Source organism: Neovison vison, chromosome 11 (genome assembly GCF_020171115.1).
Source record: "Neovison vison isolate M4711 chromosome 11, ASM_NN_V1, whole genome shotgun sequence".
NCBI classification, from domain to species: domain Eukaryota; kingdom Metazoa; phylum Chordata; class Mammalia; order Carnivora; family Mustelidae; genus Neogale; species Neogale vison.
Genome location: NC_058101.1, coordinates 126879823 through 127024001, shown reverse-complemented (window position 1 = coordinate 127024001; position 144179 = coordinate 126879823). Strand labels below are relative to the sequence as shown.

General features: G+C 36.6%; 2 pseudogenes; one reads left to right on the top strand and one right to left on the bottom strand.

The window, feature by feature from the left end:
- Window positions 1–1285: 1285 nt before the first annotated feature.
- On the bottom strand, window positions 1286–1415 carry LOC122890592 (annotated as a pseudogene).
- A 71901-nt stretch (window positions 1416–73316) lies between these two features.
- LOC122890514 lies at window positions 73317–140388 on the top strand (annotated as a pseudogene).
- Window positions 140389–144179: the final 3791 nt, after the last annotated feature.

The window sequence follows — 144179 nt, the reverse complement described above, 5'->3', positions numbered from 1 at the left end:
AAAGAGGATAAATGCAGAGAGGATGAAGTATTGGGGTCATTAATGCAACCAATTGATCACAACAAGGAATAGTAATGTATTATAGGGAAAGGAGCAATTAATATTAATTAATTAATTAAATAATCAATTATCATGACTGCCCAAGTGATATGATTATAATTAATGACAGAGTGGGAAAGAGGAGGAAAGAAGACCTCAAGGACTGGGAGTAGAGGAAGATTATTTTTCCCCTTTGGATGGGATGGGAGCATGGTTTAAGAAAGAAACCTATGAGAAAAGTGGAGTGGAAACAAAGGGCACTTTAATGGGTGTTTCTAAAGAGTATTTATTTCAGTCACTTTAATGTCATCTAAGAGGTCAAAGAATGAGACTCCTCTTTGATCACTTTTGGCTCTTGAGTTGTAATTTGTTTGTGTCAGCTCTGTGGCTGAACTGCATTGATCTCTACATTCCTAAGTGTTTACTGCAGACACTCTAGCTTGCATGCTTAGTCCAGCTTCCCTCTTACTCCTTTTTCAATGCATATGTTAACTGGGTCTCAAAGGGCAGTGTCCTCTGGGGAAATTGTCCGAAATGCGCTGGTTGGTCAGCATTGCCCTGCAGCTCCAAGCCCATCCCTCAATTCCATCTCTTCTTTGCTTTCTGATGCTGGGGCTGGGATTCTGCAAACCGCAGTTTATCTTGACTAGAGGAATCCTGGGCAGGTCCTGGCAATAGAGGGCACTAGCAGGAGTCTGGAGGAGACTCCTTCCTGGACTGTTCACTCCCATAATGGCCGTTCATTGCAGCATTTGGGTCGAGGACTTGTTGGTACCAGTTTTTTTCCGCATTCCGAGAATAAGTTTTATCATGCCAGCCCAGAGCTGTCAGTGCCAGCTGACTGATGCTCCCTCCGCAGAGGTCTGATTCTCAGCTGTGTGGGATGCTATTCCTCTGAGCTCTTGAGGCAGTAGGAGCCTTAGTAAAATTTTTGTTTTTGGCTTCGCACTAGTGTATGACCTAAAGCAAATTAACCTCAAGGAGTCTTAGTTGAAGAGATTCTAAGGTTATGGTCACTTCTAGTTTGGTTCTAACACTTTCTTTTTCAATGCAAGTCACTCCCTTTCCACACACACAAACACACACACAATTTAAGGAAAAGTGAAAGGATTCCATGTGTTTAACTTGAAAGCCATTTCTTTTGTGTAAATTATTCTATACAACCAATCTAATAGAACTCCTAGATTCACTGACTTATCAGGTGGCTAGTAAGAGGATTTCTCTGATAGAAGTTAAATATTAAAATGGAAGGTGACCAATCAAAGGGGAACTAAAAGCTTTGTTTGAAATAATAGAGCTTGCCTGTGTGAGACTACACTGGAAATAGGACAACACTTGTACTACACTTGATCTTAGCCAAAAGGCCGAGAAGCGATAGGACAACACTTGTAATAGAAGATGCATTTTGATGAATATGAAAGTAATTTGCTCCTTAAAATTTCAAGTGAGCCTTTTATTTTCTGATTCAAAAAGTGTCTTAGAGTTTAATTTTAACTTCGTTAACTTTTTAGTGTGACTCTCTCGTTAACAGTGAATCTTCTGGTCTTCTTGTTTGTATAATCCTCAGAGAGCAGGTGCTTGTAATCACAAGTATCTACAGTAATATATCCTGGTCTTCTATGATCCTGATTTAAGTAACTACTTTTGAATTTTGGTATTTAAATTCAAACAGTAGTAATTTTCCTAGTGCTTATTTGTCCCCTCTTTCCCTAGCTATTAATTTACATTTCTAGGGAACAAAAAAGTGTATGGAAATGGAATAGGAAAATGCAGAATTGCTGGCCTTTGTAGAATGGCAAAAAGAATGTGACTTTGCTTTTCTTTTGACTTATTAATTCTTATGTGCTGTCCATGTGCCTGGAGACCTTGATCGTAGACACATTTTTATAAGTGAAATAGCATGCTTTATCCTGGCAGTGCTATCGTGCATCCCATGTGTTCTCTGCTATATTTTCTTTAGAGAGTTGCCATAGAAATTCCATTAAAAAATCAGGGATCGGATAGCACTAGTTTTCAAACAACTGAAAAATAGTTGGGGGAAAAAAAAACATGATATATTGATAATGTAAACAAGGTTTTGAGGACAAAAAAACCCTTGCTTATTCTATTATTTCTATTCTCAGAAAAAAATATTTTCCAAAATTAGAGGTAAATTTTAAGGCACACCATTCCATTATTCAGTTAAAACTCTTAACGATGAAAATGCGTGGAATTTTTAAGCAATACTATAAGGCAGAGCTTCATTTCTATTCTTTCTGCTTGTGTGACCCAACCCCCAAAAGAAGTAAAATTAAAACAGTTTTATTTATCAGATAATTTAGAAATTTTACTTATAGATTTTATTTATTTATTTATTTGTTTGTTTATGGTGGTAAGAACACTTAACATGAGATCTAGCCTCTTAATAAATTTTGATGCTGACAATAAAGTATTATTAACTATAGGTACTATGTTATATAGAAGACCAAGGTTTTATTCATCTGCATAACTGATACTTTGTACTGGTTGAAAAATGACTTCCCATTTCCCATTCCTCATCCCCTGGCAACCACCACTGTACTCTGCATCTATGAGTTTGACAATTTTAAATATCTTATAGATGTGGAATCATGCTGTATTTGTCATTTTGTGACTGGCTTATTTCATTTAGTATAATGTCCTCCAGTTTCATCCATGCCACAAATGGTAGGATTTTTTTTTTTTAGATTTTATTTATTCATTTGTCAGAAAGAGAGAGAGAGAGTACAAGCAGGAGGAGCAGTGGGTGGAGGGAGAAGCAGGCTCCTTGCAAAGAGTCCTATGTGGGACTTGATCCCAGAACCCTGGGATCATGACCTGAGCAGATGCTTGACTGACTGAGCCACCCAGGTGTTCCTGGTAGGATTTTTTTTAAGGCTCAATAATATTTCATTGTATGGATATACCACATTTCTTTGTCCATTCATTCATGGATAAACATTTAGGTTGTTTCCAAATCTTGGTTCTATGAATAATATCCAAAACTTTGTATTTATCAACATTGATTGAAAGAAATACAAAAGAAATGTTTCTGACAGAAGGATGATTTGGAGATGGGACCCTGGTCAAACTGTGAGAAGAAATGAAAGTGAAAGAAAGGATAAATATAAGGAAATAACTATAAGTGGGTATGGTCTATTAAAAAATAAATACTAATATCATGTGGGGCTTAGTATTAGAACATATCACATAGCACAAATTTGAGAAGGTTAGTTGTAGTTAAATATTCTAGAGTCTGTTATAGACTGAGTGGTTTCCTCCCACCCCAACAAATTCATATGTTGAGGCCCTAAACCCCAATGTGACTATATTTGGAAAAAGGGCCTTGAAGGAGATAATTAAAATTGAATAATATAATGAGGGTCGGCACCTGATCCCAAAGAACAGTTGTCCTTATTAGAAGAGGAAGGGGGACACCTGGGTGGCTCAGTTGGTTAAGCAGCTGCCTTCGGCTCAGGTCATGATCCCAGGGTCCTGGAATAGAGTCCCACATCGGGCTCCTTGCTCGGCAGGGAGCCTGCTTCTCCCTCTGCCTCTGCTTGCCTCTCTGTCTGCCTGTGCTTGCTCGCTCTCTCTCCCTCTGTCTCTGACAAATAAATAAATAAAATCTTTAAAAAAAAAAAGAAGAGGAAGGAACAGCAGAGCTTTCTGTCACACCATGTGCTCATAGAGCAAAGGCCATGTGAGGACACAGAGAAGGCAACTCTTTGCAACTCAAGAAGTGAAACCTCATCAGAAACCAACACTACCTTGATCTTTGACTTCTAGGTCTAAAACTGTGAGAAAATACTTTTCTCTTGTGGAAGCTGTCTAGTCTGTGACATTCCATCATGGCAGCCTGAGCAGACTAATAATTTGTGCATTGTCTCAGAATGGATGAAAGTATTAAATTAAAATAGACTTTAATAGATTCATAAAGCAAACTATAATATCTAAGCTAATAAATAAAGAAACACATATATATGTACATTAAAGAGACACATATATATGTACATAAATACACAAACACATCAATATATAAATACATAAAATTAATGACATGTTAATAGAGGGGGAAACATAGATAATACTAAAAGTTGATTGCTCTCATGGAAGGTAAACAAGTGGGAAAATGGATCATAGAATTGGTGGAACAATTGGAGAGATACTGAGATGATATTTTCAAGTCAAATATGTCAATATTTATGTTAAAAATAAATAATTTAAATACATCAAATAAAGACAATGAATGCTTATCAGACTGGATTAAAAGTGAGATGCAGAATTTATCTATAAGGACACAGAAAAGTTAAAACTAAAGTGATAGAATGAGACATATCATGTAAACACTATCTAAAGCAGTGGTTGGGAAGCTTTTTGTAATGGCTCAGACTAAGTATTTTTGCCTTTGTGAAATGCATATGGTCTCTGTTGCATATTATTCTTTTGTTGTTGCAGTCCTTTGCAAATATGAAACTGTTTTTACTCATAGGCTGTACAAAACCAGGCTGTGTGCCAGATTTGACCTTAGGCTCTGCTTTGCTGATTGTTGGTTTATAGGAAAATTAGTGTGACTATGTTTATATAAAAATAATATAAATTCAGCAATGTAAGTATTACAAAATATGAAGGGCAACATTTAATAATAATATAAGTTTAACAGGAAGATATAGTAATATTAGGAATGTGTAAAGCTATTAATGTTGCCTCAAAATATAAAATTGAAAATCTGACAAAAGAAAAATAAAAAAAAATCTATATCATAGGCAAATCATCTTAGTAACTGTAGAACAAAAGACAAAACAAAACAAAGCAAAACAAAACAGTAGAGATCTACAGGACAGAATTATTAAAATACTTGATCTATAAAAAGTTTATAGGGACTGCTGGCTGCCTTAGTCAGTTAAGCTGTTGCCTTTGGCTCAGGTCCTGATCCCAGGGTCCTGGGATTGAGTCCCACATCAGGCTCCTTGCTCAGCGGGGGGCCTGCTTCTCTCTCTGCCTCTACCTGCCACTCTGCCTGCTTGTGCTTTCTCTCTTTCTGACAAATAATAAATAAAATATTTAAAAAATAATAAAAAAATTATAAATATTGAACCCAACAACTGTGTTATATATGCTTTATAAGGATATATAGAACATTGTCAAGAACTGTAAAGGGTCTGAGATTTTATTTCACTTTTTTCTCATGGAAATTTTTTTTTTTTAAGATTTTATTTATTTATCTGACTGAGAGAGAGATCACAAGTAGGGGTAATAGCAGGCAGAGGGACAGGGAGAAGCAGGTTCCCTGCTTGATCCCAGGACTCTGGGATCATGACCTGAGCTGAAGGCAGACGCTTAAGTGACTGAGCCACCCAGATGCCCAACCCATGGAAAGTTTTTATTGGGATAATTGTGGAGTCACATATAATTTGAAAAAGAAATAGTAGAGAGAATCCTTTCACATTCTTCCCAGTTTAATGGTGATATTTTACAAAATTGTAGGATAATGCTACAATCAAGATATTGAAATTAATACAATCCGTTGATAGATTAGATTTTCCCAGTTTTACTTGCACTCATGTGAATGGGTTTATGTATTTTGGTTTATGCTACTTTTTTTTTTTTAAGATTTTATTTATTTATTTGACAGAGAGAAATCACAAGTAGATGGAGAGGCAGGCAGAGAGAGAGGGAAGCAGGCTCCCGGCTGAGCAGAGAGCCCGATGCGGGACTCGATCCCAGGACCCTGAGATCATGACCTGAGCCTAAGGCAGCGGCTTAACCCACTGAGCCACCCAGGCGCCCCTGGTTTATGCTACTTTATGACAAATAAGGGTTTGTGTACTAACCATTATAGTCAAGACACTGAACAGGTCCATCCACCTAAGAATGCCTTCCACTGCGCTCTCATACCCACATCCACATTTCCTTCCCCTCGTTCCTCCCCCTTGATAATCACTAATCTTTCCTTTATTTCTAAAATTTTGTCATTTGTAAAACAATATATAAAAACAGCATTGTAGAGTATACAACTTTTTGGAATTGGATTTTTTAATTCAGGATCCATCCCTGGAGATTCATCTGAATTGTCTGTATCAATAGTTTCTCTCCTCTAATGATCAATTGAATAGTTAATTAATCAATCATTGTTTTAAAATTCACATAATATGAAATCTATCCTCAGCAATTTTAAGTGTACAGTACAGTATTATTAACTATATGAACATTGTTGTACAACAAATCTGTAGAACTTTTTCATCTTGCACTAGTGGAGCTTTATATCCATTGGTCAGTAACTCCCAATTTTTCCCTCTCCCTAGCCTCTAGCAAGCACCATTCTACTTTCTGCTTCTATGGGTTTGTCTACTTTAGACACCACATGTGAGTGGAATCAGGCCACGTTTGTTCCTCTGTGACTGACTTAGTTCACAGAGAAGTATGTTTTCGAGTTTCATTCCTATGGTTGCATATGGCAGTATTTCCTACTTTTTAAAGGCTGAATAGTATTTCATTACATGTATATACACATTTCCATTAATTATGCATCCACTGATTGATATTTAAGTTGTTTCCAAATCTATGGTTATGGTGCTGCAATAAAGATGGAAATGCCAATATCTCTTTGAGATCTTGTATTCGATTCTTTTGGACAAATACCAAAACAGGATTGCTGGATCATACAGTGGTTATTTTTAGGTTTTTTGAGGAATGTCCATAGTGTTTTCCATAGGGACTTCAACATATTACATTTCCACCAACAGTACCACCAGTTTCTCTAATAGGCATGTGCTATTTTCTGTTGTTTCCTTTTTTATAATGGCCATCCTAACAGGTATGCGGTGATGTCTCATTGTGGTTTTGATTTATAATTTGCAAATGATTCATGGTGTTGAGCATCTTTTCTTATGCTTTTTGACCATTTGTATGTCTTTGAAGAAAAGTCAATATAAATCTCTTGCTCATCTTTAAATTGGGTTATTTGTGTTTTTGTTATTTAGTTGTAGTTGTTCCTTATGTATTTTAGAGATTATTCCCTTATCAGACACATGATTTTCAAATATTTTCTCCCATATCATTGGTCACCTCATGCTATGTTGTTTCCCTTGCTATGCAAAAGATTCCTAGTGTGACAGAGTCCTACTTGTCAATTTTTGCTTTTGTTGCCTGTGCTTTTGGAGTCATATCAAAGAAATCATTGCCAAGACTAATCATTGCCAAGACTTTCTAATGTTGTAAAACGCTTTTCTTCTTTTCTTCTAGGAGTTTTAGAGTTTCAGGTTTTATATTTAAGTCTTTATTTTGGGTTATTTTTCGTGAATGGTATAAGGAAGGATCAAGTTTTATTCTTCTGTATATCAATATCCAGTTTTCCCAAAATCATTGGTTGAAGAGATTATCCTCTCCTCATTCCATAGTTTGATACCCTCTTTGAAGATTATTTCATTATGCATGCAAGCATTTATTTTTGGACTCTCTATTCTGTTGCATTGGTTGATAGATCTGTCTTTATGCAAGTACCATACTGTTTTAACTAATATAAGTATGTGATATATTGCAAAGTCACAAGTATGGGGCTTCCAGCTTTGTTCCTATTTCAAAAGATTATTTTGACTTTGTAGTTCCATATGGATTTCAGGTTTTTTTTCTTATTTCTGCAAAAAATGCTTTAGGATTTTGATGGGGATTACATTACTTTGAAGATTGCATTGGGTATATGTGGACATTTTAACAATAAGTCTTCCAATCAATAAGCACGATATCTTTCATTTAAGTGTGTCTTCTTTCATTTATTTCTACAATATTTTGTAGTTTTCAGTGTATATATTTTCCTTTTAATTTAATTTTTAAACATTTCCATTTTTTTGATGCTATTGTAAATGGGATTTTTTTTTCTTGAATATTGTTTTAGGTTGTTTGCTGTTGATGTCTAGACAAAATAATAAGAGAAGGGTATTTCAATACTTCGTTTTCAAGAACAGATAGAAAATGTTTGCTTTGTATATTGATACTCTGATGTTGGATGAATATTTACTTATAAATGATACAACTTCATGGTTAACTGACACTTTTATAATTATATAATGTCCATACATTTCTTTTGTAATAGTTTTTAAACTATTAAACTATTTTTAAGCTATTATTTTAAACTATGTATTTTTAAACTATTAAACTATGAAAATCAACTTTGTCTGATAAAATTATGGCCACCCATGTACTTCTTTGGTTACCATGTAGCATTTGCATGGGTTATCTTTATCTATCCTTTCACTTTCAGGCTGTGTTTCTCCTTCAATCAAAAGTGGATTTTTTGGAGACAACATGTGGTTGTATCCAGCCATAGAGTGGCTGATAATCCATTCAGCCACTCTATGTCTTTTGACTGGGGTTTCATCAACTTACACTTAAAATAGCTTTTGATAGTGAAGGACTGGCCATTGCTGTTTTGTCACCCAAGGGAGAGGCTTCTGAATGGTCCTGTCTCCTGTCTGCTATACAGCTGGTCCTCTGAACCAGCAACATGCGACCCAGGTCCCTATGTTCTTAATTCTCTGTGAGTCCAGAGCATGCTGGGCCCTACTAGCACTTTGAGACAGGGAAGACTAAAACAAAGTATTGGATAGTCCCCTACCCACCAAAAAGGTGGAATTTTGGATGTATGTTTCAGACTGCTCTCTCTCTCCTCAGGGAGAAACTGGAAGCTGGGGCATTTTTAGAATGCCCTGTCATGCCACACCTGAGCTGGGGCAGAGGGTGGGAGGAGGGGGCAGGACTATGGGGAATGAATGCCATGAATTTCCTCGCCAACTTTGATGTGTCTACTTTTGCACTTACCTGGGGTACAGGAGCCTCTTCACTGGTTTCTGGATCTCTTACCAAAAGAATAGGTTCATTTATTAATTTTGAATCAGTGTGTTCAAGGTGGGGAGGGAGGAGGAATTTCTAGGGCTTTCTGTTCTGCCATCTTGCTGACTTTGTCCCAATTTTACCCTGTTTTTAACCTAAAATGTCAGTGTGCTATGATTTCATGGAGGCTGGCAGAAGAAATGAGAGTCCTGAATCAGAGACATTGGGTTTTATAACTTATAATACAGCAAGCTGAACAAGCATCAGTGTATTTGGTGCTAGTTCTCCATGCTGCAATTCATACAGGATGACTTGAAAAAGGCCATGTAATATCTGTACATGCACTGAGTTGTGTTACAGAAGAAGACAGATGAGCTTAGAAACTATATCTCTCACACTGAATAGTAAGCATGTCTTCTGGCTGGTCCAGCCGGACACAATCTTCAAAGTTTCTAAGAAAGCTTGCCTTTTGTTCTGGAGGGAGACACTATCTTTGTCTTCCAAAGCTGATTGCTACACAAACATCCTTCAAAATATGGTTCAGAATAAGGGGATCTAGGGCTGCTGCTCTAAAGATGTGCAGTAACATAAGGGACCCATAGAGAATCAACTCCCAATGGTACTAGCCAATGTAGACCATATGCTGTGTTGTCTAGTAAATCATAACAAAATTTGAAAGTTTGAAAATATTCTTAGACTAGTCTCTGGCCACAAAGGAATTAATCTAGAAATAAATAACAAGAGTAAAACTAGATAATCTGTAAAATGTTTGAAAACTAAAGTATACTCCTCAAAATTGTATGTTAAGTCAAAGATGAATCATAATAGCAGATAGACAATGTTATTTTCTTTTAGTTAAAACTATTAAAACTTGTGGAATGCAACTAAACAAAGTCTGAAAGGAAAATCACAGAATAAATTAATTAAGAAGAAATTCTAAAAAAATATTATTTAAGCATCTTTCTCAAGTTCCAACAAAAGCCACAGCAAATTAATGTTAAAAAAAATAAAAAAAAAAAAAAGAAGAAGAAGAAACATAGACCAGTAAAATCCTGAAATCAAACAAATAGACACAAACAGCAAATCAAAATGTCATTATTTGGAAAAATTTACAGGATTGATGAACACTTTAGAAATATAAATTATGTAAAAAAATACATTATAAAAAAGAACAGTAAAGAAACATATTTTACAGGGAGGAGTCAAGATGGTGGAGAGGCAGCAGGCTGAGACAAAATCAGGTAGCAGGAGATCAGCTAGATAGCTTATCTAAAGATTGCGAACACCTACAAATCCAATAGGAAATCGAAGAAAAGAGCAACAATTCTAGAAACAGAAAATCGACCACTTTCTGAAGGTAGGACCTGCGGAGAAGTGAGTCTGAAGCAACGGGAAGATAGACCGCAAGGGGAGGGGCCAGCTCCCGGCAAGCGGCAGAGCAATGGAGCATAATATCAGTACTTTTAAAAGTCTGCTCCGTGGAGGTGTCTGAGTGTCACAGAACTCGCAGGTATTAGAGCGGGGAAGCCGGCTACAGCGACAGAGCCAAGGAGTGAGCTCTCAGCTCGGGGTTACCTTGAACCGGGCACAGGCTGGGTGAGATTGGAGCGCTGCCGGAGGCCAGGGAGACGGAGTGACTGAGCCCTTCTCTCCAAGCGTGCAGCTGGAGGTCGGGGAGATGGAAGCGACCCAGCACTTTTTTCCAAGCACGAATAACTGGGCACTTTTCTCCAAAGGCGACTAGAGGCCAGGGAGATGGGAGCAATTGGGTGCTTTTCTCTGAAACCACACTGAAGAGCGGGACCCTGAGCTCTTGGCTCCTCCGGGCCAAAGATTGGGAGGCTGCCATTATCATTCCCACCCTTCGGAACTCTACGGAAAGTGTTCAGGGAACAAAAGCTCGCTAAAGCGAACCTGAGCGGATTACTTAGCCTGGCCCCTGATAAGGGCAGGTCAATTTCGTCTGGGGCAAAGACACTTGAGAATCACTACAACAGGCCCCTCCCCCAGAATATCAACAAGAAACCCAGCCAAGACCAACTTCATTTACCAAGGAGAACAGTGGAATTTCAGAGGAGGAGAAAGCAAAGCAAGGAATTCATGGCTTTCTATCCATGATTCTTTAGTCTTGCAATTAATATATATTTTTTCTTTTTACTTCTGCTATTTTTTTTAACTTTTACCCTTTCCTTTTTAATTTTTTTTAAATTAGTTTATCTTAACAATACCTTACCCAATAAATAAATAAATAAATAAATAATCTTTTTGGAACCTTCATTATTATAGTCATATTTTATCCTCCATTGTATCTAACTATATTTTTTGTATATACATATATTTTCTTTTTTTAATATTTTTTCCTATTTGTCTTCCTTTCTTTTCTTTTCTTTTGTTTTTTCTTGTTTATCCCTTTTCTCCCTCCCACGATTTGGGGTCTCTTCTGATTTGTTAAAGCACATTTCCCTGGGGTCTTTGCCAACCTTTTAACATTCTGTTTGCTCCTTTCTATATTCTTATCTGGACAAAATGACAAGGCTGAAAAACTCATCACAAAAAGAAGAAGAGGCATTACCAAAGGCTAGGGAACTAATCAATACAGGCATTGGTACTATGAAAGTTCTAGAGTTCAGAATGATGATTCTCAAGGTTCTAGCCGGGCTCAAAAAAGGCATGGAAGATATTAGAGAAACCCTCTCTGGAGAGATAAAAGCCCTTTCTGGAGACATAAAGGAGATAAAATCTAACCAAACTGAAATTTGAAAAAAGCTATTAATGAGGTGCAATAAAAAATGGAAGCTCTTACTGCTTGGATAAATGAGGCAGAAGAAAGAATTAGTGACATAGAAGACCAAATGACAGAGAATAAAGAAGCTGAGCAAAAGAGAGACAAATAACTACTGGACCATGAGGAGCGAATTCGAGAGATAAGTAACACCATAAGATGATACAACATTAGAATAATTGGGACTCCAGAAGAAGAAGAAAGAGAGAGGGGAGCAGAAGGTATATTGGAGAGAATTATTGTAGAGAATTTTCCTAATATGGCAAAGGGAACAAACATCAAAATCCAGGAGATGCAAAGAACACCCCTCAAAATCAATAAAAATAGGTCCACACCCCGTCACCTGATAGTAAAATTTACAAGTCTTAGCAACAAAGAGAAAATCCTGAAAGCAGCCTGGGAAAAGAAGTCTCTAACATACAAGGGTAAAAACATTAGATTGGCAGCAGACTTATCCAAGAGACCTGGCAGGCCAGAAAGAACTGGCATGATATATTCAGAGCACTAAACGAAAAAAACGTGCAGCCAGGAATACTATATCCAGCTAGGCTATCATTGAAAATAGAAGGAGAGATAAAAAGCTTCCAGGACAAACAAAAACTGAAAGAATTTGCAAACATGAAACCAGCTCTACAGGAAATATTGAAAGGGGTCCCCTAAGCAAAGAGAGAGCCTAAAAGTAGTAGACCAGAAAGGAACAGAGACAATATACAGTAACAGTCAACTTACAGGCAATACAGTGGCACTAAATTCATATCTCTCAGTAGTTATCCTGAATTTAAATGGGCTAAAGACCCCAATCAAAAGACACAAATTATCAGATTGGATAAAAAATCAAAACCCATCAATATGCTGCCTACAAGAAACTCATTTTAGACCCGAAAACACCCCTAGATTGAAAGTGAGGGGGTGGAAAACAATGTACCATGCTAATGGACATCAGAAGAAAGCAGGGGTTGCAATCCTTATATCATATCAATTAGATTTTAAGCCAAAGACTATAATAAGAGATGAGGAAGGACACTATATCATACTCAAATGGTCTGTCCAACAAGAAGACCTAACAATTTTAAATATCTATGCACCTAACATGGGAGCAGCCAACTATATAAACCAATGAGTAACAAAACCAAAGAAACACATTAACAATAATACGATAATAGTAGGGGACTTTAACACTTCCCTCACCGAAATGGACAGATCATCCAAGCAAAAGATCAACAAGGAAATAAAAACCTTAAATGACACACTGGACCAGATGGACATCTCAGATATATTCAGAACATTCCATCTCAAGGCAACAGAATACACATTCTCTAGTGTACATGAAACATTCTCCAGAAAAGATCACATACTGGGTCATAAATCAGGTCTCAACTGGTATCAAAATATTGGGATCATTCCCTGCATATTTTCAGACCACAGTGCTCTAAAGCTAGAACTCAATCACAAGAGGAAATTTGGAAAGAACCCAAATGCATTGAGACTAAACAGCATCCTTCTAAAAAATTAATGGGTCAACCAGGAAATTAAAGAAGAATTGAAAAACTCATGGAAACAAATGATAATGAAAACACAATGGTTCAAAATCTGTGGGACCCAGCAAAGGCAGTCCTGAGAGGAAAATATATAGCGGTACAAGCCTTTCTCAAGAAACAAGAAAGGTCTCAAATACACAACCTAACCCTACACCTAAAGGAGCTGGAGAAAGAACTAGAAAGAAACCCTAAACCCAGCATGAGAAGAGAAATCATAAGGATCAGAGCAGAAATCAATGAAATAGAAACTAAAAAAAAAAACAAAAAAAACCACAATTGAACAAATCAACCAAACTAGGAGCTGGTTCTTTGAAAGAATTAATAAGATTGATAAACCCCTGGCCAGACTTATCAAAAAGAAAAGAGTAAGGACCCAAATAAATAAAATCATGAATGGAAGAGGAGACATCACAACCAACACCAACGATACACAAACAGTTATAAGAACATACTTATGAGCAACTCTATGCCAACAAATTTGACTATCTGGAAGAAATAGATACGTTTCTAGAAACATATAAACTGCCAAAACTGAACCAGAAAGAAACAGAAAACCTGAACAGACCCATAACCAGTAAGGAGTTTGAAGCAGTCATCAAAAATCTCCAAGCAAACAAAAGCCCAGGGCCAGACAGCTTCCCAGGGGAATTCTTCCAAACATTTAAAGAAGAATTAATTCCTATTATCCTGAAACTGTTTCAAAAAATAGAAATGGAAGGAAAACTTCAAAACTTATTTTATGAGGCCAGCATCACCTTGATTCCAAAACCAGACAAGGACGCCATCAAAAAAGACAATTACAGACCAATATCCTTGATGAACACAGATGTGAAAATTCTCACCAAAATACTAGCCGATAGGATCCAACAGTACATTAAAAGGATTATTCACCACGACCAAGTGGGATTTATTCTAGGGCTGCAAGTTTGGTTCAACATCTGCAAATCAATCGGTGTGATACAATACATTAATAAAAGAAAAAACAAGAACCATATGATACTCTCAATAGATGCTGAAAAAGTATTTGACAAAGTACAGCATCCCTTCCTGATCAAAACTCTTCAAAGTGTAGGGATAGAGGGCACATACCTCAATATTATCAAAGCCATCTATGAAAAACCCACCACAAATATCATTCTTAATGGAGAAAAACTGAAAGCTTTTCCGCTAAGGTCAGGAACATGGCAGGGATGTCCATTATCACCACTGCTATTCAACATAGTACCAGAAGTCCTAGCCTCAGCAATAAGACAACAAAAAGAAATTAGAGGCATCCAAATCGGCAAAGAAGAAGTCAAACTATCACTCCTTGCAGATGATAAGATAGTATATGTGGAAAACCCAAAAGCCTCCACTGCAAAGCTTCTAGAACTTGTACAGGAATTCAGTAAAGTGTCAGGATATAAAGTAAATGCACAGAAATCAGTTGCATTTCTTTACACCAACAACAAGACAGAAGAAAGAGAAATTAAGGAGTCAATCCCATTTACAATTGCACCCAAAACCATAAGATACGTAGGAATAAACCTAACCAAAGAGACTAAGAATCTATACTCAGAAAACTATAAAGTACTCATGAAAGAAATTGAGGAAGACACAAAGAATTGGAAAAATGTTTCATGCTTCTGGATTGGAAGAAAAAATATTGTGAAAATGTCTATTCTACCTAAAACAATCTACACATTTAAAGCAATCCCAACCAAAATCCTATTCATTTTTTTCAAAGAAATGGAACAAATAACCTTAAAATTTGTATGGAACCAGAAATGACCTCGAATAGCCAAAGGGATATTGAAAAAGGAAGCCAAAGTTGGTGGCATCACAATTCCAGACTTCAAGCTCTATTACAAAGCTGTCATCATCAAGACAGTATGGTACTGGCACAAAATCAGACACATAGAACAATGGAACAGAATAGAGCACTCAGAAATAGATTCTGAACTCTATGGTCAACTAATCTTTGACAAAGTAGGAGGAATGTCCAATGGAAAAAAGACAGCCTCTTCAACAAATGGTGCTAGAAAAATTGGACAGTCACATGCAGAAAAATGAAATTGGACTACTTTCTTACACCACATATGAAAATAGACTCAAAATGGATGAAGGACCTCAAAGTGAGAAAGGAAACGTCAAAGTCCTTGAGGAGAACACAGGCAGCAACCTCTTCGACCTCAGCCGCAGCAACTTCTTCCTAGGAACATCACCAAAGACAAGGGAAGCAAGGGCAAAAATGAACTATTGGGACTTCATCAAGATCAAAAGCTTTTGCACAGCAAAGGAAACAGTGAACAAAACCAAAAGGCAACTGACAGAATGGGAGAAGAATTTTGCAAATGACATGTCAGATAAATGGCTAGTATCCAAAATCTATAAAGAACTTAGCCAACTTAACACCCAAAGAACAAATAATCCAATCAAGAAATGGGCAGAGGGCATGAACAGACATTTCTGCAAAGAAAGCATCCAGATGGCCAACAGATACATGAGAAAATGCTCCACATCTCTAGGCATCAGGGAAATACAAATTGAAACCACAATGAGATACCACCTCACACCAGTCAGAATGGCTAAAATTAACAAGTCAGGAGATGAGGATGCGGAGAAAGGGGAACCCTCCTACACTGCTGGTGGGAATGCAAGCTGGTGCAGCCACTCTGGAAAACAGTGTGAAGGTTCCTCAAAAAACTGAAAATAGAGCTAACCTATGACCCAGTGATTGCACACTGGGTATATATCCTAAAGGTACAAACATGGTGCTCCAAAGGAGCATTTGCACCCGAATGTTTATAGCAGCAATGTCCACAATAGCCAAACTATAGAAAAAACCTAGATGTCCATTAACAGATGAATGAATAAAGAAGAAGGGGTATATATATACAATGGAATACTATGAAGCCATCAAAAGAAATGATATCTTGCCATTTGCGATGACGTGGATGGAACTAGAGGGTATTATGTTTAGCAAAGTGCATCAGTTGGAGAAAGACAACTATCATATGATCTCCCTAATATGAGGAAGTGGAGATGCAACATCGATGGTTTGGGGGGGGTAGGAAAAGAAGAAAAAATGAAAGAAGATGGGATTGGGAGGGAGACAAACCATAAAAGACTCAATCTCAAAAAACAGACTGAGGGTTGCTGGGGGGAGCGTGGACGGGAGAAGGTGGTGGGGATATGGACATTGGGGAAGATATGTGCTATGATGAGTGATGTGAAATGTGTAATCCTGGCGATTCACAGACCTGTACCCCTGGGGATAAAAACACATTATATGTTTATTAAAAAATTTAAAAATAAATATTAAAAATAGAAACATATTTTACTAGTACAAAGTATATAAAGATGATATTACTATAGATTCATAGACTTGAAAAGACTAGACATGCCATTAAAGTGGACAAATCTTGAAATATAAACTTTAAAAAATTGACACAAAATGAAGCATTAAATCTCAAATCTCCTGTGTTTATTAAGTAAATTGAATTCTTAATTGAAACTACTCATATATTACAATGCCATACAAGAATGAAAGAGTGAAATGCTGCGTATAACATGGATAAATTTCTTTTTTTTTTTTAAGGTTTTATTTATTTATTTGAGAGAGAGAGTGAGCATGAGCAGGAGGCAGGAAAAAGGGAGGAAGGGAGGGAGAAATAGACTCTCTACTGAGCAAGGAGCCTGATGAGGAGCTTGATTCCAGGACCCCGAGATCATGACCTTAGACAAACGTAGACACCTAACTGACTGAGCCACCCAGGGAACCCCAACATGGGTAAATTTCATAATTACATAATGACAAGGAAAAAAAAAAGCTAAATACTTAGCCATATAAAATGTATGATGCTGTGTAAATTTCAAAAACTGGCAAAACTAATCTATGGTGATAAAAGTAAATATGGTCATTACTTTTGTGTATGAGGTAATGATTAGATGGGGGCGTAAGGAACGTTTCCAGGATGTGGCCAAGTTCTTTTTCTTGATCTGGCTGGTGATTGTGTGTGATAATCTTATAAAATTTCATCACAGTATACATTTAAGATTTGCATTCTTGGGGTGCCTGGGTGGCTTGGTTGGTTAAGTGTCTAGCTCTTGGTTTCAGCTCAAGTCATGTTCTGGGGGTGGTGGGTTTGAGCCCCTCTGTGCTGAACACAGAGTCTGGTCGAGATCCTTTCTCTCCCTCATCCTCTGCTCCTCTCCTTGCTTCCATTTTCTCTATCTCTAAAAATGAATAAATAAATAAGCATAAAATCTTAAAAAAATAGATTTGCATTCTTTCCTGTATGCATGTTTATTTCAATAAGCATTAAAGTTAAAACAACAACCACAAGAAATTGTGAAGAGAAAATAGTCTCATTTCTTGAAGGTAATATCTGTGATTGCCAAAACATTGTACTGCCCTTCTCTGTTTGTACTTTTTACATCAACAATGAGTTAGTCTTTTGGGGAAGATTAAAAATGGATAATCGTTATTAAAGTCTATGTGCAGGATTGTATTATGTCGGTAAGGAATTAAAAAACAAGTTTATTTTTAGTATTTAGGCCATCTAAATTCACTAACTGACTTCAAGGAGGGAAAAAAAATTGGGGTTTATGAGGAGTCTCAGTGGGGAGTGTTTATATTAGATACTTAGCACTGCAGGATGCCATGAGTTGGAAAACATAGGCAGATCCAATTAACAGATACTGCACTGTGGAAAGTGAACCATATTAGGCTTTTGGACAGCTTTATGTGTGAATGTGAGAACATACTCATAAGAAATGCTATCATTTTATCCTATATAACTTCACGAGAATTTTTGTATAGGCTAGGGATTTGTGGTAAAAAAAAAAAAGAGAGAGAGAGAGAGATTTGTTGGCTCCTCATTTGAGGAATTCACTAATAAATTCCTTGAGAATCCTTGTTTAAAGGAATAATACTGGTTCTGAAGAATGAGTACCAGCATACCTGCCTGTGTGAGACAAGGAAAGAGAACATAGTCTCCTTTACTCTCTTCTAACGATTAACCCCCTCCACCCACACACAACTGAAGGACTTACCTTATACCTGTGTCAAATTAACAGAGAATGTTACATGTGATCAGCTGCTTTCTGATGAAGCTTCCAGCCTTCTGTCTGACTTTTCCAAATAGTGCATTGTTTTGAAAAGACTCATTCATAAGGGCAGACTATAGATTACTGCAGAAGTATACATTTTCAAAAAGAAATGTAATCTATTCATAAGCCCCAGGGCTAAAATTTAACCCTCTTTAAATGATCTCTTTAGAGATTAGTGGAATTTGGATTGGAAACTTAGTTTCTAGAAACTTACCCTGATATTTCTGACCTTATTGACTATATGGAATGTTTAGGAACAATGATTCTTAAATTGGTATTTGTAGGTCTGTAGAGAATCAGAGCAAATTCCAAAAAGATTCCAAAAACCAAAGCAATGGAAACTTTAAGAACGCTTTGGTGGCATTCAGATCCATTAGCAAAACCTCCCACTATCACATTTGCTTTCTCTTTTCCCTTTGGCTAGCAAGCAAACACCATTCTTACTAATGCATATTTTCAGGACTAAAACAAATCATTTTCCACAAGCTGTCAGTCAGGAAACCAAGTGATAAGTGTGCATGTGTGTGTGTGTGTGTGTGTGTGTACACATATATGTTTATATATCTTTTTAAGTAGTGCTTCATGTTTCGGTTGAGGACAAAAGGAGGATAAGAGCAGGAAAAAGATGAATGAGTAATTGAAAAAGTTGCTGGTATAAATATTGAAGAACCATTCTTCCAGAATACCCATTCTTAGTAAATACACATTGCGAAAATTCAAAATGTCAGAGCTTATGCAAATGAATAAAGCTTTTAATTATTATTTCTGGATCAAACATCATATTCAGAGGGAATTATTTCATTGGAAATTCAGTGAGTGTTGAGGTAGTCGTATTTTCTTTCACTCTTCTGTAATTCCATAGAAATTATTTGTATTCATATTATAAGTAAGCATAAAGCAAAAATTATGAATGAGGCATTAAATTAAAAATAATTAAAAAGTGAAGTAATTTTTAGAAGGTATTCTGTGAGCATAAATGTAAGGGTTGGAATTCCGAAATATTTCCTTTGGTGAGAGAAGCTAAGGTTCCAAGTGGAAAGTTACTCTACATTTTATTCCTTAGAATCACGAACACTTACAGTAGGAGGTGTAGTAGGAGGTGAGAGATTAAGGAAAAATAAGAAGAGAAATACAGTAGCTACATGCATTTTATTTCTCTAAAAAGGTAGTTTTCCCAGCATTTCAACACCACAGAGCTGGAATAGATATCCATTTTCAAAATGCTATTCTCTTAGATGCTTTGTAATTTTTTGATTTCAGAATCCAAAGGATTAAGTCATATTACCTAAGGAGTCCTCTTTCTCCCCACAAAAGAAACTTATTTTAAAAACTGTCAGTGAGTCTTCCTCAGATTTGTTACTTATTCCAGAACAGGCCTGTGAACCAATTAAAAGTTTAAAGAGCTATTGAATCTGCAAATATCCAAAACACCTGAGATTCAACCTGCAGAAAGTAATTTTTTTAGAAGGGAAAATAATTGGAAAAATGTTCCATCTGCTACTGCCTGGTTTTTATTGATTTAACAAGTAGATTTCCACAAACTTTTTGGAACACAGAGAGGGCAGCTTTTTTTCTTCTTCTTCTTACTCTCTTTCTCTCCTCCTCCTCCTCTTTCCTCCTCTTCCTCCTCCCCCTCCTCCTCCCCTTCCCCTTCCTCCTCCTCCTCCTTCTTCCTCCTTTTTTATTTTTTATTTTTTTGAAAGCAGGAGGGTTTTGTTTGCCAGGTGAATATTTCACAACTCTCACAGTGCTGATAGAAAACAGCTTTAGGTTTGGATGGGAGCAGTCTGCATGAGAGGTTATGATGAAACCACAAAGAGGGGCTTTCTGTGACATTGTTGATTTATACATAATGTTAGAGATGATTATATACTCTGTTGTCAACAATTGATTCTGCAATTGTCAACTTAGCGATTTTTAAGCAGGAAGGATGATGACATATGGTGAAACTTCTGATTTTGAAAAATATATACTGTTAGATAACCCTGGCAAAGGAATATTTAGTTTATTGCATGCTGTTTGCAAAGGACAAAAATAGTAACATTTTAACAATTCTTACATTCTCTGAGGAAATCAGTAAACCAAATCTTACCTTACAGGTTCACCGTGACCACCCTATTATCCCTCTTAGCATCCATTCTGGGTCACCCTCATTCTTTCTACTATTTTTTTTTTCTCTTTCATTATGTAGTCCCCTTCCAAATCTCTCCAGTTTAACTTACTATGTTCGTTGTTTATTTTCAGTCTCCCCCTACAAGATGGGGCAAGGATCTTTGCTGTGCTCATTAATGTAGCTTGTGCTTACGCTGATTTTAGCACATAGTAAATACTTGTTAAAATCAAAGTGCCTTTGTAATTGTGTTAAGAGAGATAAATGGCATTTTTTGAGCCATTCTTATGTGCCAGGTACTGTGTTAAGTCCTGGCTTTAGTTCTGTTTTCTCATTTAACACTCACAAATACCCTCATGAAGTAGACATTGAATTAGAGACCACTACCGTCCCCTTTTAGAGGCAAGTAGACCGAGGCTCAGTGAGTTGAAGTGAAGATCGAATAGCCAGGAGAAGCAGAATCAGGAATTGAGCAGCAGTTTGTCCAATGCCAGAATAGCTGCTTTTCACCATGAAGTATCCTCCTTTAGGGGCGCCTGGGTGGCTCAGTTGGTTAAGCATCTGCTTTTGGCTCAGGTCATGATCCTGGAGTGCCAGGCTCCCTGCTCGTTCGGGAATCTGCTTCTCCCTCAACTTCTCCCCTCTCATGCTTGCGCGCTCTCTCTCTCTCGCAAAAAAATAAATAAAATCTTAAAAAAGAAAAAAAAAAAGTATTCTCCTTTAGGTAATATTTCATTCTTTCCAGTGCTTGAATTTAAACAAATAAATGTCAATTCTAATTGGTCTTAAAGGACTTCCAAATTATAATGAACAATTTTAGCAGTAATTAACAAATTTCTCCGTGGAAAATTGGCATTCTATAGCAATAGAATTATACCTTTGGCATTTGTTTGCTAGTATTGAGTATGAAGTGTTGGAAACCCTACTTGGGGAACACACACAGAGTTGGAAGGTTGTTAACAATTGTTTTGGCTTGGCCAGGATTGACCCTTTCAAAGACCACAACCAAGAGACATCCAGGCTGGTGACTGGTACTAGAGTCACTTTGGAGTCCATTTCCCAGAGTATAATGTAGTTCTGCTTATATGGACTGACATCAGATTCTTGCCAGTAGTAGGTTAAAAGTTTTTTTTTTTAATTGTTATTTTTGTTTTTTGTTTTAAACTTTCACAGTTATGTTGAAGAGTTAGTGAAGAGAGCCAAAAATGAAAGGGTCCAATTTATTTGTGGTCTATGGTAGCACTGAGTGCTAATGTTTGCTCATTTTACATCACGAGTGACATAGCTCTTAGGGCAAGCGAAATTAGAGAAAATACTTTTTTTTTTCAAAGATTTTATTTATTTGACAGAGATCACAAGTAGGCAGAGAGGCAGGCAGAGAGAGAGGAAGGGACACAGGCTCCCTGCCAAGCAGGGAGCCTGACGAGGGGCTCAATCCCAGGACCCTGGGATCATGACCTGAGCTAAAGGCAGAGGCTTTAACCCGCTGAGCCACCCAAGCGCCCCTGAGAGAAGAATTCTTAATTTCAGTTTTGGTTTGCCCCTCAAACCAGGTGGCACTAGACTTTACCAATATTTACATTGAAAAGTGAGGAGCAGATTTATTAACATTAATTTGGTCAGTATCAAGATTATAAGCCAAGTAAAGAAGATAGCCAATTTAATTATAAAATAGCAAATTCAAGCAAGAGTATGAATTGCCTGTTTTAGACCTTGATTGTAACTTAGAGATCTTTCCTTTCCTTTCTGATGTGTACTTAGATTTTTACTGTAGCAATCCAGCTTACTTAATGGAAGGTAAAATGTCTATTACGCTGTCATGCTAAAGAAAACCTGACTAATGTGTAATGGCAAAACTATTACATATATGCTAATAAGGCATGACTCACTACCATAAACTGTGAAATCATATGTAAACAGGAATGTGCTGATCTTTTTTTTTTTTTTTTTTCTGTTCTGATCTTTCTAAAAGAAAATGTACTCATACATTTGTAATGTCAATAACAATGTAATGACTATTCTTCACAGAACTAGTTTTGGGTATACTGTGAAGTTATGATGAATGACTAATAACTCTTCTTACATCAGACCAAAGGGGATTAATAAAAAATCTTTAAAAATATGGGTAGTAATTAAGACATAACTGGTTTCTGCCTATGGAAAAGATATATAACATCTATCTTGAAAAAAGACAGTATTTGGCATTAGAGTACATTTTATTTTATTTTTTATTTTTTTAAAAAGATTTTTATTTATTTTATTTGACAGAGAGAGATCACAAACAGACAGGGAGAGAGAGGGGGAAGCAGGCTCCCTGCTAAGCAGAGAGCCCAATGCGGGACTCGATCCCAGGACCCTGAGATCATGACCTGAGTTGAAGGTAGCGGCTTAACACACTGAGCCACCCAGGTGCCCTAGAGTACATTTTAATTATTTCATTACATAGTGTGGAGTAACTTTTAAGAATGGAAGAATATTTACGAAGACTTTATTTGCTGTGGTATGGTCTACCAGGACATGGGACCACCACATGAATCATGTTTTATCTTTCACTTCTGGTTTTTCCTTTCTATCCTTTCAATGTGTGTGTGTGTGTGTGCTTGGAAATAGACAAGCCTTGGGTTGATTTTTAAATCATTAAAAAATTATTCTAAAATGTATTTGATTTTTAATTTATAATTATTGATAAATGTTTTCTATAAAAATATCAATCTCATTCATGTTTAATTTTTTTTTTTTTTTTTAGTAAAAAAGATACAGTTTTTTAGCTAGGGCATAGAAAATGACCTAAATTCCTTAGAATGTCCAGGGAATATGTCCCTACTCATGAATGTTAAATAATGATCAGAAGCCAAAGTCTAAACTGTGTAAAGCCTGCATAATTATGCTCTTTGTGGCTGTCGTCTAGCATTTCTTATACCCAGAAAGCTCTCTGGCTCAAACACATCCAGGATTGTTCCAGAGATATTGGCACATGCTCTGAATAGACAGTGAGATGCTTATCAAGTATAATTCACCCCACCTCAACTGATTCAAATGTAGAACATTCAGATATTTGTGATGGATTTAGGGTAGTAACATGGCAGAGGCTTGGGACTTAGTCAGAATTGGGCTTATGTTCTAACTCAGCTACTTAAGAGCAGTGTGACTGGGAGCAAGTAACCCTCCTTTCTAAGCCTTTGTTTTTATGTGTAAGGGTAAGGATTACAGCAGTTACTCTTCTGTGTTGTAAAGATTAATGTGAATGATGTCATTAATTCATTCAATACTATTTGTTGAGGGCCTACCTTGTGTGAGTGGAGGTTCTTCTAGGTTCCTGTGTTGGATGTCGTGTTGGCCCTTCCCTCATGGAGCCTCAAGCACAGTATCAATTAGATAGAATAGAGTATCATAAGTGTCTCTTAAATACTAGCCATGGTACGTGCTTTGTGCCTTCAGACAGATAAATAGTTTCATGCGTGTCTAAGCCCAGTGATGGTGTAGAATACCTTCTCCCAGAATACAAACAAATGTAAAGGATAGAGGAAAATTTAGCCTCAACAGATACAAAGGAGAGCCCCCACCGCTCAGGGTATGTAATATGATTAACTGCTAGAAATTCGGGGAAATGATAAGAAAAGTGAAAACTGGGAGGTAGTTCAATGTAGGCTTTTGATATATCTGCATTAACCCTCCTCTCCCCCCCTTTCCTCCCTCCCGGGTCTCCACAGGCTTCAGTGACAAGGAATTCTATTTGTTCTGGTTCACTTCATGGCTATTCTAATAACCCGCAATTAGTTGGAAAGATAATTTTGAAATAAATCCGATGAACAGATTTACTTATAGGGCCTATTACATTCAAATCATAACCAGATGGAATTTCAAAATCTGATCATCTTGATACATTGGCAGCAGGAGTGGAGTAAATATATCTGAATCCTGGAGCTATCACAAAAGATTTAGAGTGTCACCCTCACTAAAAAAGAGATGCCAAATGATATGAAACTCTAAAGAGATATTTCAGGGAAAGGGTGAGATCTGGAGGTTTTGGAAGATTAGGAACACAGATGCTCACTTTGGCTCTTTTCCATGAAACAATATCAAACGGAGCCACAAACCTGAAGTATGAGTTGGAGGGAGACTTAGGTGTTGGAAAGTACCCCCAGGAGTTCAAGGACAAAAGACCATATATGACTTCTTGTTACGTTACTTGGGGGAAGAAAAATGTATATTCCTAAGACACGAGAGAAAAGAAGGAATTTCAGAACAAGCCAATGAATGGATAAAATATCAAATTAACTTTTTTTGGTTACTATTTCTTGAGGTATGGTATTTGAATTGATACGAATGGATATAGGCAGAGAGGCACAATGAGGGAAGAAGCAAGGAGAGTAGATCTAAAATACAATTATTACTCTTTGGAGTTTTGTTTATTCTTATGTTTTACTATCCTTCTTCTTAATCATGCCTGAGTGTAGTTAGTGTGTAGGAAAATAAAGGAATTTTGATGCTGAAAGAGACGCCAGTGATCACCAGTTGCAAAGTTCGTAGTGGCAGAGTAGAGATGGTCAAGGAAATGAGTTGATTTGCCCAAGGTTACCCAGCAGAAAGTGGCGGAGCTGGACTGTGGCTGTCTTCACATGTTCTCTTGTGTTCTCTCTGCACAATTCGTTTGCTTATCATCATTTACCCTGAGGTTCAACTTTTGGGAAACGTAACCAGTTGATAATTCATGTTTTCTTAGAAAAGCATCCATTTCATGAAGAATTTCAAGTGAATTAGCATTGAATTGCATATACATTTATCTTTTAAATATTTGACCAAATTTATTTTTAATTATTTCATTTTAAATTTGGGATGTACTACTCATCATGTCTTGTGATTTGATTGACCTTTAGGTTTTATGTTTGTCTTTTTTAAATCAACTTTAAAAAGCTGTTTTAATATCCTTAACATACTTCTTCTCTCTTCCGTCTTCATCATTTTGTCTACTTTAGTTTTTGTTTTTCCCCTTATTTTGAATGTTAATTTTGTTTATTCTTATTCTTCTGTTAATATTAAGAAAGCATTTAAGAGTAAACACTTGCGGGGTGCCTGGGTGGCTCAGTGGGTTAAAGCCTCTGCCTTCGGCTCGGTTCATGGTCCCAGGGTCCTGGGATCGAGCCCCACATCAGGCTCTCTGCTCAGCAGGGAACCTGCTTCCTCCTCTCTCTCTCTCTCTCTCTCTGCCTACCTGTGATCTCTATCTGTCAAACAAATAAATTTAAAAAAAAAAAAAAAAGAGTAAACACTTGCCACTGACTACAACTTCGGTTTCATCCCATGTGTTTAAATAAGCGTCAGACAGTTGTATTTATAATCTATTATTATTACATTTATTTATATATAGATGTTTAAAAATAAGTTAAAGTTACTAAAAATAATGAAAAATAAATATAAGTAAGTTAAAATTACTTAAAAATGTTTACCTTTATTAATTTATCCTGTTTTTGATATTTACTTTCTGTTTCACAACTGTATATTTTTCTGTGTTTAAAGCTCACTAAATCATATTTCAAAAGAGAGTAACCTCCTTTGATTTACTGACTTCATTTTACCTGCAGTTTTACTTAGTTTCATAATAACTTTGTCCCCTCTGCTTTCTTTTCAGTCATATTTATATAGTAAATCGTGGGCCACCATTTTATTTTTCACATTTAGGGTTCTTTTGAATTTATAAGGAGCAGTCATTTGTACAGCAGGACATCACTAATAACAGTGCTTTATTTACTTCCTTCTATCTGATAAAGTTAAAAGTTTTGCTAGTATACTTTTTTCAAAACACTGATATTCTATGTATTTCTAATTTTCCAACCCAATCTTTCTTTTGAACTCTTTCTATCCCCAGAAATGCAAGACATTTCTATCCCCCAAACCTCTCACATATGATCTCTGGTCTTTTATTTATCTTTGTAATTCTAAAACTTTCCAATTTTTTTTTTTTTTTGAATGTCTAGGTTAAAAGCTCGGTTAGTGATGGCTCAAATCTCAAACACATGTTTTGTTTGGCACTCCAGTGCTTTTTTTGATAGTTGAATTGTGCATATATAAAAAGAAATTGCGACATTACATATAGATTACTGGTTTCTCTGAAATTTGTTGATCTGGCCTATATTGCATGGTAATGAAGAGAGGGAGCTGAGGAGCTTCTGCTGTTTGGGGATAGAGGATATGTCCTCTAGGTCAGCATGGTCCCCAACATGTTTTCATGAAGGCTGGACCTCTCTGCTTATTGGTCCTTTTCCCTAAGCCGTGTGGTCACTTGAAATTGTGATCACTAATCTAGAGATTTCTACCCGGATTATTAAAATATCATTTATTTTATATAAGTGGTTTTTAGAAAAAGTTTTAATAGTTCAAATTTATACATCTATCATTATACTATAACATTTACTTTCAGCTTTTTTATGTGGTGATCCTTTTTAATATTATGTTTTTTTAAACCATAGCTGTTCAGATACTGTTTTCTAAAATTTTTCAAATTACACATTAGCATTATGTCTTCTGAGTTCTTTTCTCACTCGTAAAATATCTTTCTTCCTTGTAGCCTCCACTTAAAAAAGGCAAGGTATGCATCGCAGGATAATTTTTTATTGCCCCAAAACTCTAGAAATGGATCTGATATTGTTCTGCCATTTGCCATTTGAAAGAAGTAAGGGCTAAATTGGTTTTTATGAAATTAAAAAATGTTTGGGTTCTTTGTTATTTCTTCTTTACCATACTAATTCCATTTCTTCCTGGATATACTACAATATGAGTCTCTAGGACATTTTTATGTTCAAAGATTACTGAGTCTGATATTTATGTCGGTCTTCTATTCAGCATAGGAACTTTGTATTTCATTAAATCTTCCATTATTGCTTCTGCTTTAGACATTGTACAATTTCCCACAGTAACTTCTGTTAATTTCTAGTTGCATTGTCATTTTCTGTCTTTCATAATTATGAATTTTTACTTACTGCTTTTTTTCATTGTGTTATTTTTCCTCTGGATTATTCAGAAGTTTATCTAACTTGCTTTCCATGCAGAGATTTTATTTCTATTTTTTTGTCAATTTTATTGTTTATTACCTCAATATGTACTTTATTATTACCTTTGTGATTTTATCTCACTTTTGTAATGGTTGAGAATCTTCTAAAATGTCAGATTTAAATAAAAGAGTGGTCTTTTGAGAATTTTTGCACCTGTTTTCCCATAGGCTTCATCTTTGTGTTTTTTTTTGTGTGTTTTTCTGAGAATGCCCTATTTTCTGAACGTTTTCCTGGCTGCTCAGCTAGTTAGTCTTTAGAAAGTGGTACTCTTTTTCTTATTCTTGCAATATCTTCCAAGATCCACATGATTTTCTTTTTCTCACTCTTACTTGAATGAATAGTGATCTCTCTAGAAGTTGTCTCCATACTGGCTGCATTGACTGCACCTGACCTTCCTTCACTGATGTCACAGACATTTATTCCAGCACTGTCATTGTGTTATTGTGTACAGATCCTAGCCAACATTTCAGACTATTCATATCTTAGCTGGGTAGCCATTAGATTGAAAAGCAATGGAATCTGTAGAAATTATAATCAATATGTCTTTGGCTTTTCCTGCCCTCCCCAACATATAACTCAGAGACATTTTCCAAAACGGATCCAAGCACTCTGATCCCTCTTTGTCCAACCCATTTTACTTTCTTCTGACTTCTCTTTCCTTTAATCTGTAGTTTCTAAAAGAATAAATTAAGTAATTATGTGTGTGTGTGTGTGTGCGCGCGCGCACGTGCGCGCACCCACATGAGGTTACTGATGTGAAGGGTAGGGTTAGATTTAGACTGAGTAAGGACAGCACTCTAGATTAATCAAAATGTGACATCTATTCTGTAGTAGGGCAAATACCTTGTTTTCTTGTTCATATATATATCTTGTGTAGCCTGATTCAGAAGGCAGAGCTTCAAATGTAGCTAAATGGTCTTCCTACCTTCCTTTAAGTTTAATCCACCTGCTTCATGGTACATAGAATCTCTTCTGGATGGAGGATTGAGTCTCTTAATTTTCATTTTGGGTTTTATATTTTTCTAAGTCCACATAGACAATGTTTTGGGAAGTTGGAAGAAGCTGCCTCCAGAATAACTAGCCTGTATTTTTTTTTTTTTTTAATTTGAAAGTTTCCTCAGATGACACTTTAAACCAGCTTAATGAGCTTATTTATCACCCCATACAGATAGAAGGACTAAGTAGAAGGAAGTGGAGAGTGCTGCCAGAAATAGACACACCGAAAATAATGAAAGTTTTGATGTTACAGCAAGAACATTATGAATAGCCAAGGGAACACAATAGTACATTGAAAAATATTTGTAGGCGTATAAATGGATTTTAAAATCAATCTGCCAATTAGAAATTTTTACATTATATTGAAAAAATTCTCCCAAATGTGGTTATGTGATGCACATAATACTTGGGTTGTAAAAAGGAAAACTTGAGGCACCTGGGTGGCTCAGTCAGTTAATAACGTGTCTGCCTTCAGTTCAGGTCATGATCCTGCAGTTCTGGGATCAAGTCCCACATTGGGCTGCCTGCTCAGCAGGGAGTCTGTTTCTCCCTCACCCTCTACTTCTCCTTCACTCATGCTCTCTCTCTCTCTCTCACTCACTCTCTCTTCAATAAACAAAATCTTTAAAAAAATAAGAAAATAAAAAGGAAAACTTATTTAAAAAATTATTGATACTTGAAGAGGCTCAATTTTATTACACAAAGTACTCTCTTACGTAGAGTAACCAGTTCCTCCATATTTTTCATTATATGAGATATCATGCATTCTCTGTTCATACACACACATATATACATATTTGCCTTAGACTATTTGTTGTTGCACTTTAGTCTGGGGGGAGCTATGGCTGGTAATTAAGATCTATAAATAGACTAAAAACATGACACCACTACCCAATAGTACAATGAGAGTCCGTAAAATATGCTTTTTACTAAGTATATCCCCCTACAACCTGAAAGCTCACTTTTTTCTCTTTAAGATTTCCAGACAGCCTGAAGTCTGCTCAACAACCACCTCCCGCCACACACACACACAACCGGCCCCAAACTAGTTCTTTTAAAGCTACGTGAAGATGTTCTGGCAGTTGCTGTCGTTTCCAACCACCCACTTTATGCCTCATTGTTTGAGGCTATCTAGCTGTGACTCTTTAAAAGTTATGATCTGCCTCATTTCAGTTTGCTTTGCAAGAGCTGCCAGGGCTTCTTGCTTTCATCTATGCTGTGCATATGGTCAAATAGTTTATGGAGAATCCAGACCCGAGCACTGCCACAGCATTCTTTTACCTGGGCTCTTTGACAACTATGAAGAGAATGGAATACTAAAGAACGATAGTACCTCGGGAAGCTTCACACTGAATTTTGAACCTATGTGACATCAACGTGACATCAAGGTCCAAGCCGCATTCAGTCACACAAGGGATTGGATCTCAAGTCCCTTTGTGACGAAGACTCTTTCATAAGATGGAATCTAATTTTGCAGATGCAACCATCTGTGTGTGTGTGTGTGTGTACACATAGAGATTGAGAGAAAAAAAAAAGAGACAGAATTGATGACAAGTGTCTAGATGGATTGGTTGTGTTTCAACACTGCCTGAAGTTTTTTAAAATTAATTAATTAATTAATTTCAATATTTATTTATTAATTTATTTATTATGTTCAGTTAGTCAACCCCGATGTTTTAAAAAGATTCTTTTTTGAAATAACTAGTGGACAATTCACCATTTCATAGAATTCACAGGCACTGAGTTTTAGCATTCTATATTAATTCAAGTTTTAACTATAAGAATCTAATTTGTTGAAGTGTTTTAACTATATTATCTTACAATAAATTCATCCTCCTACTTACTGTGTAATGGCAGCACATCGTTTCCAGCTCTTTCTATGATGCTGTAAATTCTAAACATAGCAACTTCATATGTGTTCCATGCCAGATTTTATAGTCTTTTAGTTAAAAAAAAATTAGACTTGATTTTACCTGATGTTATATGCCTGTAAGCTTTGATTCTTTATCAAGAATTCATTATCTTTAGTGAAAAGATAGACATCCAAATATATAAATATAATATAAACTATGTCAGTTTCAAAGAGGTCTCGAGGTTAGTTTGGTAAGTGGTAATTCCAAGATTCTGTCTAATTTATAACAAAGAAAGTAAAGATGACCTTTCATCAGAAGTATCAAGGTTGAAGTTGAAGAATTATATTTTAAGAAGAAAATCTATCCTTTGTATTTCCTTTCCTTTTTACTTGATTGCTTTAACAGTAATGTGATTCTATTTACTGAATATGATTCTGTTTATAACATTGCTTCAGAAAGAAACTGAAGACAAAGTCCTCAGTAAATTTGTTTATATGGATTAAAACATAGATTAGAAATATGTGTGTATTTTGGTTCTTTGACTTCTGATTTACTCCTCGAGTGTCTTTTGGAAAGGGATAAATGCACATATATTTTCAAGAACCAGCAAACCTTGGGAATTAGGTCATCTTGAACATAATATAAAAAGCAAATTAAGATAGGCCACCCTCAAGGGGATTCTGGAAGGCTTCTTTAGTTTAATAATGCTTTCAATATCCAGATCATCCTACCAGCAATCCACTATTAAAAAATTGTTTTAGTATTCAGAATCTTTTAAGAATGAAAACACCTCTAACATAATGAATTTGATCTAAAGTGGAATGAAAAAGAATGGTCCTTCCTTATCTTTTGCAAATGTCCACTTACTCATATGATAGGTCATCACTCATGACATCTCTTTCCTATCACAGAGTGGGGACTTGTTTTGCTGACTCATTATCATCCCATCCCTCTGAACCTGGGGACTATTTAGCTTGGTCAGATAATCCAAGCAGAACCAATCAAGGCCCTTTGGAGAGCAAAGATATGCATGCTGAAAGAGAAAGGGTCTTTACCCTTCTATGATTGTAGATATTAAGTCTCATGTAAATTTATAGCTCTCCAGACCCATTTCTGCTCTTCATGGACAAAATCCACCTAAAAATAAATGATACATATAAAAAATAGACATGATATTCCTAATGCCATCATTGGAAATTCTGGATCCAGTTGTGTATAAAGATTATATAACCACTCGGATTTCTCAGTGAAAGCAGTCAATAAATGATCTTTTTGCTTAAGCTAGTTGATCAGGGCATTCACTGTTTGAAAAGAAAAAAAAATTCTTAATGCTATAGATATTTAATTCCCAGTAGTTAGCTAGTTGCTGACTCAGAGCCAAAGAGTTTCTGTGTTTGGGAAAACAAGAAGAGTTGGAGGGAGAGTTTATTTGGAGCACCCATTATTCTCAGGGAGGGTCTTTCTGGAGAGGCCATTGAATTGGGAACCCTGAAGAACTCAGGGTAGAAGATGGAGACACTCCTTGGATTTGGGGTACCAGAAGCCAGAGAAGATGTGCAGCAAGGAAGGGTAAAAGGTGTGTAAATCTAACTTTGCTATAACCAACATGTTCTAGAAAGAACTCCAGGGAAATCTTATGTTTCGTTGCATTGCGCTTTAGATACTTTTCAAAAGTAAATGAACCTTCATAGCTTTTGATTTTAGAGTTCTATATTTCTCTGACTTTTGAAAAGAGTAAAATCAGCAACGAGAAGAATGTCCACTGTGACACTGTACTCCAGAATTTTTGTCTAAACTTCCTTGAAATGTAAACGATTTTGGCAAAGTGATTGCATAAATTCTATTGACTTTCCTGTTTCATAGAATGGAACCTTTAGTATTGAATTGATATTGACAGATTTCTTATATCTGAAGTTATATTTAGATTGTAAAATCCTTCAGCAGAAGATATTGTGTTGCCATGGTCCTGAAATAACCTAATTTCAGTAATGAGAGTTAAGTGTTACCCTCACATAAATTGTCACTTTTATCTTATAAATATTCTGAAGCCAAACTCACATGGGTGATACCTGCTAAGAAAAAACTACCTCTTGGTTTCTTTCCCCAAAAACAATCTGGTGAAAACCAGAAAGGCAATTTTTTTCCCTCTAATTATAATAAATTCCAAAAAATACGTGTAGCCATTCAATATCTCGTTTTTGTTACTCTGCACTATGTGTGGTGCCTCTACTTGGCTAGACGATAAGCACAATCCATCACTTCTTAGAGCGTCAATAAATGGGCAGACTGACTGAAGCAGGGGCTGAGATTTCAAAGGGAGTGTTAGCATTTGTGGGAAAGCTAACTGTGAGGGAGTGGAAGATAATTAAACCAGAGCTAATAGCAACAGACTTGAATTTCAGAGGGCCACCTGGATAGCTTGTTCTCAGGCACTTTTTCTCATGTTTCATTTTCCTCATTGGAACATGTCAACAGTCATTAAAATTTTTCATAACATCTGAGGCAAATCATTGCATTAATTCATTTGTAAGGTGTTTAGAAACCACATATTTTGTTTTTAAGATTTGAAGCATTCAGCTTCCATTATCTTTTTTCTTTCCTTTTTCTCTTTCTCTCTCTTTCTTTTTCCTTTGTTTTCCTTTTTCTTCTACTTCTTCTTCTTCTTTTTTTTTTTACCTAAAGTTGAAATGGTCTGGGAATCATTAAGTGCCAAATGCTTTCATCAGGCCCATAAACAATACAAGATTCCATAGTAAATGCAGTTACTTCTCGGGAAGTTTCAACAAAACACATTTTCACTCATTAAAAGCTAGAGAGAATAAATCTTGAGGTCTTTTAAGAAAGGCACACTTTAGACCCTAGGAGGCTGACACAGTACTGGATTTCACACAAAAAAAGATCACAAAAGCTATCCTGCAGACTCACTAAATTTTGGAGGTTCTTGGAAGATTTGCTGTGTGTCTCAGTATTGGAGCCATTCCTCTCTATCTCACTGTTTATCTTTTGACCTAGTAACTTGGATAAAATATGAAAGCCGAAAATAAGCTTTTTTTTTTTTTTTTTAAAGATTTTATTTATTTATTTGACAGATCACAAGTAGGCAGAGAGGCAGGCAGAGAGAGAGAGGAGGAAGCAGGCTCCCCGCTGAGCAGAGAGCCCGATGCGGGACTCGATCCCAGGATCCTGAGATCATGACCTGAGCCGAAGGCAGCGGCTTAACCCACTGAGCCACCCAGGCGCCCCGAAAATAAGCTTTTGAGAAGTCACCTACTCTTAGTCAAACAGAGTAAGACTGAGGTCAAGTTAACATCTAAAGGAAAGGCCAAATTGTTATAGCACTGTTTCTCAATGTCTATGATTTCAGTCTTATTTTTCTTCCTAACAAATATATTTCTATTCGTATTTGTATTTGTGGCTTATCCTATATTGTGATACTCTTTGGCTTTGATATGCAAATTAAAGCTATTGAAAAAATTTACTTGCTGGGATCTGACTTAATTATGGGCATGATTAGATAATCATAAAATCATAATCATACTCATAAAATCATAATAACTATAGAATTAGGAAGTAAATACCAGTAAATAAGTTATTGCCAGTATATTTGCTGATGTGATTCACAGCAGGGACAGGTACCTCCATTAACGAATTCTCATCGACATTCCTCTCTAGCTAGTTGAAACCAAAAGCGCTACTGAGTCTCTGCTGACGGAGTCTCTATTCATCTCCTTAATTCACAGGTATAATGACGTGAGACTAATAGAAACACGATGGTGTGCAGCACAGATGGAAGGCCAGTAGTTTTCACTATATTATAACCCAAAGACCACCTGTCTCAATAAAACATGGGGTACATGTTAAAAATTTAGATCTCTTGTCATCATTTTGAACCATTTGATTTGATGTCTCAGGTGGTTGGTGGCAGGAATCTGTATTTAATAGGGTTTCCCCATGTGATTCTGATTGTTCTTAAGGTTTAAGAGCTACTGGTGTGTTTTGGGGGTGGAATTATCAAGTTTGGTTGGAATTACCAGGTCTCTTTATTTTTTTAAGTTTCTATTTAAATTCCAGTTAGTCAACATACAGTGTAATATTACCTTCAGGAGTACAATTTAGTGATTCAACATTTCCATACACTTACATTCACTTTCTTTCTTTTTTTTTTTTTAAGATTTTATTTATTTATTTGACAGAGAGAGGTCACAAGTAGGCAGAGAGGCAGGCAGAGAGAGAGGAGGAAACAGGCTCCCTGCTGAGCAGAGAGCCCGATGTGGGGCTTGATCCCAGGACCCTGAGATCATGACCTGAGCTGAAGGCAGAGGCTTAACCCACTGAGCTACCCAGAAACCCCTTACATTCACTTTCTTACATACACTCACACTTACTCTGTGCCCATCACAAATATCCTCCTTCTTTCCCATTGCCTATTTCCCCCATCCCCACCTCCTCTGGAATTACAACCTCTTTGAAGTGAGGTAAGAGTGATTCAGTGTGCAGCTGGCCTTAAAGAGCTACGGTTCAGTCACTTATTCAGACATGTCCTTGAATGGTAGCTCTGGATTTCGTCTGTGGTATAAGGTGAACCTCCATGGCATTAGCCTAGAAGAGGACTCCAGTGACTATGCCCACAGCCATTTCTCAGAAGTGCTTTGGTTCCTTTCTTCTCTCAGGGATAAGTATAGCAGAGACTATACTTGGTAAATGGTAAGTAGAGCAGAGGCTGAACTACACAGTCAGGAAGCCCCAGACTATATAGAAACTGAGAGTCAAAGAGGATAGATGTTCAGGATTGTTTCCTAAATAGTCCTACCAAAAGACACCAACATGATATATCCAACTGAGGAATATATGATTGAGATTAACAGTCTTGGCTGAAGTCAAGAAAATCTCAGAGATTAGCTGAAGACATAAAGAAATTCATTTTTCAGTACTTTACCACCAGACCAGACATACAAAACAAGAGTTCTTCATAGAGGTGTTAGTGCATTGAGCTAGTTTAATGCTTAAATTTAATTCAACCTATAACCATTTGTAGGAAATGACTAGCCTGTTTCAGGCAAAGACTTGGTGTTAAGGGAAATCTAACTGCAAGTTTATTAATTAAAAATCACCTGTGAAGGAATTTCACCAAATATGCGTGGACAAGGGGGAGGAAAGTGGCAGAAAGAAGGCATCAGGAGAGTTTGTGCTTGTGAAAGGAGTAAATGTTGAAAGAAAGGATATGTAAACTGTAATTTATGTCCATTGAAAAACTTTGCCAGACCTTGAAGCTCTGTATTTTTAAAAAAAATTCATATTGGAAAATTCATTGCTAGTTATCTGGTTATTTCTTTACTTTATTATTTTTATTTTTTTAATAATGAATACCTACTTCACTCGTTGTTGATTCCATTCTTGGCTATAAAGTGTTTTGGTTTTGCTTTTCTAATGTGTCAGCCTCGTTATCAGCCAAATAGCTGATTATAAGTTATCAAGTCATTTATATCAATGATTATTTATGTCACACTCAGAAATAGACATTCAGTGGGATTCAAATGACCATACTTTCCCAGTGCAACCAGACTTGAATGAGAGAATTTATGGATGGAACAGAGACCATATTAAAAAGTACTATTAGGTGGAAATAATGTGCATCTAGGACCTACATACTTCACAGTGTTAGTTAGCAGGTGCTTTTCCACTAAATGGGACTGTAACTGAACCTGCTTCTCGAGTTTGTTGTATGTTTTAAGAACAGAAAACAAATGCTCCCTCACTTTCTTCTTTCCTGTGTCTGAATTTTCTTGTTTATAACTCTGCTTTATGATTTCCATTGTGGTGGCTGATATCAAGGACTAGACCAGGGACCAGGGGACCTGTTAAAAATTACCCGCAAGATTGTGGTCTAGTCATTCAATTGCCTCAGGTTTGAATTGTCTCCTCCTATAAAAGAAGGAAGATTCAAATGACTCCTACTACACTAAATAAGACCTTGTTGAGTAATGGCAGATCATTAAGATGAAAAGGCAGGGCACTTCCTTCAGGGAAACTGAAGGCTACTAGAAGAGGGACACATAAAGATAAATGTGAAAAGAGTGTCTCTTGAGGAATATTGTATCATTTAGAACTGAAATTAAGTAGATTCACTCCCTTCATTGCATATCTTGTGGGAAATCTACTGCTTCTCTTATTTCTGAAAATTTCTGGGAGATACATCAACATGGTCAGTTTGAGCTTCAGCTTTGGGGTCTGAGTTCCTATTCTTTTTTTTTTTTCCCAATTTTTTTATTTTCAGAAAAACAGTATTCATTATTTTTTCACCACACCCAGTGCTCCATGCAAGCTGTGCCCTCTATAATACCCATCACCTGGTACCCCAACCTCCCACCCCCCCACCACTTCAAACCCCTCAGATTGTTTTTCAGAGTCCATAGTCTCTCATGGTTCACCTCCCCTTCCAATTTACCCAAAAGCACATACCCTCCCCAATGTCCATAACCCAACCCCCCTTCTCCCAACCCCTCTCCTCCCAGCAACCCACCGTTTGTTTCGTGAGATTCAGAGTCACTTATGGTTTGTCTCCCTCCCTATCCCATCAGAACCTAGATGTCCATCAACAGATGAATGGATCAAGAAGATGTGGTATATATACACAATGGAATACTATGCAGCCATCAAAAGAAACAAAATCTTGCCATTTGCGACAACATGGATGGAACTAGAGCGTATCATGCTTAGCAAAATAAGTCAAGCGGAGAAAGACAACTATCATATGATCTCCCTGATATGAGGAAGTGGTGATGCAACATGGGGGCTTAAGTGGGTAGGAGAAGAATCCATGAGTTCCTATTCTTGCCAAATGCTTGACTTAAATTTAATCTTCTGTGTCAGGGCTGGACATGGAACTCAAGCCCTTTCCTTCTGGAGACTAGGCAGCCAGGCATACAGGTGGTTTGGGGACAATCTTCATGCTTAGGATTAAAGTCTGATAGTAATATTTATTATCTATGTAGATTGGCCAAGTACCTTAGCCTCAGTGTTCCCGTTTGTAAGATGGAGTAGATTGTTTTAATTCACAGTGTTTACTGAAAAGCACATGTGACTATGTGATCATTTAAGCAGATTCTAATTGTAGAGTGTGACACATTATAAATGCTCAATATATTGTTTGCTACCATCTTTAGAAGTCCCTTTCACTGGCATTTGTGTGCATAGCACTTAACTCTGGGGGCTTGAGTACATTGGGAGGGTTTGTTATATTGCAGAAATAGAGGTCCTTGCCTATTAGATATCCTTGTTTGCTAAGAGTACATCTGCTAAAAATTTTTTTTTATTACGCTACGAGTCCATTGTAATCATGGCAATAAGTGAAATATTACAAGATAGAAAGAGAGGAAGAACTGAGTAACTCTGCCTTGAGAGAGGAGAAGTGGAAGGATTCAGATGCTATTTGAATTGGGTTTAGATGGGCAAATAGTTTACTGGTCAACAAGTTACAAGAAAGCATTATAAGTTGTAGTAAAGAAATGTACATATGCTATAATTTTTCATTCCCTTAATAATTTCATAGAATATTTATTTAGCATCTAGTACATTAAAGGCATCACCTTAGTAGCTGGGGTTACAGAAGACAAAAGTCAATGTAAGGATAAGATATCGAGAGGCTGCACTATGTTCTCAAGGACAGATGTCAGGTTGCCTGAGAGTGCATAGCAGGAGATCTCAAACTGGTCTGACGTCTGGTTTCCCTGAGGATGTCACATTTAAGATGGTGCTCACGTTTGGTCCCTCAGTCAATCTTGCCAGGCCCTATTTTCAAAATACCCAGAATCTTGCAGTGTCTCCTTACCAGCACTACCACCACCTGCTGCAAGCGACCATCATATCTTGCATGGATCACGGCAAAAGCCTCCTGACTATCCTTACCTGTCACTTTCCCACCTATAATCTGTTCCCAACACAGCAGTCTGAATGACCCTGTGAAACCTGTAATCAGTTGATGACACTACTTAGCTCAAAACCCTCTGATGACCCCTGTTTCATTCAGAGCTGAGCCAGAGTGTTCATGATGTCTATCAGGCCCCTCCACAGGCCACCTGGTCCTGTTACCTGCTTCTCCCTCCTTTTCCCTTTTGCTCCAGCCATTCCGGCATCCTTGCTAACTCTCAAACATGACAAACATGATTCCTACTCAGTCTTTTTTTCTTTCTTTTTAAGATTTATTTATTTATTTTGGGATGAAGGAGAGCTAGAGGGGGAGAGAGAGACAGTGCAGGACAGGCAGCGGGAGAGAGAGAATCTCAAGCAGACTCCCTGCTAAACGTGGAGCCTGACCCCGGGCTTGATCTCATGACCCCAAGATCATGATCTGAGTCGAAATCAAGAGTCAGTCGCTTAACTGACTAAGCCACCCAGATGCTCCTCAGAGTCTTTCTGATTATTGTTCTGTCTGGAATATTCTTCCCCCAGGTATACACCTGACTCGCACTACATCTCCTTCAAGTGTTTTCTTAAATGTCATTGAAAAGCTATATTTTGGCCACACTTTATGAGCAACTACCACTATCTCAAGACTCCAAATCTCCTCAGCCTGAATTATTGCTGCGCATAGTACTGATTGCCTTCTGATATACTTCATATTATTTATCTATTTATTGCTTCAGTCCCTTTCCTAGGATGTGGACCCCAGCAGCTCGCTGATGTAATACCCATGTCTCCAATGGTGCTGGGACTGAGTAGGCCTTCCCTAAATGTTTGCAGACTGAATGGATAAAACACAAGATGTACTTGGTAAGTGAGCTTTAGATAAGTAAGAAGGAGGGTTGCTTGTTCCAGGAAGAAGGAACAGTAAGTTCATTGGCTCAGACATGGAAAAGATAGAGTAACTTGGAAGGAGTAAAAGAAGTGTGATGTGGATGGAGTACAGAAAGCAGAGGAAAGTGAAGCTAGGTGATCTTTTATTTTCTACAGTTTATTTTTGGAGGGGGAGATGTAGAGGGGGAGATCCTACAGTTCTCATTTATTTCTACAGTTTCTACCATTTCTACCACAATGGTTTTCTACCAAAAACCAGATTCACAGACATCAGACTGTGATGTCTGGGCATCACAGACTTTGCATCAGAGTCTATGATGCAAAGAGAAAGTACATCGGGATTATCAAATGACTAAGTTAGAGCTATAAAGTAAAATATTGTGCTTGTAAGGAAATTCTGTGTTGATGTTGTGGATCTGACAAACCTCCCTGGAATGATTTGATAGTCTTATTTGATGGAGAACTCTCTTGGAGACACATCTTTTAGGCTGCTGAGATGGAAAATGTGGCTTTTTTTGTCTTTTTTCTTCTGACCAATTTTAGAGACTGTCCTTTATTCTTGAGACATTCTTGAAATACTTCAAAATACTATATTCTCTTTCCTTGGCTGTGAGGTTCTTTCTTTGGCTGTTTCTTTCATGCAGCCTGAGGATTTTCTTCCTGGCGGATAGCTGCCTAGACTGAGTGATGAGAACGTCTCTTCTGATTTGGGGATAAGAGGTCTTTCAGGGAATCAAGGAACTGGGGCTTGGGCTGGCCACTGTCAATCACAACATGATATGGAATGTTCACTTTTTGAAAAACACATGTGGTGAAAGAAAAAGTTCTTTTTATTTAAACATCGGAATAAAACATGCAAGAGAATACATTCCCCCAAGTAAGAACTCTACCGAAATTGTTGAACTTGGGGAAAAACAAATGTATAAATTGGCTCATGAAGCTATGGAGTGTTGCTAAGATAAGGTATGCTGAAAACTTTTGAGTTCCAGCATATTATTAGTTGTCAAAATGCTTCTTGGCTCCTAAAGCTTAAATCATTTCTTCATGAAGAACAAAATTCTTTGACTTGCAGCTACTTACAAACTAACCAAGATGAGGTAGAGGGAACAAAGAAATTGAATGTCAAGTTCTGATCTGTGTAAGGTTGTGTGCCTTCCCTTTGCGGCTGCTGTTGGTAAGAGTGTATCTGTGGAAGAGAATATGATTGGCAGGGACAAGGCTAGGGTATAGTAAACTGAAATATGGCCTTAGGGAGGGGATGAACTTTTATTCACTGTGACTTCATTCAAAGATGCTGCAAACCTGCCTTCTTTATAACAGATTTGCTGTGATAAAAAAAAAAAAAAAAATCAAGAATTGCCTAGGGAACGTACCATTAGAATATCCTGGATATTTGTGAATGGCTGGGTAGAGTTTTCAGTGTGAAATTCATATATGTGGAGAAAAAAGCCTGCCCACAATGTGAAAGCATAGTAGCATAGTTCTGGGCAAGTCAGACAGTTCTTGGAAGAACTCTGAGACTAGTAGGAAATAACATTGTAAAGCAGAAAAACAAATTGGGTCCTGAGGTTTGGGGGTGGGATGGGAGAGGTTCATTTGAATTACAATACGATGAGGTACAGAAAAGCTAATCTTTTGGAGAAAATTGGCAATCATTGCAAGTGAATATCATTATCAAATATCCATCTTATTTATTTTTATTTCACAAGCTATTCAAGGACAGGTAACTGGGCTGAGAAGTGTATAATAAAGGACAAAAGTCTTAAAACCTGTCAAAGTCTTAAAACCTGTCACATTCTCCAGAAGTAATAATTTCATATCCTTCTTCTTAGAGCATAACTATATAAGAAATACTCTGTAAAGCTGCTGCTTATAAGATAAGTGATACACATAAAGTTAACATACACATAAAGATAACACATAAAGTTAAAAAAGTAACAAAGAAAGAAATAATAACACCAATAATAAAGAGGCATGAGGGGAGAATTGTGTCTGATTTTTACCCTCCATAGCAGTAGATCAGATAAAATTCAGAGTTTGCAACTAAGCTTGAGAGGCAAAATCTAATTGTGTGGTTATATGGAAGCCATATGCTGAAACACCGTGCATGATGTGCTTGTAGATAGTTCAAGTTGTGTCTGGAAATCAGTTAGTGAAAGGAAGAGGAGTCCCAAGGCCCAGAGTTAGTTTGGGGACAACAGAAATAAAACAAGTTGCAGGTGAAAAGAGCTTGGTCTGCAGGAATGTCATGGAATCAAGAGGCAGAGACAGGTAGTGGGGAAATCACGAGGAGGAACATTTTATTGGGGTGTGAGATCTGGAAAATGAGGGCATGGAGATGGTCTTCCATCCAAATGATGATGAGGCTTTGGTGTGAGGGAAATAGAGGGGGGACAGGTGAGGGGAGAATAACAAGCTTTCAGTCTCATGGCCAACATGTTCCTGAATCTAAAGAAGTGATCTATAGTCCAAAGGATGCTAAAGGATGTGGGAGGGTGAGGAGGATTCAATCTAGCACCCAGCACTAGAAACAGGAAGCGGGGACTGAGGCAAAGGCCGACCCTTTCGCTTATGTCTCAGAGAGAAGACGGGGACAGATAACAGGGCTTCCATTCAAAAGTTCTGGGAAAACTGGTCTTTCTTGGGTCATGTAAAGAAATTAAGTAGAAGATGTTTATGAACTCTAGTACACAGGGTTTCTTGGAGTCATAGGATTGGAGTGGAAGGAGAGGCTTGTTGAAAGCGTCCAGAAATGGAAACAGGGCGGAGAGAGGGCGGAGCAGGGCTGGATTGATCCGGAATGAGAGCGGCGCACAAGACTGTTTGTAATACGTAATGAATTAGGGAGTGGAAAACTCGACGTGCAATCCAAACATAATCCTAATGTTTTGTTAGTAATGTTTGACACATATATATAGCCCTCACTTATGTTTAACATTATTCATGGATTATTCATGTCATTCCTGATTCGAAGTTCTTAATAGTCTTATCTTTAATTTTGCAATTTTTTTTTTTTTTTTACTTAATTTCCCTAGGCATTAGGAGGGAGAGAGAGAGGCAGAGAGAGGGGGAGAGAGGGAAAGCAAGCTCATGAGCTCATGCATGCAGATATGTGCCATAACTACCCTAAGAAATGATTCTGTGACTCTTTAGACAAGTAGACAGATGTGTTTTATTGGTATAATCAAATCATTTTTCTTTAAATTCCATAAATTAATGAAAAAAAAAAAAACACAGGACATTTTCACTAACTTCGGATATGTTTCCTTCCCTTACTGGGATTCAGATCATTCCAAGTTGAAGTTTGTAGCCCCGGCCCCATTTGACTTACAATAAAAATCCTAAGAATTTTTTTTAATAACTGAAGAAACATATTCTTCTATTTTTTCACATAACTCACAAATAACTAGGTGAATTTTGCTTAAACCTGCAAAAGAAATTCCATTTTAGACTAGACACAAATGTGGAAAATTTGAGGCCAAATGATTCAACTCTTAAAGTCTTATAGCTAGGAGAAAGAGTGACAGAGAGAAAGACAGAGAGAAGGAGACAAAGACACAGAGCAGAGAGAGATAAGAGACAGAGGGGAAGAGAGAAGGAGGGAGTAAGGAGTGACACAGAGACAGAGAAAGGTAATTTATAAATCAACTGGAATACTTTCCTGGATCATTCCTCTACATGTTTATATATGTACATGTATGTATACATTAATTTTTTTTTACTAATTGTAAAATGAAAATTTTTAAAAATTTACCTTCCCATTCTATGTAGTACTTATAGTACATATGTAAGCACTATTTGCTTAATGCATAATACACATTTTTAATTTTTAATTGAATAATTATTTTTGCTTATGGAAATCATATAACTTAATATTTTCTCTGGAATATATAATTTAAAATGCAAATTCTATGTATTATGAAGAAAAGCAGAAGATGCTACATGAATATATGTTACTTCAACACTAAACATTTATTAAATGTGGGGGGGGGGCGCAGGAAGCTAAAACACAAAGACCAGATTCAGAAGACACAATTTCTTATGGGTGTAGAACTCCCACGGACTTCAAAGGGTTTACCAGTCAAAATCCAGGCTCAGTATGGGGGTGGGGGGAATGAGTATCTGCCTCCAATTGCCAGTTGCAGAGTTTCAGCCAATTTCTACAAACTTGGAAGTTGTCCTCTTTGATTTTTTATCAGTGAAAAATGTCTGGAATGACTGGAGACACTTCTAAAGTTTTTCATTTTTTTCCATTTGTATAGACTAAAATATATGGGAAAACCTGAATTTTCATGAAATACTTCCCAATTACAATGTGTAGATTTAATGTGTTAATTTCTGTATTTTCTCCAGGGACAACTAACCTTTTTATTATTACTATTTTTGGCATTTATTGGAATCATACTCTTTTAGGCTTGGAAAGCTTTTGTCAATTGTAGTGTAGAGTTAATTTCTTTTATAGGAAGAGGGGAATTTTATAGATCGAGGGGGTTTTCACACTTAGTTCCTTCTTCCTGCCAAGGGTATGGTGTGTTTCTTGACTGTTGTCTGCTTTTCCCTTATGAAATAGGAGTCTCCAAATATCCTTACCAATTGCTTGCCTTGCATTTTTTTGGCCAGTTATTTGACTATATTAAGAAAAGAAAGATGAATTTGTGCTATAGTCCATAGAGAACAATGTTTGCCTCTATGAAAGCCATCGCCAAAGTAGTATAGAACAATGTTGCATGCATTCTCTTTTGTTGTTTTGAACAGAAATACCTATAAAAGGACAAAAAAAAATCTAAATGGTAAACCCAAGCAATCCTAAAGAGACAGCAAGAATAAACATCATTATTGCTAAGTGGTTGTCTTATCACTGACTGTCAAATTTGTGGGCTGAATTGTGCCTGAGGGAAAGTTTCTGGAATGATTTATCAAAAGCAGAGTGAAATGTGTCTTGCTGTCTTTTATCGTGAAGTGCCATTGAATGTATGCTTGCAGGTGTGTTTGTGTGTAAGGTTCAGAATAACTTAACTGTGGATCCCTGGTAATGGTTTTTGCAGAAGCAAATGATCTCTCTTGCTGTGAACCCTAGCACCTAGAATCATGCAAAAGCAATCCATAGACATATGAAGCAGATCTATGTCTCTCTTTTTTCATGATGGCAGAACAATTTGGAAGAACATAATGAACTATTTATTAGTTTAGTCCACATGTTGCCAAACAACCATCTTACTTCGTTTTTGCCTCTTGTGTTTAGGATTTCTTCTTCTAATCTGCATACGATGTGAAATTTTGTTTGTGTGTGTGTGTGTGTGTGTGTACACGGTTTGATAGGTTTTCCCTGCTCCTTCTTTTGTGGCCCGACAGCTGCAGTGAGTACACACATCTGCCATATTGATGTCAAGTTGTACCCAGTCATTTTTCATAACAGCTGTTGTTGGCAGATCATTTTAACTATCTTGGGGATGAATAGAATATAAATGTTCATTGCACAAAGTATATAAAGCTGGGTTTATTGGATTTGCCACTGTTTTTTATCAACATATTCTGTTTTCTTTCTACTACTGTGATGCTAAAAACTTGGTTACAATAGTAACAACAAATTATTACTCATCCAATGATCCAAGTACTTAAGAATGCTAAAATGTTGTTGGTGTGACAAATCAGGGCCAGAAAAAAAGTTTTGTTGAGAGAATTTTTTATGTATTTTGCCTACTCAAAATATATCACAATCTAAACTTAAAATATATGTATGGACACATACAACTAGAATATATATGATCTTTATTATATACAACTCAATACCTAAAAATATACAAAGTAATGAATTGAGTACCTTGGTTAAATTTTAGTGTTATGTAATAGGCCCAACATTGCTATATTATCTGTAAGTCTCCCTCTCTCTCCCTTCCACCTTTTTTTTTTCTCTCTTTCTCTCTGTTAGACCAAATGCCACTTTTCCTAAAGTACCATCATAGGACATTACGTCTCCTGTGGCTCTGTTGTGTTTTGTCACAGTTTTGTTTCTATAAAGTCAATACTTTTGAACAAACTAAAAAGAAAGTAGGAGGATTTCACATTAACACGGCTATGTATTAAAGCATACACACACCTACAGGGTTTGTCAGTTTATGTGTACATTGTGGTTAGAACTGAAGAAGACATCTTAAATGAAAGGAAATTATTAGTTATGTGGAAAGAGTACAAATACGAAAAATATTTGGGAGTAATTATCAACCAGGAAAGGATTGTTGGTGGTAGTTACATGGTTTAGCACTGTACGATTCTTCTTTTCACCGTTTATCATTCTTTTCCGGACATCAAAATCGATCACCAATTTGTGAACAAATCTCCTGAGTAGAAATCCCTAAAACTTATACTATTTTGTAACAAGCACGTTAGTCATACACAGGAAAGAGAGAAACTTGATGACAGGGTGTTGCCGGTTTTAATTTGTTTCATATCCATTCTACCAGAATAAAGTCTTGGAACCCACATGAAAGTCATTCCTGTCAACTTTTGGTTGGGGACACACGCAGTAATAAAGGTCATGCAGTTCAAAGTTGCCTCTTATTTTCTCTGTGTAGCCATCTCCTTTTAGCGATCTTCTCCAATTCCATGGCTTTAAATGCTGTCTATATACACTGATGACACAGATGCCTATCTCGAGCCCAGATTTTCCTTTCTTCTTTTTTTTAAGATTATATTTATTTATTTGAGAGAGAGAGAGAGAGAGAGAACAAGCGTGAGGGAGAAGCAGACTCCCTGCCAAGAGGGAGATTGACTCAGGGCTTGATCGCAGGAATCCAAGATTATGACCTGAGCCAAACACAGACGCTTAACAGACTGAACCACCCAGGTGCCCCTAAGATTTTCCTTTCAACTCTAGGCTCACTGGTACAAATCAATTAGATGTCCCCCTCCTTGGGTATCTAATCTAACTGTTCTTTTCTTCACCTATCCTGTTATTCCAATGGCCTTCCTTATCCAAAAAAAAAAAAAAAGTTAACTTTATTCTACTGGTTGGTTCCTTGGGAAAAACGATTTATTTTTTTATTCCTTTTTTAATTGCATACCTCCCATTCAATCCAACAGCAAATCTTGTTAGCTCTTCCTTCAGAATATATATTCAGCATCAAATCATTTCCCAGCTGTACATCCTCCCACTGGTCTCTCTCTCCAGAACGATTTCAATAGCTTCCCAAATGAGCTTTCTCTTTTCATCCCCCTATGGTATAGTCTCAACACAGCAGTTAGATATTAGAAAAGTTTGAAAAAACTTGAGTCAGATTGTGCCAGTCCTCAGTTTTAAACCTTATAATAACTTCCTATTTTATCTTGAGTAAAAGTGATGTTCTTACTGAGAACTCCCAGTTCCTACACGACCTCATTCTTTATTCCTCTCAAAACTCATCTTTTAAAGCTTCTCGTGCCATGCTGACTTCTTGCTGTTCCTCAGACATGCTGGGCCTATTTCTGCCTTACAGTCTTTTCATTTGCTCTCCTTCTGCCTGGAATATTCTTTATTCCAGTCATGAATAGATAAATGCATGACTAACTTACTCATTCCTTTAGGCTTCCACAAGGCAAGGTTTTCTCCGGCCCTTCTATCTAAATTATCCCTATGTCCACCATCACACTCTATCCTGTTACCTGACTTTAATCTTTTTATGACATCTTTTTTTATAACTATCTGGTATTATATAGTCTGTACTTTTTTCACCAAAATAAAAGTTCCAGGAGTCTGGGTCTGTTTTGCTCTCTAATAGAACTTGAGAGGTGAGAAGAATGCATAGCATGCGGTAGGCACTCAGTAAGCATTTGTTGACTTGATTGAATATATTGATTTCATGTCATTTGTAAAGTCTCATTGAATAGTAAATGATCCAAAGGATTGCTATTATTCAAAAGATTGCTATTAGAATAAGAAGAAATACATAGCTTTTTCGACTTCTTTTTATAGTAGAACAGATGTGGACTATTTTTTTCCCCAATAAAGGCAATAGTCTTAGTCCAATCAACACTTCTTGTTTGTAAAGAAGTTTCTGTATAGATGGACAAGACAACATGACCTCTAAAAAATTCCTCCCCCTTCTCCTGAATACAAAAAAAGATATATATATATCTTTTATATATATATATATATAAAACACATTTATATATATATAAAACACACATTTTATAATACATACAATTGAATTAAAATCACCAATGGAAATTTGAGATAAAATATTTTAGAATACTTAGAAGAATCAGTATATTCCCACATATTCATGGGTTAGTTTCTTATTAATAGAAGGTAGTCTATGATTATTTTAACAAATATATTATTTTTTAAACGATTTTATTTATTTATTTGACAGAGATCACAAGTAGGCAGAGAGGCAGGCAGAAAGAGGAGGGGAAGCAAGCTCCCCGCTGAGCAGAGATCCCAATGTGGGGCTCAATCCCAGGACCCTGGAAACATGACCTGAGCCGAAGACAGAGTCTTTAACCCACTGAACCACCCGGGTGCCCCTCAAATACATTATTTTAAATTAAGATCATAAGAGATACCTTCATAGAATGCATGAGAAAAAGGAATAAACATATCAACATTATAAGGGCTGAGATAACTGCATTTTAATTTTTAAAAATATTTTATAACCAAAATATATGGATTTTTCTTCATTTCTCTGCCATCGGCAGTTTCTGAGAAAAATCCAGGAATGAAATAACTCTGAAGTGTGAGGTCATAGTAACCTGATTTAAAGCAGAAGATGAGCAATCCAATACAAGACTTATATTTGAAGATCAAAATTCTGCTTTCAGATCAGAAAGATTCTTTCCTTTTCAGACACCTTCACATGCACGCCATGGGATATTTTGGATTTTGTTGCAGACTGATGTAACCATTGTTGGGCAAGTTACCCATGACTTCATCCCGTGTACAAGTGACAGCTGGGAAATTTAGTATGCGTATGTAATGATTTGCCACATATGCAGTGAATTAAATGTCCCGGGCTTCTCTGATGTTGATGTCATGTTGTTTTACTTAGTACATGGCTGTAGAGAGTAGCAGAGTTAAGAGAGTTTAAGAACAGGTAAGAACAATCCTAATGACTTCCAGTAGGTGAAACATAGTTTCCAGAAGTGACTGATAAATATGGGAATGAGCACCCATCTAGGAATCTGAAAACCTGAGTCCTGGGGCTCAGCTCCATTACTTTCTAATGACATGCCTGAGTGGCCTCCACTTTGAGCCTAAGATGTCTCATTTTCAAAATGGCAAGAATAAGCATGGTTTTGCTTAAATGCAAGTTTTGGGGAATATTAAAAAGTGTAATAAAACAGTTGGTAAATGCTAAGAAGCATTTTTACATGTTTACATGGATGGAATGAGCATTTGCTGCAGATCGTATGGGAGCTGGACCAAGGAAACATCAAAATTCCAAGTTAGGTTGTAAAGCTAACACATAACTGATAAAATAAGTCATTTGCAGAAGACAACATAAATATGCAGGATTTCTAGTGCTGGGACAAGAAGAGCAAGAGAAGTCTGGCCAATTTGATGTGTTTAAAGCTGGTCAAGAGCAGTTAGTTTTACAATGTTCAAGAGAGAATATAGTCTGTAGATGGTGTTTTAGGGTGGGTTTCCCAAAGCATACCCTGAAAGGAGGATTCATGGACACGACACTTATTAGGAAAAATCCCTTGGAAAATGTTACAGGAGTGAGGAAGCAAAGAGGTCAAGTAAAGGTGTCTGTCGACTCATGTCCTGCAAAAGATAATTTTGGCTGAATCCCACACCAGAGACTTTTTAAAAATTAATTGATTTATTTTTGAGAGAGAGAGGACAGAAGGAGAATGAGTGGGGGGAGGGGCAGAGGGAAAGACTCTCAAGCAGACCTCCTGCTCAGCAAGGAGCCCAATGGGGGCCTCTATCTCCTGACCCTGAGATCGTGATCTTAGCGGAAGTCGAGAGTTGGCAGCTTAACCAACTGAGCCACCCAGGCGAACCCCAACACCAGAGCTCTTGAGATCCTGTTGGTTACACCTAGAACTCAGGGAAACAGAGTGAGAGAGCATTAAGGAATGGGCTTGAGGAAACACACTGATATGTAAGCTTGAGAAGTTGACTTCAGACCCTGTTTGCAGCATGACTATAGAGATGAATGGACATTTTAAAATATTTATTCATTGAGTTATCTATATGTTCTATGGAATAGGCAGAGACATATCCTACGTGCCACATTCTGAGTGAGACACTCAGGGATTCAAAGAGATTACCATCAAAGAGATTGCAATAGGATGGAGGAGACTGAATTAGAGAATTTATAATAAATAAGAACGAGTGTTACAGTATCTCCAGGGCTCTGCCTGCTTCTTGGCACCTGTTACTAAAGAGAGAGCAAAGCAGAGACTAACCTTTAAGCGTTCTCTTGGTTTCAGATATGACCCCATCATTCATCCCCGCGTGACCCTGGGCAAATTACCCAGTCTTTCTGTGCGCCAGTGTTCTCATCTGGGCCATGGAGATCATAACTCTGTGTCACTGCTCGTTTGTTTTTGTGAAGGCTAAGTGAGGCAATACATTTTTAAAAATGCATAGAAGACTGTTAGGAAGTTTATATTTATTTCTATTGAATATTCAATTCATTCAAATAACCTCCTTTTTTCTGAATGTACCAAGAACCCTAAATATTATTTGGCTTTTCATTTGGGTCTGCCCAGTAGAGGGAAAAGTATTAGTGAAAGGATGCTAATAGTTTAATCTCTTGGCAGTTCTATTTCACACTATAAATTCAACTTCAGCTTTTTAGTCCCAGAGCAAAATAACAACAAAATTCTGTTTCACCTCTTTACCGCAGTGTGAGGCAGGGTGGAGTCTGATGACTGGAGGAAACTTCTTCTGATCTCATGAGGTCTCCCTCACTATTGTGGGCTTCCCCATTCTTCGAGAACTTACTAAGTGGTACATGGTGCAACACACATTTGGAGGTTAGAGAGAACAGAGCTCTGATTCAAATCCCTCAGAAAGACTGTAAGTCACAATTCTTGAGGCTGATGCGGTGAAGGCATTGACAGTGGAGGGATTCCTGCCCTAGAATAATGGGGGGTTGGTTGAACAAACCACAGTGAACCTGGACAGAGGAGATCAACAGCAGCTCACCAGTTACGGACACTCACAGCTCCGGGAGAAAGACACTGCGTGTCATGCACATCACACAGGGTTGCATTCAGAACAGACCAGGGCCTGTGGAAGGCAGGCTTCAGAGCCCGCTGGTTCTGCTGGAAAGATGTAATTAGCTTGTTTGAATTATTCTGCAGGCTGGCAGGGAACTGCAACCTGCTAATCAGGGATAAATAGCAACCGCACCTTTTCTCTTTGATATGAAGGGTGGTTTGGCCAGGAGATCTAGTCTGCACAGCGAAGTACAGACAGAGGACTTGAGTTAAGGCCGTTCCATGCGTTCTGCATTTCAACAGTTGTCAAGGCAACACACAATCCTGAGCCTTAATTTTAGGCCTTCTACCCCAGCAAGGACTCTGAGGGAGGCTCCCCGGCCAGCAGTGGTCAAGAGAAGTTTGCGAGAAATTGCATGTTTGCCAGAGATGTTTTGCATACATTATTGTAAGCGTGCAAAGTAAAGCCTCCTCTTCCCTTTCTTTTCCCAAATCTTCTATAACCCCTGCTTCTATAATGCAAGATTTGATACAAGTGGATCCTGAAAGTGAAAAGGCAGTGCTGAGGGTAGCTGCAAGGTTGGCATGGGGTTAGAATAAGGGCTCCTTGTGGCCATAGTTCTCCTGAGTCACATTCATCAGTATTTTGTGAGCATGATTTTCTGAGTCCCTATCGGCTTTCCAATTTTGTGAGCACCCTGGACCTCCGATCCTGGTCCTTAGTCATATGCCAAATAAATGTCAATCAGCCGGCTTTCTTAGCTGATACCCTCTACCAGGCCATATACTTTCTGTCTCTGACATATGAACAATCTAAGTCAAGTTTGTTAATAATGAAATACACTTGCTCCCTTTCCTCTCTGGTGTTTTTTGCTGGTTCACATTTTCTTTTCTTTTTCTTTTTTTTGTAACTTCTTTACAAATTATACAGCAGGAAACAAATCTTCTAGAAAATAAATTGCTTGATTTTTCCATTAAGTATTTTCACAGAACTTACTTGGAGTAAAATTGTATCCCTAAGCAGATTTTTATCTTTCAAGTATTCATCTTTGACCTTGTGTTGGAAAATACGTTTAAGAGAAGATTATTAATATTTCTAGGAACTGCCTGTGATTGTGTTGAAAAAAAAAGAAGGAAAATGAAGGGCAGAATATGGCTTTGATTCCTATACTCTTCAAAGTATTCAGATATAGGTGAAAGAAAGTGCATAGATCTAAGATCTGATGAACGATTTTATGCATATTTATACAATTTTTTTAAAAGTCTTCTTGAAAAGCCTATGGGCATTTCTTGGTTGTGGATAGTGCCTTCTAAACATATTGAGTATTCGATAGAGAAGTAGAAAGAGATAGAAAAAGGAAGTAGAAGAAGAAATTTGAAAGCACAGATGTTAAAGGAAGTTCAGGGTAGAGTTTCAGAAGTATGTGGGTTTCAGGTTGTCTCTCTTTACTCTTCTTACCTTTTCTCCCAAAATGCCCAAGAATTTCAAGTTCATTTCACTCATCAACATTTTTTTTTCACTTCTTAGAAACTCAGTAAGTGGTGAGCTCTATGGTGAATAGCTGACTTACAATATAATCTAAAAGATTTTACTCTTAATCTTGACCTACTTTTTGACCTTTCTTCCAATTCTTTTCCAAGGACGTGGTGAACATTTATCATTCTGAGATCTCAACCCCTCTTTCCATCTTTGGATGGAACCATTGGATAGTACCTCATTTTGTCTTGGGTGATGACCCCTCACCATTTTACCCAATATGATGCACCCTCCCTTGAATTTATGCTATCATTTACATTTACATTTGCATAATCCCATGAATCTCCGCTTTACTTATATTACTCTGGTTTATAAATTATATCCTACAGGTTAACTAACTCTTTTTGTTCCATTTGTACATTTTAACATTAAGTAACTATGAGGAAGGAGTTAAAGCTGATGGTCAGAGATCTCACTCCTTTTTATGGATGACAGGAATGTTCCTGGTAGAAAGAAAAGAAAGTAGGTGACCCTATATCATCTCCTTGTCAACTTGACCTTTGGCTAATGTTCTTTGGTAGGAAAAAAAAGCCCTTAACTGAACATGCCTTTAGTGGGATGCCTCTAGTTAAGTATTTCCTGGAAAATAGAATCAAGGCTCCAAAAGACATGGATTTCTGGTTAATGTAGGCAATAGCACTCCTTAGAGTTGTTTCATATTTTGTTCCAGCTACATAAGGTACCACATAAAACTCACATAGAGGATTAATCTATTCTGAGCCAGAATCTAGGGGGCTGTCACTGATGTCCCAGATGGCTGTTCTGACTGAGTCTTATGCTTGTCTGCATCCTTACAATCTTTACTTAGTAAAGTTGGGTGCCAGATAAAATCTCTGATTCCTGTGAGTCTGATTTGACAAGCAAGTTCTGCAAGTTACTTCAATAACCTAACTTGGTAAAGCGAGGTTTGACTCACTAAAATGCCAGCTAAACATGACCTACAAAGGAGTTTAGTAAAGGTTCCTCAGAGTCTTATATGAGTGCTAGAACATAATTAATCTGTGTCTCATAAGATCTTGGTTGATTGATATGTATGGCTTCTATATCTATTTTTAAAATATATAATGTTATAGATCAGTTTGTTAAAATGGAACTCCTATGGTGTTATTGTTAAACGATGCTTGAAAATCATCAACAGAACCATCGTGGCTCACAGTCATATCCCCATGTCTATGTCCAGTACTGATCTGTGTGGGCTATAAAAATCTGGGTCCATTGTCTTAGTCAAGAGAACTCTGAATGGTCATTTCAGCTTTAGAACTCAGTGTTAAGCTGATTGGGGCCTCTGCTGAGACTGCATGGCAGCCAATACCTCACCCCACTCTTCCTTCCTTCTCTTGCCTTTCAAGGTGTTGACTGTGAGGGTACTCCTTTGTAAACCTCCTACATACTAACCTGTGACCTCCACCTCAGGGTGGGCATCCAGGAACCCAGGCTATTATAGTAACGTTCATGATTTTTGCATTTTGCTCAAGAAGTTCAAAAATAAACAAGAAGAATGTACTGCGATTTGACTCTTTGGTGTCTTAGATAAAAATTTGGGATAAATTTTAAAAATTAAAAATAAATTTTAAAAATTTGGGATAAATTTGGGATAAAATTTAAGGATTATATATTTTTTTTCTTAAAGATTTATTGGGCGCCTGGGTGGCTCAGTGGGTTAGGCTGCTGCCTTCGGCTCAGGTCATGATCTCAGGGTCCTGGGATCGAGTCCCACATCAAGCTCTCTGCTCAGCAGGGAGCCTGCTTCCTCCTCTCTCTCTCTGCCTGCCTCTCTGCCTATTTGTGATCTCTCTCTGTCAAATAATAAATAAAATCTTAAAAAAAAAAAAGATTTATTTATTTATTTTAGAGAGAGAGATGGAGCACATGCAGGGGGAGGATCAGAGAGAGAGGGAGACAGAATTGCTGTTGAGTGTGGAATCTGATGCAGGGCTTGATCTCCATACCGTGAGATCATGACCTGAGCTGAAACCAAGAGCCAGACGCTTAACACACGGAGCCACCGAGGCACCACACATTTATCTTCTTAAATGTGTTAAAATACAATTCCTGGTTCATGGAAGTAACCCATTTTATTGCATTGGCCTAAATTATTTTTGTGCAAGTATTTCAGAGAAGATTTAATATTGTGTCAAGTGAAATAAAATCATTCTTACTTCCATTGCCTTAAAGATGCACAATAATACATGAGTCTAATTTAAAAAGCTTAATTGTTTATAGTTTATTAGTTCACCAGCAATGAATTTGTGCTGATTTAAATTTCTGAAATATAATTTTTCATTTTGGAGGATATATTTTCTTGTGGTGATAATACTTAGATATCATCTCAGAAGATACAAAACTAATATACATCCTCTCTTGCTTTCAAGATAAAATAGTATGTTTCTCTTTATATCTTTAGATTTATTTCTGGTTAAATATATTTCTATTAATTCAAACTATTTGATTTAAGTTTTCATTAAGACAACAAAAAATTTCATACTGACTGCCTTTTTAATAAATGTTTGCCATTTCCAGGACATTTCCTGAGGGCCTGCAAATGGAAGACAGGGTAATTTTTCTCTTGTGTTTTCCAGACTTGTGGCAAAGAGGAGAGGGGGTTCTGGGAAAGAAGGAGGAAAATAAAGAAGCACCCAACTAATCTTGAAAACCAAAGGCATTTCATAATTTTTCCTTTTGTATCCAAAAGTTATAATGCAGAAATTCAAAGTTTTTAAGAAATAAGTTCTGATGCTTATGAAAAGAAACATTTTATTTTATGATCAATTACATTAATTACGTGTTTACTTTGTATCCCATAAGAGTCACACAATTAGAGTAAAAATGTAGGTTCTTTGAATAAAACAACAACAAAAATCACCCCCCTCCAAAAATAGTGTAGCTAAGAGTTTCTCTAACAAAAGCAGAGAGTATGGTCTTCATGTTGAATTTTATTGATCTCTGGAACAGTAGCTCCCCCTGAACTGAGAACCATACCAGAATTAAAGAAAGATCTTTCCATCCCAGAGAGCAGACATTTGGAAGGCAGCCATTGTGAGTATAAAATGCAAACCTGGCCAAGTACTTTATTTCTTATTGGATTCTTGACTCTTTCTGACTCTCATCATTTAGTGAGTCATGACTGACAGTGTATATGAACATCTGCAGTCACTGATTCTAAGAGAAATGTCTCCAGGGATTCCCCACATCTTTCTTTTGACCATATCAAAAGGAACATTCTTTCAGTCCCAGAAGTTGCGGAAGCCGGGGCAGAGAACCCCAGACTGTAGGTCTCTGATTTCACCCTGCACATCTAAGGGTGCAAATTGGTTCCAGGTCAGGGTCAAATGAAGAAAAGTCTGAAATGGGTGCCTCTGAACACTCCAGAATTGCACTGGAATGCACACTTGTGATCTTGAAAGCTTCATGGGAAACAGAATGGTATTACACAGAGGACACAGGACTTGAAATCATCAGTCATGGGTTTCAGCCCAGCCTCAACCCTTCCTAGCTGGGATACTGGACAAGTTGCTTACATTCTCCAAACTGTTTCTCTTTTGGCAGATGAGCGGCAATAATATAAATCTGTATAGTCAGATTAGTGGACATTTCAACGATAGCTGAATTTTTATGTGAAATCATCCAATTTTAAATGCTCTATTAAATTTTATTTTTTTAATTGTATAGATTAAGAAAAAAAGAATTGGATGAGATTTCTTCTCTAGGACAGGACAAACACATTCCATTTTTTCCCCTCTGGCCTTCCCTGTTCAACTTCTCAAAAAAAAAAAAAAAAAAAAGAATTGTCTGCTTCCAATCCTTTTTTTCTCTTTATTGGTCCTCACAACATACACTCCAAAGAACCCACAGGAATCCATGGCACTAAACACAATGGGCATTTTTCAGTGTATCTTACTTGACCTCTAAGCAGCATTTGAAAATCTCAAGTGCCCCTTCCTCCTTGAAATCCTCTTTCTTGTTGTCACTGACACATAATTCTGCTTTCTCTTATCTCTGGATGACCCCTTTCAGTTCCTTTTGGAAGTCCGCCTTCCTCCCTCCTCTGACTTTTAGATATTATATTTTAAGACGTCTTCCTAGCCTTTCCTTATTGTCACTGTATTCTCTACATAATTAAATCACATCCATGCTCATGGCTTCATGTATACCTTGTACAACAAATGACTCCCAAATGTGTAATTCCAGTCAATCTTCCTGTGGGCTACTGAAGTCAATTGCTTTCTTTCTTTCTTTCTTTCTTTTTTTTAAAGATTGTATTTACTTATTTGACAGAGAGAGACAGCAAGAGAGGGAATACAAGTAGGGACAGAAGGAGAGGGAGAAGCAGGCCTCCTGACGAACAGGGAGCCCAATGTGGGGCTCCATCTCAGGACTCTGGGATCATGTGAAGTCAATTGGTTTCTAAATATCTCATTTTTAATTCAGGCTCAACATACCTAAATTCCTGATTTCCCTTTCCTTTAGAGTCTCCTTTATTGTGTGGTCCTATCGCATCCTCTCTCTCCGCATCATGACACTTACTAAAAGTGTGTAATCACATTTACGCCATTGTGAGTCACTGGGGTCCCCCTACTAGTCGTAAACTCCACAGGAATGGCAATAGGTTTTTGGTTTTTTTTTTTTTAAATAATTATATTCCAGAAATGTAGCATGTTTCTGTTATTTAGAAAAAATATTCTGTAATTTAGAAAAAGTTTAATAAATACTAATTGAATGAATGAATGAGTTTGAATGCTTTACTTTCACAGTTTAATATTTTATGCGCCTTTAGAAATACCAAAGTATGTTTCATGATATGTGATCATAACATTGTCCCTCTTCCATGTGGGTATTGTGATGTGGCATCATCAAATCTATTTTGCTCTCTACAGGAGACATAACACCTGGATAGATGTTTATCTAAACTCTACCTTCAGAGAAGTTACAAAATGTTTCGTTCTTCTTTATCAAGTCATTGATCTTGAAGAAAGAGTTTGTGTAATTTTAGAGTCTGGAATAAACGTCATTGCTTAGGAAGAGGATCATGGGGGCTATTTGCTTCCAGCATCTGTTTCAAAGAAGCTCCTTTCAAATCTCGGTTGCAGATTGATCGACCCTCCTTTCATCTCCTCTACTCCTTCATTGTCTTCTTTCCCCCACATGTTTTTCACTCTTTCCTCTTCTGTTGCTATTTTGATGAAAAACTTTCATTTATACACAAAACATTTTTGCATAGAAACTTCCAGGCTCTTGAAAGCCCATATTATTTCACAACTCTCTCAGATCACTTTCTTACAAATCCAGCATCAATTCCTGGTCTACTACTTAAAAGACCCCTCTGAAGTTCTTTGCTTCCTTATTTTTATGTTACCTTCTTCTTGTAACCCCAACTGCTTTATTCTTACAGCCATGACCTTTGCATTTATAGAAGGACTCCTGAAAGCATCTTCAGACTCATGGATGGAAGACCTAGCTGGAACTCCGTGCAGCCAGGAAAACGCCTGGGCATGGCTCTGTCTAATGCCCTTTTGATTGTTTCTAGAGTGTCTATAGTAGATGTTCCAGTCATTTCTCAGCATCCCCAGCCACTTCATTCTCACCCTCAGAAAACCGAGAGGGCCACTTTGTATTCTTCTTCAGAAAGAGAGTAACATATAAATCTGATTAGTTTTCTTCTATTTTAAAAACAAAGAATTCTTTCTGGAATCTCTGTCCATTCTCTGGATATTGTCTTTATTCCTTCTTTACACTCTGACAGAGAAATATGCTGTATCTGACTCATTTCACATTTGTTAGCTTATTCACATTTATTCATTTCACATTCTCTTTGCAACGTTTTGCTTGTTATTTTACTTTCCAGTGGAGTTTGCTTATATCACCCTAATTGCTGACTCCTAAGGATATGGAAATACACACATATGTATACATACATATATATTTTATCTCTCTTCACTTCTGAAATATTGACACCTCTCCCAATCTTCTTTTTTGCTTCTCTCCCTAGTTCCACGTCTTTGACACCCATTTTTCCTAATTTTTTTTTTAACTCTCTAACCCTTTTCAGTTTCCTTCAGGTGTGTTTCTTCTCCCACATGTGAAAATACAAAGTTGCTAAAATTGCTAATGAGTCATTGTCCATTGTCTTCTTGTCTTACTTTCATACAGTGTCCTAGTAATTTTATCTACACCCTTATATTTGATTACCATGTATACAGAACGGCTGTTGTGTAATGGTGACGAGCTGCAGCTCAGAGAAGAGACAGCTTCTTTAGAATGTTGGAGCTTCCAGTTCTTGGCAACTGGTCATGAGCGAGTCACTTTACATCTTTGAAACCAAGTTATTTTATTTACCTTCCCAGCGCCACTAAGCAGCTTAAGTCTATACCTCCTCAGGGTAAAAGCTGGAAAACAGCTTTTCTAAAATTTATATATTTTTTGTAACCTAGAGTACAAGATATGCTCCAGACTTTGCCAATCTGACTCCTGGATTAAGCCTATAATTTGGAAGCTGGTGACACAGAGAAGCAGAAACATCTGGTTCTGGTGGCATTGGGGGTATCCATGTTCCAGATGCTGTTGCAGAATTTCTAGCAATAGCATCCATAGTTTGGCCTTGGTGAAGAGAGTTTGGGTGTTTGTTATATGTGTGCCCCAATGGTAATAGGGTTTTCAAAAGGGGAGCAGTGTGGCCTGTGAATCTTGGACCCATGAGTCTTATGGTTTGCTGTGTAGATTTCAAGCCTTTCTGGAATAGTGATAAGCTAACAGCCCTAAATAGGTTTATTTTCCCTAAAATAGCTAAAATGGTTTTGCAAGAAGAAGCTGAGATTTCTTTCCTGTCTAATGAGACTATTTCTGCCTTTCTTGATGAGTCTAGAATGATTTTGCTTAATGCAATAAACTTGAACGGGGAAAGGCAATTCTCCCAATAACATCATTTCCCCCCCAAACCATCCTAGCATCTCCAGATCTATAACTAGAATCAGTGTCCTTGGGTGAGAGGAGAGGTATTTGTAAAATAAAACCTAAAAGAACAAAGTGTACAGTTAAGGGTGGCACTGTTTTGCTATTTTATACAAGAAGAACCTCGAGTTGATGTGTAAGAATAGATTCTGTGAGTAGTAGATCAAGAAAAGAGAAGTGTAGTGTTTTATTGGATTGAATTTACTGATTCAGGTTCATACACCAATAGTTGGGAGTGCTTCTAATTGCTTGGATTATTCATTGATTGAAATCTGGACTTGGTTACTAAAGCTAAAATAATTTGACATGCTATAAATACTTAGTACAATCTAGACTAAAGGTCAGGAAATTATAGCCCTGGTAGTTAAACCTAGTCATGGCCTGTTTTTGTGTTTTATTTTTATTTTTCAATGGCTGGTGAGCTAAAATTGTTTTTTATTTTTTTTTAATAGTATCAGTTTAAAGTGGTATATAAGTACCAACATTATACTCTTGATTGTGTGACTTGGTCTAAAATATTTACCATCCTATCCTTTAAGAAAAAGTTTGTTGATCCTTCATCTAGGCTCTAAAGGAAGGATTTCCAAATTCATGGAGATAAGAATGATGGACTGCCTTTGTCCTATATTACTAATCACTTTCTGCTAAATTTATCCCCCCAAAGAGTCTTTTTCACCTGCTATTAGTGTGGCTGATATACAGTGTGTGTGTGGGGGAGGAGTATATCTGGAACATAGGGCATACCATGAGACTTATGACCAATGTAAAAATTAATAAAAGATTATAACAGAAAGCTAGGACCTCTGGACTCATATCTCTTAGGAATAGGAGTTTGGGTTATCTCATTGGGTAAAGAACTCTTACCAACCACGTAGTTGGCTAAGAGCAAAGGGAATATGGTTTAGAGAAAGGGAAGGAATGTTATAAATTCTAAATGCAGACTTGTGACCATTTGTAGTATCTACATTTTTTTTCTTTCATATGTCATGTACACATTTGAATATCTTAATAAATCTCCAGGAAAACATTTCATTCTGGCCTTCAGTTTACAGAATATTGAGCAACAAGAGAGGATCATGACAGAACTAGGAGCAAATAATGACATCATTCAGAGATCCCAGATTTGGCCCTATTTGCTGTATTGATGAAATTTTGGGACATCTTTTGGGGAGTAAGAGGAACTTTTTATTTGTGGAGTGATGGTTGACTTATATTAGGAGGAATAGATCTTTTCTTGTTGTTTCTATGTTTAAGTGATAGAAAAGGGTGTATGTATGAAGAAGTAGACTCTAACGACATGTATAAATTAACTTCGGCTCCCCAGCATCTTTGAAACTCGAGGGCGTTGCTTAATTTATTATTATCTTAATTCTTCCACAAAGTCAATGCCACAGATTCACTCTCCCAGTATTCTGCTCCATTGCTGGAGTGTGGGCACATTTCCTGACCCTGAAAATCACAGAGACCTACTAAAGACCCTAATTTGGAAGCTAGTGACACAAATAAAGAGGTGGCATATGAGATCGCTCATGATGAGGTGGGCCATAGTTACAAGTCTCCAAAAACTTCAGGGAACCTACCAACAGCATCACGGGCTCAGTATCCAAAGTGAGAGATGCAATTTTGTGTGGCTGCAGCCTGCAGTGGAGGCAATGGTGTATCCAGGGGAAAGTTTCTGCAGGGTAATTTGGACTTCGCTTTTGGCTTCACAGTCTAATCATCCAGTTCTCCTGGAGAGTTTATGAACTGTTCAATACTTTATTTAATGAGGTCTTTCTTTGTTAAACTAGATAGAATCAATTATGCTTTTTATACTTTTTTTTTTTTTTTGCCTTTAAGAACCCCGACTAATTCATTCTTTTTTTTTTTTTTTTTTTTAATGCATTCTTCTATAACATCTCAACCATTACTTTGCTTTTGCGGTGTAGACCACCAGACCAAAACTTGCGTCTTAAGAGAATAGTAATTTCTTAGCTCACTGCTCTGAGAGTCAGAATTTTTCTCTAGTTTCATCTGGACTCATTTATCCTTACCTGGATGGTCACCTGGGGCCTTGTTGGTCTCTGATGGTCTCACTCACTTGACCCTCAGTTGGTGGTGGCAATGGTATGACACAGGCATATGTTTACAGTAGGCCCTCTTGGGCTTATTACCATGTGAAAAGTGTAAGTGCTTTCCAAACTTCTGCTTATGTCCTGGTGGCCCAAACAAGTCACATGGCTAAATCTGGATACAGTGAGTGAAGAATCAGCATCTACTTCTTGCGAACTCAAACATTGCAATCGGATGTACAGACAATAATGGAAGATTTTGCAGCCTGTTTTGTAATCTCCCTTACTGACATACAGTGTTTTAGTTTATTTCATTTGGCTCCCGGAATTTTGAATAAACTCCTTTTGAAGCTTCTATACCTTTGAACATGCTATTTTCACTTCTAACTTACTACTTCTCCTTGGTCTTCCCAGGTAAATCTGTGTGCAGTCTTGTTTTCACAATTTAAGACTTCGCCTCTTCAGGCTGAATGGATTGGTTTTCATCTTAATTTGCACCAAACATTGGGGCTCTATCACTTAGAGGACTTATTACATGGCATTCCACCATTAAAGGTCCATTTTGACAACAATTACCCAGAGGATGGAGATTTTCTAGGGCCTTCCTCATTTGCTAAGCTGCTACTAAATAAGGCTTATGTCCCGACGGTGGAATTTCTCTTTCCTCTGGGGCTTATTAGCAATGACCTGTGTACTGGCAAAATCTATCTTCAGAGCTGAAGGATTTTTGGATTTCTCAGAAGTCTTTCTGTGTAGAGGCCATTACAGTTTTGTGAGGCCTGGACCTTTAATGGTTCTGCTCAGTGTTAACTGAGCCACCCATGAGCTAGAGATTTTGCCTAGAATATTTCTGAAGCATGTTCTAACCACCATAATCCCTGCCTCTCCTTTATTAAACAAATCAAAGGAGAATATAAAGGGGAATCCCACTGGCCCAGACTGGTCTGGAACATTTGGGTAGTCATGGCTCAACTGTAATCTGTTCTTTGCCTAGATGGATTTCAATGTTTCATATTTTCCCTTTCCTTTTAGAAAAGCAAGAAATAAATCATCCATTTCATCCAATTCATTTCATCTAATACGCAGAACAGCATGCTCATGAGCTCTTTTGCTTCTTTATCCTTTCACTGAACTTGTGGAAGCTGGTGAAATACAACTATTTCCAAAGAATTAGACTAAAAATAAGATTGCATATATTTTGGTATTTCGGTTATCCCAAACAAAAATGCGAAGTAGCTAAGAACTCACAGGCTATTTCGGGACTTTCTCATTATCGTAGCAGAGCCAAATATTTTCTTTTTTTTTCCTTTTCCCCTTCCCCCAACTTTCATCCAGATTCGTGCCAGATCAGATCGTCATGGCCAAGGAAGATCTCCTTTCCTCACCCTCTTAGTGGTAGGAGAATGGAAAATGCTCTGCTGGTCTGATCTGAGCTGCTGGCAGCTGCTTTGTTGGCAACAAGTAGGGGAGATTTTGAACTAAATGTCTGGCTGCTGGAAGTTTTTGGATTTGGGGGCTGATGTTATCAAAACTATTCATCTGGTCAGTTGCAGAAACATATTGTTCAGTCAAGAAGGAATGAGAGCAGGTTGTCCTTCACAGTGCATTTCGGTGTGCTCTGTTTTTATGGCGAAGTCTACAGCAGTTGCTCTGTAATTCGAGAAGGGGATGTCTGGGGACAGAGTACTCTGCCACAGTCAGCTGAGTAGCTTTCAACCCTTTAGGCAGGTTATGAAGAGATCTTGCAAATGAATGAAACTCTGGTTAATTTTCTTTGTTTCCTCTACAGAGTTTGAATTGTTATAACCATTTCAAGCTAATGCTCTCTCCTAATAAAGAGATTTCAAACATTTAGCCCAGGACTTATTTTGTCTCTCTCTCTCTTTCTCTCTCTCTCTCTCTCTCTCTCTCTCACACACACACACACACACACACGACCTTTACTCGTGCAAAGTACTCATATTGATTGAAAAAATATTTCTGATGAGCTATTTTGACTCAAACTGACCAAGCCCTTTATGGGTGTTCCGTTATTGAATTGTATCATTTTAATTGTTGATAAATACATAATACAGAACTCACCAATTTAAAACAAACTGTCTTTAAATTTTTGAATGTAAAGATTATAGTAAGTGATTTGGACATAAATATATAGAATATTGAAACATCTCAATTTTAGGGACTCTATTAAGGAAAGAAACATTGTTAACCTTATTTATGGGGGAAATATCTTGTCTAGATGAAGATGTCTTTAGACAGAAGATATGATTGTCAGGGGTCACCAGACAAGTGACTGTGGTGTGAGGAAATATCTATGAAAGGAGAATATATTTATTCCTTGATCTTCTGTACACCAACTGCTTATCTATCCTCTCTATTACCATAGTTCCTATCACTAGGATATTGTTTCTTTATGATTTCTATGAGCAAGTTATTCTGTTGGACAGCATTAGCCTTCATGTGTTTAGGTATGGTTTCTCTTGTAGTTTCGGACATTGATTAGATAATAATTTTAAACATTTGGGGGACCAGTTAACAAGGGCTTAATAATTGAATTCACCTGCTTTAAAAATGGAAAAAAAATCTTCTCACTTATATTAACACTGTGTCATTCTTTCTGATCATTTTTCTAATGATCTGGAATTTGATATCTTTATTTGGTTTATTAATAAAGCAACCCTAATTCGTCAGCCCTTTATACAACTGTATTTGTTCATATCCCCCAAGCAATAAGATCAGTCATTTGACAAAATTTTTTTTTTAAGATTTTCTTTATTTATTTGACAGAGAGAGATCACAAGTAGGCAGAGAGGCAGGCAGAGAGGGAGAGGAAGAAGCAGGCTCCCCGCTGAGCAGAGAGCCCAATGTGGGACTCAATCTCAGGACCCTGAGATCATGACCTGAGCTGAAGGAAGAGGCTTAACCCACTGAGCCACCCAGACACTGACAATTTTTCTTGAAATAAGTAACTTTTATATAGACAAAAATGTTTTTAGATTCATTATTGCTGGGCTTTCATGTCAATGGCCAAATAGAACATCGTGGAAAGATGTGAGGATCCATTTCATCTGTGACTATAATTTCTGGCTCCTCTATAATCAGAGTTAAAGCATAGAAAAATTAAAGCAATAGTATATTTCTATCTCTCTCCTTCTGCTATAGTGGTATGCAATGAGACTAAAAACATAAGCTAATGGTTACTCAACATATTTAGAAGTATCAAATGTCTGGAAAGTTTCCGGAAGCTGAAAATCTGAAATAGAAGGCTCTGTGTGTCTTCTTAAATAGTACCATCTTGAAAAGGAAAGTGAATGAGTGTAAATAACTTTAGGAATGCTTGATTGAGGTTAATTGTGACTGCGTTATGCAACTCAGCATGCCCAAATTTGAATTTATCTTTCCCCTATCTTTAAACAAACTTTTCCTTATAGTAAATTCCTTACTGCTTTCAGTGGACTGCAGATTTCCCCAGCTTTAAAAAATCTTAGATTTGACTTGAGTCTGTGAGTAAAATTCATTATATTCATCATAACATCAATTCCTGTTAATTCTTTTTTGCAATATATTTTAATACCCTCATTTCTCTTCTCTTGCCACTTATTTATTCAGAATTTTTATCATCATGCATTCATTAGCATCTCTCCATTAATTTATTTTGTTGTCCTCATTGCTAAGCTCTTTATGGTTTTTCTGTTTGTACCCTTCCTTCCACTTAATCTTCCTAAAACACTCTTTTATTAAGACTATTCTACTGGAGGGGCACCTGGGTGGCTCAGTGGGTTAAAGCCTCTGCCTTTGGCTCAGGTCATGATCCCAGGGTCCTGGGATCGAGCCCTGCATCAGGCTCTCTGCTCAAAGGAGAGCCTGTTCCCCACTCCCCCGGCTGCTTCTCTGCCTACTTGTGATGTCTGTCTGTCAAATAAATAAATTTTAAAAAACTTTAAAAAAAAGACTATTCCACTGGAATGTTGAAATACCTTTTGACTCTTATTTTTTCCTCTCCTTTGTCTGATAAATTCAGTTAGGTGTTATGCTCCATCAGTTTTCCTTTATTCATGAATACCTCCTATTAAGTCGTCACATTTCTATTTCATATCACACAAGACTGTCAGATTAGTCTTTTCAATCACAGTTATGATAATACGATTTTCCAGCTAACAAACATTGGGTGCATCCCATTATCTGATGCATAAAGGGCATATGCAAAGTAGAGAGAGGCTGGAGCTTTTTAAGTGTTCCTTTCCCTATTTATAGATTGAGTACTCCAGTTAAACCAAAGTCTTCATTTTTACCCCTGATTTCCCACCTCAACCATTTTGCTGAGCTGTTTCCTCCACCTGGAATGAATTTCTTTTCAGCTCTAGATCCTTCATTGTTGTTTTTGTTTAATGTTTATAAAATGTTACCTTTCATAAAGTGTTCCTCTACCATCTTTGAAAGTCTTTTTTATTTTTCAAATAAACTATTGGGACTAAATGAAAAGAAAAAGCTTCTGCACAGTGAGGGAAATAATCAACAAAACTGAAAGGCAACCTAAGAAATGGGAGAAGATATTTGCAAATGACATATCTGATGAAGGGTTAGTATTCAAAATATATAAAGAACTTAGACAACTCATCACCAAAAACAAAACAAAATAAAACAAAACAAAAAAATAAATAATCTAATTAAAAACTGGGTGGAAGACATAAACAGACATTTCTCCAAAGAACACATGCAGGTGGCCAAGAGATACATGAGAAAATGCTCATCATCAGGGAAATGCAAATCAAAACTACAATGAGATATCACCTTAAACCTATCAGAATGGCTAAAAGCAACAATATAAGAAACAACAGGTGTTGGTGAAGATGTGGAGAAAGAGGGACCCTCTTACACTATTGGCGGGAATGCAAACTGGTGTAGCCACTCTGGAAAACAGATGGAAGTTCCTCAAAAAGTTGAAAATAGAACTACCCTATGATTTAATAATTGAACTACTGAGTATATACCCACAAACTACAAAAACACTAATCCAAAGGGATACATACACTCCTGTGTGTATAGCAGTATTGTTTACAATAGCCAAATTCAAGAAGCAAAGTGTCCATCCATTGATGAACAGGTAAAGAAAATGTGATATGGATACACAATAGAATATTATGCAGTCATGAAAAATAATGAACTCTTGCCATTTGCAATGACATGGATGGAGCTGAAGAGTATTATGCTAAATGAAAGAAATTAATCACGGAAAGACAAACACCATGATTTTAGTCATATGTGGAATTTAAGAAACTAGACAGACAAAAGAAAGAGAGAGAGATAAACCAAGAAACAGACCCTTAACTATAGAGAACAAACTGATGGTTGCCAGAGGGGAGGTGATGAGGGGAATGGGTGAAATAAATAGTTGATGGGGATTAAGGAGTACACTTGTCATGATGAGCTCTAGGTGATGTATGCAAGTGTTAAATCACTATATCGATCATCTGGAACTAATATAACATTGTATGTAAACTATACTCAATTAAAATGAAAGAATCCTAAGTACCAATTCCCTCTTCAAGGCAGTTTGAGACCATGTTAATATAACTGGTGATGCATATCTATATTTTTCATATCTAAATGTATGTGTCTGGGAACTGGATTATTTACTCTTGCCCTGCTTTATTCATCCAGTTGTAAGCTCGTAGTGGACCAGACCTCCTTCTTTTTCCAGAACACTTAGCAGCTAGCCAAAGTGAGCATTTAGGAAGCAGAGTTGATGGAGTGATGAAATGCGTTATCACTCTTCCTTTATCTTCACCCTCACAGTCTACTGCTGTTGCTTTAGATCACTATCAAAACTTCATCCATACTCTCTCATCGATTTCATGACCTCAAGCTCCTCCTCTTTGAGGAGAGAGACATCTATTCATCTATGTCCCCACCATTCCCTCAATAAGCATTACAACCTCAACTGCAATGGCTCCCTTAAAAATCCATTAGCTCTCTTGGATTAGGGAGAGATAGAGGACTCTACCACCAGGCTCTGCTTCCCTGCCAGAGCAATCCTCAGCTTTCACAAGGAAGCAGCAAGTTTGTTGTAGCCTCTGCTGACAGGTGTTCATTGTTGCACAAGTGAAGCTTATGCTCTCACCTGGAGGTGCCAGGGTTCGAATTACAAAAGGAAGCTTTTCTGTGCTCCTGTCTGACTGTTTGCTCTCAGACAAATATTTCAGAGCAGAGTTTCTGTGGAGGAGTTCTGGACTCAGACAGCCTGGGTTCAAATCCCCACTCTGCCACCTACTAGATTGCCTTAACTTGGGAAAATCATTTGGTTTTCTCGAACTCAATGTCCTTATTTGTAAAATGGAGGTAACAATATCTAGTATAATGAATGAATGAATGAATGAATGAATTAAATTTGTTTTTACAATAATCACATTCTATCTTGTATTTAAGATACTTCTGATTTGGGTATATCCTTCCTCTAACATCCTAGTGCTTACGATTTTATCTATTTTGGTCAGTTCTCTTTCCACAATTCTTATTATAATCCCAGAATATTACAGATATGAAATACGTTTGATTGAGTTTTTGAATTCCTATTTCCCTGTGGTGCTCCACTGCCGATAAAACCTATTTCATTCTTCACGGCCACTTGTAATCCTCTCTAAAATCACCTCTTCAACTTAACTTTTTTCTCCTCTTCAACACAGATGGTTTGCTACAATTAGTAAAGTCCGCTGTTCTCATTGTTCCTGTGTTCTCCCCCTTACTCCTGCTTGATGCTTTGCATATCATATACGTAAAGTGCTGGTGTCCTATGTTCTCGTTGGAAGCATTTAATAAATTCTGGTTAAGGTACTTGCCACCAAGGTACCTGAGATCAATCTTAGCCCTGCAGCTTGGGAGATGGCTAGTGATTATAGAATATCCCCAAACGTACAGTATCCTTCATTAAAAGAAGAAGTTAATAGCATCCACGTTATAAAGGAAAACCGTTTAGCCCAGTAGCTGGCTTATATTAATAATAAATAAAAGTTAATTATGCTCCTGGTTGTTTTTCTCCTTTTTACTTCTTTCTCTATCTTAATGAGAAAAAAAAATTTTTAAGAGTATTTATTAATAGTGTGTCCCAAGCACTATTTTAGCCCCATGTACAAATATGAAGAAGTCAGAGTCATTGCCCTATACCCACCCCATTTCCAAGAGTTCATAGCCTCAGCAAAAGACAGACACCCACAGCACTTGTAAAGAATGAGCCTGAATGTAGAGATATTTATAGTGGGAGGGTTGAAATAAAAGAAATTAAAAGAGTTTCTATTCTCTTTGTGTTGTAGGGAACTGAACATGTTGAAACATGCACTGAAAAAAATAGAGCTCAGTTTGGGCAGGAGCAGCAAAAATGGTAAAGACGAATTGGAATAGCCTCTTGAAGAGAGGAGCACATGACTAATGACTAAGGATGATCATGGGCCAATGTCAAGACCACAGCGGAGGTGGAGATTACTACACCGATCTGTGTGTGGCGTCTCGCTGAAGAGAACAGAGAGTGGGTGGTGTGCCTTAAAATATGAGAGAGAAGTAAGGAAAGATCTCTAGGAGAGAGCTTTAGGTCTCACACAAAATTCTGGAGGTTGAGTACGTGTGATGGAAACACTGGAGTGTTCAACAGGGGAAAATGGATTTGGTTCCACAAATCCTCCCGGAGTCATCTCTAGGTTCTCGGCACTGCAGAACTCTCACGTGACGCAGGTTACATTACTGTGGGGCTCTGGTGATGTGGGATCTCAGAGGAGGGAAGCCAGTGCAGCCTGAGGGTTGAGGGAGGCCATCCCAGGAAAGAGAGTGTTTGAGATGAATGTTCCACATGGCTGTTGTGAGACAGAAAGATGTACAAGTTTGTGGCAGAGTAACCCTGACAATGATAATGTCCCAGGCACAGTTTTCCACAGAGGGTTCTTGAGGAGGAGTAGAGGTTGTTGCAGTCAGGAGGGCTGCATGGCTCAGTGAGTGATGGATGGATGATGAAGTTTTTTGGTGGGGGTAAAATTTATTTTGAGACAGGTGATAAAGTCTCTTATGGAAGAGGGACTTAGAATTTGAGAGGGAAGAATAACAAACAGAATGGCCAACTCACGTGAGCCTCAACAGAGGGGTTGTTTTCATTGGAGGGAGTGGGGGAGAGTCACAGACTTTGCGTGTTCAGATTGATTTTCTTTCTCATGATTGAAGAAGGTATCTCAGTGTTACTCTGGGAAAGGACCTCCCACCCTACTCTCAGGCTGAAATTTGTTGCAGGTCCCTTGTGGGGGTGGGCATAGACATGTGTTTGATTCTGTCACCACTGATCATTCCCATTCCCCACATTGTTACCTCCGTCAGACATTCGGGTACTTGACTGCACTGGATTTTTAGTGCTGGTGCAAATTTTATACTTCATTGGCTGTGGTAACTTAGAACAGTGTCAAGGGTGTTTGCAACAAAGTGATCAATCTGTTAAGTAGTGGATGGAAAAAATAAAGGCAACTGAGGAGTGGAAAAAAATGGAATTAACTAGCAACTACCAGGAACAGGGTTAGAATGAAAGGAAATGTTTTCATTCTGAAAGAGATTTGCAGAATTACAAAGTAGGAAAAGGGCTTAGACCGGCTTTTCTGGCAAAGTTAACAGTTCTAGGATCCATTTTGAGCCTGGGATGCTAAGGTATCCAATAACTGACGTGAAATGGGATAAAATAATGTTTGAGAATTTTGTCAGATATACTTGCCTCTGAAATGGGCTAATAAAGAGTATTGTAGAATTACCTTTCCTGGAGATATGTGAGGTTTTGATAGATAACTATCAAGGTTATTTGGATGTTCTCATCCAAGACAGGGAGAAATAAACTAGATGTTCTCTTGTTCTCAGCGTTTTATTGTGAGTAAATATATGAACACAGGATTTATAATTCACATTACTATGCTGTGTTTTCCAAAGAGTATTTGATATCCTCTTCTTTATTTTTCTGAGATAATCCCAGATTTATTACTTCTTTAGAACATTGATCTCCTAGCATGAAAATTGGAACTGCCTCATTGCCAGGTGAAGTAATTGCCATTCATGAAAATAAATGGATGAGTTATATAAATTATATGATGAACTACCCTTTTAAATTGGTAGCGGGCTGTCCTCCAAAGTATTCCTGTTCTACCTCATAATTCCTTCTGAAAGTGCAAACTAATGTATCTCATTCACTTGGCCCCTAAAACGCTCTTGATTACTTTGTAATGACCAATATATGCACTTTATTTTTCAAAGGACGATCTTAATTAATTATTCTTTCCCATTTACACTTCTTAGATGTTAAGTTTATGGAAATATCATTCCCTAATGAAAGGGAGACTCTCAGTTTATTTTAACCTGACTTTCCTAGTCTGAGAGACTCCTAAGCAGGTCTTACTATCTCACTTTCTCCTCAAGTTTAAATAGAAATGCTTTAAACAATAATGTAGAGTTTACTGACTGTTTTGTGAGGAGGAAAAGAGGTTTAGGTTTCATGCTGCCTACCAAGCCATTCTCCCCAAATCACCTTTAAACAATTCCACTCAAAGTTTCTCTCTCAGTGAGAGGACCCCATGCACCCCAGGAGCTCCTTTTTCTCACAAGCCTCTTGCACCATTTCAGCCATAATATATCATGATGTTGTTTAAGTCTCTGGCCTTAACACAATTACTCAATAAAAGAAAAGTCAAATGAGGCTTCTTATTTTTAAGAATGCTAGTGAAGGCCAAATCTGTATTTTTTAAAATATGTCTTTCATTTTGTTTAGTTATCTATTTCCACACAATAAATTATACCAAAAGCTCATACCTCAAAACATTTATTAGCTCAGACTTTCTGGGGGTCAGGAATATGGTGATAGTTTAGCTGGGTCCCTGTGACCAAGGTGGTTTCACAAGGCTGAAGTAAATGTGTTGGTAGAAGTGCCATCATCTTGAGGCTCAACTGGGAAAGGGTCCACCTCCATGCCTGCCCTGGTAGTTACTGGCACCTGAGGGCTGCTGGATTCAGCTTCTCTGGTCCCTGTTGATTTTTGGCTGTAGGCCTCCCTTAGTTCCGTGTTAAGTGGTTCTCTTCTTGGGACAGCTGGCAGAGCAGTTTACTGTCAGCTTGCTTCCTCAGAGCAAACATGTGAGAATGATAGAGTACAACCAAGACAGAAGTCACAGACTTTTATAATTGAATCTCAGGAGTGACATTCATTAAATTCTATTCCTCAGAGGCAGGCAAATCATTAGATGTCACCCACACACAAATGGAAGGAAGTGCAGAGGGGTGTGACTACAAGGAGGTGGGAGTCATTGGGAGCCATTATATTGGGGGGATATAGTCTCGTGGATGTCCCTGTTTATAGATTAATTTATAGCAACTATATATCCAATGGTACTTGTTCAATTACCATCATTCTTTTATCATTACATCTCCTGGTGTAATCTACAAGAGAGACATAATTAGGTCTTCTGGCTCACTTTGTACAGATCTTATCACAACTTTGTTGCATCTATTAAAGGAGGAAGTTGGTGATTTCTTCTATGTCACCATAAACATGAGCACTGAAAGCATAACTGGGGTGAGGGGGATAGATAGGGAAATGCTTACATACTGAACCAAAATCAAATAATATTCAGTTAACAGGGGAATGAAAAGGATGGGGTGATGTGTTGTTTAATGTCCTCATTGCAAACAACAGAACTCATTCCAAATAATGTAAGCAGGGGGGAAAAAAAAACTATTAGAGGTTATTGCCAGGATGACCAGAGAACCAGATTTCAAAAATGATACCCAACCAGGATATAGGAGCTTTCCAAATAAAAACACTACTGCTATATTCATGACAGTTGCATTCCGACTCCAGAAGATGTGCCCCCAAAGACCTGAAGAACTGGATAGCTCCAAAAGCACTTGCTGGAAGTTCAGTTTCTCTGTATACTGTCTCACTCATGAATCCAAGCATCACCTGGGTAAGTCTGACTGGTGAGGCTTAGTTTCTGTGCAGCAAAGAAGCCCAAGGATGTGAGTTTTCTGTTTTGTTTTTCTGCCCCCCCCCCCGCCTTGGATGGCAAGACTCATAATGTGGGGAATATCCAATATAGAAGGATATTATATTTCAAAGATGTTGGGCAGCTTCCAGCAATGAATGTAATGCTTATCAAGTGAAACAGGAAGAGGGAAAATTGCTTCACGCCTGCCTCTCACCATGTTAACACATGTGCATGTGTAAATGTCATCACTCTGGTGTTCTGTGATCTTGAGGAGGGCTATCTTCCCTGATTGCCAGGGCTAACTTTCTTGGGCTAATGTAATCTCACACCACAGGGACTCTTTCCTGGTTCCCTTATTCTCTAATGTGAGAATTTGTGTATTTGTCCACTTTTTCTTTTTTTGGTTTGAAAGCTGATGAGTTCTTTGTTGGGCAGCAGTTCTGTTAAAACTAGATAACAGAAGGTTGCAGCATACTTGGGAACAGTGAAAGTGTTCTTGCCCTTGGAGCATCCGCAAAACATAAATAATATCCTAAGGTGAGCTAAACTGCTCCCTAAAATCACATAAATAAAGGAACATATGTGTGAAGTGCCATGGAACATTTCTACTCTGGCCAAGAGAAGAGATCAGAGCAATTTAGAATCTACTGGATCCCTTAGGTTTCCTAGATTCAGCACCCAGTTCTTGGTTCCCAGCATCACTGATGTACTTAGCCCACAAGAGCAAAATACAAAGGCGCTGTCGCTCAGAGTTTAACTACTGTAGGTGAAAGGGATCAAAAGGCCTTTTGTAAATCTTAAGCATTGCCTCACAGATCAAGTGCATGCTTTCCTTCCCCCACCCCTTTTTCTTTTCCTTTGCAGAGGTAGGTAGGGGCCTGTTAAACATCATTCAGAATGTCTTGAGATTTACAGAATTTCCACTGGGATGTTAAATTCTTCATCCAAGCACATTTTTTTCATTGGGTTTCTTTCCTTCTTCTTCTTCTTCTTCTTTTTTTTTTTTTTCTTTCCCCTTCACTTTCATGATGAGCTAGGGAAAAGCCTGCTAATCATCTCTCGCAGCCCCTAAATTTTCCAAAGTAGTATATCAAATATATCATTTTCTAAGCAGACATTTTTCTAAGAAAGAAATGATTTAACCATAGAATAATTGTATTACATGAAAGATTTTACTATGTTCTTAATACAAGAAAAATGGCTCTGCCATGGCTACAGAGTCCAAATATGGATAGGAATGCTGGGAAGAGAAACAGTAATTCACTGAGATATCACTTTATCAGGTGTTCTCTTTCCAGTAGAATTTTCCAAGGTGGACTTAGCTAAATCTACTATGACTCATAAAGGAGCAATAGAAGCAATTACTGTTGAGGGCAAGCAGTTTAGGCATAGAGATTGAAGAGTGAAAAGATAACATGTAGGGAGAATTTAAGGAGCAGAAGGAATAATTTATCATTGCTGAGAGACTCTGCCCTAAAATAGTAACCATTTTTTCTGAAGCAGCTCTTGCTTCTTTCTCTGTACCCTTACACAGTTTCATTCAGCATTAGGTTCTCTGAACCTCCAAGAGAATTCTGGATCTCTCCTGGCAGGAAAATAGATGTGATTTGGTTTTGTGTGAGTCAGTTTAATTTGCTGGAATTGCTGAAGGATCATTCAAGAAAAAAACAGGAAGAAATGCTTTTGAAGTGCTGGTATTTCAGAGACTTTAACAGATGAGTGGGGAAGTTACGGTAAAGTGGATTTTTTCTGAAACTTACCCTCTATCACACCTCACAGCAAAGGCTTGTTCTGTAAGATGAGTACAGATAGCACTGTTTTAGGGGAATGGGTCAGAAAAATAATGTGATCAGGAGTCATTTAGCTGGGAAACAAGAAGAAATGCTTGGTTCCAAGACATTTAGTCACCTGACTAAAATTGACATGTGTGGTAATGATGGAATTGTTCCCTGACGACTGAAAATTAGTAGGGAAACTAGCTGGTATACTGATAGTCAGCAGTGTATACTGCTGACATGATGACATATCTTCTATTATGTATTTTTTTCAATCCTAGTTTAATGCAGATATTTCTTAATAGGAAGCTTTTTTTTTTTTTGAGTTGAAAAACTGAAATGGTAAGCAGTATGAACATATGAATTTAAATTTAAATTCCATTCTTTGGAAACTCCATTGAATTTTATTTTTCTTTGAGACCAATGACAGTCAAGGATGAGGTAATTTGCTTACAAAAGGATTAATGTTTACACTTTAATAACAATACAACCTAATTTCTAAAGTATGAGCCTATAGTGCTTCATTTCTAATGTAGTTTTCATCATTTAGATCAGTTGGGGAATTTCAAACTTGGAAGAGATATATGAGCTTTGAGAAAGGGGCTTGTCTCTCCGGAAGGAGTTTCTTTGAAATATTTTCAAGTTATGACAGAATAAGGAAAGATAAAATAGTAAATACTTAAATATGTGAAGTTTTCCTTTTTTAAATATACTTTAATTTATTTTAATTTTATTTTTTTAAAATATGTGAGGTTTTAAGGAAAAATGACATTGGTGAAATGTCTTTGACATAGTTTAAACTCAAATAATTCAAAGGCTAAATTAGGCTTTAAGAATGGGTCATACTACTGTACTTTAGGTTTATTTAAATAATAGATTTATTCTTAAATATAAATTATAAGTTAATAATGAAAAACCTACCCATGATTAATAGTTATTAATTCATGATTAATGTCTTATGTGGGCCATCTTCAACATATGGGGGTGGGGAATCTTACCAACCATATAACTGTCATGGTTCTACAATTAATAGTGCTCAAAATCAAGTTGCCCTATAAATTTCTGTCATTGTAAGGTCCATAATGCCTACTTTTTAAATGTTTATTTTTCTTTTTGATTGAAAACCGCTTATAGCCAAACCTCAAAGGAGGTGGTTATTAGATGTGTAACATTTGAGAATACTTAGGTTTTCCAATCAGGAGAGCCTATGAAGTTGCAAATATCTTTAGATATTCTAGTTTAATTCTTAAATCATAGGACAGTAACTGCTTTTTTGGCTGTATTTTGGTAGTTTCTTTTCCCGTACCAACTTGGGACAGAAAGTGCAGAAGTCCATGGAAAAATGGGAGAAAAAAAAAAAAAAACAGAACAAAACAAAATGATATCTCTGAATTTCTGGAACATTTGTGAATATTTGGTTTATGTCAAGTTTTGGTTAATGGGCAGACTACTTATATGCACCAAGCTTTCTTAAAAGTATTTCCCTGAACACAAGAAAATAAATCTTCTATTGGAAGTCAGAAGTCTTTTAAAATTGTAATTATGTTAACATTAGATCAATTAAAAAATATCAGTTATGGGTGCACACTTTCTGTGTCAGAAATTTTGATTAAAAGTTCTGGATAATAGTTTGGATGTGAACCAAAGTGTTTGTATAAATGACCAACTTAAAAAATAGTGAGGATGGCACACAAATATTTTGGTATTTGGATGTGATAGTCTTTCTTGTTTAATCTCTAGCTATTTTTTTTTTTAACCTGGCATTACATTGTAGACATTCAAAAGAAAAAGATCAATATATTTCCTCCAGCTTCTTGCTTCTGTCCAATGTTCTCAATTGAGCTGATCTCTTGCTCTATTCTCAGAAGATGATTCTTGGCCCCTGTATTTATTATTAAAGCTGAACAGAAACATGGAAAGCCTTACCCATAACAGCAGAGGCAACCAGAAACTCCAGTGAATATTCCATTTTTCACATGTCACCTCTATTTTCAACTTGGGTCATTTCCTAAGTGCAATATGAATAACTTCGATGAGTTTCCTTTTCTCCTTAGAAGTGGAAGTTTTCCGTTCAAAGCTGTACTCTAGCTTGTCTCATCGGGAAAGTCGTCCGCTCCTATCGAGGCTTAGACATTTCCTAGTCAAATTATCTTTGAAGTACTAGACAAACCAACATGACAGTGTGGCTTGAAGGAAAAGATCATTTTTCTGGTCAGAAAAAAAAAAAAATGTGTCTACGTAGACTCCTAAGTGGAGTTGGAGAGGGACAGCGAGGTCAAGAGAAGCACAAGTGTTTCTTGAAACAAGCGGTGACCCTTTGAGGGTGGCTTGGGCACTTGCTAAGACTCCAGACACACTGCAATCAGAAAACCAACATTAGCCCAGACAGGATGTATGAGTCAAGGATATCTAAAAGAGATGGAAAACGTGGCATCCAGGCATTTGCCTTTCCAACTGCCAGGCTCCACTTGCGGTCCCTGCCGCTGGTGGGAGCATACTGGAAAGGAAACATAAACAGTTTAAATTGAGTATCAGAGCTAACAACTCTCACGTGGCTTTCTGTTAACGATGAGGGATGGACCTCTCAGAACCACCAGAAGTCATCATTCTGACAGGTCAGAGAATAGAGGAAAAATTCTTGACACCAATGAACAGAGAGCACAGGGGACTCTACCATATATGGGCGAGAGGCGAGCCTTTCAAGCAAAATTCCTATGATCGCAAAACTCGTGTGACTCAGGCAGCTGTATCGAATTCCATTCAATGTCAAAGTAATACCTTAAGCTAGTTTATCGGGCTTGGCTTTGAAGTGGCAATAAAAACCAGGAAGCCTCCTGACCTGGGTCATTTCTAAAAAGAGTTGTTTTCTTTTAGCTGGACCCATTTTAAGAGCTGCTATACTTATAGGTACGTCTGTGGTAAAGAGGACATTCACTTACATAGGAACCATGAAAATAGTCCAGAAATCTCCCACATTTATTAGAAATTTGGCCTTTAAGCAACCACTGTATGAACAGTGGACACAGGTATAGAGCAAACATCATTTTCAATCAGTCACTGTTTGCCAGCATGTTTAGCGAAACCTCATTGATTTTGTTCCTTAGTGACCTTGTTCTGACCAAATGGTATCTGGGATTAGAGACGACCTTCACATGGAAAGAGAATGAACAGAGCATGCCACATCCCATTTTGCAAGCAGAGGTATTTTAACATTTTGGACAAGTAGTCTTGCTATTTGGGTGCATTCTACAACAACTGGTCCTTCTAGAAAAACCTAAATTGTCCACAGTTTCCTGCTGTGAACTTTTAAGGAAAGTTGTCATGTCTGAGATGACTGAAAGTCAACTTCGGAAAAAGTTATTCAATGTAGTAGTTTTGGGAAAAGGTAATAGCCCTCACTTACCTATGTGGTGACCAGCGTTTCACTTCATATATTTTATATGCTTTCTTTCTTTTTTTTTTTTTCTTCAGCTTGTTTTATTTCTGCCAAAAGTACCTCAGCCAGTCCACTACTCATTGTAAATAGTGGGCAAAATAACAAGGTTAGTTTCTAGGTTTTTATTACATTGATGGGGGAAAAAAAAAAAAACATGAAGAAAGGAATTAAATCCGTTAATTAAAAAAAAAGTCCTTCAGAGAGAGAGATCACAAGCAGGCGGAGAGTCAGGCAGAGAGAGAGAGAGAAGCAGGCTCTCGCCAAGCAAAGAGCCCGATGCGGGGCTCGATCCCAGGACACTGAGATCATGACCTGAGCCGAAGGCAGCGGCTTAATCCACTGAGCCACCCAGGCTCTCCGCCTGCTTGTGATCTCTCTCTCTGTCAAATAAATAAATAAAATCTTAAAAAAATAAAAAATAAAAATAAAAAAAAGTCCTTCTGCATTCAACTGGGAGATTAAATGCCCCAGGACTCTTATGGCCCTTACTCACATGGTCTACTTTTCCTGGACAAGGAGTATGCTGCTGATGTAAATCTGACCTGTCCTGCAGTGATTAATCTCTTTTCTTTAGGACTCTTACAAGATAATCTGAGGAGATGGGATGATGCTGCCTAAGATGCTTTAACTGAAGACAAGTTGAGACTGAGGGCATTTCCGGCCTCCTGACAGTTGGTGGAGTGTATCTGATTGGATAGCAGCATCTGTAATGCATTTTGACTCACTTAACCAAGTTGATCCTGCTTTCTAGAGACTATTGTTTTTGGTGACTTGCCTTCCGAATCACAAGCAATGCAAAATTGGTCATAATTTGTTCTTTCAATTTTGCATTAACCTTATGAGAAATTTCTGGAGCAACTGGGTGGCTGAGTCAGTTAAGTGTCTGCCTTCAGCTCAGGTCATGATCCCAGGGTCCTGGGATAGAGGCCTGCATCAGGGGTTTCCCTCCTCCTGCCCCTCCCCATGCCCTGCTCATAGTCTCTCTCTCTACCCTCTTTCTCTCAAATAAATAAATAAAATCTTTTAAAAATTTTTTACCAGCAATCTCTAATGTCCCCCTTTCTCCTTTTATACTTAATTCTCATATTAATAGACTAAAAAATTTAAACATCTTACTACAAAAATTCTTTTACTATTTTCATCTAATACACTTATTCCCTACTCCCACCCCCCTGCCAAAAAGTCACATCAAAAAGTATGTGAAATAATCAGCATGATATATTGAATTCCTTCTAAGTGACTCTGAATTCCATTAGGTTAGGTCTAATTTCTTTTAGATTTTAAGGATAAAAGTCATTTAATATCTTTGCGGCTTCAAGCACAGGACTACTGAATAGATAGATGAATGAGAAGCTTGGATGCTGACTTCTCTGTTTATATGTTAAGGACACAGAATCTATGTTGTTCTAGAAATAAGATAGTTGTCGCCTGTAAAATCTGTGACAGATTCCTGCGGAAGGCATCCAGGGGAAAAGTCTAAAAAAAACTTCCTCTACTCAGTAGCTATTTACTACAATAAGAATCAAATTGCCAAAGAGATTATCTTTTGCATTATTAATTTTTGAATATCATTTTGATTTTATCTGACAGTGTCATTGAACAGCAAGGAGTTTTCTTCTATGTTGGTATTAGATTTATTTTTTGAAGCAAATTAGAATTCACTGCAAAGAAATGAATTGTGGGAGTTTAGAGTGAGGAAATCGTTTGGCGAAGAGTGCATGAGAAACTTTCTTCATGGGTATTTCTGATCCCACTGGGGAGGAATACCAGAAATGTGCCTCAATCTGTTCTCACAAGGCTTGAGACTTGAAATTCACACACCCACGGCATTTAGATAAGAGTCTACCAAAAGCCTGGTCCTTCCATATGGATACTTTTCAGAGTGCTGAGAAGCATTTCCACCTTTCAGTGCATCTCTTCTACCAACTCTGCTGATGTCTGGACCATACAACTCTTTTTGCTCAATGAGAAGAGAAAACAATAAGAAGTTGATGAAAAACACATTTTGCTTTGAAAAATTAAAAAAAAAAAATTCAGGTAAAAATATCAGCATCCAACACATAGAACGTCCATTGACCTGATCCCGTTCTTTTCTGTTATGGAGAGATGACATGTAATCCCTTTTTGGAAGCAAGTTGCTGCATGTAGACTTTAAATCTCTCTCTCTTTCTTTCTTTCCTTTTCCTTTTCTTTCTTTCCTCCTCCTCTTTTTTTTTTTTTTGGTCTCATGAGAGTTTCCTTATGAGTCTTCCCTCCCTTCTTTTGCTTCATTGATTATGTAAAAAGCCCCCTCTGGTCTCTCTCTTCAGAGGTGAATGCTTCAAAAAACCAGTCACATGTTTAGGGTGTCTAAATGATACACTTAACCTCTGTAGTGATGTGAACAGACTTTTAAATTTTAAAAAAAAATCTATTTAATCTGTATTTTTCTTAGAGATACATTGTGTTTAGACAATGGCATATATGTAAGCTTTGGAATGACTTAATTCTTAGAGAATCAGTCCCATCAGGTTGAGCAAATGTGGATGTGGAAGAGATGCATGTTTATTGGACTATGTATAAGGTACAATGCTAGGTGCTAAAATAATGAGAATATCTCACATTTAAATTGCAATTACAATGTACAGAGTCACATTCTAAGCACATTACTCTTTGCTACAAAACAGATGAGATAAGAACAGATGCTATTCTTATTTCTACTTTGCAGATGAGGAGACAGAATATGGATCAAAAATTTTTCCCGGTCACACAATTAGAAGTATCAGGGTTGGGATTGAAACTCAGCATTCTTGTTCCAGAAATTATGATCCTAACCACTTACCCTATTTGTGTATATGTGTGTGTTTTTTTACAAATTGCCTTCAAGTCATTATTTACTTTTGTCCCTTTTAATCCAGTTAGGTTATGCTATTGAGTGTATTTGTTTTCTTTTGGTGTGTGAGAATTACACCAGGATTTAGTGGTTTAAAACAGTGAAGATTTATAATCTCACAGTGTCCCTGAGTCAGGCACCTGAACACAGCTTTGCTAGGTCTTCTGCCTCAAAGTCTCTTCCAAAGCTACAATTAAAGGATTTGCAGGGGCTGCCTTCTTATCTGAAAGCACAAGGATCCTTTTCCAAATTCACTCTCATGGTTGTGAGCTGGCTTCAGCTCTTGTTGGAAGGCTGTTGTACTGAGGGCCTCAGTTCCTTGCTGGCTGTTAGCCAGAGGCCTCCTCCAGGTACTTGTTATGTGCGCCTCTCCATAGGTAGTTTACAATATGCCAGCTAGCATAAATATGATTTATTATAACACAAAAAATTGTTTACTATAAGATAAATCTGTTTTACTAAAGTAAATCTTTTATTCTATGGCTTTTACTTCAAACATGGTTTGTATATATTAAAGCACACGCAGTCAACTATTTGGTAAAGTAAAGATGCCAGAAGTTGCTGTTCAATGGCAATATACGTGTTTAAAAGATTGTTTAGTACTTTTTAGAAGAATAAGCCATATAGCAGGTGTGTAATCAACCTTTGTTAACTAGTTGAATTTGCCAATAAAATACAACCCAAGTAAACCCAGTGTATGTTATAGAACAAGAGAATCATATCTAAGAATAAAGAATATTTAAATAAGTTAAATACACAAGGAAAATGAATTATTTAAAGTTCTATCTGATACTTTCAAATATTTAAGCATTGCTAATGTGCTTTAAGCTTACTCATCCTGTACTCTGGATAGCTTAAAAAAAAAATGTATGTTTGTGTGTGTGTGTGTGTGTGTGTGTGTGCGTGCGTGTATTTTAGCATAGGATAGTCAGTCACAAAACATTTTTTCAGAGAACATAAGTGAAAAATGTTATTATTATTTGATATATAGGGTAAGTAATATTTATTTTCTTTCATTTCTTGGTAATTTCTATGAATAAAGATTTATGTTCAGCTCTGTGGGAGAATCAAAAGTGAATTAGATCTCAGCCTTCAAGCAAAGGTTTTGGGCTTTGAAATCAGAGCAGCACGGTATAATACACTCTAATTTTTCTGGGCCTCAGTTTTCTCATCTACATAATAGAAATAATATTAATGCTTATCGAAGGGCTTTTAAAGGCTTAAGAACCAGAATACACGTGATGTTTCTTGAACATCATAAGAGTTTGAGAAATACAACTACATTGCCTTCCCTTCCTTGCAACTACAGGATTTAGTGGGGGAAGAGAAAACAATGGCTCAGATCACTGAAACACAAGGAACAGAGTGGTAAATGTCATAAGACAAATAGATGAATTGCTATAGGGGCTTAAAAAATGAAAATACTGTTTTTGGCGGGTATTATTTCAAGATGGTGAATTGAGCCTATTTCATAGACTCTGGATCCCCCCAGTAGATCCTGAGGAAACATAGAATATATATTGTTTGTGGAAAGTTCAGTTAAGGGTTAAGTTTCAAATAATTGGCTTAATTGTGAAGGATTGAGTACTTTTTTTCTGTGGTTTTTGCAAGCTGGATTTTCTGTTTGTCCCATGGTGAGTCTTCATATCATTGGTTACTTTGGCGCTGCCCTGGGTGACTTAATAAATTTCTCTCCTAATCCCAAACAAGGCATAAACATTGTAGGTATTTATTAGAGAAATAGAAAACAATAAACTAGCAAACACAAGGCAAGTAAAAATAAAGATATAATTTTGCATTTGGACAATTTATAAACTCAATTCAATGAGAATTAAAAACATTGGCCTTTGAAATGTAACTTACCATTTCCGTCATTTTTAATTTCATAGTAAATACAAACACACATGTGCCATATGAGGAAATAAATACATTTTTAATAGAGCTTAAATTCATTTCCTAAGAATAAACACAAGAAAATTTTTAAGACTTTTGACTGATCTATTTTCGTTGAGCAGTTGGTGTACATAGTTGCAGTGTACGTAAAAAGCCGAGTCAACGTTCAGTTTATCACTGAAATTGGTGTAAAAGGACTTTCAGATTTCAGTTTTTTCTTTGAAGCTATCATATCTTAGAAATGAAAAAGACTACTGACCTGACTATCAATAGATAGTAAAGTCAGATTGAAATTCACGATATGGTGCTTCTGGTTTCTTCAACACATTGATGTGGTATGATAAATAAGCTTGTTTTATTCAGTGTCAACCAAGAGGTACAATTTGAAATTCTGAACCATTGCTCTCTCTAAACCTGAAACTTGTGAAAGATGGCTCTGTACCTAGATGATGATGGTGATGATAAAGAAAACCATTTTTGAAAATTTGCTGACACTTTTCCAATTGCTTCATATGTAACTTTATCTACATGTTATCCCTAAAAAGTCATTTATATTGTTGTCATGTTATAGATGAGAAAACTGAGGCACAGAAAATTTTAGTATTTGTCTTTAAGGCATTGATTTGGTAAGTAGCAAACCAGGCAGTTAGTAACAGACTAACCAGTCCACAGCCTAACCATCTGATCTCTGAAAAAACTCTTGATCTTTTCACTATGCTGCCTCTCCAATAAAGGAGTCTAGATATCAAAATATATGGGAATAGATCTTACTAAAACTCCTTTGGCTTTGAATCATCTTTCTTTTCTTGGCTAAATACTCCTGTGGTTTAGTATATTTTTACAATCTAGACGATGACGATGAAATACCAAAACACTCTTTGGATTTGCCAACATAGAGGATCATGCATAGAGACCATAATCTACTTCTTCCAAACAATTTATATCCCTTCCATCCAACTGGTGCTGGAGTGAATTCAAATTAATAGCAGGGTCTTCCTATCCTCGAAACATGTCTTGAAATATTTGCAGAATTCCCTGCTCTTGTGAGAACTGGGTAATACTGAAATTCCTCTTTCCATCTTGGCCTGGCTCAAATGTCCCTTCTGGCTGTATAGTACACAGCCACTAACTGCTTTCCTGGGCCTACTTGGTAAAGTTTCAATATAGAAAACACTGTATATGCCTTACTCTTTTTTTAATGACTTTCCCTTCATACTTGTGTATCTGTGGAGGAGGACTATTACTCATGATGTAATCTCTTATAGTAGAAGAGCTTAAACACTTAGAAATGTGTTCTGTGCATTATGGGTGAGATAGTCTGCTTATTAAGTCTGAATTTTAAAGGTGCAAAGTAAATGTTTCAATCTCATTTAGATAATAGACTGTAGAATGTAAAAAATTTATTTGAATAAGTTGCCCTAAGGACATAAGCAATGTCTAAACTTGGCAATAACATCTTAAAAACCATATTTTTGCTTTATATATTATTCATGTCAATGTATTAGACAAAGTACTGATGATATGATTTTAGCCTTTCCTGATGATAGAATATAAAAAGGTGGATTCAAATAGTAACTAGCTTCACTGTTAATCAGCTTATTAGGATTGTTGTAAGTGACTTGGCTTGTAGGACTTGTACACAGTTCTAACAGAGTACAATGAAATGAAAGTGTGTAAAACAATTAGTCATGTTTTCAACAAATGTTAGCTATGTTTTATTATTATCTAGGTATTGAGCCAATTCCCCTAGATGGTAGAATTGTGAACGTTCAGAATCAATCTACATTGCTGTTATTTTACCTTAATAATTAGGCTGAATCCACTTATTGTGATAATAGCCAATTGCGTGAAAAGATCTGGATTTTTGGATCAGGAAGGGCTAGAAGAAGGGGAATATGGTAAGCTCGCTTTTGGATATTTTGTGTTTGAGGTGCCTTTGTATTCTCCAAATGGGGACATCTGGTAGGTGGTGTATGAACATGTCCATAAATGTCTTAGTTGTAGATAAAGACATACACACTATTCAGTAAGAAGAAAGGAGCAACTGCTCCCCCTTCTCTAGCCCATCACAACGAGCCGCTTTAATGATTCAATATACTGCAAACACAACTTTACTATAAATAACCAGAAGTGTTGGGTTATTACAAAATAATTTGGCTTTCAACTCTATAAAGAATTTAGAATTAGGCAAAACTGATTCTGATTTTTGTCACTCTATATGCCCCCAAATTTCACAAAGGTAAGTAAAAAGAACAAAACATGATTAACTAATGTCCTGGAAGGACTTGAAAACGTTATTCAAGAACTACCTCCCAAAAAAGTCAGAAGAAAGTTTCTTGTCCTTTTGAATGAACAAGTAATAAATTCACTTTCTACATAAATTGGTGGGGGTATATATCTGCACATTTAGTTTGAGAAAAAAAACAAAAACAAAAACCCTAACGTTTTACAAAGCTATACAGGCAAGTTCTCAATAACTCAGCAGTTTCCCTGGTAGGTATATCATAGAGAAACCATGTAGAGATGAGCCAGGAACATGTTCAGGAATGTTCACAGGGCATTGTTTATAAAAGCTTTGAACTGTAAACAACTTGAATATCTATCAAGAAGAAGCTAGAATTATTATTATTTGCATTATTATTATCATCGTTACATTCGCAGAAGTAAATCTCAAAGTAGAGTTAATAAAACAATTTCCAGAGGAATACATTAGATATAAAGTCACTGATATATTTCCCCTCTATACAGAACTTAAAGAAATGTTTAGAGATACGTATATGTAGCAGGGAAACAGCACAATGCAGAGCCATAAACAAAGAGATTCACGATAGTGGTTCTCCTTGTAGTGGAAGAAGAGGGCTGTAATTGTTGAGTGGCACAGGGATGCCTCCTAGGCATTAGGAATGTCTCGTATTTTTAACTGATGGTGAGTCCAGGGGTGTTTGTTTTATTGGTTATCATGCATTATGTAAATTGTAAAGTTGGTTCTTAATGCCTGTCCTGCAACCTAAGAATATTACCTCGAAGTATCATAAATCTTCATTTTTCATTTGGGAAACATGCTTTGAGAAGATAAATAACTGGTTCAAGATGTATCATTAAATGACGGGGTTTTACAATTCCAAAGTGTGCAGTATTTCCACGGAACCCAGTGCCCCTGAATTTCCAATTTTTGGAACCCTGGAATTTTAAATCTCAGGAAACCTTTGAAATTAGATGCATGTAGAAATGATAATACTTAGGACTTTTTTTAAATTAAGAAAACAAAAATAGAGAAACTTAATTTTTTTTGTTTTTTTTTTTTTGTTTTTTATCAAGGAAGTTTAACACTAATGTGGGGTTCAGTGAGCATCTGATGAATAGAAACCCAAGAGAAATGATGTATTTTTTGCAAGGACAACATCCAAGAATGCACAGCTCCCTGGTGGCACTAAGTAGAATAAAGAGAAAATCTCTAGAATCTCAGTCTAGAACTTTTTCATATGCAAACATAGACTAAGTGTGTTTTAATAATATTGTCTTCATTTCTTTTTCCTATTTCATAATGTTGTTTGCCTGGGTGGTGGTGGAGGAGCAGGGAAGAGAACATGAGAAATATGAATAGACCGAACAATCTTGTCTCTTCAGCTATTTCTAAAACAAAAGGAAATTTACAGATTAACCTGCTCACGTGAACAGGCCTCAAATATCCTGTTTATCCCAGGTTTTCATACAATGGGTCTTTCATAATTTTCAAGAGGTATGCGGAAATCATAAAGAGTTATGTCGGCCTGTTAAGGAGGAATGTTTTTTCTTAGACAGATAAGGATCAGGTTAGTATTTGTGGTGCCAGTAATAAGATAAAATTTCACTTCAAAACTTGAGCTCTGTTGATCTACCTATCCTCATTACATGTAGCCATTTATAGCAGCCGGGGTCAGCGAACTGATCTACCCCAATTACTTACTTTCCTGCCATCTTAAAAAATGCAGTCGTTGCTAGGCAGTGGGCATGACTTTCAACAGCACCTCCAATGAACTGGTCACATGCACAGCAACACAAATGTACCTGCTGGCACAATGCTATATATTTTTAAAAGGAAATAAGGCAATTACAAGACATCTTTAAAAAGTCAGGCATTTTAAGTAAATGGTATTTGACCTAAGGTGAAAACCCTATATTTAATTGGAGTATGGAAACCCTTCATATTTTTCCCTTTGCCCCACTTATATTTATTTTTTCATAGAGTTCATGGCAAAAATGTATTCCAAGCAGCAGAACACACTTTTCTCTGACCTCCTTCTTTTCTTGCTGTTAACTTTAATAATAATTATTTCAAGTTTTGAAAAGTGCCATGTTTGGTCCTTGGCCAACACTGACATTTATTTTAGGAAATAAAAGAAATTTTTCCATTTATGCATCTGCATAACTTTAATATTTATTTTGTTAAGACATTTTCAATGAAGAAATTTTTCTTAGGACAACACTTCGTATCAATATCCTTCAAATTATGTAAGTTTAATTTCTCCAAGTCCAAAATGCAAGACTGGATTTTCAGATAAGGGCCTTAATAGTAAGTCAGGATTCTGTCCGTGTAATAAGATAGAAGTTCTTGGATTGCATGCCATTCAACAATCTCACTACACAGATCTGAAACCTGAAGCCTAGAGCAGGTATGAACTTTGGCAAAGAGAGACCACACCTGTTCCAGCTTCTAGTAAAATAAATCACAGTTGTAGAAAGAGCTGACCATTAGTAGTAAGAGAATACCCTTCAGTGCACTTTCTACTATTCAAAGTGAAAATCAAAACACCAGCTCCCATCTGCATATCTGCACTCATGTGCAAGTTTTTGTTGGTCTGTTTTTATGATAGCTACTTCTGAAATAGGACACATAATGATACTCATACTACTTTCTTGTTGTCTTAGCACTGTCAACTAAAAGCCTTTACAACATATGGGTAATAGTCACAGTGCTTAGATATCCCGAGAGTGAATGTGTTACAGACGTAAAGTACTATGTTGTTATTTGGGATTCAGACTTGGCCAATATATATCCGTAATTCAACTCTTCAATGGTAATGGTGACCAACTGGAGAATGTTAACGACTGGATGAGAAATAGATGAGGATTTTATATTTTTGGTAATGCTACCTATTGTATTTCATAGTGATCACCAGTGAGGTTATACAGCTTTATCTTTCTCTTGGACATTTCTTTAAAAGAGATGGTGATAGAGGCCAGAAATAATTCATGAACCATAGAACAGTTAATTTCACTCAAACATGACTTAGGCTAAGACATTAAGCAGAATCATTCTCAAAATAAACCACATTTTCCTATTCCAAGGGGCAATTTCATTAAAAAGAGACCGAATCGTTAGCATAAACCAATCTATCACAGTAACCATTCAGGAGCTGTGCCTCAAACACATCAAAGTTAATAAAGGCAAATTATAAAATGAAATAGTAAAAAAAATTGCATGGCTCTTTCATTATATTCATGATTGAGCATTTACATGATTGCTATATGAATCATTCCTTTTAATATGTCTGCTATTATAGCTGGTACATAAAAAATCCATATATATACATAATTCCACTACATCACATACCTAGGTATTAAATCACACAAAAATGAATGTCAAATGCTAACACCATCAATAAGAAAAAGGCTAGAATGTGAATAAATTATACTGAAATTTAGAAAAAGTCATTTGTATCTACAGACAGTGATTAATAGGTATAAGTGAAAGAAAATGTATAGACAAGACAGGCTAATTTTTATGAAAGTTTCCTTATACAATTTGCTTTTACCCCTTTCCATCCCTCATTCTATTGGGGAGGCTGTCCTATTTCACTAAATAGGAAATTTAATATTTAACAAAATCTAGGTATTTTGCTCTGCTATAATTCATTATTTCTTCAGTCTTAATTATGCTGTTATTATAAACTTTGTCACAATGATTAAAAGTATTCTTGTTAAGTTACTTAAGCATTATACTTGATCACCAGAAGAGAAATTTCTTGAGGTTCATTGCCTAAGAGAATGTTTTTGCCCTATTGATGTCCCCTATAATTCTTAATTCAAGGGCTCAGTCACAGGAACTTTACTGTTGGCATAATTTTCTTCTTTTAAAACAGTCTGGCTCATCTCCAAACCTGTAGCTCTTTATACAGCATGTTTGAAAGTTTGGATGAAAGTCAGAATGTCAATGTATTTATTGGCAAAATGACAATAACCTATCACCTTTTCTGTAGCACTTTCATTTTCTATAAGGGATTCAGTATGATTTTGTTTTTTTGTTTTTTTTGTTTTAATTTATTTTGTAAGAGGCATTTAGAAAAACAAAATGAATAGAATTTTAAATTCTCAAATATCCCCAAAGAGAATTGGATCTTTTTATATTTCCCACCAGGTATAAGTAAAATTACTCTCTTACTCTTAGAGGAGTCACTCTATTGAGTAAGCCAGATTATTGACCCCATTTAAAGCACAGGCACTTCTATTATACTTCCTGGTGACCTAAGTTTTTAGGGTGATAACTGAAGACATATGAGTTTGCTTTTGCCTATATTTATCTAAAGGGTATGGCAAACCTTTTTTCAAAGTAGTACATAAACAGACATTGTGTTAAGTAGAAGTGGGCATATATATATATAGCAGTGAGAGAGTCTTGGCCTCTGCCCTCCGTTTATTCTGACTTTTGGGGGAAATAAAGAATGTAACTAGTAATTAACAGTAGATTGTGAGTGTTTTTATCGTAAAAGGGCAGAGTATTCTAGGAAGACGTATGAAGAAGGGAAGATAACTTAGTCCAAAGTGTTGGAAAAGTGCACTGAAAGGAATTATTTTGCTAGGGATAATCTGAAGGGTAGTAGTAACCAGGTAAATAGGGGAAGGAGTAAGAGAAAGAGTTTGTAGGCGGAGGAGACAGTGAGGGGAAGCCCAGGCTAGAGAGAGCCTGGCAAATCTCACAGAGCCAAACAAGCCTGGTGTGTCTGGAGAGCATCCCAAAAGAAGGCATGTGAGATGCTGGGCTAGAAAGGCTTTGTAAATTATGTTAAAGGTAGCAGGAAGCCATTGAAGGAAAGGTGAAGTGATCACTATGTTGCTTAGTGGGGTCATTCTTGCTGTGCAGACCAAACAGCTAAATGACCAAGCATTGTGATCATTCACCCTTATCAGGATAAAAGTACCTGCCTACAATTCACTTTAATATATTTACTTATTTATAAATTATAGAGCTGTACTTTGTTGGCCAATATCTCAAGATCTAATGTGCATTTAGGCTGAAGTTCATTGGTAGTGATAATAGCAATAATAGGTAATTTCAGATTTTATCTAATTTGTTGTCAAATTTGATTAGATCATCATTGCTGGTTTTTCCCTGGTAATGTAGCTAGGAAAAAGCTAGATTTAGAATTGTGTGCTTTGATATTTTCTTATTCTTTGCTTGTGATATGACTGTTAACATCAACTCAAAAATTTTTTTAGGGGGGCTCCTGGGTGGCTCAGTGGGTTAAGCCGCTGCCTTCGGCTCAGGTCATGATCTCAGGGTCCTGGGATCGAGTCCTGCATCCGGCTCTCTGCTCAGCGGGGAGCCTGCTTCCCTCTCTCTCTCTCTGCCTGCCTCTCCATCTACTTGTGATTTCTGTCTGTCAAATAAATAAATAAAATCTTTAAAAAAAATTTTTTTTAGGAATTTTTAAAAATCATACTTCCTATTTTCTGAAGACTAAGACTTCATGATATAAATTATAAATCCACATAACTAGGCACACACTGTAGAACACTGAAAGTGAGTTCTGAGTTTAGGGGCCACTATCCTTGTCGAATTCCCAGGCTTTCTCAAGATACTGTTACTTTCCTATGTAACATCTTAATAAATGACTTGAAGATTGCTTATGAGTACTAAATCAATACCAGATTCTCAATAATTATAAGGCTTTACTTCTTTCTTATTTTTTTTTCAAATACAAATCATTATAAATGAAAGTTAGAATATTTTCTTCTGGAGGTGCAGTGAATTGTACTAGATATGGGGAATGCACAGTTCCCAGCTTAAAGATAATTGGGATAGAGAATTTAACAGAGGGAAGCAACCTCAGAGATAGGAAAAGAAATAGAAAGCAGTCTCTAGTTGCAAAATAGTTAGATATTGAGTGAGTAATGGCAGAAGGAATGAAATGGAGAAGTTTACAAGGTAGAATGGGGAGGAAAGGTTTGATATCTTTTGGAAAACAAATTAATCCTTAGACACATTCAGTTTCCTTATCTTCAAGATTTTATTACCTTTAATTAGATCATCAAAGACATACTTGTCAAAGACTGTGACTGAACCAACTATAACATAATTACCAGAAGTGATAAATACGCATATTTTTTGTGTCCTACTTTAGTTCTACTGACATAGACATTTTTAGGGTATCACACAAGATTTCCTTTTTTTTTTTTTTTTACAAGATGAATTTTAAGCAAACATTTCACGTGAACCTGAGGCATATTTGAGTTGTTGATCTAAATAGAACTTGGAGTAAACTTCTATTGTAGAACCAATAGGGGTTCACATTGTATTTGAGAACTATGCATCTACCACATGCCTTCTAGAAGAAAAGCTGTTTTATCAAGTTAGCTAGTTGTTTTTCCTGAGAGTTCTCTAAAATTGAAGGCCTTCTAAAATTGAAGGCCTTCTCCTTCAAACTCTAGAGAACTTGGGGAAGATTTGTCTTATGTAAAGACTTTCAGGGGCACCTGGGTGGCTCAGTGGGTTAAAGCCTCTGCCTTCGACTCAGGCCCTGATCTCAGAGTCCTGGGATAGAGCCCCACATCAGCGGGGAGCCTGCGTCCTCCTCTCTCTCTGCCTGCCTCTCTGCCTACTTGTGATCTCTGTCTGTCAAATAAATAAATAAAATCTTAAAAAAAAATGAAGACTTTCAATAACCAAGTAACTTAAAAACAGGGGTATAGTCTTGGGAGTTATCTATTATTATTATTATTACTATTATTTGATAATACCTGTTACCATTTAGAATTTTGCCTTAGACAAAATTCTTACTAACAACTCATTGATGTGTCACTAATGCAAATGAAATACTAGCAGGATTGCTTAATACAGCATGTTCAATGCGGCTACAACTCTGTATATTACAATTTAAAAACATGGTTGTTCAGATATATTTACACACATTCTTTTTTTTCCTGATAATGGTGATTTCATTTGTGTCTGCCCTCCCACAGTTTGAGGTTTCTAAATTATGCCAATGATCAAATGCGCCCAACCTTTAAAAGTACAATGAAATTGGGGTGCTTGGGTGGCTCAGTTGGTTAAATGTCTGCCTTCAGCTCAGGTCATGATTCCAGGGTCCTGCAATCGAGCCCCACCTAGAGCTCCCTGCTTAGTGGGGATCCTGCTTCTCCCTCTCCCTCTGCTGCTCCCCCTGTTTGTGCTCTCTCTCCCTCTCAGACAAATAAATAAATAAATAAAACCTCTTTAAAAAATGAAATGAATGGAAATACAATGAAATAAAAATTAAACAATTTTTTTAAAACTTCCCTTCGCACACTTGAACTTTACAGAAACAAACTTCAGTAATAAATTCATCTGCACTTGCATTTATCCACTTGCTCCATATTTGCCAAATTTAAGGTGGTAAATCCTGTGTGCCATGGTGCGGATTTCTGGAGAAGGTGAAAGAGCTTACTCATGCTTGAAAGTGTTGAGTGGGGCTCAGCTTAACTTGATTTTTTTTGGAGAGCAGTTTGAATTGTTTTGGAATTAATCATGAACTCTTTAGTTGCAAATGCCTCAAACACAAGCCCACTGGAGGTCCTTTGAAAATTCAGAGCTAAATCTCCAAAGCCTTTAGCTTGATTTTAACTCAGAGAATAATATCTGAGAACATGAATACCATTTTTCTCAGGTTGGCCTCTCAACCCATTCTTAATGGGATTAAAGAGGTCATAGCAAAAGGGAGGACTTCAGAGTAATTGCTGCCTGAGTTTGACACTTCCAGTACCACTTAACCGCCTGTGAAACTTTGCGCAAGTTCATTTATACTCTCTGTCCTAAGCTTCAACTTCGAAGATGGCTGTTGTGATTGTTATATTCTTAGTGTTTTTACCATAACCATTAATATATGAAGTCTGACTCAAGTAAGTGTTGTAAAATATTGTGCAAATATTTCAGGAAGCAGAAAGGGATAGTGAAGGAGGGTGGGGGTTGGGGAGGGTCGATTTCCGCTTCCAGAAGGCTCCCTTCAGGAAAGAACCCTGCACTGCTGGGGCAGAGTCTGCCCTGGGGCAGCGCAGGAACAACACAAAATGTGTTCTTTGTCTGGAGAGTAAGAGGGAGGAAGAGAAGAGAAAGGAAGAGATTAGAAGTGCAATTGTACGCAAGATAAACTCAGTCACTACAGGGTATTTTGAGGCAAGTTTTCCAGGGAAGATGCCTTGTTCCTGACACTCCAGCTACTGAACCATCCTACAAAATGGTAGTGTCTCCTTCTCTGGTCTCAGTAGTCCTCAGCCAAGTTTAGCTGTTGAACCAATCCTCTGCTTCTAAACCTATTTACATGCTCATACTTTGACTTTAGACGAAAGAAAAGAGTAGTTTTTTCTGACAATCCTCTCACCTCCTCTCTTACATCTTCTATTATTTCTTCTTAATAGACTTATTCCACTCACACGACAACTATGCTTTCTTATTTCTACTTTTTATTTATTCTTTATTTTTAAGCTTTTATTTAAACTCCAGTTAATTAACATACAGTGTAGTATTAATTTCAGATATATAACACCTGTGATTCAACACTTTCATACAACTCCCAGTGTTCATCACAAGTGTCCTCCTTAATCTCCATCACCTATTACCCCATCCCCCAACCCACCCTCCCCTCCGGTGACCATGGGTTTGTTCTCTAGTTGAGTCTATTTCTTGGTTTGCATCTCTCTCTCTATCTCTCTGTCTCTCTCTCTCTCTCTTAATTTTGTCCTCTTGTTCATTTGTTTTGTTTCTTATATTCCACATATGACTGAAATCATACAGTATTAATCTTTCTCTGACTGGTTTTTGGTGCGATTGTGAAGGGATTCAATTCCTTGATTTCTCTTTCTGCTGCTTCATTACAGGTGTGTAGAAATGCAACAGATTTCTGGAGGTTGATGTTGTACCCTGTGACTTTACTGAATTTGTGTATCAGTTCTAGCAGTTTTTTGGTGGAGTCTTTCAGGTTTTCTATAAAGTGTATCATGTCATCTGCAAATAGTGACAGTTTTACTTTTTCCTTGCGGATTTGGATGCCTTTTCATGTTTCTATTTTTTAAAAGTAAAAACTTCTATCCTCTTTGTCTTTTCAAATTAATGATTCACTTGCCTGCTTTTTCCCCTTTTTCAAATTAATGATTCACTTGCCTGCTTTTTCCCCTTTTTCAAATTAATGATTCACTTGCCTGCTTTTTCCCCTTTTTCAAAATGCACAACCACAGCAACAGTTTTGAAGACTCCAGCCCGATTTCCTGCTCCACTTCTCACCTTTCCATAACTAAGCCTTCTGCATTCTAACTTTCCCACCACAGTCAGTCTGTTGACAGTACTTCTCCCTTCCAAATCTAAGGTTCCCTTCTCATACCTTTTCCCACATGACTTCAGTAAAACTTTTGACCCTACTGGTTATCTTCTTCTTGAAGTCTCCTCTTCTGTTGATTTTTGAGTTAACATACTGGGTTAACCACTGGTTCTCCTTCTACATCCCTATTTCTTTTTCTCTCCCCAGTTTCCTTCACTGGCTTCTCTGCCTTTTTAAGTTGTCTTTCTCCAGTATTCCATCCTCTGTCCTCAAAGCATAATTTCAAATTACTGTTCTGAACTTCTTTTTTTAAAAATATTTTATTTTTTAATTTATTTGACAGAGAGAGAGATCACAAGTAGGCAGAGAGGCAGGCAGAGAGAGAGGGGGAAGCAGGGTCCCCACCCAGAGAGCCCGAATGTGGGCTTGATCCCAGGACCCTGAGAATCATGACCTGAGCCAGGCAGAGGCTTAACCCACTGAGCCATCCAGCTGCCCCAAACTTCTTTATCTATCTTCAAGTTTCATCGTATATTCCCAGTCTACTTACTAGCTATGACAATTAGTTCTCTCTCTCCTCTTCTCCCATCATCACCTGGGCTACAATTATAATTACAATTACCTTATAGTCTTCAACAGTCCTAAGAACATCACAAGATTTAATCTTTCCCAGTTTCTACCTTTAATTATGTTTTCCTCCTGCCTGAAAGGTCCACCTTTTGCCTATAGGCTTGGCAAACTCTTAATTAAAGAGTTAAAGAAGACTTTTCTGGTTTTTAGTAGGATGGTCCCTTCCCTGACATGAAAGAGATGTAAGATCTTTGTTCTCTGTGCTTCCACATCTTCATTCTTTTCTACTTGTGTAGCACCCATGACATTGTATTACGGTTAATTACGTAAGTGTATGTTCCTATGCTACAGTTTTAGTTCCTTATGGTAAGGGCTTTGTTGCACTCATTTTCTTATCCCTAGGAACCAGAATAGTATCCTAATATATGATGGTTTTATCAAAACATGTATTCACCTCTATCTTATATGTGTGTTGGAAACTAGATAGGCATTAGCTTTTGCATACTATGATGCTTAGAGACAGGAGAAAAAATATAAATTAAATTTTTGGTGTCAGTATATTTTGGATGGATTTGATTCAATTCCACAAACATTGACTGTGTAGTACCACTTAATTAGTAAAATGGCATTCATATTAGATTTAAAAATAGAAACTCAAGGAAGAAAAATGAAATTTGCTTCAGGAAGATGAACGTATTATAAACATTTAAATCTTTTTATTTAAATGTTATTCCTGCATATTTATTTAAAGTTATTCCTGCATTTCAAAGTCCATTAAATTACACATTTTATTAGCTATTAGATCAAATTTAATTCCTTAGACTTTAATCTGACACCTCAGTAAGTATCTGGCTATTTTAATCACTGACACTTTCATGAATATCTTGTCTTTCAGTACAGTACAACAGAAGCTATTTTCTAGACATTATGTTTTTTTAAAAAATTGTGTGTGTGTGTGTTTGTGTGTGTATAGTTTACATTTTTCCACAATTCCCTCATTCTTTACAGATCATCTGGTTTATATTCTCGTTACTGAGATTACTGAAATTGTTTTTCTTTAAATTAAATAAACACATATACAAAAAAGTGCACAGATAATAAGGTCATAGCCTGATGAAATATCATAAAATAAACACACCTACATAACCTGCACTTAGGTTATAAAATAGGACCTTACTGGCACTGCAGAAACCACTCTTATGACCCTTCCTAACCACTAATGTCTTTCTGTTCCCCAAAGATAATCACCATCATGACATCTCAGACTTTAGGCTAGTTTTGAAACTTCCATAATTTAAGCCTTACAGGGTGAACGTCATGGAGATGCACTGCTTAAATACCCCTTCACAAAGATCTCCTCGTCAACTGCCAGGAATGTGGTTTGCTGACAGCCTCTGGTTGGGAGCTTCTGCGTGGTCTGCTTCATCTTTTGAACCAAGGCCGTTCTATTTTTTGGTGATCCTCTGTCAGTGACCAAGTCTGGTGGTCATAACTTAAAGATATGTTCTTCTTAGAGTTTCCCTAAGACAATTACTGAACAAGCTGGTGGCACAAGAACCTGGCTACTTCTACCCAAAGTAGATTGTGCTAACTGCTAACCTGCTCTAGAACTTCCCATTGGTCTGGCAGAAATGGTCAGATATGCATCTTGCTCTGACAACTCCCTTACTCCCTTTGTTCATTCTGCTTCCCATCTTTCCCTTTTTATGGTATTATACCCAGGAAAACTTTTGACATATAATCTACTTTTGTCTCTCATTTTGTTTAGTATTATCTTAGCGATTTTTATACTCCTGGCGATGGACATTTGGATTATTACAAATAAATATGCTATAAACATATGTACCTGATTTTTGTGGACATATGTTTTCAGTTCTTTGGGAAAATTTATGCTTATGAATGGAATTGTTGAAACGTATGAAGAGTACCAGTTGCTTCAGATCCTTACTAATATTTTGTATTGTCAGTCTTTTTGTTTCTAGACAGATGAAGAGATATTTCATGGTGGTTTTAATTTGTATATCCCTACTGACCAGTAATGTTCAGCACTTTTTAATATGTTTATTCTCCATTCTTCTATCTTCTATTTAGGTATTTCATCCATTTTTATTATATTGTTTGAATTTTAATTTTTAAGTTGAAGAAGTTATGTATTCTGGGCACAAATCCTTTGTCAAGTATATATATTGTGAATATTTTGGCCAGTATATTTCCCTACTGATTTTATAATTTTTTTAACATACAGATGTTTAATTTTTGATAAAGCCTGATTTATTAACTTTTCTTTTCAATTAATATTTTTGTGTGTTCTAAGATAACTGTGTCAACCCTAGGTCATGGAGACATTCTTCTAAGTTTTTTTCTAGAAGCTTTATGACTCTAAGTATTATGTTTAGACATATCATCTATTCCAAATTAATATATTGTGTGTCAAATAAGGTAGAAATCAAATATCTGTTGAAAAAATTGAAATAACTTGTGGTTTTCTGAATTTCTCCTTGAGTTATGGAATGAAAATCATAGCTAATTTTATGTTAAGAGGTAAAATTGAGTTGAGAGATAGAGAAAACATTCAACAGATTAATTCTTGTTAATATTTTTACATCTCCAAAAAAGAAGACATACACAAATACACTACACACATACTCATTATATACATGCATTGAAAGAAGGACAAGTAAATTGATTGGTTACAAGGCAAAATGTAGTCTGTTCTCAAGTAAGCTGACTAAAGAAATGAGGACAATGCTGAGAACTCTGGGGGCATGGAAAATGTGAGGAGACCATGTAATAGACTCTGCCAATTTAACCACGGGTTCAAATAGAAAAGATGCAGAAAAAAGGCATTGACAACATCACTCTTCAAAATAACTATATTGAGTTTCAAAGATCTTATTTATTTTCAAGCTTAAAATATAGTAGAAGACTTCCAAGTGAATAAAGTATCTCCAGTTTGGGGCTTAGAGATACATAAAAGTCTAAAATGGGAGGAGACATTTTGATTTAAGGATTTGAAGATTAATAGAAAATCAGGGCCTATTCATTTTGAAATTGTGCTTTTAAGAATTTCTAACTTTTCACCTAAAAGCAGTTTATTTATTTTCAGATTAGAGCATTAAAAAGTCTTAGGGTCTATCCTCTCACCTTTCTATTCAAGAATTTCCTTTTACAGATCAAAGAAAGAATAATGTATCTCCTGCCTTTGATAAAAAACATGCTATTGCTTTGTCATCACATAGACAAAGAACATGAGATCAAAATAATTGGGAGCAAATCCCCCTGGACAACTGCCATTTCCAACCTGAAACACAGTGGCTTTGATGAGAAAGAAAGAGAGTTAGGAAATATTTGTGTGAAGTATCACCCTCATTAATTGTGGTCCCTCAAAATTCTCTATATTTAGAGCTGTCTTTTGAATAAACAATGAGAATTTCTAAGCAAGAATTGGCAAAATCAGTTCTTGTGTTTTGTAGATACAGAATGAAAATATTTCGGGTCTTTAGAAGAATTGTCTTCCCCAAATGCAGGATATTATATGCTCATGCTATATGCAAATTTATATTATCTTTATGAATTTTAGAAAGTTGATTCCGCCAAATCAGTTCTTTTTGATAGAATACTCCCTAAGTTCAAATTAAGAATACCATGTAATGATAAAGTTGTATAACAGAATAGAGTATGGGTACCTGGTTTCAAACTTTTTTTTTTTTTTTTTTTTTTTTGCGCTTCTGCAACAAAGCTGGGGAAAAATTTAAAAATAAAAGCAATTGAAGTTATTGGGCTAGCTCAATAGTAACTTTCACTATTTAATTCAGTTATCTTCAATTTTTTTGTAGCTTGAGCTTCAGAGACCAGAAAGGAAATGCTAGAATATAGTTTTGGGGGTAGAAATCTTTTTTGGTTGTTGTTTAAATTTGTGGGAAAATCACTTTATAAATTCTTTTACATGTAGGGAATCACTTTGAACTTTGTTATTTTTTTCTCCTTTTTCTATAAGGAGATACAGTTTTTAAAAAATGTTGAATTCTGTATTTTGAAGATATAAAATTGTGCCTAGAGAAGAAAAAGCCATCAGTACAAAGATGTGGGGACTTAAGAGCAAGGAATTAGTAGCACAATGTGATGAGATGGAATAATTAGAGTAAGCTGGTAATTAGAGGCTGCTAAGGTTTGAAAGGGGAGAGAAGAAAAGGCTGGTAATCAGCATTTACCTCGGCAGCTGCCCTGTGCAGTGCAGAAAGGAAGAGCTGACATCAGAGCTCAGAGTGAGTTCCTGGTCCTAAGAAAACATTCATGTAAACAGCATTTGGAACCTGGCCCTTCAGAAGTTATATGTGCCAAAGTCAAATGCTTTGTCACAATCACGTTTCAGTTAAAGTTTGTGCGACACCTTTTGACATGAATCACAAAGTTATATAGGCAAGTTACATTCCCTAAGATTTATTTCTAGTTTATATCCTCACTCCTCTTTGAGTGCAAAGTTCACTGATATTTATCATATTACTTTAGAGACTATTAAGCATAAACACAGTGTTGCTCACTCAACTTATGCATAAGTACATTAAACCTAACCTGTGCACAGGGCACCTTGACACAGAACATTCCATTCATCTGGAGGTTGTTGTTCATTTGTAGGATGAGAGCTTTGAGGAGAAAGGGCCAGACTTGCAAATCTAAACTTGTTAAATGTTGGCATGTCTTAGGAGGAAGTCGAGATGTATTTGGAGAGGTTCACAAAACAAGCTTGAACTACCCATGACATGAGCAAGCTAATGCGTTGTCAGTTCCATTTACTTGTTCGACAAATATTCACTGAGTGCATCTGTGTCAGAAAGTGGTCAAGACTCTGGAGACACAGCAGTGACAGAAATGACAAGGCCCTCTGCCTTCAGGAAGTTCCCTTTCTACATACAGAATAACGGGTTTCAACTTCATTCTGAACTCCTGAGAAGAAGGAAATCAAACAGAACTTAGAGGAGTTAGGTAGGGCTTGGGAAGATAGAGGAAAAGATGTAATTAGACAAGGAACTCCAGAAAGAGCACTAGATGGTGAAGAGACAGGGCTGTGGGGAATGAGTGAACCACAGAGCTGAGCAGGGAAGGGAGGCCGAGTGTGAAGTTCCATCCTGAAAATGTCTATAGCTCCTATGCAAAATAAACCCTAGGGCCATTTTGATACTAATTTCACACAATTAGAGAATACTAGAATCAATACAGGTTTTTAGGAAACTGCTTAGAATATATCAATATTAACAATGTATTAATATTAAATATTAATATGTTTTAAATATAAAATTGGCATAGTCCATTATTAAGGAAAAAGTTCATTTTTAAGAAATGTTGCATTAAGCTCCCATGATCATTTTCATGCAAATTAGTAAAGAATATTAATATGTCTTGTTCAAAAAGTAAAAGTTAATGTTATAAAAAATGGTGATAATTTCAATAAATTTGAACAATTTAATGTTATTAGAATGTATCTTTGAAAAGAAAAGCATATCCATGCTGTCCTGGTTAGTTTTATATAAATTCTCTAGCTCAGAAAAGCTCTTTAAACTCTGCTTTTTTTACCTTACCTTGGGCAGATGAATAGAAAGAAGGTAGTTATAAGGCAAATGTAAATAGCTGACTTCAACTTTTTATGCTTCAAATAATTTTATCTCTGCCTTTTCATAAATTTTGAGGAGATATTTTGTGAAAAACTGTCTCCTGTGTTGTTTTTCTTAAACAGCAAACAGATTTTGTTCTAAGAAAAGCATTCCTAGTTTTCTTCTTCTTTAATCGTATATGAAAGCAGATCCTCAAGCACAATAGGTGTATTGATCTCAAAACCCTCCTATTTGTATCAGCCTTATTTGGAAAATCTTTGAAAAGATAAGAATTATTTTTATAATAAACACTTTACTTTATCGATGGTCATCTTCTTACATTTTAGTTTTTGAAGAATATTTTCTAAGTAAGTTCACTTTTGCTAAATTCCACATTTTATGATGGCTAACACTGGAGTACGTCTCAAGATTAAAGTGGTTCTTTTTTTTTAGATGCCAAGTTTTGCTATAATTACATATAATATGGTAAATGGGAATACCCCAAATGATCAATGTAATTGCTGCTGGCCTTGTTGAGGTTTAGAATTTGGTGCCATTGGAAATAAAATGTAATTGAAAATATGTGATTAGGGAAATAATAATATCTTTTTAGAAGTGTTTGAAGACAACTAATCCTGCAATACCACATTAGGTGAACTGGAGAGAAGAAAGGAAGACCAATCAGAAAATAAATAGGACAGCAAATATGGGTGGTAATCTATGATACATATATATGTTTTAGATAAAAATGTACTTTAAACAGCTTAGTCAGTTTAGGTGATATTGAGGGCTGCTCAATATACACTTTGGTATGTGTATAAATATGTCCGAGGAACCCCTCATCTCTATTGTTACATGATTTTAAGATGAAATAGAGAAAAACTCTCAGGTCAAGTTACTTTATGTATAGTTTAGTCACTGCATTTTTGTCCTGTCTTTTAGTTGTCTAATAATAATTATAAATATGTATAAGGATGATATATATATGAATATATAAAATAATCTAGGTAGTTGATATTTGCTATTCCCGTGGAATTATGTAATTCACATTGTTCATCTAAAGCACCAGTAGGTTTCACTTACCACGTATCAGATATGGTGCTGAGATGCTGGTTATTTGAAACACCAAACAGATTGATCCCTGGCCATTTGTGAGACACAGATAAATACAAATATGCAATTAAATGTGTGTATAATCATGAATTGTGGTAAGGGTGATAAAGAAAATCATAGGGTGTTATGAAAGAGAATGCTTAGAGAGACTTTCTTAGGAAGGGATGATCAAGCTACTATTGAAAGATTCGGTAGGAGTGAGTAAGTGAGGCGTAGCGATGGTGGTAGTAATGGGGAAGGGGCACCACATGTTCCAAAAGGTGTTCACGACTCTAGGCTATTAGTTAAGCTGAAAAAACAAGCAAACAAACAAACAAACAAATTCCAGACTACCTGGAACATGGTAAGTGAGAGGAATCACAACAGAATTTGAAGAGATGGTCGCCAGATTATGCAGCTTCTTTAGGTGACAGTAAATGTCTGGAATTTATTAGAAGTTATTAAGGGTTTTCAGTTCAGGAGTGATATAATCCTGTTTGTGATTTCCTTTACTAAGAAAAGAATGGATTGATGGTTGAAAACATTAGATGTAGAAAGACAAGTGAGTTGGCTGGGTATTTACCCTAAAGATACAAATGTAGTGATCCAAAGGGGCACGTGCACTGAATGTTTATAGCAGCAATGTCCACAATAGCCAAACTATGGAAAGAACCTAGATGTCCATCAACAGATGAATGGATAAAGAAGATGTGGTATAAGGCACCTGGGTGGCTCAGGGGGTTATGGAATACTATGCAGCCATCAAAAGAAATGAAATCTTGCCATTTGCAATGATGTGGATGGAACTAGAGGGTATTATGCTTAGTGAAATAAATCAAACAGGGAAAGACAATTATAATATGCTCTCTCTGATATGAGGAATTTGGGAATCAGGGCAGGGGGTTTGGGGAGTAGGGAAGGAAAAAAATGAAACAAGATGGGATTGGGAGATGGACAAACCATAAGAAACTCTTAATCTCACAAAACAAACTGAGGGTTTCTGGGGGGTAGGGGGTAGGGAGAGGGTAATTGGGTTATGGACATTGGGAGGGTATATGCTATGGTGAGTGCTGTGAAATGTGTAAGCCTAATGATTCACAGACCTGTATCCCTGGGGCAAATAATACATTATATGTTAATAAAAATAATTAAAAAAAGAAAATTTTAATAAAAATGTCACATTATTTACAAACAAAAATTAGGTTAGAATTGAATTATGTCTAAAATATCACATTTTCAAATAATTTATTCTTATGTTCCTTAAAATATATAGAGCAAAGCTATCGATCCAATTTTATTATTGTCAAGACTTGTTAAAGATTACCTTAAGTTCTGAGAAATCTTTTGAGAAAACCAAATTTTTTTGGTATCACCATTCTTTTGCCTAATCAAAGTAAATACACTTTCCACATTTCTCTTGTTCATAGCTAAAGGTTAAAATATTGGATTGCTGAATACATTGATCTTTGATGTGTAAGTTAAATGTCTTGGAGAGAATTTACTCAGGTGGAAAACACATTAATTACAATATTTGGCAAATTTCACATATAAGAAGTAGAGGTGAAAGTTCAGGGCTTATCTCTGAGTTGTGGGCTTGGGCTTTTGTATATACCTCCTGTATTTTTGGCTGCCTTTGGAAAACAGAACACCTGGAAAAGCAGGCAATTACCTTATTATGCTAATTGAGAAAATGAAATTCATTTGCCTTCCCAAATCCACTTTGAAGATTTGTATTATTTAGAGAGTTTATATTATCACATTAAGCAAGACACTGCTTCTAGTAGTGGTCTTCACTCTTTATTTTTGCTTGGGCATTGCTTAATAGAATTTTGTATATGTGCTGCCGAAGCGAGCACGCTTAATAGAATTTTGAAAATACATTTTCTTTTGCACACTTTTAAGCTGACCCCTAAAATTTCATATTATATTTTTAAAATGCAAAGATATAATTTACACTGTATTACAAATATTGAGACTTTAATATAAATTTGATAAAGCTTTTTTATAACTCTATCCAATGAAATCTAAGAATCTTTATGATTGGTAGTTATCAACATGCTTTTTAAAAATATGTAGAAAATATAAAAATAAATAAAAGTACATAGACGGTGCTTCCTTAATAGCTGGGAAATTTACATTGGTTCTTTGTTTCCTGGAAGTCATATTTACATTCCACTTTCTTAATGGACTTTTGTTTAACTGTAATACAGATTTTTATGGCCAAGAATATTTTATCAATTACCTTATTATAATTTCTCTGCAGTAAAAATAATGTGTTTATTTTGAAGTTTTAAAAGAATTTACTTCTTATGATAAAAAGACTGCAAAACTTTTAAATGGTTAGATTATAATAAGAATTATTAGTAAGTATACACTCTTTTGATTTTGATTAAAAGTGCAAAGCAGTATTATTGGAAATACTTCTTGAAATGAAATTAACTGGAAGAGATCTTATACTACTTTGATTAAAGGAGACTTTACTGCTGTTTACTGCTGTTAGCAGTATTTCAGTTTCTCTATTTGTTTGATGACCTAGAGATGTTTAGACATTTGACGAATGCAACATAGTTAGGTGGGTGGGTTATAAACATCCTTTCTGGAGGAAGAGAGAAACACGCCATTATTAATAGTGAGTTGGAAGAGTAGATCCGTGGCTAATCAGATCTCAAGTGCATTAGTTTTAGGAAAATGCACTAAGGGAAGGTGGGTGCTCTAAAATTAACTCCTTAAACCCAACTCTTTGTCTTGGGAAGTCTCCTGTCTACAGAACGCAATTCTCCAGCTGTTGCTAAATTAACCATGTAATTTTCACATTCGCCCTTTTCACTGTGGTTTTCGGTCACAAGGAAATGACTTTCAAAACTGTAATTCTTGTGACGTCACAGAGAAAAGGTGTAAGTATTTTAAAATGCAGGGATTTTGATTTAATACTTCTGGTTCAATTTTTAGGATTTAAAATAGGTTAATACTTTTCTCATCTATGGGAGCAGAAACACATTTTGTTTTAGTGAAAATCATGAACATTATTAAGCTTCCTATAATTTTGCATGAAGAATTATTTTGTTATTTTTTATATTTAATGCTAACATTGTTCATGTCATATAGAGCTGTGTATCTGTGGCTATGGTTCTTGATTCTCTGCACAGTACTTTTATTCTCCACCTCATTTCACTACCCCACACCTCTCCTCAATCCCCCATTTCTTATTCTCCTTGATATAAAAACAATAAGAATGTCTACACACATTGCAGACATACTGTGAAGTGTCATTCTTTTTTCTGAGTTCCTAAATACTTCGTGTCTTGAAAAAGAGATTATACTTAAATATGGTTTGTTTGTCCTATATATTTTTTTTCAAATTTCAATCCGATCAACATACCTCTTGAATTTTCGCAGATCTCCAATATGTTTGATGAAATGTTAAAAAAAAAAAAAAATTTGTTCACTAGCTATTACTCAGAGGGAGAAATTTATAGGAAGCCCACTGGGTTTTCCCCAGTATAGAAATAGCTAATGGTTATGAAATGAGTGTTTAGAAGATAAAGTATAGAGACTTAAATTCCAACTAATTTAGTGAACTATAAATTTAACTTTAAAAAGTTCTTTTTATATGGCTTTTGCTTTATCCTTTTCTCCCAATACCCTAATGTAAAACTCTATTTTTTTTTAAGATTTTATTTATTTATTAGACAGGGAGAGAGATCACAAGTAGGCAGAGAGGCAGGCATCGAGAGAGGAGGAAACAGGCTCCCCGCTGAGCAGAGAGCCTGATGCGGGGCTTTATCCCAGCACCCTGAGATCATGACCTGTGCAAAAGACAGAGGCTTAACCCACTGAGCCACCCAGGCACCCCCAAAACTCTATTAATAAGCAGAAAGTAAAGGAGCAAAAAGCTTCCTTACTTATTTGACGATCATTTTTACCTCTCTCAGGCTTATTATGTAACTGTATAGGATGGCATAGTTTTAGATAAAACAACATAATATTTTTTAAAAGGAGCAATTGTACTTGCAAATAAGCTTGTGGGCATTCTTACATATGGTAATTCTTTGGAATTTAAAGTTAATTCTTAAATAAGTGTCTATGACTGCAGATTTAGATATAGGAAAAAATGATGATACACTATAGAATTCTTAGTAAAGGAAAGGAGAAACAACTACATGGCAGAAGTCGAACCCAATTCACTGCATTTTTTTCAGGACAGTGCCCCAATATGTCACATAAGAGACTGTCAGGATATATGTCTTAAAACTAATTGATAGTCATTCCTCTCTCACAACCTATTTCTATTTAAATATGAGGAAAATATAATCAAGTTGACAACACTAAACTCAAGCAAGACAAAGAGAGAGTCATAGCCTAGTAATCAGCAGTTATCAGGGCAATATGGAAACATTTCTACTGAGAAATTTCCAGGCAATAAAGCCATTGCACAAATAAACATGCAGATAAAAGGAACGAGATCAGCAGTAATAACAGTTGACAACTTTTACATTTTATTGGTAACTCTTCAACAACAACTATTTTTCACCTTCTTTATCTCATCATTTTAACCAGCAGAAGCATTTTGTTTCTGTCTCCACTGAGAAAGATAAATGTTTATTACTGAGAGGAAGGATTTTCACTTTTGTTGTATTTTTAGCTCTGAACACTGCCAATGGCACCGTAAATCTGCCGTGACAAATCCTGGTATAATACTTTAGGTACCCTGCCCTCTTGCCTTCCTACCCAGGGAAACATCATTGCGGCTGATCACAGCAAAATATCGAGGCAATCTTTGAAGCTTCAGAGATAGAGATGAATGGGTTGCACCTAGGGCATGTTTGTGCCAATCCCGGTATTGCCTGCTGTCCAGGTTTAATATCCTTTTACTCTCTGGAGTTTCTTCATTTGGGCAATAAATGATATGATCATCCTACTTATAGGTGCAAAGAGGAACATTACCTGGCCCGATTAAATTCAAAATGTTTAGAAATCCCTTTTTCATAGATTATACTATATGAGAATTAGTTAAGCAATAAAAGTAAGTACTAACTATTCTCTAATCTACCAGTATAACCTCTCGATCTAATTTAAATAAATTGACTTATTTACATATGTATATAAACCCTAAAGAGTTGTTTATTTTAGATCATAAAACAAGACACCACAGATTAGGACACTACTGTTAATGTGTAGAGTGGAAAATTTCCCATCCTTTATATTCATGAACAGTCATACACAAGAAACTCATTTTTAAAATATTTCTGTGATAGCTTTTCAAGAATGTGCAGATTTACCTTTCCTCATCATCTGAACAGATCCAAGCTCAGAAATTATAAACATGTTTATCTTTTTAAAGGGAATTGTTGTTATTTATAACTTTTATTCACAATTGCTGCTGATTTGTCTCCCAGAATACTATGTATTTTGTTGTATTGAGATAGTAGAGATTGGATAGGTCTTACTTACTATTCTATTTTGTACATAGAAGGCTGTCTGGCATAGAGGTGCTCATTAGGTGTTATTTACATGAAGCTTGATAGAAAGTATCATAAATATTACATTCCCTTTAGACTGAGTATATTACATGTATTATAATTTATATATTATATATGATGTTATAATTATACACATACACACAAACACACACAACCATTCTCAGGGACATCAGTGTAACACTTTGAGTAAGCCCTCAGGCTTTGGGTAGTGTCAACCCATTTAGAATCTTGGTTTTTTCACTTCTTAGAAGTGAAGCTTTTGGCAAATTAGTCTCTCTAAATCATGATTTTTTCTACCTTTAAAACAGAGTGGTTGGAAGGATTATGTACTGAAATTCACATTGAAAGCTAAGCATTGTGTCTGGCACATTGCAAATTTACAATGGTGCCTGTCTTACTATAAATCTTACTTTATCCTCAGATTTGGTTCCAGTGGGAGTATTTCACAGCCTCACTAAGAAATAGCTTAGTTGTTTTGGTGCTTTTTCCTCTTAATACTCAAAGGGTGAGCTCAGTGTCAAGAGCTTTCCAAAAGTAAATCTGCCATACTAACAATAAAATAAAAGGCACGAAGTTAAATTTGAATTTCATATAAACAATTTCTTTTTGTGTAAGTATGTTCTGTACTTTTGTCTGAATACCCTATCCTAAAGGCTACTCCAAACACGCCATAGGATTCTTCAATTGTGGTCTCCATCAAGACTTGTACAGTGATGGATCAGGATAAGAGAATTAAAATTGGAAGAGCAGAGTTTAGTCATTTATTTGATCTGATATAGTGATATCTGATATAAAGATAAGTGACTTTTATTTAATTAATTGAGTATAATCACTATGATAATAAATTGACTTGAAATGGCCACTGAATTATGAAATAGAACAACACTTTATACTATTATTAAGGAAAATTAGAAAACTAGAAAAGAAATAAAGGTTATTATAACAATATGATAATGGCCAAAGGATAAATGTATTCCTTTAAACAACTATAGAGAATCTAATAGTCTTTATGTATGTTTGAGACTTCAAGATGTCCTTTAAAAATTAAGGAGAGATAAAGACACTTCTTAGATAAACAAAACTTGAGAGAGTTCATCAACTCTACACCTGATTTATAAGAAACGCTAAAGAATCCTTCAAGTTGAAATGAAAAGATGATAAACAGCAATATGAAGACATATGAAAGTATAAAGTTCACTGGTAAAGATAAATATATAGATAAATGCAGAATGCTATAATACTGTAACAATGGTGAATAAAACATTTTTAATGAGATACAGGAGTTAAGGATAAAAGTACAAAAATAGCTATAAAATATGTTAGTAGATATATAATAAAAAGATAAAATTTGTGACCTCAATAATATAAGTGTGTGTGGGGAGAAGAAAAAGTGTTATTTTTGTGTATGCAATTGAAGTTAAGAGGTCATCAGCTCAAAATAGATTGTTACAACAACTAGTAGTTGTTGTCATCTTTGTTGTTTTAATAGAAGTCCCATGGACCACAAAGGAATTACTTAGAACCTACACAAATGAAAATGAGAAAGGAGTCAAAGCATGCCAGTAAAGTAAACAAAACATAAAGGAAGACAGCAAAAGAAAAGAGAGACAAAGGAGCTACAAGATTGGCAAAAATCAGCAAATCAATAAAAAGGCAGACTGACTGAATGGATTAAAAAAAGCAAAGCCAATTACATGTTTTTACAAAAGACTCCTTTTAGATATAAAGACAAAAAAACTTTAAGTCAAAATGGTCACAGAGGACAAAGAAATACATTATATAATAATAAAAGTCTCAATTCACTAGAAGATATAATTTTATAAATATATACGTGCCCAACATTATAGCACATTATATGAAGCAAACATTGACACAACTGAAAGGAGAAATAGACGGCAACATAATAATAGTAGGAGACTTCAATATCTCAATTTCAGTAAAGGTTAGAACATCAAGACAGAAGATTAATATGGAAATACACAACTTAACAATAAAAGACATACGCAGGACATTCCATTTGACCGTAGCATGAGTAACATTTGTACCAAGTACATATGGAACATTCTGTAGGACACATCACGTGTAAGGTCACAAAACAAGTCTTAACAAATTTGAGAAGTTTGAAATCATGCCAAGTAACTCTTTTAATCACAACAGAATGAAATTAGAATCAATAGCAGAAGTGGAAAATCTATAAATTGTAAATATTAAACATCATACTTTCTTGAACAGCCAATGGATCAAAGAAGAAATCAAAGGAAAAATTAGAAAATATAGTGGGACAAATAAAAATGAAAATGCAAAATCCTAAGACCTATGGGATGCAGCCAAGCAATAATAAGAGGGAAGTTCATACTGGTAATAGCATACATTAAAAATGATGAAAAGATCTAAAATAAACAATTTAATGTTACACCTCTAGTAACTGGAAAAAGAACAAACTAATCCCAAAGTTAATAGAAGGAAGAAAATAGTAAAGATTAGAGAAGAAATAAACAAAACAGAAAATAGAAGAAACAGAACAAAATCAACAAAATTAGAGTTGGTTTTTCAGAACATCAACCAAATTGAGAAATCTTTAGCTAGACTGAGAAAACAAGAGAGAAGACTAAATTAAAATAAAAAACGAGAGAGGGGACATAACAATTGATGCCAAAGGAATGAATATAAGAAACCACTAAGAATATTATATGCTAACAAACTCGATAACCTAGGAGAAATGGGTAAATTCCTAGAAAAATACTTACTGAGACTGAATCATAAGGAAAGAAAATCTGAACAGACGTATAACTAATAAGAAGATTGAATCAGTAACCAAAATGTCCAACCAAAGAAAAATGCATGACTAGATGGCTTGTTGGAGAAGTCTACTGAACATTTAAAGAAGAATTAACACCATTTTCAAACTCTTCCAAAAAAGTAAGGAGAATAGAATGCTTCAGACTCATTCTATAAGGCCCAAATTACCCTTATACCAAAATCAAACAGTCACAAGACAAGAAAACTTCAGATCAATATCCCTGATGAATATAGATGCAAAATCTTCATCAAAATTTTTGCAAACTGAACTCCAGAGCACATTAACAGAATCATACAATATGATTGATCGTGTTTTATCCCTGTGATGCAAAGATGGTTCAACATAAGAAAATCAATCAGTGTGACATACCACATTAGCAGAATAAAGTATATTAAAAATAAAAAATCACATGATAATAGATGTAGAAAAAGCACTTGACAAAATTCAACACCATTTTGTGATAAAAACACTCCATAAACCAGGAATAGATGAAAGTTACCTCAACATAATAGAGGTCATATATGAAAAGCCCACAACTGATATTATTCTTAGTGCTAAAAAATTAAAAGCTATTGCAACAAGTTCAGGAACAAGGCAAGGATGCCCAGTCTTATCACTTCTATTCAACACAGTACAGGAAGTCTAAGCTAGAGCAATTAGACAAGAAAAGGAAATAAAAAGCTTCCATGTTGGAAAGGAAGAAGTAAAATTATATCTTGTTTGCAGGTATCATGATCTTTTATATAGAAAACCCTAAAGATTCCAATAAAAATGTTAGAATTAATAAATTAATTTAGCAAAGTTGCGGGATTCAAAATCAACATACAAAAATTAGTTTCATCTATATGCCAAAACCAAACAGTCTGAAGAGGCTATTAAGAATACAGTTCCATTATAAGATTTATTTTTTATTTTTTATTTTTTTTTAATTTATTTGACAGACGGAGATCACAAGTAGGCAGAGAAGCAGACAGAGAGAGGAGGGAGCAGGCTCCCCACTGAGCAGAGAGCCCAATGCAGGGCTTGATCCCAAGACCCTGGGATCATGATCTGAGCTGAAGGCAGAGGCTTAACCCACTGAACCACCCAGGCACCCCAACAATTCCATTTATAATCCCATCAAACATAATAAAATATATAGTAATAAAGTTAACCAAGGAGGTGCAAGACTTGTACGATGAAAACTGCAAAACATTGTTAAAAACAATGATAAAAGACACAACTCAATTGAAAGATATCTCATGGGTTGGAAGGCTTAAAATTGTTAAAATGCTCATACTACCCCAAATAATATGCAGATACAATGCAATTTGTATTAGAATCCTAATGGCTGTTTTTATAGAAAAGAAAACAATCCTAAAATTCACGTGAAATCACAAATGACTCCAAACAGCCCAATCTTTTGAAAGATGAAAAAGCTGAAGGCCTTATACTTCCTGACTTCAAAACACATTACAAAGCTAAAGTAATCAAAACGATATGCTACTGGGATAAAGACAGATGTATAGAGCAATGAAATAGACTAAAAAAGCCCAGAAAACAACACCAACAAAACCATGTACATGTATGGTTAAATGATGTTTACCAAAATACACAAAGGGGAAAAAGTCTTCAACAACTGGTGTTGGAAAAACTGAACATCCACATGCAAAAGAATGAAATTAGACTCTTACTTTACATTATACACAAAACCCAACTTAAAATGTATTAAAGACTTAAACATTCACACTTGAAACTATAAATCTCCTAGAAGAAAACATAAGGGAAAATTTTCATAACATTGGTCTTGATACTGATTTCTTGGATATGATATCAGAAGCATAGCCAACACGAAGCGAAAATTGACAAGTGGGAACATATCAAATTAAAAAATTCTACACCGCAAACAATCCACAGAAATAAAAAGAAACCTATGGAGTGGGATAAAACATTTACAAATAACATATCTCATAAGGGATTAATATTAAATTGTGTAAGGAATTCTTACAACTCATTTTTAACAAAACAATAACAAAAACTGATTTAAAAATGGACAAAGATTTGAATAGACATTTCTTCAAAAAAGACATGTAAATGGGCAGCAGGCATACAGAAAGATGCTCCACATCACTAATCACAAAGAAAATGCAATTCAGAACCTCAATGAGCTATTGCCCCATGACAGTCAGAATGGCCATTATAAAATAAAACAAAACAATGTAGGTGTTGGGAAGGAGTTGGAGAAATTGGAATCCTTGTGCATTATTGCCGTCTATAGAAAACAATATTAAGTGTCCTTAAAAGAAAAACAAAGCCCAAAAATGTACCAATTGTATAATTCAGCAATCCCACTTCTGGGTATTTATCCAAAAAAACAGAAAATAGGATCCCAAAGGGATATTTTGCCCTCCTAAGTTTATTGCAGCATTATTCACATAGTCATGAATTTGAAACAAGCTAAATGTCAGATGAATAGAAAAAGAAACATGGAACATTCATACAAAGAAATATTATTCATTTAAAAAAAAAAAGAAAAAAATCTTGTAATATGCTTTGAAAGGATGTTAAGTGAAGTCAAGCATTCACAGAAGGACAAATACTCCTGATTCCACTTGTATGGCAGATGTAAAGCCGTCAAACTCAGCTATAGAAAGTAGAATGGTAGTTGCCCAAGCTGGAGGAAGGAATTGCTGTTCAATGGGTATAAAATTTCAGTTAGGCAAGATGAGAACGTTCTTCAGACCTTCTGTACAACATTGTCTTTCTAGTTAACAGTACTGTACTCCACATTTAAAAATTTGTTGAGAGGGTTGATTCCGTGTTTTGTTTTTTCACCATAAAAAAAAGACTTAAGGGTAAGTAGAAAAGGTTAACTTCCTTCTCATATCTGGTTCCTCTTTTTTAGGGAAGTAAAATTTTCCTCTATTAGGACTTGAGGGTGTCTTCCATGTGATGCTTGCTGAGTCTAAACAACAGACAGTGACTGTTTACTCTCGGATAATCAAATATGTGTAACTGTAGTCCTTATGACAATATAAAGTGATTTTGTTGCTAATATAAACACATTAGTCACACTCTTTAGTTGCAACTACTGTTATTATTGAATTAACATAGCTATGAAGAATGGCAATGTTAAAATTTTCCTGTTTTCTGAAGACTGGAATATTTCACAATGAGCTAAAATATCAGTTTGACGTTTATGGGTGTCATATTCCAGTCACATAATATGATAATAAGGGATGTTTTACTTTGTAGTTGAACTTTAATCAGTCTTAATTATTTTGTTCGTAAAAATGAGCACAAATAGACACTATTTAATCTAATTATCCTAATAGAACATTTAAGAACATTTATCTTGTTTAGAAAATAAGAGAGCATAAAAATACATACCAAGTTGATTCAGACTTAAAGTTGAACATGAAAATTCTAATAAATCAGCAATTTATTGCTCTTTCCTAAGCATAGAGACAACCAATAATTCCTTATATTCCAAAGAATATAAGGACAATAGTCTCCTAATCGGAGTGAGGACAGACATAGTTTTTGTCTCCAGGAACAGCTCCTTGGAGGACAGGACTGTTATCTGTAGGCAAACACAAGATACTATTGAAGAAAGAAAAGAAGTATAGACATTGATATTACAATTTAGTCATTAAAAAAAGACCTTGGATTTATCTGCAGTTATTCTTAGACCTGACCTAGCAACACAGTAACAGGCTTTTTCTTCTTGTAATCTTAAAAGAGGAGGGAGATGAAGAAAGGGAAGGTAGAAGGAGGATGTAATTTTCTTAGTACAGAAAATTGAAAAGGAGAGGAATACTTCAAACAATTACAATGCAAAAGATTTCTCCTTTTTTAAGTTGCATGACAGGGCATTGTTGAGGTGATTAAAAAAACAAAAACAGCACGATCACAGATTACTAGGAAATTCTCAGCAATTGTTGAAAATAAGACAGATGAGGACATGATATCAGGTCTGAATTTCACCATATTCCTCTACTAGCTGTGTGACCTAGGACATATTACTTAACTGTTCTTAATTTGGAGGCTTTTTAAAAAAATTTTTTTTCCATCTACAATATGGGATAATAATAGTACTGACTGGATTGTTGTGATCATTAAATGAGATTGTGCATACAGAGCACAGAGTAGAGGTTCAATGAGTCTCAGCTTTTATGGTAAGAAAATATTTTTATTAGCTTAGGTCTCAAACTCAAAAATGAAGATTAATCTGAATACTTGTCCTGCCTATCCATAGCCTAGTTAGTAATATCAATGAGATTATTTATGTATATATTCTCTCTTTTTATAAGATTTAGGTGCTATTACTGGAATTTTATAGAAATTGGATAGGTTTTTAAAACATAATGGTAAAGACTGTGGGAATAGTAAAATAATTTAAATCTTCATACAAAATGCTCTTATGAATGCTTACCCACTTTCTTCCAGAACATGGCAGGGTCAAACTTATTCAATTAATCACTACACTGTAGTGCTTCGACTAGGAAATTTATAAAAATGGACCTTTGCGATATTGCTAATAGAAACCACTGTCTTTTCTTCATTTGGATTTATGTCTAAACTTTGAAACACTGGAGGGACCTCCTTGGATACAATCCATCCACTGGCCCACAGACTACGGCAAATAGGTCTGGGGCTGGATTAGACATTTAGAATAAAGATCTCCATGCCTCATTCTTCCTCTCTTTGCCACTTCCACTCTTGGAGGCAAACTCACACATGAAATGTTACTTAGCTTTCTGTTTCACAAACAAAAAACTCCAAATCCTTTGTGTGTTTATCATGTCTTATACCAGGATGAATACTCATCTTGCTTTCTGCAGAGATAAATCCCAGTGATGTACTTTATTCAATTAAAAAAAATACTTAATGAGGGGCACTTGGATGGCTCAGTGGGCTGAGTATCTGCCTTGGGCTCAGGTCATGATCTCAGGGTCCTGGGTTCGAGCCCCACATCGGGCTCCCTGCTCGTTGGTGAGTCTGCTTCTCCCTCTTCCTCTGTTGTCCACCCAGCACTAGTATTTGCCCTCTCTTTCTCTCTCTAGTAAATAAATAAAGTCTTTGGGGAAAATATCTAATGAATTGTGTTTGTTCTGGGCCTATACTTTGCATTTGATGCAGCAGATAACATAGTTGGACACTATGTTAAGTTCCTGACTATAAAAAGTTTGCATTACAGTGGGTGAGTGTAGCCAATACAATAATATAAAGACAGGGGGTACAGAATTACACAGAAGCAAAACCTGGCCTAAATTTAGGACTAAAGACAGGGATCATTGAGATATTTAAGAAAGTAATTTCTGAGCTGATGTTTGAGTCAACATGACTCAAGTAGGAGGTAGTGTGGATGTGTTTTAGGGCCACTGGACTTTGTGGTGGAGAGAGTTCTAGGTCAAGGAAACAGCATGCTTGGAGTTCCAGAGTTAAGAGGACATGGTGTATTCAAGGAACCAAAAGAACTAGTTTAGGTGGAACAGAGAAGGAAGAGGGGAAGAAGGGATCAAGTTAAGACTGAAGAGAGCTGAAGCCTGAAGACTGAAGGATGAAAAGAGCGTCGGAGCATAAAAGATCTTGCGAGGAATGTAAAATTTGGATTTTATCATACAAGCAAGGGGGATGGGCTTTGTAAGATTCTATGTACTGGGGTAAAATAATCGGACTTGTATTTTAGAATCTTCAGGTAGCAAAATGAAAAAAAAAAAAAAAAACCAACAACTAACTGTCATGAGTCACAGCTAGGGTAAGAAGCCCCATGAGGAGGAGTTAGGGTAATTCACCTGAGCCAAACTCATGCCCTGAGCTAGGGCAAGGGCTAGAAAGAGCCCCGCAGATGTGAGAGACAACAAGAGGATCAGTTGGAATCAGTAATATTGTGTCTGGCCTGGGAAGAGAAGTCTGTGAATTCTAGCATGAGCTAGACACAGCAGAATGCTTTCTGGATAGGCATGTCCTTAGCATCTAACCAGTGCTCTCCTTACTCTGCAAATCTGTCGATGTGGACAGACATACTTGAAAATTCTAGCTTTTCCTGCCATTCTTGCATTAGCTTCAGTACAGTCCACCAACTATTTATTGAGTGTTTCCTGGGTAGAGGGAAAGTGTCAGAATGAGTGAGATCCCTTTTTCACAAAGCTAATCGTTTTCTGGGAGATCCTGACAAGTAAGTCAGCAATAGAGCAAGATAAGAACTACAAATGAAGCATCCATGGGATTTTAGACAGACCCTTAGCATGTAAGGAAGAGAGCCTGGTCTCAGCTAGCTCACTCATCTACCATGTACTGTCAAGCACATCTCCCAGAAATTGAACTGGAGTCAGCTGCCTCCTCCAACTACATCACTCCGCTGTCACTCTGCACATTCTTGGCTTTGCTTCTTTCTTCATCTGGAAGACAATTCCTTCTCTCCTAAAATACAATTCTTATTTCTGCTTCTTCAAAACTTTGGCTTATTGTGGCCTATCAAAGCCCTTCTCTCCAAATGCCTTATATTTAAAATTATAAACAAAAATCTGATAGTCCCATCTAAATGTCTTTACATTGGGAACATCAAAAGACCTATGCTTTTGCTGCTCTTGGACCCTCTGCCAACTTCTGGTCTAATTATAAAACTGGGTTAGATAAAAGCCCACTACAGTCACATGGTCCAGAATTTGGCCACAAAGGACTGGGGCTCTTTGCAGGAGATGGAGGTGTGTGTGTAGCAGTCTTCCTTGCGGTCAACTTATTCAATATATAACACAGAGAATCATAGCAGAGCCATGGGATAGCCAATATAAAGTACATATGTGGAGGGGGGAGTATGTGGAGCTAAAGAAGTTGACGGAAGGAAAAATGTCTCAAGATAGATGATATTTAGGTTGATTCTTGAGCGAAAAGAAGTATGGAGAGGGGTAAAGAAAGGAAGCACCTTTGTTAGTGGTCATTTCCATTGTGAAGGCATGAAGGAGTGAAAAAGCAGGCACCTTCAAGGAATAGGGAAGTCAATATGGTTGATTGTTCTCGCTTTCAGTCAGCTAAGGAAATGTAAACACTTGGCTGTAGCAGGGTTTTTCAAACTGGACTCTGCGACCCTCAGGGAAGGGGTTCAGTTGCTGTAACGGAGCCACAAACACTAGCAAATTTTCACCTCCTTTGTTTTCAAGTAAAGAGAAAATTAAAAAAGATACAGCATTTTTTCTTTTGTATTTCATGTCCTGGGCCTGCCTTAAACAAATACCACAAACTGGGTGACTTAAAACAACAGGAATCTATTTTCACAGTTCTTAAAAGTCAAGGTGTTGAGGGCACCAGGATGGCTCGCTCAGTTGGTGAAGGAGCCTACTCTTGACTCTTGATTTCAGTTCAGGTCATAATCTCAGGGTCCTGAGATCAAGCCCCTGCTGGGGCTCTGCATTCTGCTGGAACCAGCTTAAGATCCTCTATCTTCCTCTGCCCTTCCCTCTTGCACTCTTCCTTGCTCACTCTCTCTGTCTTTCAAAAACAAACAAACAAAAAGTCAAGGTGTTGGTAAAGTTGGTTTCGGAGGGAGACTTTATATATGTACATATGTTCTAGGTTTCTCTCCTAGCTTCTGGTGGCTGCCTGCAATCCTTGAACCACAGCTGAATCACTCCAATCTCTGCCTCCATCTTCGAATGATCTTCTAATAAGGACACCCGTCATGAGATTTATGACCCACTCTAATCCACAATGACTGCCTTTTAACATGATTACATATGCAAAGACCCTATTTCCAAAAAATGTTACATTCACAAGTGACGGGTGGTGTGACTTCAACAAATCTTTCTGGGGGACACAAATCAATCTATGATAAGCCATGCTTCTTAAATGAGAGTCCGTGATTCTCTAGGGAGTGATTTGGTCGTTGCAATGGGTTCATGGAAACGACCATGTTGTAGCCTTCTTTGTTTTTAAGGGAAAGGAAAAGGGAAGGGATATAGCAGGTACTGTATGTACATATGCATATGTTGCTATTGAATACTTGTTGATTTCCTTTGGCCTTCAGACATGTTTTTCTTCTGATGGCTGCAAGAAGCATTAAAGTGGCAAGTTGGCCTAAGAATGTGCCTAATGTAGACTCTCCTATTTTATTGCATACAGCTATGCCAGCCAGGTCATTCATATGAGAAGCCTGAATGAAACCATGAGAACAACATAAGCACTGTGTCGAGTGGAAGGAGAACAGTTGTAAACATAGAATGTAGAGGAATGCTTCCGAAGCCTATCGGCTCAGAGCTTCCAGCCCTCTGATGTAACTGCTGACAGCAAGGCTCCGCATGGAAGACAAACCACAGCAGTGTGTCACTATACAAAGAGAGGTAGCTCAAGTCCAGAAATGGTCTCCAATGAAAACAAAGGCACTCCAAGAAACATAAGTCTGAGAAACACAGTCACAGAAGTCATGGGCCTTATGAGCAGTTTCTATAAAATACGCTCTTAGGCTAGCATAAGGGGATTAGGAGGGATGCCCAGGGTCTGCTCCCATCTGATTTTCCAGGAAGCGTACCCTGTCTGAGCAGTAGCTCTGTGGCATTAAGGGTTTTCCCTCTGAGGTCTGCTCACAGAGCAAGTCATAGCATAAATACAAAATTAGATGATAGTAATCCTCGTTGACATGCAAAGTGTGCAAGTCTCACAGCTGGTCCTCAGCAACACAACATAAATTCTCCTATCTCTGAAGGAGATTAATCTGCATTTCTAGTTCATAAAGATGTTTTTGGTAGATATTTTGGCTCTCAGAAAAGAATATGCCTCAAAAACTCAAGCAACCAACTTCTGTTAGAAAATGGCTCCCCAGAGTGAAAGAGATAGTGACATTTTATTTCTAAGCATAGTTCTCTGTGTAATATTCTTAGAAAGGCCACCCAGCTATAGGCTTTTACTGAACAATGCTCAGTCTCATCAATAATATATTGATAATTTTATAGCAGGATGCGTGAGCATCATTCTGGAAAGACAAAAGGGGGCAAGGAGGACACCTCTCACATTCAACGCCCTGTGTACCATTCTCACTTGGATGGGGAGTAGCCTTCTCAAACTGAACATTTCTAACACTGACAAATTTCCTATAGAAGGGCTTTTTCTGAAATTTTGCAAACTCATTCTTCCATTTTCTCAGGCCATAAATCCTGGAGTCATCCTTGACGGCTCTCTTTCCATTAAAGTATTGTATAATCCATCAACTCCTTCCAGCTCTCTAGCTTTGTTACTTTTTGGTTTAGGAGTTGAAGGAGAACTCAGCACTAACATCCCTATTCGAAGCCACCATTTTCCTCACCTAAACTCTTGAAACCTTCTGGAGGCTTTCCCTGCTTCTATACATGGCCCCAGCAGGCTTTCTGGCACCGGAAGCCAGAGTCCTTTCATAGCCCAGGTCAGACCATGGGGCTCCTGAGCTCGGAATCGTCATCTAACACTTTGTATTGCTCAAAGTACGCTCCAAATTCTTCTTGTGGCCTCTGGGGTCCAGTGGGATTCTGCTATGGTCCTTTCACTCATGTCTCTCTAGTCCCATCATCCTTTGCCCCCACCTTCCTGGCCTGCTCTGCCCCATTCACATCCACTCCCTGTTTTCTGGCTCTCTTTTAGATATTCCAAAGCATGTGCTTCCCTCAGCTCTTCAGTATTCTCACTGTTGGGGTCTCACAGTCACATGTCTGACTCCCTCAGCTCCCTAGACATCTCTGCATTAGGCCTTCACTGTGCGTCCGTAGTGGGACAGCGATTCCTTCCTTTTCTTTCTGTGTTTTATTTTCCCTCATTCTATTTTATGTTTCTTTATTTTCTATATATGTGTTTTTTGGTCCGTTTGTTTCCTGTCTGCTCACTCGAATGTAAGCAGAAACTTGATTTTGTTCATCACTGTATCTCATTCTTTAGTAACTACAATAGTACTTGGCATAGAGTCGAAACTCAGGTTTCTTGAAAAAAGTGGATAGGGGAATTATTGGTTAAGTAAATAAATATATAAAAGGGAATTTCATACATTTGCTAAAATTGACTATTTCCCCCTCTATTTTAGTGCAACAGAGACATCTAAAGGTGTAAAGAAGACTAAAAAGGCAAGGCTAACATGAGAATATTACAATGGTTGCTGTAGTATGTGTTAGAAAATACCTACAAATCTATGAGCCCTGTTCCTATTACTTGAGGAAGCAAATAGCCTAAAACACAACCTTGGAGGTTAACCATTTACTTAATTGCACAAGGCAAATAGAAATTTAATCAATGAAAGGCTTATAGCCATGGTGCTTTTATTTGAATATTTTTGTAACTGATAGATATTGACCGAGTGGGAATCAAATGCACGTAAGGTGCAGTTTGAGGAGGCAGAGCAAATCCTTGCCTCCAAAAGATTTCAGCTTGTTAAGGGGACAAAACATGAAACACATGAAGTCATCCAGAAACAGCCCATCTGAATATCACAATGAAAATAATGTAAGGAAAAATTAAACCAATAAATTCTTAAGGAGCTGTCAAAGAAAGAGGTTATCAGCTATCTCAGGTGCATTTTGAGTCCCTCAAACCAAGGTATACATAATAAAGTGGTATCTGAGAGTAGATACACATTAGGGAGGGAAAAACGTGGATGCGTTGATTCAAAATGCATTTATGGAGTGCTCACTGATAGCAATCATATGCTACACACTAGGTAAGAAAACAAAATACAGCCTGTGTCCCCAGTCTATGGTGAAATCCACCTCAATCAGTGATTTCATAGCAATGGGAAGTATTCAGTGGTTGGCATTTGACCAGAGTCCTACGGGAGCACAACAGAAGGGAAACTCCCTCTACCTGGGAAGGAGCAAGACCGGGCCAAAATGTCACCGCAGCTGAAACTTAAGAATGAAGAGGAGCTGGCAAGAAAATAAAAGGTGGGATGGGGCGCCTGGGTGGCTCAGTGGGTTAAGCCGCTGCCTTCGGCTCAGGTCATGATCTCAGGGTCCTGGGATTGAGTCCCGCATCGGGCTCTCTGCTCAGCAGGGGAGCCTGCTTCCCTCTCTCTCTGCCTGCCTCTCCATCTACTTGTGATTTCTCTCTGTCAAATAAATAAATAAAATCTTTAAAAAAAAAAAAAAGAAAAAAGAAAAAAAGAAAATAAAAGGTGGGAGTGTGTGTGTGTATGCATGTGTGTGCGCATTCGTTCCAAGAAGAGAGGCAGCAAGTACTTAGGTGAGGAGGCAGGAAAGAAGTATCATGTGGGGGAAGCTAGGAACAACTGGATGCTGATCTCTACAGAAATCAGAAAACAGAAGTCACAGGCCAGATTAGGAAAGGCTTTGTTAATATGGCTGGAGAGCTTGAGGATATTTCTTTTTAGCTTTTCCTTTCTTTCTTCTTTGCTTGCTTGCTTGCTTCCTTCCTTCCTCTCTCTCTCTTTCTTCCCTTCTTTCTCTCTCTCTCATTATTTTAACCATTTTTGATTGTACAATTTAGTGTCATTCAATACAGTACCATGTTGTGTAACCACCACCATTAGCTATCTCCAGAACATTTTATCATTTAACCATTTTATCAAATGGAAGCTCTGTAGGTGTAAAATCGTTGCTCCTCCTCACAGGCCTTGTTTTTAGAAATTGAAGTGATATGTGGGATATAAATAGGAATAAGAGTAATTGGAATAAGGTAAATCAGAATAATATTGCAAATCAGATTTCAGTTGTTATGTTTTAAGTTGTGCTTTTAAGCTATTTTTGAGGAAAAATCATTTTTTATGTCAACTTTATATTCAATGGGATTGTCAGAAAAGTGCCATTTTAAAGCTAGTATAAGCAGAAAATCATATTTAAAAGATTATTTTTATGCAATCATATTCTTCAACTTGTTTTCGGTAGGGAACTATTGCTTTTTAAAATAAACTAGGCTAGTTTGGTGGAAAAATATTTTGATAAGATTTTGAAAAGAAACATACCTAATTTTATAATTAAGAGACTGGATTTCTGCCAGATTTTATTTGATGTAAATTGGTTTTGATTAAAAATTCAGTTACCCAGTCTTGTTTTTGGAGTGTAAAAGTAGTTAAGCTAGTTCAATTGAAAATTCATATTTATAAACTCTCTTTGTGAAGACTCATATTTTCTGAAATTTCTGATAAAAATTTAAGAATATTTTTTGTTCAGAAATACTAAAGTTTTAAACTATTTCTAATTAAAATTTATTTCCATGAGGTGTTTGTATTAGAATGCATGTATCCAATCACATTTGGTAAAACTTACTTTATTTCAAACATATATCTAAAAATACTTGGTGATTAAAGAATGGGGAGGACAGAAAGAAGTTAACTTAGGATTTTAAGTAAAATAACCACTTCTATTAAAATTCAATTCTTAGGATCATAAATAATACACAGCATCATGAAAATTTAGATTGGGATATCCTTTATGACTTCTAAGACTTTTTCATTCTTTCCTGACTTATCTTCCATTTTTTGTCTTATTTACAGATTTCTCCCTCCTGTTGCTTCTTGGACAGTCCCTGTTTCAGTCCTTATTTTTCCTCTTATTTTTCTCTATTTTCTTTCCCTCAATGGCTAGAGTTGACTCTGATGGATTTGAGTAACTCTCTCAGGTTACCCCGTGGTCAGCAAATTAAAGTTTCCTTGATGCCCAACTTTGTATTTTTTTGCTTGGTTGGACATCTTCATCAGAACATCCATGAATGACCCTGAGAATCTGTGCAAACAACATGTCAAAATTCTCTCTTATTATCCTCCAAAGCTCCCCTTCTTTTGAGTGCTGTTTTCCATCACTACCTCCTTTACGTGGTTCTCACTAAGGTATTAAGCCCAAAGAGCTTCTGTGATGTCTTTCATATTTATTCCCTCTTTTATTTCCCTGCCAAATCTCTGTATGTCACGATCTCAATATTCATGAACAGAGCTCTATCTTCTTACCTTTCTCTATTTCTTTCCTGAATTTGTCCCACCAAATCTATTTTATTCATTGTAGCTAGAACAGTCTTTATAAAGTATGACTGAGTAGTCCAGAAATTTTTCCGTGCCACTCTGCAGGGAGGAGAACCAATGCACCAAACTAGTCTCATACCTTAGTCCAAAACCTAGTTCTTTCTCTTGCATTCTACATTTCATGAGAAGGCATCCACGACAGAACATACATAGCTACGTACTTGTTTTGCTCCTTTTCCTCACCACCTAAGATAGTATTTGTCATCTAACAGGCACTAAGAGAGAATTTCTGGATGACTTTTTAAATTAACATATAATGTATTATTAGTTTCAGGGATACATGTCTGTGAATCATCAGCCTTACACAATTCACAGTGTTCACCATAGCACATCCTTCCCCAGTGTACATCACTCAGCCACCCTATCCCTCCCCCAACCCCCCAGCAGCCCTCAGTTTGTTTTGTGAGATTAAGAGTCTCTTATGTTTTGTCTCCATCCCCAGTCCCATCTTGTTTCATTTTTCCCTCCCTTTCCCTCCATGAACCCCTGCCCTGCCTCTCAAATTCTTCATATCAGAGAGATCATATGATAATTGTCTTTCTCTGTTTAACTTATTTTGTTTAGCGTAGTATACTCTAGTTCCATCCATGTTATTGCAAATGACAAGATTTTGGTTTTTTTGATGGCTGCATAATATTCCTTTGCATCTATATACCACATCTTCTTTATTCATTCATCTGTTGATGGACATCTAGGTTCTTTCCATAGTTTGGCTATTGTGGACATTGCTGCTATAAACATTCAGTGCACGTGCCCCTTTGGATAACTACATTTGTATCTTTAGAGTAAGTACCCAGTAGTGTGATTGCTGGGTCATAATAGGGTAGCTCTATTTTCAACTTTTTGAGGAACTTCCATACTGTTTTTCAGACCAGCTTGCATTCCCACCAATAGTGTAGGAGGGCTCCCCTTTTTTGAATGACTTTTGGGATCCTCTTCCATCTCTAAGCAATCAAGTTTTATATATTTTATATTCCCCAAATGTTTCTATTTTTCCTTTCTAAGCTTTCTACCACCAATCTGCTCAGTTGTCCTTATTTTTTGCTGAGGGTGTATGTCAATAGCCTTCTTACTGTTTTACCTCATGAATAGATAAAACCATGTCATTTTTCTGTTTAGAGCTCATCATTGGTTCCTGAGATCAGATCCTAGACTTTTAGCCTTGAATCAAAACTCCATGATCCAGCATGTGCCTACTTCTACAGGTTTATATTTTCCCACTCCCTGCTTTATCTTCATATTCTGCCTTATGAAAGTTGTAGCCTTCTTTTTTCCATTCCTCCCAACCGTCTCAATTTGTCCAGGACTGAGGGGGTTCCCAGGACACAGAATTTTCACTGATATTTGGGAAAGTAAGGGGAAAACCAGGATGACCCCAAAACACTTGAGGCAGTTTCCAGCTACTATACCTTTAGGCCATAAGCCAACTCTCCCTGGAATTTGATTTCTTCCCCTCTTTGTCTAAGCATCACTGATCCTTGAAAATTATGCCAGGAGGCACTATAGTTAGCCCCCCATTAACCATGGGCCAGGGGAATCAGGCAATGACTTCTTCCCAAAATGCAAACCCTGTCATGTTTCTCTTTAAATTCCTAGAAACTTTTTATTGATCAATTTTTTTTTAAAGATTTTATTTATTTATTTGACAGACAGAGATCACAAGTGGGCAGAGAGGCAGTCAGAGAGAGGGCGGGGATGGGGGAAGCAGGCTCCCTGCTGAGCAGACAGCCTGATGCAGAGCTTGATCCCAGGACCCTGAGATCATGACCTGAGCAGAAGACAGAGGCTTTAACCCACTGAGCCACCCAGGTGCCCCATAATGCTCAATTTTTAAAAGCAATTAATACATATGCATTAAATGAGTAAATTACTCACAACAGAATAAATTCTAAAACTTGGACAATTTGACTTTCAAAACCTCCATGAATAAGCCCATTTTAACAATTAATTCATTTCTTTCTTTTAGACTTGATGTAATTATTTAATTTATGGAAGATTTATTGAGTGTCTACAGTTTTCAAGGCTTAATTCTCTTCTGTATTACTTTCTATTATTTACTCTCAATGTAATCTTTTTTTTTTTTCAAATGTGCCATGTTTCTTTCAGTTTTTTTACCTTTTATTGTAAGACCATACTCAAAATATACTTATCTATATCTTTGCCTCTCCAAATTCATTTTATTTGCTGAGGTACAGATTAGCTGCAATTTTCTTTATGAAAACTGATTTGATTAGCAGTCCAAAATAATTTCTGTAATCTTGGGCTATACCTCGCTTAGGTCGTTTTTACATTCCTTGATAATTTTTGAATTGTACTGTATTATTTGTACTTTTTGTCTTTTCTTCCTTACTAGATTGGAGATCCTAATCTCTGAATCTTCATCATGTAATTCAGTGTCTTGTGTATTCAATGAATTAAATATTAATTTGTTTTTTTATGAATATAACAAGAATGTGGCATAATTTTTGAAACCCAAATGAATAGTGGAAATGTCTATGCCCATTGAACATGGAAATTATTATGTTCCAGACCATCTAGTGAGAGGTAGGCAGATTTAAAAGCATTTTAAATTTGTTTTTCTAGCTATGAATTAGGACATTTCTTCTATAGGTCACTAAGTGTAACCTTGACAACCAGCTTTCCTGTATTTATATAAAAAATAATTTATACAGAAATGCTTTTTTTAAATTTTTTAGCAACTCAAAGTCAAATACCCTTTCTTTGAATTTAAAATTGCTTCAACTTACTAAGTTTCTGATTCTTTTTTATAAACTGTTGCCATGAAAACAGTGTTTCAGATGTTTTGTCTTCCTTCAAATTTCACATTTGTTATCATGCTCTCTCTATATATATACCTCATGCACACACACACACACACACACACACACACACGAAACAGACCTCTTTGCTGTGGAGATCCAGGTTAATGTTTTACAATGTGAATATATAACCCTTTATACTTGTGGCTAACATTTGGAAAATAACTGGGGAACAGTAGAACACTTGATTTAAAAATATTTATTAGAGGTAATTTATAAACTGAAAAACAAAATGATTTTTGTTTCACTAAAATATTATTTTCAAGTATTCAAGTATATAGTTCTGTTATTTTGAAGTGCTTTGTGAATTTGCTCTTGCCTTTTAGATTTACTCCTGTAAGTAATTGCCCCTTCAAGTCCTGTCAGTTCTATCAAGGACCTTCACTCCTCCCTCCCTGAATTCCTAGTGTAGTCTTTGTACCCTTCTCACCCATACAATGAGATGGCAGAATCTATCCTTTCCCCTCTGTACTGCCATATAATTACGCTCTTAATCCCTTTCATAAAGACATGATTTGACTGTTTATTTTTCTTTTAGACTAAGAATATGTCACCATCACCAGGTAAAATGCACAGAGGAAAGAGCCAAAGATAAGATGTGAAGAATCCTGACTGGTAGCCGTTGTGTTGAAATATGAGTTTTCAGCATTCAGAGAAATCAGCAAGGATTAATATCTGCTAGGCTTTTTCTTTAAAATCAATTATGTGACCAACAGCTCAGATCCATATCCTCCACTGGGTCAGCAAATCTGTTATCATTCAAAATCTTACCTCTTACATGCTTTGTGCCCTGGAGTGAATCTCAGGAATGTGAGTTCTGCACCTTCCCCCACAGCTAATTCCTACTGCAGGGTCTCGATGATCATGAATATTTTCAGAAAGACTACATATGTAAATGATCTCAAAATGAATTATTCCTTCTATGAGTGGCTTTCCAAGTAAACCCAATTAACTTAATTGTTCAATTCATTTACTCAGATAACAGACATAATGTTAGTACCTTCCCTAAAAAAACTCTAAGGAGTTTTTAGCACAGTAGGGTATATAAGATGGAACCAAATAGCATAGTAAATGAAAACTTGATAAGCATCACAAAAATATTCAAAAACATTCTTAGGAATTCAGTGGTTCACTTCTGACTGGGAGGATCACGGAATAGCATGAGCAAGGACGGGGAGGTAAGACAATGCCTAGCCTTGAGGCTTGACAGAGTATTTGTGCCAATTACAGACATGACAAGTGAAGAGGAATTTCTGGTGAAGAGGATATCCTCTCAGATAGCCTTTTAGACATATTAAGTTTGATTTGCTATGAAAGAGCCAGGGATATCTCTCTAGCATGTAGTTATGAAAGCAAAGCTCAAGTTCCAGAAAGAGATTAGACAATGATATACAAATATGACGGCCAAGTGCACTGACAGGCTGGTTGAAGTTTTAGAGACCAATGAATTATGAAAGATGACAGTATTAAGATTCGTAAGAAGATAGTATAGAGGTTACTAAAGAAATAGAGAACAACAAGCAAACAGACAAATCCAAACCAAACCAAACTAAAACAACAGCAACAACAAAACGACCAAACAAAAAACAAACTTACCAAAACCCTGGGAATGTTGAAAGACAATATAGAAAGAAAGTCAGAATGAAAAGCGTGAGACTAGGGGCAAAAAAGAAAAAGTCAGAATGAAAAGCGTGAGACTAGGGGCAGCTGGATGGTACAGTTGGTTAAGTGTCTAACTCTTGGTTTTTGCACAGGTCATGACCTCAGTGTCTGGATCTATGCTCAATGGGGAGTCTGCTTCAGGATTCTCTCTCTCTCCTTCTGCCCCTACCTCTGCTCATGCGCATGGATGCACATGCTCTCTCTCTCTCTCTCAAAAATAAATAAGTCTTAAAAAAAAAAAGGAATAGCATGAGAATATAGTACGATGGGAATCAGCAAACGTTGTGGAAAACATACAGAAAGAAAAGGGTTTGTCACCTCCTCAGTTGGAGGAGAAGAACGAAGAAGTGACACTTGGTTATATTTTAGAGATCAGATTGGCTGAACTACAGGGGAAAGAAGATTGTATGGGGCTAGGCTAAATGAAGGAGCAAGTATGAACTATCATTTGAAAAAGTTTCAGGGTGCGTGGGTGGCTCAGTCGTTAGATGTGTAGCTTCCGCATAGGTCGTGACTCCAGGATCCTGGGATCTAGCACCCTATTGGGCTCCCTGCTGGGCGAGAAGCCTGCTTCTCCCTCTGCACTCCCCCGGTTTGTGTTCCCTCTCTTGCTGTGTCTCTCTCTCTGGCAAATAAATAAATGAAAAGGTTTTGATGAAGAGAGAAAAATCTAGTAGACGTGTGTGAGCAGGAGAAATTGGAAGACCACAGAGTTTTGTAATGATCAATTGAAAATGGAGAATTACATTCTTATATTTTTAAACTCTGATTTCTTTCCTGGCTGTAATGAATCAATACAGTGCTGTTTGAGTTTTTGTAAGATTTGTGCCATTCTGTCATGCTTATTACTATTATTAGTGTGTGTGTGTGTGTGTGTGTGTGTGCATGTGTGTGTGCATGTGTTTGTGTGAGGTCTCATAAAATGACCTATCTGCAGGATGACCACAACAGATCTTAAAGCCTGGCCAGTGTGCCAGCTAGTAGACTGCAAAGGGAGGCAACGTCTCCATGTTTATGTAACATAAGAAATTGTGATGACTTTAACGGGCCAAGATTGACAGCATCCCCTCTATACTTTAGTATTACGTATTTATTTCTAAGTATTTCTTTATTGAATTCAAAGAATTTATTTTTCCACCCTTTACTCGTTTGATATGCAGCTTTTCATTGTAAGAATTCCAGATTTTTTTTCAGTGAGAATCCAAAAAATATTTTTATTCCACCCATAAGAGATTATCTGTGTTAAGACATCTATGCAATCTGGGCACAAAAATCACATTCACAAAACATAAGGAAGGACTGAAAAAGAAAGGAAAACATTCTGTCACATTTCTCTTGTTTTGCTTATAGAATGTATAAGATTTTAATAAAAATCAATTAAAAATTTTCTCCCAGACTCCTGGCACCTGAGAAAATCATGGAAATCTTTAGAACTTTGGTGAAAGATTTTTTAAAAAACGTAGAAAATGGCTTTATTAAGTCAGTTTGTCCTCTGTGCAACCTGAAAGCAGCTTCCTTTGCTCTTTGAAGCTTCCATCAGGCACCCTGCCAGGTGCGACACAGACCTCATTCCAGGAGCTGAGATCTTCTCTCATTGTGTTTGTGCTTCAGGGTACATTTCAAAACTGATAGATCAAATTCTTGGTTCAGCTAGTCTTTAAAAAACAGGCAATTTATAAATGAGCTATTTTAGCCCTGAGAAAGAAGTATTTGTTGGATCATTACTTATGGAATGTTCTGATCTTTAATTCTCTGCATAACATATTTTGTAAAGTTCCTGAATCCTGAATTATCAAGTGGATTTTATAGAGAAGGAAAGAAAATGAGAGAATAGTTAAAAATTTTTTGTTTTGATTTTTTTTCAATCTGTCAAAGCAAATATTGGAGATCCTTTAAAATCTATTTTGGAGAAAAGTCTTTAAAAAGTGCAAATTTAGAAAATCCATGCAGTAATTACGTATCATATAAAATCTGAGAGCCCTCGAAGTGTGTGACTTGAAAGGAAAAGAGGCCATGGTGGAAAATATTCTATGCTTTTTTTCTTCTCAATGTAAGAAAAAGCAGGTTCCAGGAATGTGTTTAAAGGTTAAAATTGTTCATAAATTTAAAAATCAAGGGAAATAAAATGAACCTTGAAAAGAATTCTAGTATTTTGTTTGGAGTATCTTTAAAATAGAAAAACAGATAAAAATTATTATTTTTTTCTTTAAAAGGAATGAAATGAGGTAGAAACACCTTGAATCATTTATTATAAGAAGTAGGTGCATCACAGGCTAAATTCTGTAAGTTTCTCTAACTCTTTTGAATTTTAGAATTCTAGGATAGCTTTAAAATCTTTGTTGCTTTGCCTAATACAAGTGCTGTGAGAACCAGAGATTTGTCTGCTTCTAGAGACCGATGTACTCTTAATTTTTTTCAAGTATATTTTGTTGTAATATTACCTATAACTGTGAAAATCTGTTTTTTTTGTTTGTTTTGTTTTGTTTTATTTTTTTATTTTTTTTTAAAGATTTTATTTATTTATTTGACAGAGAGATATCACAAGCAGATGGAGAGGCAGCGGAGAGAGAGAGAGGAGGAAGCAGGCTCCCTGCTGAGCAGAGAGCCCGATGCGGGACTCGATCCCAGGACCCCGAGATCATGACCCGAGCCGAAGGCAGCGGCCCAACCCACTGAGCCACCCAGGCGCCCCTGTTTTATTTTTATATAGGGACAAGATCTCCAACTTCAAGTATGGAACTTCAAGAATAATTTTTATAATAAATTCCGTATATTATTCAGGATACACATTTTTGTTTTAAGTTTTTAAACAGTGTCTGGGGCACTTGGGCGGCTCAGTCAGTTTATCACCTGCATTTGCTCAGGTCATAATCCTGGGGTGCTGGGATTGAGCCCCATGTTGTGCTCTCTCTATCTCTCCCTCTCTCTCTCAAATAAATAAATAAAATCCTTAGGAATAAAACAAAAACAAAAACTCAAACAGTGTCATTGTTGCCATTGAGTTGCTCCTGTCACTTTTGAGCAGTAACTGTGCAATATTTGGTTGTGAGTCATTTGCCATCACATACACCTGTATTGTGAGGCAGAGTTTCGCCAATATAACGAGTTACTCAAACCTAAATATTTTTAAGGAAAGCCAAAAACATTTTTTTTCAGATCACAGTTTATTGAAAGAATCATCTACAGGCCATCACTACCTGCTCTTCCTTATCTTTATCAGCTTCTCATTGTTATTAGTATCTGAAATTCTCAAACCATTGGAACTTCCAGAACTTTTGAACTGAGACATGATATTTTTATTCCAGTCACTGGAAGCTTAGTCATGAATATTATTTTGGGAATTCATCTAAGATTAGTTACAAAGTTTTAAGATTCTAAAGAAATTCCTGACCCCTAAACAGCACAGGTTTTCTTGGCAGCAAGTCTAATAAAAGGCCTATAAAAGGAAATAAACTTAAGTAGAAAGAGGACATTTGCATATTTTTAATGTTTAGTCTCTCTCTTGGGCATATTGAAAAATTTGGGCCAGCACATTTCCAGTAACATTTAAGAAGAAAAAGTGTTTTTTTTTTCTCGCTTTTAAACTTCTTTTTAATGTTACTGCTTCTTTTGCTTTTTAGATATTTTCTTTTTCATAGACTCTTTCAATTAATTTGTTCCTTAGATTTCTTCTTTGATTCTTCACAAATTTTCATGTGATTTAAATTCATTGAGGATTTTCAGTGCTTACTTAATAATTAAGTATATACCAATTTTGTTACCTGAAGTTTCTGAAACTATTTAAATGTCTGTATTATCTAAATTTCGGATTTGGATATCAAAACATGAGTGGATAAAGGAGATTTATAAGTTCAACAAGCTTTTACTGGATCACTACTATGTTCAAGATTTTTAGCTTAATGCCACAAGTACAAATAGAAAAATAGTTACATAAGAACTTATTATGTATGTAGTTGGGATATTGTACCTGAAATACAGTTAGAATAAATTAACTGCCAACATGTAAGGGTTTTAAATGGTTGAGAGAATTAGAAAAGACAAATCTGAAGGAGGTGAAATTTGAACTAGTGGTCTTTAGAGATAAGTAGAATTGACGTGATGTCTGGGAGGGAGAAGGAGGTAGCAGGATTCCTGAGAACAGATGAAGTGTGAGTAATGCCGCAAAAGAAGAAAATGGTAGGAACACATTTATAGCTTTGCATAGCTGGATTATTAAATATTCGTCGGGGATCAGTGGGATATAAAGCAGGGAAAGGAGGTAGAGACCACATTGTAGAGGACTCTAATATCTGATTGCAAGGACCCAAAGAGGTAATTGAGTGTCCTTAAAAAGAGACCAGGTAATTTAAAAAAATAATAATTGGACATTGGCATTTTCAGTGGATTAGAGCAGAAAAGCCTGTAGGCGAGAAAGCAATTTATGAGGATTTACAATAAACATTATGGTTTAAGTGGGATTGAAAGGCATTATGGACACGGATTTTATAGGCTTTTCAATTGTGTGAATATGGCCCCAAATGTCATAAATGATCAAAGGGCTGTGCCTTGGTGAATAGAAGCAAATAGAAGCACCTTAGAAAGAGATAGATAGGTCAGAAGAAGGAATTAGTTCTGATGGAGTAAGTGTAGTTTTCTTTGGTCCTACTAACTTTGTGGTTGCAGTGGAAGCATCCAACAGACAAATGTCTAATACCTTGTTGTAAGCATAGTCCTTGAGCTTGGCAAAGAGGTTACAGGGACTGGAGATACATACAAGTGAGAGAGACATTTCTACAGACAAGATTGCTAAAGACCATGAGATGAGAACAGAGTTGTGTACTCTGAGGGACAGAGTACTGAGGGGAGAGACATGTATACTCACAGGACAAAGCTCAAGAAATAGATTTAAATGGGGATAGAAAGAAAGTAAATGGAGTTGCAGAGCAATTAAAAAAGAAGTAGGAAAATTTTATGGGGGGGGATTCAAATGAGTCTGTCATAGACGTATGGAATGAAACAGTAGGGGGAATAAAGATGAAAACAACTGGGAAAAGCTCTCTGATCTTGGAGATGAGGAGGCCTGGATATCTTAGTAGGAGGAGTCTCAGCAGACAGGCAGAAAGGAAGAGAGACCATGGGAAGGGAATGGAAGAAAGCCACAGAATTAGAGGATGAAGAAAGAGGATAATTGAATAACCAAGTACGTAAAAGAGGGAGTGATCCAGAGTACAGGCAGCTGAGTTGTATATCAGAGCACCATTTCTTTTTCAGAAAAATAAAATAAAAAATAAAAAAGTGACTCTGAGAAGGTGTGTGCGTGTGCATGTGCATGTGTGTGTGTGTGTGTGTATTAATGGGTGTTTTTTCTTCTTCAGTGCTGGCTTAATCTCAGCAAAGTAGGGCATAAGATCCTGCTGAGATTGGTAAGATCTGGATGAAGTTAAGGATTTGTGTGAAAGGTTTTTAAAAGTGTTATAAGAAGCATCAATCTAGGACTAGAGTGAAGTTCTATGTTACCTCTTAACTTTGTTCATTGTTATTTTTCCACTTAATTCTTGTTAGAGACTTCTGATTATGCTCAAAATAGAAAAAATCAAGTAAATTTTTTTTTTTTAGCGATTCCTAACAGTGAAAAGATTATGTAAATTTACTAATAAAACACCTTTTTTTTTTGGTAACTTTGGCTAGATTTCAAAAATAATTTTCAACTTGGGCACCTGGGTGGCTCAGTAGGTTAAGTCTCTGCCTTTGGCTCAGGTCGTGATCTCAGGGTCCTGGGATCGAGTCCCACATTGGGCTCTCTGCTTGGCGGGGAGCCTGCTTCCTCCTCTCTCTCTTTGCCTGCCTCTCTGCCTACTTAAGATCTCACTCTGTCAAATAAATAAATAAAGTCTTTAAAAAATATAATTTTCACCTCATTTTATTCTATAGATATGCTCTCTGTGTTGAGTTGATTTAATTCTTAGAATGGATGAAGTCACATATTAGCAATATTAAATAAATTAACCATATTTATGATTATCCATTTAAATATGTGGTCCATATATGTATATCCATATGCCATACACTTTTGTATAGGAAAACCATAAAATATACCATAATTATCAATTTAAATTATATATACACAGTATAATTATTTTTTACTCAAAAATCAATTAATTGCTATGATTGAAACTATCATGATTTATCAAGTACTTGCAAGGAAATGCGACTAGATATGCTAGAGATATTCTGCTAAGAAGGTTTTCTGATTTGAACATCTGGAATTACTATCCACACTCATACACAGAGACACCCACAGTATCTTAAAATTTGATGAGAAAATATATTAAACCAGTTCTAAAAATAATTTTATTTCTTGACCTTTGAGTTTTAAATGCTTTGTCACTCTTGCACTTTTCAAAGGCAACATTTAAACTTGAAAATAATGACCAATGGAACCATACTATAAAATATCAAAACAAATAATTTTTGCTAATGTTTACAAATATCCAGTTCTCTTCAATTTCTTAACTGACAATATTCTACATTCCTTGGTCTTCCTTGTACCTAGATGGAACAATGTGATACAGTTTTGGACCATGTTACAAGAGGAAAACTGACAGACTCCTACATTTCCAGGTTCAGCAATAAAACATCCTGTGCCCAACATGTAGAGACCAGACTCCTGTCTCTACCCAAACCATGACAGGAAATAGCAATTCACACTCTCACTTCTGGCAAAGAAGAAGTTGCAGGGTCCCTGAATATCTGTCCCTGTGGGAATCCTATCTTTCTTAACTTCTTGCTCCATTGGCATACGTAAAATGGCACAGCATCATGGGGAGGACTGTGCCACTCTCCTGCTTTGTCATTGTGAAAACTAAGGGCTAGGTGTGGAATTTGCCTCCGCGTCCTGTGACTTCATGTCTGGAGCCCACAGCTGTGTGCTGTGCTCTCAACTTTCCACCCTCCTTCGTGATCATCCCCATGTGTAGAATACCATGATTTCTTCTGAGCATCCACTTTCTACCCATCCTTCAGACCTGCCTCAAGTCCTTCTTCCACTCCCAACCTCTCTGACCTACCCTTTCTCCGAGCCTCTCTACAATATCATTTCACCAGCCTACTCTGACCATTCCTTACTCCTATCCTTTCATTTCCTCCATACTTACCATTGACAAACATTTTGGCTTTCTTATAGTTAGTTCTTCAAACCCAGCAGGCACGATTGAACTTCTAGGGCCTGTCCCTTGTTATTTCCTCTGCCTGGGACTATGTCCATCTGGCTTAGCTCCTTTAAATACTTCCCTGACCCCACTCTGCTTGAAATGTTAACTCATCACTCTCACCCTTGGAATTCCTATCTGCTTCTCTGCACATAGAGATTACTATTCAGCATACTTAACACCATCTGATGTATGGAAGTTCTATGTATTTACTTATTGTCTGTCTCTGCCCAGTAGAACGTAAGTTCGATGAGGTCAAGGACTTTTGTCTTTCTATTCATTGCTCCATAAGGGTCTGGTGCACAGTAGGTGCTCAAAAATATATTTTTGAGTGAATGAACTACTACATTTTACAGAGAACCCAAAGTTAGAGCTAAAACTTTGTCTTTTTTATGATATGTTCTGCAATATGTTATGATATGTTCTTTCTTTAGTCAGTTGAGCTTGGAAGAAAAAATCTCCTAAGATGTTGGAGATGGAAAGACACCAGATATCTCATACATTTCTTGGGGGAGAACTATCTAAAAGAGGTCCCAGATGAAGGTCATTGACTTTGGATTTTATGCTAATAAGAAACAAACATTTGACCAACCAAGCAACTATAAATTTAGGGTTGCTCATTAAGGCAGCTAGCATTACTTATCCTAATACAGAATAACTCAGTAAACTAATTCTGCTTCTCACAAAAAAAAAGAACTTCAGTATTCTCGTACATTAATTATTTTTTTAAACTGAAAACTTTTACTAACACTTACTCTTAAATAAACCTGAAAATTATGGGAGAGCAAAGTGAAACATGTTTCTTTACTGTATGGCTTCTTAGACTCTCCTGTCATTATAAATATTTAAGAAGGAAATATATCAACATTTCTAATCATATTTATCCAAAAGAGCACTTTGGTTGAAGTTACCTTTGTTAACATCGACCAGACAATATTCCTCCCAAACAGTCTGCATTTAAAAGATGGCAATAAGTGAATTTTACTGCACAAGATTATCAAAAGATTAACTGTTTGCAATGGAGCTAATTTTTTTTTAAAGATTTTATTTATTTATTTGACAGAAAGAAATCACAAGTAGATGGAGAGGCAGGCAGAGAGAGAGAGAGAGGGAAGCAGGCTCCCTGCTGAGCAGAGAGCCCGTTGCGGGACTCGATCCCAGGACCCCGAGATCATGACCTGAGCCGAAGGCAGCGGCTTAACCCACTGAGCCACCCAGGCGCCCGGGGCTAATTTTTAATTACACTGAAATACACGATTTGGCATTACTTTAGAAATAATGAACAGGAATCCATCAGAATCCTAGAAGAGAACATAGGCAGTAACCTCTTCGCTATCAGCCACAGCAACTTCTTTCAAGATATCTGTCCAAAGGCAAAGGAAACAAAAGCGAAAATGAACTTCTGGGACTTCATCAAAATCAAAAGCTTCTGCACAGCAAAGGAAACAGTCAAAAAAACAAAGAGGCAACCCACGGAATGGGAGAAGATATTTGCAAATGACAGTACAGACAAAAGGTTGATATCCAGGTTCTATAATGAACTCCTCAAACTCAACACACATGAAACAGGCAAATACATCAAAAAATGGGCAGAAGATATGAACAGACATTTTTCCAATGAAGATACACAAATGGCTATCAGACACATGAAAAAATGTTCATCATCACTAGCCCTCAGGGAGATTTAAATTAAAACCACATTGAGAGATCACCTTACACCAGTTAGAATGGCCAAAATTAACAAAACAGGAAACAACATGTGTTGGAGGGAATGTGGAGAAAGGAGAACCCTCTTCCACTGTTGGTGGGAATGCAAGTTGGTGCAGCCTCTTTGGAGAACAGTGTGGAGATTCCTCAAGAAATTAAAAAATAGAACTTCCCTATGACCTTGCCATTGCACTACTGGGTATTTACCCCAAAGATACAACAGATGTTGTGAAAAGAAGGGCCATCTGTACCCCAATGTTTATAGCAGCAATGGTCACGGTCGCCAAACTATGGAAAGAACCAAGATGCCCTTCAACGGACGAATGGATAAGGAAGATGTGGTCCATATACACTATGGAGTATTATGCCTCCATCAGAAAGGATGAATACCCAACTTTTGTAACAACATGGATGGGACTAGAAGAGATTATGCTGAGTGAAATAAGTCAAGCAGAGAGAGTCAATTATCATATGGTTTCACTTATCTGTGGAGCATAACAAATATCATGGAGGACAAGGGGTGTTAGAGAGGAGAATGGAGTTGGGAGAAATTGGAAGGGGAGGTGAATCATGAGAGACTATGGACTCCGAAAAACAATCTGAGGGGTTTGAAGTGGTGGAGGGGTGGGAGGTTGGGGGAACCAGGTGGTGGGTATTATAGAGGGCACGGATTGCATGGAGCACTGGGTGTGGTGAAAAAACAATGAATACTGTTTTTCTGAAAATAAATAAATTAATTTAATTTAAAAAAAAGAAAAGAAAAAAATAAATAAAAGAAATAATAAAAATTCTACCGAAAGTGTTTTTATTATGCCTATGAATGATACATAATACTCAAATGTGAAAAATTCCTTTAAATAAACAGTATACAGTACAGATCAATAATATAGCCTAAACATAAATCAATAATAATAAGACATGAAGAAGCAAGCTATAATCCAAAAGTGGAATAAGCATTCAGAGCTGGCAACCCCAACACAATGACCATTCATATTGTTATGCATGCCCTGCCTTAGGCAAAACATTTCCAGTGTTGTTTTAAATAATTTTATTTCTCAGTAAGATGTAGAGGAATAGATTAAAAGATAATGCAACCACATTTTCTATTTGTAATTCTGTGAATTTCCTGAATTTTCTTTTAGACAGCAAAAGTAATACCATTTTATGTTTAATTCTGTGTCTCTGAATGTAGCCCACTGCCACATGCTAACATGTTAGTAAGAGAAAGAAAAAAAAATTGCTCAGATCATTAAAAGGTATAATTTAGTGATAATGATTTTCTCCATTCCATTTATAAGCCAGGCGGAATTTTAATAGAAATAGTTGAGAAATATGAAAATTCATTTTACATCTTCATGTCCACTGACTCTCATTTAGAGAACAATAGCAAAAATAAGTATCTTGCGGGCGCCTGGGTGGCTTAGTGGGGTAAGCGTCTGCCTTCGGCTCAGGTCATGATCTCAGGGTCCTGGGATCAAGTCCTGCATCATGCTCTCTGCTCAGCAGGGAACCTGCTCCCTCCTCTCTCTCTCTCTGCCTGCCTCTCTGCCTCCTTGTGATCTCTGTCTGTCAAATAAATAAATTTTTAAAAAAAAGTATCTTGCAAACTTCTTCCAACTGGATGATTCCTCAGTTAACATTTAGGAGAAAAAAAATGTATATATAAATTTTTAGCTTAAAATTTTTAGCTTAAAAATAACATTCTTGACTTTTCCTTTTAAGGTAACTTGTTTCTTATTTTATAGCTTTTCCTGGGCCGCCTTTGGGAATTTCTTTAAGTCTAATATTTTTTAGTCCATTAGTTAAAACTAATTCATAATTTAAACTGGAATTCATGAAAGTAAACTGAACTTTGTAGTACTTTGCTGTGAGGAAAGAAGAGGAAGATATAGCAGAGGCGACGGGGAGAGAATACTAACCACAGATAGCTAACTTGTACATACACAATTATTGTATCACACAATAATATCTTCAGTACTAATAAAAAACATACATTCTTTCAAATTACAATCAGGTGCACTGGTAGCTAATGCAAAGAATGCCACTACAGGATCTACCTGAAGGGCAAGTCCAGTGCAAAGTCTTATTATAATCAGTGCTGTTATTTGCAGCTTAGCTTGACTGAGAGGTTGATAATGAAATAGCAAATTCTTACCACTTACACATCAAAATTCACATGACTTCTGCAGAGTTTGCTTTTAAGAAGTCACATTGCGTTTCAATACTGAAACCATTTTAAATATTGAGACCAAGGACATGCTAGTCTCAATCGGTCACAAGGGTACCATAAATTGCAAGGGCACTATAAACTGCTGTAAACACCAAGGTTAACATCCAAATACTTGGCTTTTTAGGCTGTGTTGAAAACCTTTTTTTTTTTTTGGAAACCTGATTATACATTGCATGGAAAGGAAGCAAGTACAAGCCAAGTAATAGAAATATCATAAACGTTCTTAACAGAGGATTTTAGTAGCATTCAGTGTAGAAATTAAAATTTAGTTAAAAACTAAGGACTCTTATGATTAAGAAAATTGATAATTTAAACCTTATCAGGTAAAAAAGTAATAGAATATTGAGGGGAATAGAGACTTGAATGCTCAAGTAATAATTAAATCCTATTTCAACAGGTGTCATAGGAAGTTGTTTGAGACCTGAAGATTTCCTCCACAGGGAGAACTGACTGCCAAAATAACTTATTTCCCTGGGGGGCTGCTACATTTGTTATTTTTTTTTTCATTTTGTTCAATCTAAATTTGCCTTAATTTTACATGTAATAATTTCAATTCTGACTTCAGGAACAATTGAGCGGAAATCTGATCAACTTTTCATAAGCAACTCTTAGTATGTCTGAAGACATGCTACATTGTGTCATTACATCTTCCATTCTCTAGGCTCAATAGCTCCTATCTTCAAGGCTATTGCTCTTGCAACATTGTCCTAGTCATCTCATCTCACCAGTCATACTCCTGTGTGTCTCCTGTTTGCAAAGCACTTTGCAAGTGGAAGTTTCTAGAATTTTGATGCAAAACCCTGAGTGTGTTTTGATGCAGGCAAAGTTTTATTTGGTGGCCTCTGGACACTGCTATAGACAGTATTGTCTATCCTGAAAAGTATATTAAATGGAGGAACATTGAGGTTTTGATCAACTGAAACATGTACTGTTAAGTCATGTCTTTATCTTCTTATGAAACTGAATTGTTATGAAACTGACTTGTAATGCAAAATATTATATCTATTAAATTTCAATTGCATGGATTTAGCCAACTGTCCCAGACTGTTGAATATTTTTGCCCTTTCTCTGACTAGTAATGAAAAGGTCATCAAAGTTTGGCCTGTGAACCAAATACAGCTTAGTGCCTTTTCTATAAATAATATTCCATTGTAAAAAACCCATGTTGTTATTGTTGTTGTTGTTGTTCTTCTTCTTCTTCTTTTTTTTTTTAATGCATGGTCTATGGCTGTTGTTATGCTGTAAGTGACAGCAGAGTTGAATACTTTTGACAAAGACTATGTGGTCCATAGGATGTAAAATATTCACTATTTTGTCATTTATAGGAAAACTTTCCCATCCCTGAGCTAGTACATCAGTTGTCCTTTCTACTTTCCTGCAGGTTCAGTGAGAATGCATTTATGTCCTGGTGAAGACTGTGGATTAAAAGGCTGGACTGAGTAGGAATATTAGAAGCAAAAATCCAACTGAACACAGATACATAATCATTATTTTTGTATTAACTAATTTAATCTGATAATCTGATGTGTTCCCAAGTAATTAAACTGTCACTCAGCCCATGTTTCTTGTTCTCACAAAGGAATGCTTTGTTGAAATGCAGATATTCTCTCTCTGCTACACTCCTGAGCATACCATTCCAGTAACATTGTGAAACTGGAAATGAGTTAACTCTAATGGCTTCTTAAGAGCCCATGTTTGCTCTTAGAACTCATCATTTTTCTAAGTGCCAGCATTAACCCATTTTTCCCCTCAAATGTATTTCTCAGAAAACTAGCCCTTGTAAGACCTTGAATAACGGCTTCCGAAGCCAAACAACTTGAAGAAATAATATATTCTATACACTTTCTGAAGTCTCAATACACATTAGCATGTTAAAGGGTATGGAGACTTTCTACAAGAAATGTATCTGGTTAAGGGGAGTCAATACTTTGCTTCCCCACATTATTTAGCTACAGCATGCTCTTTTCTTCTTATATATTTATCCACAAACTTCGGTGGAAGAAAATTTAGAAAAATTTATAAATTCCCTTGAGGAAGAATGTAAACTCAATGAGCTTCAGATGTTGAAAATCTATTTCCCGAGGGCATCAGAAGTGGGAGGAAAATAAGCAGGAATAGTTTAAAGTCTGAAAGTGTCGCAGTATTACAAAAATAATAATATAATTCTAAGAATGAATGTCCATTTTGCTGTTTTACCTGAATTTACTAGGCTGAATTTATACTAGTTGAACTAATGGTAAGGGTAAAGAATAACCTTGATTTTATAAGAGCAGCTAATTATTAATTATCACAGATATAGCAATAGGCATAAACAAAAAGAGTAAATCATATCAGAAATGTGAAAATCTTCAATGAAGGCTGGAGTTATTTCTTCCTTATAGTAAATCCACAGCTCATTACCTTGCAAGTAGTAGGTACTTATTTAATTGTTGTTGAATAAGTTTGCCAATAAATAAAAGCAGAAATTATATGGTATTATGGTTCAACCAAATGTCATGTAATAGCGATATTTCTGGTAATGCAGAAAAATTTCACTATTTTTTAAAGACTTTTTATTTATTTATTTGCCAGAGCGGCCATGCAGGAGTTGCTGCAGGTGCAGCAGCTGGCGGAGGAGCAGAAGCGCCAGTCCAGGAAGCAGCTCATTGCAGAGAGAATGGCCAAGTTGCCACAGATGATTGAGAACTGGCGGCGGCAGCAGCAGGAGCACAGGGAAAAGGAGCAGGCCTACAAGGAGCGGCAGGCCCGACTGCAGGTTGAGGCCCAGGACCGCCTGGGCTACCATGTGCACCCGAGGAGTGCCCCCTTCCAGATGCTGCTGCAGGACCTGGAGAAGCAGCAGCGCAAACGCCTCAAGGAGGAGAAACAAAGAAGAAGGAGGCACGAACTGCTGCACTGGCTGCTGCTGCGGCCCAAGACTCCGAAGCCTCGGTGGCACCCAGTTCCTGAGCTAGTCTCTCCTAATAAAATCTGCTGCCCGACAGCCCCCCCACCCCCAAAAAAGCGGGGTTGGGGGGGCAGGCTCACCGCTGATGTGGGGCTTGATCCCAGGACCCTGGGATCATGACCTGAGCCGAAGGCAGAGTCTTTAACCCGCTGAGCCACCCAGATGCCCCAAATTTCACTATTTTTAATTGGTTTTTCCATCAAAGTAGAAACATATATACAGGCAGTCCCAAATAAAAAATGAAAGAAATATGAGTTTAGCCATAAACTCATTTTGTTTGTTTGTTTAGGCATAAACTCGTTTGTTTGTTTAGCCATAAACTAATTTGTTTGTTAAACAAAACTTTAGCTGTGATTCAATCAGAGCAGTCATGTTCAGTATTTCTGTATTCATAGCCATGGAAGCAGAGCTTACGGATCAATAACCATCAAGCTGTGACTTCTTAGTTTGAATTTTAACATATACATAAATGCTGACCATAAAATTCAGTAACATAAATGTGCAAATGTCGCAGATAAGGACCTTCAGACTCCACCCTAAAAATACTTTGGGACATATAATTTCAGTACTTCTTTTTTAAACATTTGAGCGCACTATTTTTAAATGCATATTTAAACATAATGTTTTAAAATATTTATTAATCACAGTGATATCACTTAGGAAACCACAGCCTAGAAAAACCCACTGAGTCTTTCTCTGGAAGAAAATTCTGATATTTTAGTTCTTTATGAGATTAGCTTTTCAAAATACCTTTAAACATTTTGAGTATCATATTCAAATTTTATGAAAATATAGCTACTTATTTACTTTAATCTGAATTATTTAGTGGGGGAAGATATATTATAAGGAAGTTTTGTTTGTTTTTATTTTAGAAACTGGATGTCCTAGAAACTGTTAAAAGAAGGTTATGACTCGTTGTGACATCTGACACTCCACTGATCAGTAGGATTAATTTGACTAACTTGCTTGATTAAATCAAAATACATGTGGTTTGTATCACATAATCCTGCTGTGAACACTTAGTCTTAAAAAAAAACTTGGCTTCCACATATCCTGTTTTGGGGAAAAATTATTAGGTAACTCTTATTTTACTTTTTATAATTATATCATAATATCCACCCCACCACATACACAGTATTGGTTTTTGTAATTTTCTACAGAAAGGTTTTTTTTTCCCTCCACCTTAAATTTTATGTTAATTATATCTCGATAAAAAATTACTATAAGAGTCAAAATTTGGGAAGATGGCATAGAAGTAGCAGGCTGAGATGACATCAGGTAGCAGGAGATCAGCAAGATAGTTTATCAAACCATTCTGAACACCTAAATCCAACAGGAGATCTAAGAGAAGAAGAGCAGCAATTCTAGAAACAGAAAATTGACCACTTTCTGAAAGGTAGGATCTGCGGAGAAGTGAATCCAAAGCCACAGGAAGATAGACCGTGGGGGGAGGGGCCGGCTCCCGGCAAGTGGCAGAGTAATGGAGCACAAAATCAGAACTTTTAAAAATCTGCTTCACTGAAGGATATTGCTCCAGAGGCTAAGCCAGGGTGAAGCCCATGCGGGGACAGCGTGGTCTCAGGTCCCGTGGGGTCACAGAAGGATTGGTGGTATCTGAGTGTCACAGAGCTCACAGGTATTAGAGTGGGGAAGCCAGCAGCAGAGGCAGAGCTGAGGAGTGAGCTCTCAACTTGGGGTTACCTTAAACTGTGATCTGTGGCACAGTCAGACCACTGCTCTTTGAGCAGGGACCCCACAAGATCCAGGGAAATCCTCCTGGAAGAGCACAGGGATCTGCTGGGTTTGGAGACTCCAGGCAGGGCTGTGTGCCAGAGACAGAGATGCTTGATCACAGGCTGGGTAAGCTTGGAGTGCAGCCAGAGGCCAGGCAGACAGGAGTGATTGAGCCCTTTTCTCTGAGGGTGCATGGAGGAGTGGGGACCCGAGCTCTCAGCTCCTCCTGGCTGGAGATTTGGAGGCCACCATTTTCATTCCCATCCTCCAGATCTCTACAGAAAGTGTTCAGGGAACAAAAGCTCCTGAAAGCGAACCTGAGTGGATTACTTAGCCCGGCCCCTGGCAAGGGCCGTGCATTTTCACCTTTGGCAAAAACCCTTGAGAATCATTAAAATAGGGCCCTCCCCCAGAAGATCAGCAAGAAATCCAGCCAAGACCACGTTCACTACCAAGGAGAACAGCAGAATTCCAGAGGAGGAGATAGCAAACATGGAATTCATGGCTTTCTTTCCATGATTCCTTAGTCTTGCAAAGTTAATTAATATTTTTTAATTTTATTTTTTTCTAAGCTAAAATTTTTTTAACTTTTACTCTTTCCTCTTTTAATATTTTTAAAATAGTTTATCTTAACAATACCTTTCATAAAAATATTTTTTGAAGCTTCATTATTATAGTCATATTTATCCTTCATTGTATCTAACTTTATTTTTTGTATACACATAGGGTTTTTTCTTCTAAAAAAATTTAGGGTAGAACTTTTTCTAATAGATCAAAATATACCCCAAATCTAGCACACGGCTTTGTTCTAGTCTCCAGCCTGAGCAAATAATTCTCTCCAGTTTCTTTTTCTTTATTCTCCCAACCAACTTATCTTATCAACTTCTTTTTTAGAAAATTTTTAAAAAAATTTTCATCTTTATAGTCATATTCCATCCCTTCATCATGTTTTCCCTTATTGTGTGTGTGTATACATATATATGTACATATATCTGTATATATGTATACATATATACGTATATATGTACATATATCTGCATATATGTACATATATCTGTATATATGTATACATATATATGTATATATGTACATATATCTGCATATATGTACATATATATGTATACACACACACAATAAGGGAAAACATGATGAAGGGATGGAATATGACTATAAAGATGATGTATATATGTATATATGTATACATATATACAGATATATGTACATATGCAATATATATGTATATATATGTATATATGTATATGTACATATATCTGTATATATGTGAATGAAAATTTATGCCAGATATATGTATTATATCTATATATATATCTATATCTCTATAGATATAGATATATTTACATTCTTTAAAATTTTGGGAGGTAGTTTCTTCTAAGAGACCAAAATACTCCCAAAATTAAGTGGGTGACTCTGTTCTATTCACCAGTTTAATTTTTTCTTTTTTATATTTTTTTCTTAATTTTTTTCTTTTTTTAATTTTTTTTCTGAACCTCTTTTTACCCCATTTCTTCCCCCCACAATTTGGGGTCTCTTCTGATTTGGTTAAAGCACATTTTCCGGGAGTCTTTGCCACCCTTTTAGTATTTTATTCATTCCTTCATATATTCTTATCTGGATAAAATGACAAGGAGGAAAAACTCACCACAAAAAAAGAACAAGAGGCAGAACCAAAGGCTAAGGACCTAATCAATATAAACATTGGTAACATGTCAGATCTAGAGTTCAGAATGATGATTATCAAGGTGCTAGGTGGGCTTGAAAAAAGCATGGAAGATATTAGAGAAACATGGTCTGAGAAATAAAAGCCGCTTCTGGAGAAATAAAAGAACTAAAATCTAACCAAGTTGAAATTTAAAAAAAAAACTATTAATGAGGTGCAATAAAAATGGAGGCTCTTACTACTAGGATAAATGAGGCAGAAGAAAAAATTAGTGATACAGAAGACCAAATGACAGAGGATAAAGAAGCTGAGCAAAAGAGAGACAAACAAATACTGGACCATGAGGGGAGAATTTGAGAGATAAGTGATACCATAAGGCGAAACAACATTAGAATAATTGGGATTCCAGAAGAAGAAGAAAGAGAAAGGGGAGCAGAAGGTATA